The following is a 144,179-nucleotide window of genomic DNA, read 5'->3' as shown; positions in this document are numbered from 1 at the left end:
AAGGACAGCTCGGGCATGTAGCTCTGAAAGCTCAAATGACGAGATCGCTTTGGCAAAAACAAAGGGAGCACACCATACTTAGAAGAAAAAAGAAAGGAATTTCATTACCATTTCAAAAAAAAAAAACAACCGAGCAAAACAACTCGAGAAACTTTAGTAGAAGGTAAAAAGGGCACAACCGTCCAATAGTCCCGGTCATATGATCTGAGGCTCCAGAGTTAATAATCCAATGAGAGGTTTTAGATGACATGCAAGCAATACCTGAGTGGACAAGTGTGGCAGTGGTATGCTGTGAAGTAGTTTGAAGGAACCGTTCATACTCATCACGCAGTACACTCACCATCTCCCTCCCAGAAGTAGATGTAGATGGGAGAGGAGTACGGTCTGCCTATTTACTGTCACTGATGTCAACCTCACTTCAAGACCGGGTTTATTGCACCCGGGAGCCACAAGAAATCAGAGCAGAAAACCAACACCGCCAGCCTTAGGGGACCACCTCCTCCACCTTGTCCTCGTCCTCCGGGGAGTTAGGCTCTTCCTCCTCCGCCTGGTCCGCCGTCTCGGGAGACAGGCCCTTCATGGTGATGCCGTCAAGGTTGAGCCCAGAAAATTTCTTTCGGACCAACCAGCGGCAGAGCTTGAATCCGGAGCGATACGAGCTCGAGCCATACTCCACCTAGAGGTCGTGATACTTTTGGGAGTCCTTGAAGTCCTAGACCGCTCTCTCCCGCTCGGCCTCCACCATGTTGTCGAAGTTTCGAGTTCGGTCCAGAAGAGTGGACTCCAAGTCCTGAACCTGTTGGCGAAGGAGCTCTCTCTTCGCTGCCACCCTCGATGACTCCTCCCTATAGCGTGCGCTCTCCTCAGAAAGCCTGGCAATCTGCGCCTCCTAGTCTTGGATGAGCCGCTCCTGGGACTCGCTCCCCTTGTGAGTGTGAAGGAGCTCGCCCCGAGTTCGGTCGAGCTCGCCCTGGAGCTTCTGAACAATGACCTTCTGGTTACGAGTGTCGCCGGAGTGGATGTGCGTTTGAAGGGCCATGGCGTGGATGGCGGTGTTCACCTGCCAACAAGAGACTAGAGTCAAAAGACAGCAAAAGGAAGCGAAAGACGAGAAGAAGAGAAGGACCACTTACCACCATACAGTGAGAGGCAGCGAGCGCGGCAAGATCCCCAGGCTCCATCGCCCCCCACTTAGCGACCTCCTCATTGCAGATCACCCTTCGTCTCCTCCGTCGAGCCACAACGAAATCATTCACACTCTCCCAGTTCCCCACTAGGAACTGCGGGTAGGGAAACGACTGAGAAGGACCAGGAGGGACCACCCCTTGCTGTGGGAGCTCGCCCTCCTCGAGGCTGGCCCTGCCAACACCTCCTTCAGATGGAGGCGGCAGAACTTCGGGCGGCGGAGAGGTGAAGTCTGGCTCAGCAGACCCGAACTCAGTACCCCCAGAGGTGGGGGTCCGGTCGGGGCGCGACCTCTTCAGTTTGCGCTTTTGGTTGCTCGAAAGGAGGCGGCACAAATCAATGGCCCAGATCGAGGCAGATCTGACGATTTGCAGTCAAGCTAACCGCATGCCTTCTGAAACCAAAATGTGACTGGCTACACGTATCCCATGATTGAGGTAATGACGGTTGCACGACATCTGGAGTTAAGAGCCACTTCAGCACATTTTCAGTATTCGAAAAGCCAAAAAATTCCTTGATTCCCGCGCAGGCATTTAAGATGAGCAGTCAATCAAGTTTGAATCTCGGTCAAATCAATCCGTCACACTTCATGAACTCCTCGCACTAAGGAATCACCCTTAGCTCGAGGAGTGGGGGGCAATTGATGGAGGATGATTTGACCCGACATGCTGATCTGATGACACGTGGACCTGGCTCAGCACGAGCAATGGCTCAATAGCATGGCTTGACCGCGACCAAGTAATAAGTCTGTAGAATAGCTCGCTACGTCATAGCTCTCTATGTAGGGAGTTCGCTGCAACGCGAGCTCTAGGTCCTCCGAGCTACTGAGAAGGGAATACTCCAAGATTATTTCAGCTCGCGAGCTAGGGAAACCAGCTCGCTCCGACACCTGGGCAGAAGAACTGCCCCGAAGAACAACCTTGATAAGGGTCACCCCGAAGTACTCCTAAGAGATTGCTACAAAGTAGCTCGCGGCTAAGCAATGCTACGCTCTCAGGAAGCTTCTATCTGACGACTGTACTCATCAGACTGCGCCACGTCTCTCGACTGACGGCGCAGTCCCTGTCCGTTTGACAATCTGCCCCATGTCTCTCGACAGATGGTGGCATGCCTGTCCCTTCGAATATGTGTCGCTCAACCAAGTGGGTAGTACATTGTAATGATCACCAGCGCAGCCCTGGCAGGTAACGGCTGCAACAGGAGCCCAGTGGCGGTTACACCTGATTTGACAAGAATGCCCCTATAAAAGCCCTTTAAGCAGAGAGAAGGACTCTCTCTGGAATTAGATCTAAACTTGCACTCTTATTTGCTCACGAGCTAATCTCGAGACATAGTGATCCAGTGCGACCTACACTCTTAGCCTTTTACACTCTTTTCTTCCTCCCAAACGTTCTAACTTAAGCTTCGGAGTATTCCCGCCAGGCAAATCCCCTGGGAATCCTTCATCTTCCTCTTCTCTGGTGTCGTTCGTTGCCAACAAGGAGCCAGTCAGCAACTAGGTAGGAGTGCCCGAATCGTGCCGCATCAATATCCATGGATGGAATTGAACTATGGTAAATCAGTCATAAATCTATAGCATAGTAAACATTTATGGTTAGATCACACAAATATTTACTATGTTATAAACATATGAATGATCTATTATATCCGTAAATCTATTCAATTTTTTGTTACATATTTATTTTTTTATTTTTAGTGTAATTAAAAAAAACATGCAAAATAATTGTTTGAATAAGAATAAATAATTATTTAAAAATTACAAAAATGTTTGATAAAAAAGTTGTTACATGACTAAATTAAAAACATTACATAATTATTTGATTCAATAATTGTTAATTATTTAATTGGATTAGATAACACTTGACAAATTGTTTAAAATAATCAAAAAAGAATTTTTAATAATACTTAAAAATGTTTAAAAAGTTATAGAATAAAAGGCATTGGTATATTTAAGATGGTATTCTATAATTTGAATATGGACATAATTGTGGCCTAGAAAAATATGAAAATAATTGTTATTTGTATAATTGGATAAGATAACAATTGAAAAATAATGTTTAATTTGTTTAATAACACATTAACACATGAAATTAGATAATTTATTTAATAATTGAATCTCAATGTAATTCATGTAAAATTATAAACGATATAGGCGGAACTTAAAATAGTTCGAATGGAGAAAGAAAGCTTCTTTCTCCGAAAAAAAACCTTCTCTCCCTCCCAAACCTCTCACATACTTGCCAAGACCGCTAGATCTACAAAAAAACAACAAAAACGCATCAAACTTGAAGATTTGGGAAAATTTTTGATGTTTTGGAAAATATTATGAAAATAAGTGAGTTTTTCACTTTTTCTTTCATTTAATCTCTTTGATTTGTTGTTTGATTGCTTGAAAGTGCTCTAAACTTAGGTGATCTACGTTTCCTATGTCAAAAATCACAATTTTTTTGATTATATGTGTAGATCTATGGATTTTTATGAATAAATATGGAAAAATAAAGATAAAGAAAAAAACTTAAAAAAATATATTTGTTTTTTTATTTGAATGTAAGTACTTAATATGTTAGAAACCTATGGATGATCTACCATATCCATGTAAGATTTGAAGCTTTCTTTGTAATATTTGTTTTTTTTTATTTTCTTTGTAATTTTTGGAAATAAAAATAATTATTAATTATTTATTCTTTATTATGATTTGTCCACAACGATTGAATTTATTGTAGATCTATGGATGATCTATAATATCGATAGATCATTTGGTATTTTGGCATTTATTCTTTAAATATATGATTTTTTTTATTTTTTTTGTAATTTTTAGAATTAAAAATAAATATTATCTAACTATTTTTCATTATGAATTGTCCATAAACACTGAATATATTCTTCATATATGGCTGATCTATCATATCTATAAATCATTTGACATTTATCATTCAAATATGATTTTTTTGAATTTTTTTGTAATTTTCAGAATTAATAAAAAATAATATTTAATTACAGTTTGTTATGATATAGCCCTAAGGACTGAATATATTCTTAATATATGGCTTATCTATCATATCCATTGATCATTTGACATTTATCATTCAAATATGATTTTTTTAATTTTTTTTATAATTTTCAAAATTAATAATAAATGATATTTAATTACATTTTTTTATGGTGTAGCCCTAAGGACTGAATATATTCTTAATATATGGCTAATCTATCATTTCCATAGAATTTATTCAAATTTGAATAATGATTTTGAAATGTGGATCATGAATAAGTATGGCATTTATATTGAATAAATATGAATATGATTACGAAGTACTTTCTAATTTATTTTTATGGTTTGCATGAATTATGATAGTCAAATTAATTGGATCACTTGGAAGCATTGGTTTCTTGGCTCATCATCTTTTGGATATTTAAAATTGAAATTTAATCTATCGAGTCTTTGATATAGCACCTAAAAGGGAAGAAGACCCAAATATTGGATAGAGATATGATATAGAGTAATTAATAATAGACTTCATACCAAATCAATTTTTATGGGTAGATTATGAAAGGCAGTGGTGTAACCCGTCTTAAACATCAATTGGCTAGATGGTATGCAAATGTTTTTTATTGTCCAAAGTGCACAATGGTAATTTCCAAGGCAATAAAAGAACACCTCAAAGAATAGGAGATGTTGAAGAAACAAAAACAATGGGAGAAAAAAATGTTAAGAACATTGAGGCTCAGAAGAGATGATGAAGATGAGGAAGAAGAAGAAGATGATGATGAAATGTCTCAATATGTTAACATTGATGATGATGTAGAGCAAAGGGCATTCAATATGGGTAGACATGCATCACGAGTTTCTTAATGGGAACAAGAACAATTGCAAAGATTCTATAGCACTAGACCCCAATTTAGAGAATCACAACATCAAGAGGGGGTTATTCACAAGTACAATTATCTAAAAGCAAGAGTGGTATATTTTGAGAAAAAAATCGTAAAGAAGCATTTAACATATTTAAGCCCTCTAAGACCAAAAAAATACTCAAAAAGTGGCACTCCTAATATAGAAGAGATTGGCGGATTTTTGTATAGAGATAGAGATGTTGGACAAAAAAAAATTAAGGAGTGTTATGACCATGGATCTAGAAATGATGCTAGAAGAGCTATTTTAAAGTTTTTTCTATACAATCATATCCCTGCAAATGCAGGAACCTCTCCATATTATAAAGGGTAAATTTCTTAAACTACCCCTATGGTTTAGCTAATTAACTAAGTGTACCCTTACTATTTGAAAATTGATTGAGGTTACCCCTATTGTTTCTAACAATTGACTAACTCTACCCTTACAGTTAACACCCATTAGTATTCTGTCAAAACCCGCATATACGTGAGACCATGTGACCTTTGAAATTCTTTTAAAACCCCATATTATCCCTCCCTCGCCCCCTTCCTTTGACCAGCAATCCCTTCCTCCTTAGACCTCCGGTCTCTTCTCTCATCTCTCTCTCTATTTTTCTCTATCTTTCCTAGGGTTGTGTAGGTGTAATTGCTCAGAGGAGCAAATCTAGATTTTGATGGCTGATGAAGAGGCCAGAGGCTACTGATCGAGATATATTGATGGCTGATGCAGAGACCGAATTAGGAATCATTCGTCTGAGATAAGATGAAGAGGCCTGTAGAGATTTTTCAACGAACAAAAGAAAAATACTTCTGAGAGAAATTGAAAATGGAGAAGGTATGAGAGATTAGCCTGTGGATGCATCTACAGCTCCCCTGTTTTTCCTCCCCAACAATTGTCGTTGCATCTACAACAGAAGGTTTGGCTATTGGGATGAAGGGGATCCTAACTAACTGAGTTGTAGATGGCAAGCCCAAATCTGACCTAAATTTGGGCAATTGTGTTAAGTGGAATCGAAACTAGAAAACTGAGTGGAGGTAAAAAAAAAGGAGGGTTTCTTCACTGGATAGCGTTCTTGATGTCATGATTTCTATCCCAACAATCATCTTCAACCCATCGGAGAGATCGACAGTGGTGGAGATCCTCTAGTTGATTGAGGATCCTTTCTCCTTTTCTCTGTCTATTTCCCTTTTTCATAGAAATTATTTGTTTTAAACATTGTCTTAAATGCAATCAAACAAGAGAAAGCATGAAAAATATTGATGGGATATGATTTTTAGAAAAATACTAGCTTATGGGTTTTCCATAGCTAAACAACTGGCGATTGGCTAGCTTCAGGAATTTACTATCATAGGCTTTGGTTCTGGTCTCCTTAGTCACCACTCTTGGTATTCTCTATCTGGAGTGGGTGTTTCAAGTGGCAGATCATGGATGCCACAGCCCTTGTAACCCTATTGATGCCAAACCAAGTGGCCTAACTTCCTATATATTAACAAGAATGGAAATTATGCAAATCAAGTTGTTGTTAGTGCTTTGGCCTATCACCTCAATTCATGTTCCAAGAAATCATAAGAGGTCCAGGGCTGAGATTGGGTTCCTTAATGGGAGGGGCAATTTCCAAAGGCTATCAGTATTTTTATAGAGTTGAACCGATATTTTGGCCAATTATAGAGCCAAAAAGAACAGAAAAAAAAGACTAGTAGTTAGTAGATTTCTCTTTGTTTCATTTGCTTCATCGGTCAATGGAAAGATATTGGAACTTCTATGTAAATATCTTTGAAGCTACAAAGGTTTATTGGATCTATAGGTAGTGTTTCAGAAATTGAAGCTCCAAGAAGAAGAAGAAGAAGAAGAAGAAGAAGAAGAAGAAGAAGGGGAGAAGGAGAGGGACAAAGGATAATATTGGGTTTATCCTTTGTCAATCTCTCCAGTGGTCTCATCGGGGTTATTTCAGATCTGGGTTTAGATCAGAAACAATACAATACTATTGTTTTTTTCTTTCATATCTCTACTGCCGTCGATCTCTCTGATGGCTCCATCCAATTGAGTTTAAGGGTCAAATAGTCATTTTACATTTTTCTATTCATGTTTCATAGTCCAAGTAATGTTTAGACAATTGTTAGAAATAGTAGGGGTAGCTTCAGTCAATTTTCAAATAGTAATGGTACACTTAGTCAATTAGCTATACCATAAGGGTAGTTTAAGAAATTTACCCTATTATAAAATCATGATAAATGAAATTGCAAAAGTTGGAAAAGGTGTACATTGGCCTACACCTTATGAAATTATGGGAAAGTTCTTAGATGAGAAAGTTGAAGAGTTAAGAAGTCATTTCAAAACATTCTTTCAAAAAGTTGAAATATATGGGCTCACTATTATGTGTGATGATTGGACAGGACCAACTAGATTGTCGGCAATCAATTTTATAGTATATTGTAATGAGCAAACATTGTTTCATAAAACCATTAATGCATCTAGTGATTGACATAATGCACAATATTTGTTTAAGTTGATGAATTTGGTGTAGAAAATGTTGTTCAAATTGTGACTAATAATGGAAGTGCTTATAAAACAACTAACAAAATATTAAAACAAAAAAAAGAAAGCACTTGTATTGGACACCGTGTGTAGTTCATTGCCTTGATTTAATGTTAGAAGACATCGCTAAAGTTTTTATGGTGTTTAGAGTCATTAAAAGGGGAAAACGACTACCAATTTTATTTATAATCACTCAATTGTTCTGAATTTGATGAGGAGTTTCACAAATAATAGAGAGTTAATAAGTCTAGGGTAAACTCAATTTGCTATTCACTATATTGCTCTTGAAAGTCTGATTTTTCAAAAGACAATATTGAGATGCATGGTTGATTCACATGAATGGAAATCACTACCACAAGTAAGAACAAAAAAAGAAGAAGAAGTTGAGAAAATTATCAATGACAACAACTTTTGAAAATTGGTTCAATAATTATGCTTTGATGACTTAGCCCATTGTAAAAATGCTTCAGATTGTTGATAGTGAAAAAAGAGCAACAATAAGAATTGTATACGAGACAATGCGTATAGTGAAGAAGATGATTGAAGAAAAATTTTCAAATTCAAATAAGCATATCTTGAACATTATAAATAAAAGATGGAAAGCACAACTCGTTCACTATTTGCATAAAGTAGGTATTTTTTTACTTTATGTAATTATATCATTAATTTTTAATATTTTTATATTTTTTATGCTAATTTCTAAATGAGTATTTAAGATGTCAATTAACAATATTATTTTTTTCTTAATTTTTAGCATATTATTTAAATCCAGTTTTCTTATATGATCATGTTTTTGCTTTCCAATGTTTTTGCCTTTATTGTCTCATCTTTGAAAAAAGTCATTACAAAGTTGGAGCTAGATAAAACCAAATCTTCCCTTGCCTTACAAAAGGTAAAAGTATAATTGTGTAAGTTGATAAATTATATAATAATATATTTTGATAATATAATATTATTATCTATTATTTTTAATTAAGGCAAAAATATTTTGTGAAGCACTAAGTGGCTCTGTAGATCCCATGGTCATTAAAGCAAGATAAGAACTGACCCAAGTAAATTAAAATTTTAATATATTCTTGATTTTTCTATTATTTAATGTTAAATTATCAAGTTGTTAACTAATTAATTTTGTTTTTAATATTATATACTTTATATTTATATTAAAATATATGAATGGGCCTATAACTTATTAGATTATAGAAAAATTTTTAGATGAAAAAGCAATTATATTGAAAGATAATTTTAAGATATTTTATTAAAAGGTTGATACCTATAAATTTTCTATCATGTGTGATGGAAGGATAAGGCCAATCAAATTGTCCGTCATCAATTTTATGATATATTGAAATAAATAAATAATATTCCATAAATCTATTGATGCATTACATGAGTGGTGTAATGTACGATATTTATATAATTGGTGAAGGAAAAAAAAACACATATATTATATATCATGTGCAACCCATTGTATTGACTTAATGTTAAATGATATTTCAAAATTATGTAAGGTGTCTAATATTGGACTTCCCATTAATGGGGAAGCAGTCATTTCAAATGCTATAGGGATTGAAATTGTATGCCAGAATTTACTAGGCATTGCTCCAACCAATAACATTGCAGATTTTTTTTGAACCAATTGAAATATTTTCAGCGAGTACTGGATGATTGCCCTGACATTGACAGATATGTCAGGGCTTGTTTGTTGTATATATTAGGCTGTGTGACTGTTCTTGGGTTACCAAAATTAAATGTACCAGCTATGTATATTAGACTCCTTGAAGATATATCAAGAGTCGATAAATTTGCATGGGGATCAACCATGTTGGCTCTAATATTATTACAAAATGGAAGAAAATTATAATTTTTATCTATAATCATGCCATATTTTTTAATTTGATGAGGAGATTTACAAAAAACAAAGAATTAATATATTTTGAGCTTATTAGATTTGTAAGTTATAACATTGCTCTACAAAATATTGTTTATAAAAAACTAGCATTGAGAGCCATGGTTGATTCATATTATTAGAAATCATTACAATATAGTAAAAGATTAGTGTGGAAAGAAATTGTAAAAATAATTAGTAATATCAAATTTTAAAGAGTATATTTTCTATATTATAATGTGATTGAACCCACTGTTCTTGGATAGTTGATCATGAAAAACAAACAATAATGAAAGTTATATATAAAACAATGCAAAAAAAAATTAACAATAAAAAAAGCTAATCCAAATTCCCACAAGTACATCATAAACACTATAAAGAAGAGATAGAATTTATAACTCGTTCACCATATTCATAAAGTATGTACATTTTTTTGTTCTATTTATGTTGTTTACATTCAATCATTTATGTTATTTAAATATTTAAAATAATAATTAATATTGTTATACTATTTGAATTTTAGCATATTATTTAAATTTAACATCTAAATATTTCATAAATCTTGATGTTAATGAAAATTTATTAAGATATTTAAAAAAGGTGATTACAAAGTTGGAGCATAATGAATATAATGTTGTCATTACCTTACAAGTGGTAAGTGCAAGTTTTCATATAATTATTGGTTATTATTTTTTATTTTTTAATTTTTATATATTTATAAATTATACAATAACAAAGAGCAAGAAACAAAGTTGACCTAAATATAATGCAATTTTAATATATTTTAAAAATATTAGTCATTTAGTAATTAATTTTTATTACAATGGCATCTATAAATATATATAGTCAAAGCATTAGGAAGGTGTACGTTGGTCTTTGGAGGTTGTCCCGTGATATACCTTTTTGTTTGACACGCATATCCTAATAAAAATTTATTTATTTATTTTATTCAATATTATAAATTATTTTATAAACATTAATTTATTTAAGAAAAATTAAGGTTGAACCAATGGGTTGGGTCTATCCTAATGGAGTTAAAATGATTGAACATAATTATAATGGTTTTGGTTCCATGATTTTGTCTTGATTAATTATTGGATTGGTTCTTGTTCTTAGTTGTCTAGAATTGATTTAGGTCTAGAACTAAATATTTTACGAAATTTATAATTTTTTTCTTGTCATTTTTATCATGTTTTATATTTGAGATAGTAAATTTGATAAATAATAAATAAGACAATATTAATTAAAAATATTTAACATAAAAATAAATTAATATTATTTTAGATATTATTTTCAATATAATTAGGTCTATGATTTGACTCTAATTAAATAATTGGTTCAAGACTAGTTCTACCTAATCCTGACTTGTTGACAATCCTAAATCGGATTGGGGTCCACTATAGTTATTTATTATTCGTAATAACATAATTATAGTTATTTGTTTAAAAAAAATAACCTAATTTATTATTGTATCTCCAAATGACATTTTGGCATTTTTTTTTTATTTTGCCCCTATAAAGCAGGTGCTTCCCCGCTAATATGGTATTAAAACAATTTTTTTATTTTTTAAATAAATGGTGGTTGAGATATGGTAAGATACCTGACATTTACAAGATTGCAATCAAGGTATTATCATAAATTGTTTACTCTAGTGGCTGTGAATACAATTTGAAAATTTTCGACATCATCCATAAAACAAAGGAATTATCTATCCTAAAAGTTCTTTAAAGAGTTGGTATATATCCATTATAATATGAGTTTAACGAATAAATATATTGTTAGAAATATGAGGCATCTAAAAAGTTACTTTAGCCTAATTAATCTTGATGACATATATGATGATGATCCAATATTGTTATGGTTGGAAGAGAAAGAAAATGTAACAAGAGTATTAGATAAGTTAGGTGATTCACCCAAATCTATTGCCTTTGTTACTAATCAAGTGGGAGTAAATGTTAATCAATAGATTAGAAGACAAGAAATAGAGAAAAAACACAACTAATGATAGTAAAAATGGTGGTGGTAACAGTAATGGAGATGGTAATATTAACGATAATTAAGGGATCTACATGTGGTGATAGAGAAAGTGACTATAATCAAGGTGATTGAGGTGGTGAATTCTCAAATATAGACCATCTATGAATGATTCAATGCTATTTAATAAAAAACAATATTGTTCTAGATGTAGGGATTTACAATTAACAGGAAACTGTGGTCATGAAACACAAAATGAGTGGAGCTAAACTTATAATAGATATGAAGATGAAATGATGCATGACATGAATAGCATGAATTTGAGATCATCTCTAAATTATGATTATAACTCTTCTCAATATGGATATGGTATGGGCTATGTGGCTATCACTCCTAAATCTAGTTTATGTACAATGGGTTCTTGGCATTTTGGTGATGAGGGATATGATAATAGGCATAATAATGATTCATCTTCATATAATACACAAAGTACACAATAATACAATTCAAATAATTATGGATTAAGTTATCAACCTCAAATTCGTCATCAGTAATGCACTTAAGAGTAATAAGAGTACTTTAGGGAAACACACGTGAGTTCCTATTCCACTAGGATGACTTAGAACCAATATTATTGTTACGTCAGAGATTAATATAATGTTGATATAAGTAATTTTGATCCTATGCATAACTCTCAATGATATTAATGGCTATAGCTTCTGATTCTATGTATATAATTTACCAAGTAATGATCATTTTTATAATTTTTATGATTTTGTGTATTTATTAATTATCTAATTTTAATAATGCCTTATATGGGTTATTAATAAACATTGTCACTTTGTTAGCATTCACCAGTTTAATGAAGCTATGAAGATAATCAAGGTATGTTTTAACTTCTAGCTTGTAGATTCATCATTTTAACATTCATATATAAAATTTGTAAACTATAATAAATTTAATATTTAGAGTTGAAAAATTTAATAAACAAGTTCAATAGACAATATTTTAACTTATAGGTTTATTTTAGTTATAACCATATTAGAGATTATGTTTCTATTTCTATATGTTGATTATGATATGCTTTTTCATAAAAACCATTATAATATATGATTTTTATTTATGATTTATTGGAGTATTTATAGTGTTTCCATGTGTTTCTATTTGCATCTTAATTTTTTGTTCGTATCCATGCATATCCAAGGTGTATTCTAATATGGCTCTTAAATTTATTTTTTTTTATAAGCTTAGCGTTTCCAAAACTTTGAACTTTGACTGAGGTTGCTAGGAAAGTAGGTCCTTAAGTGTGCCAAAAGCACACAAGGATTAACCCCAAAGAGTTAGCTAAATTAATAGTCTAATATCTAATTATTGGAAACAAATTTTTAACAAAATTAAAATAACTAATAAAAATACATTATTTATGAAATCACAATAAATACTGAAAATATATTAAATTAATCAATACATAGTGTAATATCCAATAATAGTTTAATCCAATGTTTTAAAAATTGACCCGGAGGTTGAACTATTTTTGCCTCTGGGTCATAGGTCATCAGTTTGACCAGTCGGGTTGAACGGTTCACACTATGTCACATCATTATATAGATGTATAAGTACATATATATACATATGTATATATGTGTATAAATATATATTTTATCAATAAATAATGTATAAATATGTTTGAGATATGCTATATATATTTTTATATTTAATTTATATTTTTTAACTTAGTTTTTAATTTTTTATTTATAAAAAGGATATTAAAAATTACAATTTGATGCCAAAAAAGGTTTTTTTTTTACAAAAATAGCAAGGCAAGGTGCTTATGACGCCTTGGAATGCATAAATCTTGAAAAGTTGCCCAAAATAAAAAAAATCACCCCAATCAGACATCAGAGTGCAAAGTTATGGCTTTCGAAAGTTTGCATGCATCGAATGTGCAACCCACGGCCTAATGACCGGCTCGAAGGGGTCAACAGTTGAACTGGCCAGGTCCAACAATTCTTGACCAAGTCAACAGTTTTTGACCATATGACGGATTTTGATTGAACGAGACCCAAAATCTTGGCTGTGTGACAGTTCAAACAATTCGACCGATCAGGTCAACAGCGGGTTGAAAACACTGGTTTAATCTCTAATAAATATTAATCAACAAATTATAATGAAAATATGTAATTATGGAAAATAAATTTATAACAAAAAACAATAAATATTAATTTTAGTAAATATAAATATATAATAGATATAGAAAAAGATTTTAAAAATATTATTAAAATATTTTCTTCTTCTTCTTCTCTTTGTGCTAGATCCCAGATCTGAGTTCGTGTCTCAAACTAGATCTCATATCTGAGTTCTCCTCTCTACAACTTTATATTGCGAACTGCTGGCCGGGTCAAACGAGTCGATGGTTCGACCACCCGGGCCAATGGTTTTTTGACAAAGTCAATGGTTTTTGACCCAAGAATGGGTTAAGGGTGAAACAGAACCGGTTGCTTGGATGGTTTCCAAGCCGAATAGTCCAACCGTCCGAATCAACGATGGTTCAAAAACATTAATATGAGGCATCATGTTATCAACCCCTACACTGGTTGTTCCCTATGGTGTGGTGACCCTAGAAGAAGTATAATCCTCATAAATGATAAAGATACCACTCCCTTAACACCTATGATCCTAAAGGAAGATAGGAACACTAATTTAATTGCCTAGAAATCATTAGACTGCTAAGATTCAACAACCATAGCTACACAACACTAGGGTTCTAGGTCTCATAGAACTTTCGGTCCACATATATCATGCTAAGTGAAAAAATAGTTTGCATACACCTATGGTAGGGGTTACACAACTCCTTGTGCACAAGGTACGAAGAAAAGACACCAAAATAGGTCACCCCTACTGCATTGGGTTATCACCACTGTTCTCTTTGTGTTATGACCAAGAGAGAACACAAAAGAAAGAAAAAATAACTTATTTAATTAGCTTATTAGAGAATCCTCTATTCCACGTACAATTCAAAAAACAGGGAATTGTGAGAGGAAACAATGATTTGAATGCTTTTAGTAGCCAACGATCAACTCTAATACCATGCTTTCATCCAAGAATAGACCATACAATGAAAAAGAAAAAGAGGAGACGGGAAATGAAGAGATAAAAGAATTTGGAAAGTTAAAAATATGGGCTAGTAGCGCCCCATGTATTATTACAACACAAATAAAAGAATATAAAAAACTAAATGAAATGAACATGCTAACAGCATTGTAACTCTAACAACTGCTTGACAATAGCTCGAAAGAGAAGAATAAAAAAAAATAAGAAGAAGAAGAAAGAGGAAGAAAAATGAGAATCAACAATAGTGAGACTATAATAAATTACCTTCCCTAGATATAGAACTTTGCCACCTCCTTGTAGGTACTAGGCCATCAATGGCCCAAGAGCATTGTAGTAACTAATAGGGAAAATTCCCGTACTTCGTGCCTAGTGTCACTTTGGTCCTTGAACTTTAAAATATAATAATTCAGTACCCAAACTTTCAAAACATGACAATCCAGTACCTACCATTAATCAATAGTTAACATGCTGTTAAGTGACATTTGAAAGGATACAAATGCCCTTCGAGTGCCATTTAATTTTCTTTATCAACCATCTAAATATTGACAAAAAAAATTAAAAGTTCCAGATCCTTGCTTCTTCCATTCAAGAAAGTTGGGGTTACATTTGAGTGGGCATTTTGGTGACCCCAACTTTTTTGAATAGAAAAACAAGGATTTGGGACTACTAATTTTTTTGGTCAATATTTGCATAGTTGAAAAAGAAAATTAGATGACACTCGAAGGGCATCTGTGTTCTTTTAAAATGTCACTTAACGATTGATTAGCAGTTAGTTAACAGCAGGTACTGGATTTTCACATTTTGAAAGTTCGGGTACTGAATAGTCGCATTTTAAAGTTTGGAGACCAAAGTGACACTAGACTCAAAGTACAGGGTATTAATCTGAAATTTTCCCTAACTAATACTTTGTTTTTGCTCAAGTTCTTATAGGTGTGGCAGTAGGTTCCTTTTAATGGTTAATCAAAGTGTTCTCCCTAGTAAAAACAATAAATGAAAAAAAAAAAGTTAATCACGAGAGAATAAGCAATTTCTCCCCCTTTGCTTAGGTGTTTTACACTCGCTCTTTATTTATTTAATTGAGGATTATGTACTTTGTGTTTTTTTGCTTATTTTGGGAATTTGTCATGTGGTACGCATCAATTGGAATGGGAGAGAAATGCTTAATCCCCTTCCCTCTCTCATCCAAGTCTTACTTAGACCCGTTAAACTCGTACCTTTTTCTATATGGAGTCTTTTATTTGACTGAAATGATTTCAAATGAAAATAACCCAAGAGACCCATCACTCCCAATTCATTCTCAAGGTGGGTACGTGGTGATGACTCCAAATAAACCCAAGCAAGACATTTCCTTACACTCACACATAATAAATAGGATGGAGGAAGTGAACAAAATTCATAGAAGAAAGTGGTGAAACCAATAGACATGGAGAATGAATGGTCGAATGAGTAGGTATGTTGAGCTATTACTTTGATCAAGCTAGATGTGAAGCCATCCATTGAATCTAGATCCCATCTTTTGAAGATAGCTTAGAGGGCAAGTTTGTTTGGACAGCTTTTCCTAGTGGAAATTTAATGACAGTTGGGGTGTGCAAGGCTTTGGGACTTGTTGAAGCTGAATCATCATTAGTAATAGCTCTTGTAGTAAATTTTGGCAAATTCAACATTTGCCATCAAAGGTCCACATGTTTCTTGGGCGTACGTTGCATATCCACAACATGATACTTACCAGGGATGTTCTATTGTAGTTTTATAACTAATATTAGCCTTTCAAAGTTCTAGTTTTCTAATAAAAAGCTTACCTATAAAACTGGTGTTTCACATGAATGGTAAGTGTTTGGGGTCATTTTTTTCCACGATTGAAATGGTGGGGGAGAGAACTCGGAGACTTCTTTTAAGTTTTAAACTAGATTGTCATGTATAAAATTCATTGGTCGTCTAGGAAGCTCACTTAAACAACTTGACTAAAGAGTCAATCCCTTTTAATATCATTTGAAAAAATGAAGAAAACGGAAAATTTTCATCCATTCTAGACCAAATGAACAGAAGGTAACAAGGAGGAAGTCAAATAAAATTACTTCAGAGATGATTTCAGCAAATCAAACCAACAGTTTTCCTGCCCAAAATTTCTCCTTCTGAGCAACACAATTTCCTCTTTACCATTACAAAGATCATTCAAATTTTTGATACCTTCATGTAAATCATCCTCTTAGTCCAAGGAACCACCAGTCCATTTGACGAGTTGGTCAACCAATAAACCAATAAATGAATTTCTGTACAGATCCCGCCTAACTACTATGGGGTATTCTGCAAGAGCCAAAGTTTTGGACGAAGTAATCATCAAGCCAATGCCTGTCCAATAACTGGTTATGCATGCATTTCCCAATCCGTGATGTTTATGTATCTTTTCAAAATTGCTCTCTACGATGTCCATTGTGATTGTAACAATCCCTGCCCTTGTGGCCCACTACCACCTCTGGCCACTGAAGTTGAGTTCCTTTTTCCAGGAACCTTATCAGGGTTGAAACATGAAAGGCCATATTTGCCTATTTATGTGCCTCCTCCAGCATTCTGGATTCTGATCCGTTTATATGCTTCCAGGGTGTCTGAGGAAAATCTTTCCAGGGCCTCAAAGATTGGGAGCAGACCTGACTGTAAACTATTGGAAGCAGCCTTTTGGACTTGCTTAATGGTTTCATTATGTCTGGCTCTCTCTTCTTCCAATCTTTTTCTTATGGAATCCAAATCTACCTTGAGATCATCCAGTGGGGAGACTCCACTTTCAGTATTAACCACTGAGACAGCTGTCTTGTCTGACAATGCATCTTGACCCCTTTGCATTCTGTTTTCTTCCTTACGTAGAGATCTCAGGCGTTTCTCAAAATCCTTTGAGAGGTAGGCAGCTTTTAGTCTCTGCTGTTGCTCTTCATCTTGCTTCTGCAATAGCTGCTGCAAGCTTGAGGCAAAGACACGCATCTTGTCTGCCACCTTAGTCTCTGAAATTTCCACAATATCATGCCAATCATTGCAGATAACAAATGCAGGGGGAGCCCCTGCTCTTCCTGGGGAGAAGGGAATTGGTCCATCGGCAGTTTCTTCTGGAATGTCAACCAGATAATGTTTAAGCCACCCATTCAGCAACTCAATATAGGCTTTCTGTGCATTGATCCAAGAGTAAAAGCAAGAAGACCAATTAAGGAGCTGCAACTCCAGTTCTAATGTAGCCCTCAAGCTTGCATCTTTTTGGACACCAGTGTTTGCCATTAGAGTATGGCTTTTACTTTCTTTGATAGCTTTTAATTGCTTCTGATGGGACTCTAGCAGGGAATTCCACATTCTCATCAACCTGCAAATATAGTCATGATCTTCTGAGAAGGTGGCATTAACAATGAACATATATTCTGATTATTTAATCACAAAGGATGCAAACAAGCAGAACATATTCAGAAAATATTTAATTAGATGCAAAAGCCTGTCTATTATCTGAGAAGGTGGCATTGACAATAGAATACATACCCTGATTATTTAATCATAAAGGATGAAAACAAGCTAAGCACATTCAGCAAATATTTAATTATATGTCAAGCCTGCCTATCTGTCTATCTATGAATGGAGAAATATGGGGAAGAAAACTGCCATGAATGGTAACAAGGAACATAAAAGAAAGGAAGAAAAAAATTGAATATTAAGTATGAGAAATGATTTGGGGTCTATATTAACAATGGGTATGGCACTGATCAGATTGGAATGGAAGAACAGGATTTGTGTAGCTGACCTAATATAATTAGGACAAGGCTTAGTTGAGTTGAGCACTGTTGAGTTGAGGATGAGCAAGAACTTGTGCCTTAAAGTTGGAATTTTCTGACAAGATCCATATCAGAAACTCTGGAAGGATGCACAGTATGGACGTTCATTGTGAAGGGGTGCAGGACATCAACAATCAGTCAGAGACCATTTGTTCAGGTAACAAAAAGGCATTGCATGTAGATGGTGCTCAAGTCAATAAATAGGAGTATGACTAGTCTTAGATTTTTCCTTGGCAGTTCCTTATCTTTAATAAAAAAAATATTTATTAGGCTTTCAGAGTGAGATTGAGAGAAAAACATTGCATAGAAGCTTGTCATTTCTCCACAAATTTAGAAAATATGCTGTGATTAAGAAGTTAAGCAGGATATTGTGTTTTCTTTTTTTTTCTCAGTAATTAAGAAAAACTGTTGCATTCATTTGATTTGCCAATTTCAGAAAAATTTCACTCACCTTTAAAATCTCTAACATGTGCAACACTTGGTAAGTTAATTCCACATATTAGTGACAAGGGCAGACCAAGAAGGACAAGGGTTGCAAGTAACAAGAAAGATTTAAGGGCCCATGGTTTAACAATGGGTATGGCACTGAATAGAGTACAATGGTGGAAGAGGATTCAGATTAATGTAGCCAACCCCATATAGTTGGGACAATGTTTAGATGATGATGGTAACAATGATGACATGTAACACCATTACATGCATAGAGATGCATGGCATACAAAACCATGGTAAAACTTGATTAAGGACAGTTTTTTCTTACATCATAAGAATATCCCTAATATAGCTGTGGAAGTTCCAGAATTTCTCATAAGAGATGTAAACAATAATGTGCGATGTTCAGGGGAGGGGGGTACTTAATTTTCACAAGGTATGCCAATATGCAGCAATATCTTTATGTCTATACTTGACCAGTTGCTTGTTAAGTAGTAGCAATTGCTTTGTTTAATAACTGAAACAAATAATGACATTTCCAAATAAAAGGAATTCAAATACAGAAAACATGATGCTTCTAGAAACTAGCATTCAACAACAAATCTTGATATAACTAAATAGTTGATATCTTAAACAATTCTAATCACAGAAGTCCTATATGTGAAAAGCCAAGCATGGTTTGCTCCCTTCATATATTTGATTAATTTCTGATGGTAAAACATGTGAAACCAAATCTAAGTCATTCCATAAAAAAAAAAGAATCTAAGACATAGAAGAGAAAAACTTCTATACCCTTGAATCAATTCTGTGAGTTGAGGTTGCAATTCCTCATCTCGTAACTTGTGTATTCTGCTTGAAATAACATCTATAGCTCTGATAGAAACATCAATTTTTGTGAGCAACTTCCCAATCAAAGCTTGAGCTGCATCAATCTTATTGGACTCCACACCATTTTCATCCAAAAATTTCAGCCTCTTGCACTTCTCTTGATAGATAACTCGAAGTCTTTCTTCATCCTAAAATTAGTTCAACCAGCTAAACAAATTAAATGAAAATTGGCCAAGAACCTGAGCATTAAAAAAGAACATGAGGACAAGCAAAATGCAAATCAAAGTACCACATCAACTTGAGCATTAAGAAAGAACTTGAGGATGATGAAAATGCAAAACAAGGTACCACACGAACTTGAGCATTAAGACATTCATATTGATATTATACATGCTAAAAGCATGAGTTCCGAACAAGACTGTGAAAGCACCAAAGTTTGAGAGGACAAGATCATGATAATACAAGTTTGGAAGACCAAGATACAAAAGTTTTCCTAGTTCAACTAACAAAACATTAATTGTCAAATCACAACAGTAATTCTTATTAAAACAGAGGATACAGGTCATAGAGACTAGTGAATTGTTTGTCTGTGGGCGGTACTCTGAAACTGATAATTTGTCTTATGAGAGAGAAATGCATAAATGGGATCTGGCTATTGATGCAACGAAATGGTGAGACTGAACTCATATAGTTCGAGTGTTGGGCAAGGCTTGAGCAAAAGTGATAATTATGACAAAATGATAACAGGTTTACCCAAACTTTGTGCAAAAAATAAAAAATGCCCAAGATTAGGTCCATATCCAGTAGACCCCTCACAAGACCCAAACAGTCATGATTTGCTGGTATAATGGAACTTATCTTTAGTGTCTCTTCCTTGATGGCTAGATAGGTTATTGTATGACCTTATTTCAAAAACTAGAAGATGATCTTATCTTTCAAAAACATGTTAATTTGGAAAGTGGACCCTAAAATTAAGTTCTCAACCATTCCTTTGTTTCTCTCACCAGGGAAGCTTCAGAGGTGGTCCATGGTCCTAAAGCTTCATTTCATGATGTTTGGTTCTTTCTACAATGGGGGCTCTCTTTGACCTCTTTTTTGTTCTATCAATCAAAAAGACGTGATCTTTCTTTTATTTTCTTTTGTTAGGATGGTGCTAATGGCCAACTGCCTTAGTCATAGAGGACATCAGATCCCTAACAAATGCATGATATCAAGGAAGAGAATCTGGTGGATCACTTGTTTCTATGATGTCCTAAGACAATTTATCCATTTCCATGAAGCTTAGTTTACTCTCACATACATAAAGATATGTCTGAATAAATATAGGCAGATAAACCATAATTAAAATCGCCACTCCAAAGATTTGGATCAAACCAGTTGAAATATATTGCATACCTTAACTTCCTTATAAAGTTTCTTCTCCCATGCATAAAGCTTCTCTAAAGTTGAAGAAAGACTTCCAGATTGAACATCAATGGTGTCAGAACCCCCACTGCTGGCCTTGTCTGTTCTTACTGTGCTAGGAACAGCTCGATGCAGCTGTTTGGATGGAGATTGAGAGGATGCCAATATGGGAAGAGGAATGAAATCTAGAATCCTGGAAGAGATCACTGTAGAAAGACAACTAAGTTCCACAGTTGAAGCAATTGGATGGCCTAATCATGCAGATCGATTAAACACACACACACACACACACACACTACTGAGCTTCATATTTAGATGCTTTTCTCCATAATTTCTTTTCGTAATATGTGCTCCCAAAACATTATCCAGCTACCAAAGCAAAATGTTATGCTCATATCATAAATACCTATCCCAAGAACTACCAAGAATAAAATTGGATCAAAGAATCATGTAGCCAAATCATATCAAAATATTGTTTCAATGTTCTGATCCATGCAAATAAAACCAAACTCCATAGTTAGTAACTCTGTGCCAACTTTTGCAGAACAATGTCTTTTAGTAGTAACTTAGGTTCATCTGAATGTAAACCAAGCCTAAGTCCAGACTTAATAACTTCGGGCCAAATTTGCAGATCTTTTAGTACCACTGAATTTATTTCAGACATATCAACTTATATAAAGCCAGAAATTCTGACATTTTCTGGGTGTCTATCAATCATGTTTAACTGATTTTCATGAGGAAACCAATAAGGTTTTTGCATAAGGGTCAAGCAGGAAGGTTCAACTATCACTCATTCACCAATCACCACTCAGTGGAAGCCTATTTGCACGCAGTCAGAACATAGGCTACAAAAAATAAAACAAAATCTTTTCAGTTTGTGGCCAGCATTTTGACTTGAAGAACACCTAGAGGTCATCTAGACAAAATAACAAATAGAAGAGGTCTTTGTCCCTAAAGCAGAACTATGCTAAGCAAAATAATAACTGCTTGGCGGCGATATAGAACCACAAATAAATGAAAATTTCAAAAATAACACTCCAGTCCTACCTTTAAGTATGGCACCCTTTGGCTTATAACGCAGTTTGTCGACCTCAAGCATCACGGAAACCTCTTTCCCATAATCAGAAGCAGCTGCAAATTCATCCTTGATTTCCTTCACGACTTCCTCAAGGTCCCTCGTTCCTTGGGGAGATACTACTGTGCTCAAGTTGCTCGGCTTTGAGGATTGGGCATCCTGGGTCGTTCCTAGCTCAAAATTCACCCCTTTCTTTCTCGCAGACTCCTTTGTAGTTTTTGATGCCAGCGTCTCAGAGATGCTCCTAATCTCTTTGTCCTGAACTGAACTGACGCTGTCATCATATTGTGATTGTGATTGTGCTACCTTTGAAGTCCCCTCGCCTGAATTTTTCTTGTTATCTTCCCCCAATTGTTTCCCTTCCGGTGCTCCTTTCACCGATTCTTGCTCGGTTTCATCTTCCAAATCAGGAATTCCCTCTCTCTTCCTGACTTCCATTGAATCAGAACTACTAATAGTGGACCCATACGCATATTTCCCGCGGTAATAATACCCCGGATAACCACCGCCGAACGAACCAAAGGGATTGAGGAAGTCCCAAGTGGAGACATCCGGCGGCGCTGGAGGCTCAGGAGGAACAGCCGGAGGAGTCTGTGGTCTACTGTAGTAAGGATCATTCGAAGGCGGATTCATCGGAAAGCCAGAGAATCCACCCCCCATCTGATACTGAGGATACCCAGAGTAAGAGGAGTAGGACGGATCAGACCACTGAGTTGTTGCGGGCGACATTTGTGGCTCCTGGTAATATACAGAGGGAAATGCAGTGGGTAACCGCTTCATGTAGTTCATCTGGTACGAATATGAAGAATTCACTTCGGTGGAGGCCGTATCAGTTGCAGGCGAGAAAGAAGAGGACACGGGCTTTTCCGGGCTACCCTCAACTCTATGCTCCAAGGAATCCGAATCAGAAGCAGCACTGCTTGACGGCAAATGCAGGTGGGAATCCTCCTCCAGCAAATGAAGGTGGGAGAAAGAAGTTTGCGAAATGGAATTAATAGAATTATTGGTAACTTTCTTCTTTCTCTTCCCCTTGCCTTCGTCGGAGGGCAGCGTGAGGACCGGAGAAGGCGGAGGAGAAGAAGCACTGATGACGAGTTCTTCGTCGACGAATCGACAGAGAGCCTCACCGACGTCCTGCAGAGATCGAAAGTAGGAGACGTGCGCAGAAGCGAAGGCGTAGCGTTGATCCACGGCAGCTCTGATGAGATCCCTCCTCTTTCTACACAGAATCACCAACTCGGAGTCGTCTAATTTGGACCCTCTACAGCCCATATCAACTGCAACAGCATGGACCAGAAGAAGAACACAAAACCCCAAACCGACCTTCTTTTTCTTCTCCCTCAGTCTTCACTACTCACAAAACATCAATTGAACTGATCATCTCCGTGTCCGTGCCTGTCCGAATGAATGAGAAGCCAGAAGGTGCAGACACCAGATCCAAAGAAGATCTCGAGAGAAGCCATTACAGAAGAGCAAAACGACTGTGGCAGTGTGGCACGAATAAAAAAACCGATATTTACGGGAATAGAAACCGTAGAAGCAGGATTTGCTCAGAGAGACAAGAGCAGGAGGAGAAACTTAAGAAGAAAATTAATTCTAAATTTAGAAAGAGATGAGATTAATAATGACTAATTAAATTAGAAAACCCAGCAAAACAAATCGAAAATCTGACCGTTGATATCTCTGAGCTTCCCTGGTTCCGTCTATCCTCCATTTCAGAGATGAGACAAGGAGAAGAGAGAGAAACAGAGTCAGAGAAACACAGAGAGAATCAGCGATAAAGACAGGCAGATTTATTCAAAGTTATTTATATATGCAGATTCTTTTGAACCAGAGAAGTCTGGTCTGAAATTAGATGAGATGGGTTGATGGGTTGAGAAGAGATCAGACTGTGCGTGTTCTGGTTTTGTAATTTTTTTAGTCTTTGTTCATTTTTCTTGGATGGGTCGTTGGGTCTCGTGTTAGGAGAAGGGAGAGAGAGAGAGAGAGAGAGAGAGGGTGCTTTGGAGAGAGAAAGAGAGTTGTTGGGGGAATTATAACAAGGGGGAGACGTGTTTGTTTGCTTTCTGGAGCGAAAGCTCGTTGAATCCGCCATTTGAAACCGAAAGCTGGTATTGTACGATCGTTACATTTACGTTGGTTCTGTTTCTCTCTCTCTCTAGACTTGCTTTCTCTCTCCGTTTCAGCTTTCAGGCTTTGCGCGGCATTATATTTTTCAAACGGTAAATTGACGGAAGTGCCCTTTGTGGGTACTACGTGAAAAGATGATTTTGGACTCGGGAGGTATAGAGAGTGGAGAAAAGGGAAGGGAATTGAATAGGGGGGATGTCGGAAGCTTATTTTATTGGTTGTTTGATGAATGATGATTAAGAAAGGGTTTATTTTGATTGACGATGAAAAGGCATGAAGACATGGCGTTGAGGAAGATGGCCAATTTGAGGTTGTGGACCTGGGCCATAGAAATTTGAAAGACTGAAAGTCGAATCTGAGGTTGGAATTTTTGGATCAACCACCTGATGAGGGGCCCCAAAGCAAGCCCACACATCAGCCACCCGTGGTGGTGGAGCCCACTCACTTTTTCTTCTTCATTCTCCCATGTCCCTACCCTACATCTCACAATTCCTCCATCAAATCTCAATAATCTATTCAGCTGATGGCATCAGAGCCATGAATGAGAAAAAGTTTTGTTTAAGTCCAATTTTGATTGCTCTGCTACCAAGAATCCGCTAAAAGATGTACGTACATCAATGTCAAAGTACATCGATGAAGATTATACCGGTGGGTTTAAAATGACTGAACCGTTGCAACTTTTTGGAGTATGATATACGGCGGTTGATAATCGATGTAAAACTTACATTGAAAATAAACGCGTGAAAATTCGGACTAGGAGTGTAGTTTTACACTGACTTATATTTGCACTGAAAATAAGCGCAGTCTTAAGCAAAATGTCATACTTTTGACCAAAAGATAATTGTTTTGGGCTTTCAGTGTTTTCACTTCTCACAAAACATTCTTTTGAACTGTCGTTGACTTGAATGGTCGGACCATTTGGCACAAAAATCATCCAGACAATTAGTTCCATTTCACCTATAATCGGTATCTTAGCTAAAAACCATTGACTTAGTCAACGACTTATTGATCCAAGCGATCCCACCAAATTGGACAACGGTTTTGACCATTTTTTATTTTAATTATTTTAATTTTTTGTTTTTAAATTGGAACAGGTCATTCATTCGAATTGGATGGTCAAACCAGTGCATTTGACTTGCCAATAGGTTTATAAAGTGGCAAGTGACTAAGTCAATGATTATTAATTATTATATAAAACACTTGTGTACTCTTACATGTTTCTATTGTTTATCTTTAACTTAATAAATTCCGTGCATCGTGCGAGTCCCGCTTGTATTAACTTATAATTTTAGATAGGGTTGTTCTGTTTATCAAACTTAGGAATGGAATTTTTCCCATTTCCCCAATCCTCGTGGAGATTTGCCTCGAATGGGGCAAAGATAGGAATGATTTTCCCCTAACGGGGACGGAGATGGGGAAGCTTTCATCTCTATTGGTGGGGATAGTGTGGGGATGGGGAGAGCACTCCTTACCCTGCATGGACCGCAATCCCCGCTAATATATATGTATATACACATATGTTTATATATGTATATATGTACAAATACATATATATGTTAATATTTTTTAAAAATATGATTGAATATGTTTGAATCTTTTCTAATAGGATTATAAATTTTAATTATTTTATTTTTATTTTTTAAATAAAATAAAAAACAAAAACATAATGGTTAACATTATAAAGAATCACGAGGAGTGGGGATCCCCAAGGAGATGAGGATGGGGATAACTTTGTCCTCTTTAGCGAGGATGGGGACGGGGATAGGGAGAGGCTCTTCATCCCCACCCCACCCTGTTTCCATTTTGAATCAAACTAATGAAACTGACCAACTCAATTTCTAGTATTTCTAGTCCTCTTTGGTTCAACAATTTCCCAACTTGACTAGGTTGGATTAGTTTTGCTTTTTCCATTTGTAAACTGAGTAAAATCGAATGACCTGACCATATATATATTTTATATTTTAAATATCTTTTTTTAATACGGGAAAGTGGGAAATTTTCAATATTTCTTAGGCTAAAATAGTTTACATCAGAAATTTATTTTTTAATAATGCCATTGAATTTTTTTTTCAAATTTAAACTTAATTTTTTAAGTTTAAATCTTTTGAACCGGCTGACCAAAATGATAATTGACCCAAACCGATATAACCTGAGTGACCAACCCCCCAACCTGACCAGGTCAATTTGGTTTGCTAAACAACCTACAACTAAACCAAACCAACCCGTGAAAAATAGTTTAATCTCCAATAATTATTAAAATTTTATGGCAAAAATACACAATAAATTAAATTTAAAAAGCCAAATAGCAGTAGTTCAAACTCCAATAATTATTGAAAATTTTCTATTAAATAAAAAAAATATATTTATACATAATTATTGAAAATATATTTATCACAAAAAACAATAAATAATTACAAAAATACAATAAATATTAATTTTATTATAGATAAATATACAATAAATAAAAATTAATTTTTTAAATTTATTATTAATAAGCAATAAATTTTTTGAAATTTATTTTCTATAATTATTAATTGGTATAAATGAAATTAATTATTTACAATATTATCTATTTATTGAAATAATATCATTATTTAAAATTTAAAATATTAATTACTTATTGAATTTAATAATCCATAAAATTATAGTACTATTAATACATAATTTTGTTATTTTAACTATTTAAAATCTAGTTATGTTAAATATTTCGTTATTTAAAATATTTAGTTCTTTAACTAAATATTTAAAATCTTAATCTATTTAATTTAATTGAAAGTTATTCATTTGATATTTAAAATATATTAAAATATTTATTTTAATATTTTGTTATTTAAGATATTTAGTTATTGAAGTATTTAAATAATATTTTATTTTTAATGTTAGATTTTTATTATTTGAATAACATTTAGATTGAATAATCTAGAAAATCATAATTCATATTATTTGTACATAATTTCATGACAAATTTTGTAAAAATATATAATTATTAATAATATGAATATTATTAAATTGATTATAATTATTTTTTGTCTTTTTAATAAATATTTTAAAGTTACTATATAATTTTGTTAGAATATTTAAATAATTATTAAGTTTTTTAATTCAAACTTTCTTTAGATAGATGTAGATAAAATGTGGGAGAGAAGATAAATAAGAATTAGAGATAATTTATGAGAGAAACTCTTTACTAAATTAGAGATAACTTATAAGAAAGTTGGGGATAGTGGGGGAGGTTGTTTAGGAGAAACTTTAGGATATTAGATTATTTAAGTTATTGGTACGTATGGGAGAGAGAGAGAGAGAGATTTTAGGATGATTTTTTTGGGAAAAGTAGAATTTCTAATTGGTAGTTTTGAAAATGACATGGATTAAAAATATAAAAAAAAGAAAAAAAAGAAAAAATTTATATATATATATATATATATATATATATATGTGTGTGTGTGTGTGTGTGTGTGTGTGTGTTTGGTAGAGCTTCCGTTTATTATCTATATGTAAGTACTTGATTTGTCTTCAAAATCGAGAAAAGTAATAATGTGAACCATTTATGATAAGTAGGGGAAGCGTTATAATGAAGCTTCCCCAACGGTAGGCGCGCACATAAATCAAGGCCAGCTTTTGTAAGTATCTATATGTACGGATTATTATGATGGGCTAAACGCTGAATTGGTGATGACATGACGGCATTTTGATAAATGCCTATCATGAAACACCCACGAAACAAAACACACTTTTACTCGGTTCATGAAATCGCTGCATGAAAGCAAGGTTCAAAGTATCGATATGTATTGGCCCATATCGGCCGGTACGTATCGTGCCAATGGCTTACGATACGCCCCTCCAGGGGTTGTATCAAGTCAGCCACCGGTTCAGAGGGTACCCGGGCCTTAAACCGACCCCTCTGAATCGGTTTCAAAAAAAAATAAATAAAACTTTAAAAAAATGTACCATCAGAGACCGATACGTCAACCCATATTGATATTTAGAACTAGGGGTGAGCATTCGGTTAAAAACCGAACCGAATAAACCGAAATTTTAAAAACCAAATTAAAGAAATAAAAATCAAACTGAAATCGAAATTTGGAAAAACAGAAATAATCGAAACTGAAATTTTTGGTTTGAATTTCAGTTAAAACCGAATTTTAATAATATATACTCTATTATATATATTATAATATATAATATATATTATATATTATAAAATATATATTATGAAATCAAATTTCAATATATTATATATTAATATATAAATATATAATATATTATATATTATATATTACATATAATAATAAAAAGTTCAATTAATTCAATTAACTGAAATTCTAATTTCAAAAACCAAAAAAAAAACAAACCGATTTAACCAAAAACCCAAAAAAACAAACAAACCGATTTAACCAAAAACCAAATAAAAAAAAAATCAAAACCAAAATTTTCGATTCGATTATTCGATTTTAACCGAATAATGCTCACCCCTATTATATTATAACCGAAAATCTTTTCCAAACGGTTACGCAGTCAACACAGCTCAATCAAAGCTGAAGACCTTTCAAACGGGCTTATTTTTTCATACAAGTGTATAAGATCCCTTTGGGCTTTCCAATGGCATACTTGGTGCTTTGAGCCGTCAATTAATGGTCCAGGTCAACCCGACAAACCTGAACCCATAAGCCAATCCTATTACACATGATCTAGATCTGCATTTTGAGTCTTGATTATTAATTTTGAGTTTCATTTATAATAAGATTAGGATTGGTTTTACCTGTTCTGACCCAGATTAAAACACAAACCTACTATGTAAATATATATTAATTTCTCGTGGCTTATCAGTAATTACATTATATTAGTTGTTTTAAATTATTATTTTTAATAAAGTTGTCAATGGGTCGGATCTGGTTCGTTATAGGGTGGACCAGTCCCAAATCGATTATTCATTGGTGTGTAAATTAGATACAGAACCGAACTAATTATTAAATGGGACAATTGGGTCTAACACAATTATACTTGATATCTATCTATTTCTGATGATGACACCTAAATAAGAATGACATATTAAATAGTAAACTGTCTAGCTATGTTGATAAAATAAGTGATTTTAAGTTTTTAATCAAATTATCTTATATTATACTGTCTATATATGAAACTTGTCCTTTTACGCACCAGGTTCAAAATATTGGAACCTATGCACACTGTGTTAATTTTTATTATATTACCAAAAAAAATTATTATGACCAATATACTAAATAACAGTATATGCATGATTTCAACTATTTGAAATAGTAATCAATGATATATGGTAGGGTCCCTGTGAAATTACCAAAGGAAAAGAATTAAAAACACAAGGGTTTCACTCAATATAAAAATTTGTGTATTAAGAGTATCAATATTTGATATTTGAAACTTATCTAAACCAATATATATATATATATATATATATATATATATATATATATATATATATATATATATATATATATATATACAAAATTTACAAGAAAATCAAGAGAAATTTATAGGTCTTAATTGGTTTACTATCTTTTTTGATGAATGGAACTTGTCTTTGGGCCTGGAGCAATAAAAAAAGACCTTTCCACTCGAAACAAGGTATACAATCAAGCCACTTTGAATCTCTCTTCACATTAAAACATAATAAAGCTTAAGAGAAAGCAAGTAATCTTAAACTTTTAAGGTAATAAAAATTAATATATATTTTTTAATAACTAATTAATTAATGCTGAAGAAGCAATACAATTACCAAGAAGTATTTATATAAAAACTGAATTTATTGCCACTCTGACTTCGTGCTTTGGTCATGTAGGATTTATGATCAACATATGTGGTAACATTAAAGATACAAATTCCAAGCAAAACTCTAAGAATATTATAATATAATTAAGGGGTGGTTTTCTAGGTAAACCCTCTAACAAAAGGAGTTATTTTGACCCGTTAAGTCTTCCCTAGGAAAACTTGTGTGGGTCCCTCAAAATTGGATTGGGATCTGCACGGTAGGATGTGTGTGAGGTCGGTATGAGGTGCCATGTGTGAGAAGCAGATTCAGTCTTAAACTGGATTGGGATTAAGGATAGCAATTTTCCTCATCCTTGACGGGGACTCGACTTCTCCGACCCTATCGGGTCAGGGATGGGGATTGTTTTGGCAGGGATGCGACGGGGACGAGGATTAATAGGAATCCCCGATCGTGGTCGGGGTCGGGGTCGGGGATGGGGATTGAGGTCCCTGCCCCGCCTCGACCCCGATTATATATATATATATATCAAAACATATTTAAAACATTATTTATAATTTAAAAATTTTATTTATTTTAAGTAAATTTATTTTTTAAAATATTATTATCTAAAAAAAATTCGGGGATTCAGGTCCCCATGGGAAATCCATCCCCGTCGGGGATTGAGGATGGAGGACAAATTTTAACCCTAGTGGGAATCGGGGACAAGGGTGGGGTTTAATTTCAAAATCGGGGGTGGGGACGAGGAATATGATCCCCGCCTCGTTGCCATTCCTAATTGAGATATGCTCCTCACACAGGGCGCCATACAATGACCTCACAAGCACATCCCACCGTGAATTAGGAACATCTCCCATAAATAATAACACATAAGTACGGGAGATATTCCCAATACACAGCAGGATATGTCTGTAAGGTTGGTGTGAGGTGCTATGTGTGAGGAGCAGATCCGGTCTACTTAAAACTTGCCACCATTTATTGTTTTGACTGTGTTTGGAAACGATACAAATAAGTGTAATTGCAAATATATATAGTATAAAAACGGTCCATATAAATTGCAAAGTTGGGTTAGTTTTGCACCAACAAATTTACCTTCTTACCAAACAGATTTTTAGTTGTAATGGATGCAAAACACGAATTCCAATAAAGCAAATGCCTTTTTTATCAAAAATCCCCTTGAATGCAAATTTACTTCATATTAATTGATGTACTTTTACATCTTGTTATCAATGTAAATATGCCAAAATGTGTTTTCTGGCATTTATCAATGCATAAATGTAATATTACCATAGGCAAAAGTGAACTAGAGTGAAATTTACCCTGAATTGGAATTTAAACTCCATTTGCATCGTTTCCAAACGCAGCCTTTGCTAGTGAAAAATTAGGCCCATAATTGAATGGGTCCCACATAAGAGATGGTTTACATGTTAGAATCAGACATTATTTTCCAATCTTCTGTGTTTTTTAGGTACAATTTTTCAGAAGTGTTCTATTGTGAAATTGGAGGGTCCAGAATATAACCAAAAAAGGTCACGGGTTGAAATAGTGATAAATGATTTGAAGGCCCAAAATTTAGCAAAAGATTGATGGCATTGATGAATAGAAAATGACAACATGGTTTCATGTACAGAACTCATGTACATGGAAATCTACTTGAATTGATACAATAGACAATTATTTATTATATTTGAGCATGATTTTGGCCAAGGCAATCTACATAATGGGATCCATGTATTTAATATATTTCATCTTTTTAGTGATAAAGAAAAATTAATGTATAATTGAATCAATTGCCATTAAGACTGTCAATGGATTGGTTTTATTTGACAGACTAGATCCGATGAATCGATTATATTGATTTTGGTTTTATGATTTTGTTCCGATTGATAATTGGGCTAATTCATCTGGTTTTTGCTTGTTTTGAATTGATTATTTTGTTAATAATATATAAAGTTTTTTTTTTTACTTTTTTTGTAAATTTTATTATATTTTATGTGTAAAAGAGTAAATTTGATGGATAATACATAAGGTAATTGTAATTAAAATACTTGATTTATTAAGATATAAAAATTTAATATTTTACTGTCATTTTAGTAAAATTATATTAACAAAAATCAAGTTTTAAGTTGTCATTTATATAAATAATTATAGTTGTCAATAATTGGGTTTAATCAGGCCAGACCTGATTATTCTGATTATTAATTAATTAGTATAGTTATGAGTCTATAATTTTATCTTGAGTTCTCTACTAATAATCCAAGGGGCAAATTTCTTAAATTATCCCTACTGTTTACCTAATTGATAAATTATATCTTTATTGTCTTAAACCACCCCTACTGTTTTTAACAATTGACTAGCTTTATCCCTGATGTTAGTGTCTATTAATGTTCTATCAAAATCCAAACACATGTAACACCATGTGATGTATACAATTTTTTAAAATCTAATATTACCCTTCATCCTTGTTCTGTAAGCTGGGTAAGAATCATTGCCTAGAATCATGGCCTATAAGCGGGATTGTTATGTCGATTTTCAAATTTGGTGTTTCCATGAGCTTAGCAAGGTTAGGGTTCGGAAGTAGCCTTCTCCTCCTCACGACACATGTCTTCATTGTCATTGTCATCGTTATGGTTTCAAGGACTGTAATACCGATTCTTGGTTCTACACATTTCCCCTTTATCCCTTCTTTTTGCCAACCATGTCAGTTTACAACACAGGGTTGCTAGTTCATTTGAACGAAACAAGGATGTTTATGTATGGCTACCCAAAAAACCCAACTAGTTACCATAAGGGAAAACCCGTGCCCATACCGTTTTAACAGCCTTTTGGAACCTTACATTGGGAATGCCTCCCCATAAAATAAAACACACAAGTATGGAGATATTCTCAATGCAAGGCAATAAAGGCTACTCGAACAGGCTTTGCCCTGATTGAAGCCAAACTCCCTGATGAATGGGATGAACTTTGTAGTGTAGATTAGAAAACCAAACTCACAGTGTAAATCAAAAGGGCCAAGGAGATGAACATTGCATGACCAAGCGGTCTTTTGAGTAAAAACCTAGGACTCTTTTCCTTAGACCAAACTAATTCCTTTCTCTGTTTTCTTAGTCCATACATATATACAGGAAGATCCTTAGATCCTTGATGTAAAAAGTAAAACCAAAACAAGAAGAAAAAACATGGTTTTTAAAACTGACTTGGAGACCAAACCGGTCAGGGGTCTAGTTATCAGGTCGAATAGTCGGCCTGTTCTGATAAAAAAATAAAAAGAATAAAAAATGGTCAAAACCGTTTGAATGGTTAACTGCCAGGGTCAGCGGTTTGCTAACCAAAATCAATAGTTTTTGGAGAAAATCCGGTTTTGGGGAAAAAGGGAATTGGTCCCGGTTTTTACAGTCCAACAGTCCGGTCCGGTCCAGTCCGGTTTTGAAAACCATGGAAAAGGCTCAACTACAGAAATCACTAAAAGAAAAGAAAGATGACAAAGTTAAGACAGTAGAGGCAGGCTCAACCTCAACCTCGGCCAACCCTACCCTATCTCCAGGTAGTAGCCTCCACCTCTCCCACGACTAGACCATCAACATCAAGCTCCTCACCCTTCAAGATGCGCTCCTCTACCTCCTCATCAACATAGTTTGGATCCCCCTCACCGATCGCTAATGGTAAAGGCGAGAGCTCGGTGTCCGCAATATCATTCATCGGGACCTCCCAGGTAAACTTGCCACCGTGGCCGGACTTGGGAGGGGTATGATGAAGTTTCTGTCCACAGGGCATCGATCTATGCATTGCACACCCTTCTCGAAGCTTCTTCTCTATGTAATTGAGGGTTTTGGGGTTTCTTTTGTTCACCTCTACCTTTTACACCCTCTTCTTCCCCTCTTTGTCTCTACTCACCAGCTTGAATGACACCTTGTGGTAGTTCCCTATCATTGAAGAAGAGTGTTTGTTACTTGCCATTGCTGGATTTGAAGCTGTGTCTGCAAATAAGGACAGAACATCTGAAGTCAACCAGTAGCTCACATCGCATAGACATCGAGGAACTCTCTTTTCGGGAGTATGAGATAAGTGAGCTGTTCATAAGGTCCGAGCTTGATTGGACTTGATGAGTAAAAGTAAGGTAGAAGCGAGCCCAAATTGAAAGGGCATTTTTTACTATTAAGGAAAGCCCTCCATAAGGTAACTCCACAAGATTGGCAGTTACCAATGGAGGCTCTCAATCCAGAATAGCAACTAAAAATAAAGGATATTTAGCAACTGCCAATGACAAATCTCAATCCAAAATAGCAACTGAGAATAAAGGATATTTAGCAACTACCAATGACAGATCTCCACCAATTACCAATAAAGGCTCTCACACAGATTTGGCAACCACTAAATTAGAAAGAATTAATTAGTAGAAATTAATTAGAAAATCTTTGTACATAGTCTCCTATTCTTAGTTTCTTTATTTATTCTTTCATCTTTGTGTATATATATTGTATCTATCTCAGCTTGGTCGACGGGTCAAATAATACAACCATTCTTTTATCTTTTACTCTCTCTCTCCTACATCTTTATCTTGGTATCAGAGCCTATGGCATCTCACAGTGCTTATTCGTTTGAAGCTATGAGATCCAATTCTTTTGGTCTTTAGAACATGACTACTACAGTAGCCATGAATTCTATTCCTAACATTTCTTTGTATCTCACCATCAAGCTAAATGGAGAAAATTTTCTTCTATGGGGAGCTCAACTTCCACCAGTTCTCAAGGCCTACAAACTAATGGGCTTAAGTGATGGTTCGGCCAAGGCACCACTAGAGGAAATTCTAGATCCCAATGATGGTAGTAAGAAAATTCTTAACCCAAACTATTCTTCATGGGTACAGTTGGACCAACTTGTTTTAAGTTGGCTTGTTGCATCTTTGGCAGAGGGCGTATTAGCCCAAGTTGTTGGACTGTCTATTGCAACCGAAGTCTGGAGTGCCCTAGAAAGATCGTTTTCTTCTCACTCACGATCTAGGGTCCTAAAACTAAGGCGGCAGTTACAAAATCTTAAGAAATGCAATATGTCCATAAGCGAGTATGTTCAGAAAGCAAAAACTATTGCAGACAATTTGTCTGCTATTTTTGAACTGGTAGCTAAGGAAGACCTTGTTCTCTACGTCCTATTTGGACTAGGTAGCAAATATGAATCTCTCGTCACTGCTATTACTAATAGGACTGATGTTGATAAATTAGGCATCAATGATGTTCCTGATTTACTGCTTATCCATGAATCTTTGCTTATTCAGCATAATGTTTCCAGTGAAGCTCCCAATGCCAATATAGCCGCAAATAATAATAATAACAATGGAAATAATAGCAATAATAATTCTCAGTTTCAGAATAACAAAGGGAATTATGGCTGCGGCAGAGGCAGGGGGTGTGGCGATCAGTCTGGACATGGACAAGGTCGATGTAACAAATCTGGCCACGGTGCATTCAAGTGCTACAAACGCTACGACCTCTCGTACCAAGGAGAATAGAACCATACTTCTCTAGATCCTGCGACTGCGTTTCATAGTGGTATTTCTTCCTATAATGGCTCAACAGCTAATTTCGACCTTGCTTGGTACCCTAATAGTGGAGCAACTCATCACATGACTCCAGATGCTGATAATTTACAAAATAAGACTGAATTTTTTGGTACGGACCAAGTGAAAGTTGGTAATGGTGAAGGTTTGACAATTAAGAGTATTGGTTATTCTTCATTAAATTATGCTCATTATCAATTTAATTTGAAAAGTATTTATCATGTTCCTACTTTGACAAAGAATTTGATATCTATTAGCAAATTCACAAGAGATAATAATTTAATATTTGAGTTTCACCTGGATTTCTTTTTATTGAAGGATCGTATGGGGAGAGTTCTACTTAGAGGACCCAGTAAAGATGGACTCTATCAGTTCCCAGGATCCATTAATGAAGGAGAAAAATCAGCTGAAGCACTTGTTGGAGGAAGAGCTTCTTTCTAGGATTGGCACCCTCGCCTAAGACATGCATCATTAAAAACAGTTAAATTAGTAATTTCTAAATTTGGTTTACCTTATTCAGGACATGTAAATGAGCAGTTTTTTTGTGAGGCTTGCCAATTAGGCAAAGCACATCGTTTAAATTTGCCAATTTCTTCTAGTAATGTCTCTCAACCTCTAGACTTAACTTAATTCAGATGTATGGGGACCTGCCCCAATTTTGTCTACAAAAGGCTATAAATATTATGTTCTATTTATGGATGCCTATTCTAAGTTTTCTTGGATTTATCCTCTTGAAAGGAAACCGGATGTGTTTAATGCTTTTGTTAAATTTAAGAGACATGCTGAAAATTTATTTTCCACTTAAACTAAGATGTTTCAAAGTGATTGAGGAGGAGAGTTTCAAAAATTATCCCCTTTCTTGGATAGTGAAGGAATTTCACACAGGGTTAGTTGTCATCATACTCATGAGAAGAACGGAAATGTTGAAAGGAAACACCGGCATATTATTGAGTCCACTCTCTCTCTACTGGCGTCCTCCTCTCTCCCCAAATCCTTCTGGGTCGAAGCAACAGAAACTGCAGTGTTTCTCATTAACCGGTTGCCTACTCCAACACTTGGTAATATCTCTCCTTATGAAAAGTTGTTTGGTCGAAAACTTGATTATTCTATATTGCGGAGTTTTGGTTGTATCTGCTATCCTTTTACTCAGCCAAATAACAAGCACAAGATGGACTATAGATCTGTTAAATGCATTTTTGTTGGATATAGTTCCTCTCATAAAGGGTACAAGTGCTATAACCCGGTTACTTCACAAGAAATTATTTCCAAACATGTGGTTTTTGATGAGAAATAGTTTCCAGGACTCTCTCAAGAGAGAAATTTTTCTGAACCTCTGAATTCGGCACCAGTCTCCCTACTACCTGTTCCTTCAATCACTGATACGCAGGATGATATCTCTTATCCTGACTCTCCGTCTCTTGAACAAGGTATAACTGCAAGTTCATATTCCAGTGATACTAATAAGTCTTTGTCTCATGATGATAATCAGACAGCTCAACCATGACAAAGAACGAGGCTGATTCAGGATAGTCTCGACACCACACCTGTTGTTCCCGCACTGGCTGTACGGACACATTCTATGACTACCTGTTCTATGAGTTCCCACCATGCATAGCTTGTCGCACGGTATCCCTTACCTGATGGGCTACTTGCAGATGGTAGTCTGATTGATACAAAACCAACTTCCTACTCTTAGGCATCCAAATTTGCACATTGGCGCACTACTATGGCATCTGAATTTCATGCGCTTATACAGAATGGTACGTGGCAACTTGTTCCTTATAACCCTTCCATGAATGTTGTTGGCTCTAAGTGGGTGTATAAAATTAAGAGGAAACCTGATGGTTCTGTTGAACGCTACAAAGCTAGACTAGTAGCTCAGGGTTTCTCTCAAGTTCTTGGTGTCGACTTCACTGATACCTTCAGCCTTGTTGTTAAGCCAGCCATTGTTTGTACAGTTTTATCTTTGGCCACCTCACAAGGGTGGGACATTAAGCAGCTAGATGTTCACAATGCCTTCCTGAATGGCTTTATTCAAGAAAATATTTATATGAAACAACCCCGGGGTTTTGAGGATCAGATACGTCTAGATTATGTCTGCAAGCTTAAAAAGGCTCTATATGGTCTTTGTCAAGCCCCTCAGGCTTGGTTTTCTCGCCTCAGTCAAAGACTTCATGGTCTTGGCTTCAAAAGCTCTCAATGTGATCCCTCTCTCTTCATTTACACCAAAAATAATATTTCTCTATATATTTTGGTTTATGTTGATGATATTATTGTTACTGGGTCTTCTGCTGCTCATGTTTCTCAACTAATTGTGGATTTGTTTTGAAGCTTCTCTCTTAAGGATCTTGGATCTCTACACTATTTTCTTGGAGTAGAAGCTCATTGGGACAAGATTGGATTATTTCTTTCTCAGAGGCGTTACATTTTGATTCTCCTACAAAAAACTAATTAGGTAGGATCTAAACCCTTGACCATGCCTATGGCTCCTACGTCTCGATTGTCTAAATTTCAAGGAGACCCACTTCCTAATCCTACTCAGTATCGTAGCATTGTCGGGGCCCTGTAGTATGTTACACTTACATGTCCAGATGTGGCTTTTGCGGTGAACGAAGCCTGTCAATTCCTTCAAAACCCGACCAGTGATCATTGGACGGTAGTAAAACGCATTCTGCATTATCTCAAAGGCACAATTGAACATGAACTAGTTTTTGCATCCAATTATCCTGGATATTTAGTTGCTTTTTCAAATGCTGATTGGGTTGGTTGCCCTGATGACCGCCGGTCTACTGGTGGTTATGGTATTTCCTGGGATCTCATTTAATCTCTTGGAGTGCGAAGAAATAACCCACCATTGCCCATTCTAGCACTAAAGCCGAATTTCGCTCCTTAGCTAACTCCACCACAGAAGTGTTGTAGCTTCAGTCCCTACTACAGGATTTGGGTGTTCATTAGCTTGTTCCGCCTATAATTTACTGTGATAATATTGGTGCCACGTATCTAGCAGCGCATCCGGTGTTTCACGCTCACACCAAGCACATCGAAGTGGACTTTCATTTCTTACGTGATCATATTCTTCATAAAAATCTGGATGTCCGATATATCTCTACTGATGATTAGCTGGCCGATGTTTTTACCAAAACTTTTGCTCCAGCTCGGTTTGATTTTCTCCGGTCCAAGCTTCACGTGCTTCCCGCCCCGTTTCGCTTGAGGGGGCATATTAAGGAAATTCCTCCAGAAGGTAGCTCCACAAGACTGGCATACCAATGGAGGCTCTCAATCCAGAATAGCAACTGAGAATAAAGGATATTTAGCAGCTACCAATGACAGATCTCAATCCAGAATAGCAACCAAGAATAAATGATATTTAGCAGCTGCCAATGATAGATTTCCTCCAATTACCAATAAAGGATCTCACACAAATTTGGCAGCTACTAAATTAGAAAGAATTAATTAGAAAATATTTGTACATAGGCTCCTATTCTTAGTTTCTTTATTTATTCTTTTATTTTTGTGTATATATATTGTACCTATCTTAGCCTAGTCGACAAGTCAAATAATACAACCATTCTTTTATTTTTTACTCTCTCTCTCCTACATCCTTATCTTTTATCATAAAACTCCGATGAAATTGTAGGGTGCATTTCCTAGTGTCTAGGAATCGGAAAGCATGTGTATCAAAAAAACGAAGACAAAGGGTAAATAAGGAATTTTATCCATTTCTTAAAACCAGTAGGGACAATTTAAGAAAATAGTTAAACAATAAGGATACAATTTGTCATTTAACTAAATAATAGGGATATTTTAAGAAATCTACCCTAATCCAAATGGAATTTACATCTGCGCCCCACAAGGGGGTGCCCCACAACGTCCCACAACACATCTCGCCCTGTATTGGGAACATCTCCCAATGATGACATCATCGAGACTAGTATTATCATCGGGAGATGTTCACAATACAGGGTGGGGATGTATTGTGGAACGTTGTGGGGCGCAGATTTGAAGTCATCCAAATGGAACCGGTACCAGACCCAACCCATTGACAGCCTTACTTGACAAGTTGACATCCCTCTGAACATAAGCGGCAAAGGATCATAGGATTTCTGTGCTTCCCCTGTACTAGGTTGTAAGAAATACCAAAACTATATATGGCCTATGGAATGTTGCATCCTAATCCATTGACCAGGGTCCCTGATCCAATTGTTCTTCGCAATGTATCTAGGTTTGGACTGCACAGAAAACCGAAAAGCTCAATGGGTCATGGTTTTACTTGTTAATTGGCTGGTTATATCATTCTCTTCATAAGAACCATGGTTTTCAAAACTGGATCAGACCGGACGGTCGACCGGAATGACCAGTTTTGTTTTTTCTCAAAATCAGATTTTTGTTAAAAATCATTGATTTTAGTCAACAAATCACTGATTCGGGCAATTAACCGTTCAAACCATTTTGACATTTTTTTTTTATGTTTTTTATTAGAATGAATTAACCGTTCAATTCCAACGGTCCAACCATTCGACCTGGGAACCATACCCTTGACTGTTTCGTTCTCCAAATCGGTTTTAAAAACCTTGATAAAAACCATCAAACATCAAATAACCAGAACCCTAACGAAGCTGCCAACGGGCTCAATTGGTAAAGTCTCTGACTGATTATAGTAAAGATTTGGGATTAATTTTCGCATTCACCAGGGTTGTGGGGCGGAGGTGGTCTGTGACTCCGAATCTGCTACGACTACAAACATGTATGACAAATTATATAATCGATAGCACATAAATATGTCAGTGTTCCATACACAAGACCAACATGTGTCATGTGTGAATAGGTACGTGTGTCACGAGTGAACATGTCAGTGTAACATTCACTAAGGATCCATATGGATGTGGGCCCATTGGATTCCATATGTATGAAACATAAGCGTATTCAGTACTTGTGATTGGTTACATAACCTGATATACACGGCTGTATTCATAGAAGATCTCGGCGGGCTGTGGGTACGTGAGATAAAAAAAGTACCCCGGCCCGTTGTATAGCCCCATGAAAACAAAGAAAAAACTGAAAAGTTCTTCGGGGTACAATTTCACGGGTTCAATTATCTGGTATGGTCCAATTCTGACAACACTGATTCTTTCACGTATTTGTGGCCGTAGACCCAAGTTTATGCCTTTATACATTGATCAATAGTGTGACTATGGACAAATCTAAATGTTCGAATCATCAAATAAAGGACTCAGATATGCCAAGTCAGCTATCCACGTGGCAACCCCGAAGTCGGTGCAAGTTTCAGAGTCGAGTTCAGCTTGCTGTTACAGCCTTATGTTGGAAATATCTCTGATTTATCTGATGGGAAATATTCTCAATGTAAAGTTGCAAGGGGATGTTCGAACGGTGCGAGCATACACTTACCCTGTGCCAAACTCGACAAAGCGCACCTCACAGCATGTCCTGCCTGCACATTGGAAACATCTCGCTTACTTCTCATGAGAAGATGTTCTCAATACTGGGTGGGATGTGACTGTGAGGTCGGTGTGAGGCACACCCAGTGAGGAGCAGATCCCAATTCCAACAAAGGTGCTTAATTTGATCATTAAAAAAAAACTTTTTACCACCTACATAATGAAGACCGTATCTTCTCCTTACATAGGGCACCTCACACCGACCTCACAGGCACATCCCACCGTGCATTTGGAATATTTTCCGTACTTGTACATTATTATACACGGGAAGATGATTTCAATGCATGGTAAGATAAGCCTGTGTGATCAGTGTGAGGCGCCTTCTGTGAGGAGCAGAATGACTTCTCAGGTATCATTCTGCTCCTTTTATTTATTAAAAGAATAATGTTATTTCTGTAGAGTTACAATATAGTGGGTCCGATGTTTATACCTATTGTATTTTGCCGCGTGTGCTAGATACTATACAATTGGGTGAGGTCATATTCCTCTCGAGTGAATTTGATCAAAATGTTTGAAACTTTCTTGAATCCTAAACACCTTGGAATGGGACTAGACCAAATGAAGCTAAATCATGAAACTTTACTCGTTGGAACACTCACCCACCAAAGAGACAAACCAACAGTTAACCCTTCAAAGCAACGACCAATGGTATGCCACAGCTGTTGGCATTTGGATCCCATGCGTTTACAGTAGGATTGGAATCTTTTGGTCTCTATGTGAAGGTCTGAGACAAGATATTCCAATTACATGGTACGTTCTGCATACTCTATCCAACTTTGCCGATAAGACCAAGAGCTAGAGGCTCTTTGAAGTTTGAACTTGGGTGTCGATTCAAACTTCATGGATTATTGAAGACTTAGAAAAAACAAAGTTTCTAGGTTTCAAACAATTTGAATGAAGACCAACTTGGTGGATGCTTCCAAATTTCCAGTTTGTTCCAGTGAATACATTCTCTGGAATGAGCTAAAAAAACCCAGTCTGTAGGAGTTGAATTTCAATATTTTAAAAAAAAGGAAATTAGCTATATAGGAGATGCAAAGTAATATTCAAAACATTGGACCACAAGATTTAATTAGGTTGCATTTAGAATCGGTGTAAATCAAGAACGGTGTAAAAGTTTATTATCTGCATTTGGAAGAAGAGTGTAATTATGATTGACATAAAACTTCATTTCGGTTCAGTTTTGCATAAATTTGGATAGAGTGGAGTTTTACGTCGATAATCGATGTAAAACCTATTGAACATAAAGTTTTACATTGATTATCGATATAAATACTACATTGATTTTATTGATGTAAAACTTTACACTCTTCACCCATTGCATTTTTCAAAAATCAACAGTCACTTTCACAATTCAGTGTAAAACGTCATCGGTGTACTTTTACACTGATTCCAAATGCAGCCTTGGGATGCTATGTTATTTTATGGGGTTTGTTAATGTTTATTAATTAACAAAAAAACCTAATTAGCCATGGAAAATGAATTTCAATCTTTTTCAAAGGAAAATTAGCCATAGGAGATGCAAGTAGTACTCAAAACACATAGGGCCACAAGATTTAATTAGCGATGTTTAAGTTATTTTATGGGGTTTGTTAATGTTTATTAATTAATAAAAACCGGATGAGCCATAGAAAATTAATTTCAATATTTTTCAAAGGAAAATTAGCTAGCCATAGGAGATGCAAGTAGTATTCCAAATACATTAGGACCACACGATTTAATTTAGGGAATTTTTTATGTTATTTTATGGGGTTTGTGAATGTTTATTAATTAACAAAAAAGTGTTGATTAGTCATGGAAATTGAAGTTCAATCATTTCCAAAGGAAAATTATTAGCCACAGGAGGTGTAGTTAGTATTCAAAATACATATGACCAAAATATTTAATTACGGGTTTGTATGTTATTTTATGGAGTTTGTTAATGTTTATTAATTAACAAAAAAGTGCTGATTAGGCATGGAAATTGAATTTAAGGCTGTGTTTGGTTGCAATGCAAACAAATTTGTACTGATGTAAAACCATGGCAATGCAAATGATTTGAGTGTAAATTTTGACCTATTTTTGTTTCAAATTTTAGTTTATTTTGTTTGATTTTAGTATAAATGAAGTAAATTAAGACATAAAGCAGAATAAAGTAAAACCCAAAACAAAATTAAATGAGAATTTGCATTTTTTTCATTTGCACTCCCATGCATTTGCTTTAGTGCAAATAAAATTGCATCTCAACCAAACACAGCCTAAGGAAAATTATTAGCCATAGGAGGTGTAGGTAGTATTCAAAACACATAAGACCACAAAATTTAGTTAGGGATTTCTATGTTATTTTATGGGGTTTGTTAATGTTTATCAAACCCCCTCTCAAAAAAAAAAAAAAGAACTGATTACCCTTTGCCATGTTGTTTATTAAAGGCTTTCGAATAATGCATCAGTTATTCGGTCGTAGTTTAGATCTTTAGAAACAAGTTGAATGATAGGATAAAATTATAAACAAAAACCAAGATATTTAAATATTAAATATAGTCTCATAAAAAATTTTCAAATTCTGATATTTGTCTTACATCCAATGGCTTTGCGCAAAGTCTTTGGTTCTATAGGTCTTCTCAATAAAAGAATTCAATTCCTTGGTTCCATCACAAGTCTTATTTCTATGGTTGTTTGATCTATTCCCCCACCAAACTTCTCTAAAATATTAGCAGTGTCATATGAGGTTCTGATGCTTCGGAATAATTTAATTCTTGACAGAAGTTTTGTTTATGTTTTATGTAGTAGTGACGGATAACTACCTAAATCAATTGAAAAACTAATAAGCTTAATTAACCCATTTTCTCCTTGATTAATTATTGTATAAGAAAGATTTAAGAATTTTTTTTTCTTTTTTCCTTTTCTTTTTAATTTTTTTTGGTGGTTGGGGATGCATGGTTAATTTCCTATGGAATAGAAGGATAGGTTTCCTAGGTTCTTAGGGATTGATACCCCATATTTTAGTGAATTTTATATTCATCCCTCAGTATTTTGGTACCCTTGGTAGAAGGATTTCTATTTTTTTCATTAGTTTCAGAACTGTGACAGGACCCCAAATGGCCTGCATTGGTCCTTATATAATTAGAATAAAAGGCTTGATTAAGGTTTTGTTTAATTTGCAGTTTAGATGTGTATATCAAGAATTCAAGATTCCATGCTTTTTAAATAATCTAATAATGTAGGAATATTATAAAAAAACACAAGAGGAATGCCAATTAATCAAAATTTACAGAAGAGCATCTATGAAAAAAATCATTTAAAACCCAATAACTAGGGGTAAAAAGTACTTTCTGATCAGATAACAACTAGCACATTGTGAATTTAATGATAATGAATGCTAAGCACACCTAGAACACCACACAAGCATTAATTAGGTGAACCAATTGCCACTTGTTTAATCTCTCTCTCTCTCTCTCATGTTAATTTAAGGCATTAAATGCACTTTGAACGGTAATAACCCTTTTAATTTCATTTATCTTATGAACTGGAGAAAATTTAAAAACTTTCAAGTTTTGGAAATGGACTTTGTGCAAAACTCAAAAGACTTTAAATTGAGAAATCTTGTTTTTTGAAGTTTAACATATAATAGTAGCATTCATAATTTCCTCTAACATATAATAGTAGCATTCATAACATATAAAATTTTGGGGTTCGAAAAAATCATAAATAATAAGAAAATATTAAAAACTTTTGAGATGAAACTTTCCAATCTAACAAATTGCAATACAATTTGATCCATGAAAAAAATATCCAAATGGATTAAAATAATGGTTGAAGATGTTAGATCTATTTATTTAGTAACTACATTGTACAGAATGCATAAAAAATAGTCTATAGATGAATGGTTGTAGACACGGTACGTTGAATATCTTTTATTTAAATTTCTTCTTTTGTCCTTTTCTTATATAGAAAGTTAGTCATAGAAGATAGTAGCTTTCAAAGCTTACCAACAGATAATGTACTTTATTTCTTTATGCTGTGTTTGGTTGTAATGCGAATTTATTTGCACTGATGCAAAATCATCATGGTAGTGTACGTAAATGATTTTCTATGCCTCATTTTTATTTTAAAATTTATCTTATTTTGTTTGATTGAAATACAAATGAAGTAAAATAAGGTCTCAAGCAGAATAAAGTGAAACCCAAAACAAAATTAAATCAGAATTTGCATTTTTTTTATTTGCACTCCCATGCATTTATACTAATACAAATAAAATTGTACTGCAACCAAACACAGTCTTAAGTTTAAAATAATATTATAATAATCATAAAATATTTAATAAAAAAATATTTAGATGCCAATATACATTTCCTATTATTATCAAAAAAAGATAAATTTCCTGTATAATGGTTCTACTTGTAACCTATAATTAGTATTCTTTATTGTTCTCTCTCTTGTTTATCTAATCAAACATTTTTGTTTCCATACTTGCTACAACTTAAGATTTCAAACGGATTTATATGGTACCTAAAAAGCTTTTTTTTTCAGGTACCATAAAAATTGCCTTCAACTAACAATTAGTGCAATATGTATTTAATGATCATTAATGGTAACCATGCTTAAAAGGTTACACTTGGAATATGCTGCATCTGCCTATTTCAATTTATAGCTGTTGCTACAACCTTTTCAGTGTTTTCATTAATTTCAGATTCTGAGGGAGACTACAGTATACTTATTCCTAAACTTTAATTCAAAGTACAAATATCGAAGGTTCAAAGCATCGATACGTATCGGTCTGTATCGATTCGTATTATCCGATATGTATTATTCTAGGACCCCTTTGATATGTTTTAATAGTGGGTGTATTGGGGTTTAACCGGTTTAGGGGGTGGAGGAGCCTTAAACTGGCCCCTTGAACCGGTTTCAGAAAAACATAAAAAAAGTAAAAAAAACAGTATTGATTTGTCGAAAACGCCCCTACCCACGTATCGGATATATCAATATTTTAAACCTTGCAAATATGATGAAAATTAAATATAAAGAAGGAAGTAGCAACTAAAAAGTCTAAAAAGTGCAATTTCTGAAAGGTCTAGCCATATTAGATCTCCCATCTATTCATCAATTTTCTTCAAGGTATCATTTGTTTTTCAGCAATTTCATTTAAATTGATGCAAAAGACTGGGAGTGTTTTGAAGGTGTTAAAGGAAGCCAACTGCAACTCTGCAAACCAGAGAGGTAACGATCAATTAATTACCAAATACCGATAGAAAGAAGAAAGAAGGGATACTGGGTTAAGTGAACTACCAACCAGATTGCTAGAGATATAGACTACAGAGGACTCAGGAGTCGGGACTTGAGGAGAAAGAATAAGGGAACACAAAAGAGACGAAGATGGAGGAATTTATAATTTCTTTTAAATATAATTTACAATAATTTTTATTTGAGAGTAATAAAAGTTTGGATCAGGTCGGTCTTAATTTTGTTCAAGTTGGGGTGAATAACTTGTGCCGAACCTGACCATTGCCATTTACATTTGGTCAATTGAATATATATGCACTATATATGAGGGTGGGTTCAATACCCCATCTCCATTCAGTTGGGTTGGGTTGGGTATAAGTTTTGGTTCAATCTGTGCCAAGACTGATGCATTGACATTTCAAAGCAAGGTTTTTAAAACTGAACCGGATAGGGAACCATTTTAGGGATCGGTTATCGGGTCAAACAATTCAACTGTTTGGTTTGAACGGACAGCCCATTCTAACTGAAAAAAAAAATAGTCAAAAACTGTTGTCCAAGTTGACGGTTCGACTGTTTGACTGACCGGGTCAACGAATCGCTGACCTAATCAACAGTTTTTGGCCAAAAAACAGTTTTAAAGTGAAACAGAACCAATTAACTGAATGATTCTCGGGTTTTTTTTGTCCGACCATCCAGTCTGATGAAAGTTCAAAGCATTATTGTATGATATATATCAGTTTTTGAATTCATCGATACTAGGGCATTTGGCCACTTTTTGAAGATTAATACCCTTCTTAGAGATGTGCCTGACTCAACTCTTGAAACTTGCAAAAAAAAAAAAAAAAAAAAATTAAATGTATCATCCCTTTGAATTGTATGATACACAACTTATGTGTATCTCTGCAATCAATACTTTAGATCTATAGTTTTTTTTTTTTTGTCTCCATTTGTTGAATAATCAAATCATGTACAGATTAGTGTATACATGATTGTTATCTTCCTATATAAATAATGCCTGATCAAAAAAGAAATCACGTTTAGGAGACAAAAAGAACATTTGATGGATTAAAATAGACTTTGGACTTTGAACTAACTGCCCTTTTCTTTGCTTGTTTAACGAATAAGGATACAACATGAATGCCTAGTCTTTGGAAAGCCAAAAGGAGGGATAGATGATTCCAGTAAAATTATTAGTAAATTTCACCAACAAGGACAAAGTTATCAAACAAAATCCCATGTGTTCCTCGAATATTTGTGCAGGCCATGATTCCCACTTGAGTGTGGTATGAGTAGAGACGTGGTTGCTCCATGTCTCCTCATGCTTTGACCTAGGAGACATGGTCCAAACACTTTTGCATTATTGAGAGAGAGAGAGAGAGTTGCTTTCTAAACTTTCAAAGGAAAAATGAGAACCAGATTCAGTTCTCATCTCCCCCCAAACACCCGCTTCCAGTTAACTTGCAGTGACTCTCCAGTCTCCACGAGTTGGTTGAAGTTTAGTTTCAGGGTTTCGACCCAAGAGTCCAAACATGTTAAGATGAATGGATTTAATGAGAGAATACAGAGGTTGACTTCTGAGACTTATATGTCTACTACTAATGGGCCTAGGTATGGAATTTATTTGGTGGGCCCCATTTGGGGACCATTGCAAAAGGTAGTCAGGTCATGATCAAGGAAGCAGGGGACGGAACCAGTCGGCTAAACTTGGGGGGGGGGATCCTATGTGGAAGAGATGCCACTGAGACCAATGTAGCAAGAGGTCATAGGTCTTTATGGCTTAGGAGTTAGGGCCAACTCCTAGGCTCAAGCCCATAGCTTCCTAAAGGGAGCTTCCCACATGGTTGTGCTGGACCCTAGGATGAGCCATCCTCTACTTCTTTATGACTTTTTATTAGGAACCATCCTCTACTTTTCTATGAACCATACTCCTTTAGAAAAATGCCCTTATTTTTTTTTAAACATGTAACTTTTAAAAACAAAACCATAGTTTTATGATTTTGTGTAAACCTGTTAATGATAACTGAAACTCTGTGGTCTAATCTAACATCGATCTGATTATTTTGGATTCAGATGATGTATTTATGTAATTAGATTGGATTTGAACTTTACAAATCTGCATTCAATTAATAATTAGATTAGATTTGATTTTTACAATCTGCATTTGATTAATAATCAGATCAGATCCAGATTTGACTCCATCCAATATAATTAAAATCCAATTCCAATTATATCATAATGTTTATTGATTTTAATATATAAAAATTATATAGTTATATTTAAACTATAAAAATATTTTTTCATATATTATATTATATATAATAAATTCAATATATTATATTTACATTAATTTATTATATATAAAAGATGATAAGTAATGAACTTCTAGCCTTTTTATATTTAAAAAAATTTAAACAGAGTTGAATTAAATCCGATCTTAGGATTCAAATTCAAATATAAGGTCTTCAAATGCGATCAAATTTCAAATTGGATTTGGATGCAAATTTTCAATAATGGGATCAGATTCTGATTTTGCAATCCATTTACAGCTTTAATTTATGTTACAAGATGCCAATATAGCATTCTACTGAATTGAAATCTCAAACACTACCAAAGTTCTTAATGGGTCATTTCCTTTTTTTTAAGCCCCGTTTTCTGGAAAACTACGACCCTTAAAATCATAAAATGAATCCCTTAACCTAATACCCCACTACCTAAAAAAAACAAAGAAAAAAGCCAATACAAAAGACAAAAAGGTAATAAATAAATAAAAACCCTTGCCATAATACGTACAATGCACCTTTTTGCAGCTCAAACACGCTACTTTAACTTTTCCAAGCAAATCCTTTTTTATGAACTGCGTTGGTGTAAGTTTGAAGAATCCCAAAAATAAGTGGATTCGCACGGATGACAGAACTGATCAAAAAGCAAACCAGGAAGGTATGTGACCAGACATCCCCCTTCAATTGGTATGCATTCCACCTTGACCTTATGACTTCAGCTTTTAACTTTCCGAATTCACATCTCTGCTTCCCACAGAGCGCGCCCCATGAGTGTTTCCCATAGGTTAGGACTTAGGACTCTTAAAATAAAGGTTCTATGAGATATTATGGTCTTTGAGTCCTTCGCCTGCTTACCATTGACCAGGAGAAGGCAATTACATACATTGAGGCATTGACTGACAGGTAGTGATTGATTGTCAAATTTCAGAATCCTCTGGAAACACTCATTACCTGTCAACTGCAAAGAAAAATAGGAACCAAGGCTCAAGGATTTCATGCTGCAGCCAAAAACCTTGATAGCTTTGGATGGAATCATAGACAGATCAGTGTTTTCAAACTGTCATTCACCCAAATGGTCAAACCTGTAAACCAGACAGCTCACTCGGTCCCAGATTTGGGATGGTTTTGATTGTTTCACCGGGTGATCTAATTTGTTTGGTTATGTGCATAGGAGGCCATCCACAGCACCTGTTAGAAAAAAAATGGTTTATTACAAATATAAGGGGCTAGAAGAGATGGGAGCAAACCAAAATGGCCTTGGGAGGAAGTAATATGAAATGATTTAAGCTCCCAAAATTCAATGATGGAGATGACACTGAACAGAGTGGAATGGTGAAATAGGATTCATGTGGCTGATAGCTCACTGGGTGTTGTAAAACAATGATCTATTACGAGTTGAAGGGGCTAAAATAGACAGGCAAACCAAAAAGGCCTTGGGTGGAAGCAACAAGAAATGATTTAAGCACCCACAATTTAATGGTGGATATGACACTGAACAAAATGGAATGGTGAAATAGGATTAGTAGAAGTTCAAGACTGCTATCAGCCTTGAACCCTAATAGATTTCAGGTTCGAAAATAGAAGGAAAATGTAGAGAAGAGAAGAGAAAGAGAAGAGAGAACTGTAGAACACAAAGGGTTGAAAGGAGGGACAAACTCTGAATGTTCTGCCGCTGCCACTTCTATTTAGTATTTATAGGTTATGCTCATTACATGGAAATGACAGATCTGCCCTTAATATTTACATAACAAATATAACAAAATAAAACTGAAATAACCAATTGACCACCAACTAACCCTAGGATGACTAGAACACATTCTACCCTACGAACACAGTGGGACCATAGTTGTGGGGCCCACATCAGTGTTCTCTACACTCCCCCTCAAGTTGGGAATAAATGTTTATCATTTCCAACTTGGATAGATCCGCCTCTAGCTTCTTCCTTGGTACAGCTTTGGTGAGACTATCTGCTAGCTGCATGTTGGATGTGATGTATGGGAGACACACTTCTTGTGATGAGACCCTCTCTCGTACAAAATGTCGATCAACTTCAATATGTTTAGTTCTGTCATGCTGCATCGGATTGTGTGATATATTAATAGCCGCTTGATTATCACAATACAGCATCAGGGGCTTCTCATACTCAATACCCAACTCCTCAAGTAGTGATCTCAGCCATAGAATTTCAGCCACTCTGTTAGCCATTGACCTATATTCAACTTCAGCACTAGATCGGGAGACAACACTCTGTTTTTTACTCCTCTAAGAGACAATATTACCTCCCACAAGGGCACAATATCCACAGGTAGACCTTCTGTCATCAACACTCCCAGCCCAATCGGCATCCGTATAGACCTCCACCTTCATGTGGTCATTGTTCTTGAACAGTATACCTCTACCCGGGCATCTCTTCAAGTATGCTAATATTCTTTCTACTGCAAGAAGATGCGTGGTTCTAGGAGAATGCATGTACTGGCTGACAACACTAACTGCATAACTGATATCTAGCCGAGTGAGGTAGAGATATAGGAGCTTTCCCACTCTCTACATAACTTTGTCTTCAAGAGGCTCCCCACTCTCTGCACTAATCCTGTGGTTATGTTCAATGGGTGTATCCGCAGGCTTGACACCTAACTTTCCAGTTTCCGCCAACAGATTTAGAACATATTTCCTCTGAGAGACAAAGATCCCCTGTTTAGATCTAGCAACCTCAATACCCAAAAAATACCGTAGTGCACCAAGATCTTTCACCTCAAACTCTTGATGAAGGAGCTATTTGAGGGACTCAATCCCATGGCTATCATTTCCTGTCACCACAATATCATCAACATATACTGCAAGTAGTGCCAGAGAGGGCTCCACCCTTTTGATGAACAGTGTATGATCTGACTGGGCCTATAGATAACCGAACTTCCCAAGGGCTAGTCCGAATCTATCAAACCAAGCTCTAAGTGACTGCTTCAAACCATACAATGCCTTATTGAGCCGGCAGACCTTCTTACCTGTCTTTGTAATCCAGGAGGCAACCGCATGTAAACCTCTTCCTGTAGGTCTCCATTCAGGAAAGCATTTTTAACGCCCATTTGGTACAAAGGCCAAGTGTGGCTTGCTGCAAGAGATAATAGAACTCGAATGGTGGTCATCTTGGTTACTGGGGCAAAAGTCTCCAAGTAATTTATACCATAAGTCTGGGTGAACCCTTTTGCAACTAGCCGAGCTTTGTACCTCTCAATGGAGTCATCCGCATTGTGCTTCACAGTAAATATCCATTTGCATCCAACTGGTTTCTTTCCTTTGGGCAGATCAACTATCTCCCAGGTATTATTTTTCAACAAGGCATCTATTTCAACTTGCATTGCACCTTTCCACTCCGGGACTGATATATGATCGCCTATCTCCCTCCTACAGGTCCTATCTTACTTCCGTTGCCAATGTCCCTATTTCAACTTGCATTGCACCTTTCCACTCCGGGACTGATAAGGCTTCTTGCACTGTTCTTAGAATAGGGACATTGGCAACGGAAGTAAGATAGGACCTATAGGAGGGAGATAGGCGATCATAGGATAAAAACTGGGAAATGCAGTGAGCTGTAGATGTGGTGCAATGTCGTTTCCCTTTACGGACGGCAATGGGAAGGTCAAGGTCGTCTGCAGGAGGTGAAGTGGCAATAGTGAAAGGAGTCTTTGTGGGCCCTGGGACTGTAATACTTGGACTTGGAGCCGCAGAAGAGGTTGGAGTTGGCCTAGACTGCTGATGACCGGGATCAACCTGCCTGCATCGCCTGTGATAAACTCTCAACTCCTGATCCCTCTGACCACCCTCACTATTGCAGCCCTCATCACCCAATGGAATAGGTAAGGGAACAACCCCAAAAGTATTAACCCTACCCTCACTACGCCCCTCCTGAAGAAAATGACCTAAATCCCCACTCTCACTACTCTCCCCCTGAAGAGAAACTTGAGAATAATAGGGTGTCTCCTCAAAGAAAGTGACATCCATGGAGACAAACTTCTTCCTTGAGATAGGATCATAACAGCAATAACCCTTTTGAGTTTGTGAATAACCAAGAAAGATGCATTTGGAGGCTCTTGGTTCGAATTTGGAGTGATGGGGTCTGAGAAGATGAACAAAACAGGTACAACCAAATGTTTTAAGGGGAATAGTAAACAACTCCTCATTTGGGTATAGAAGGAAAAAAGGAGATTTCATATCAAGAACCCGGGAATGAACCTTATTAATAAGATATACTGTCGTGAGGATAGCATCATCCAAGAAGTGAATAAGGACATTGGAGGTAAACATAATACTTCTAGCCACCTCCAAGATGTGCCTATTCTTCCTTTCTACAACCCCATTCTGCTGAGGTGTATGAGGGCAAGTGCTCTGATGGATAACCCCATAATTAAGAAGGTAAGATGCCAATGGCTTAGCAAAGTATTCATTTGCATTATCAGATATAAGAACTTTGATCTTGGCATCAAATTGGGTTATGATCATTTGGTGGAAGTTTTGGGTTAAGGCGGGAACTTCATCTCATGAACGCATAAGATAAACCCAAGAAAACCGAGTATGGTCATCAACAAATAACAAAAAAATATCTGTACCCACCCATAGAAGGGATGTGATATGGCCCCCAAACATCAGTATGCACAATATCAAAAGAACTATTACTCCTTTTATTACTCAATGAATAAGATTTTCTACAATGCTTAGTAAACTCACAATTTTCACATTTCAATTGAGACAACTCAACAAACTCAAACAAAGTAGGGAACAAACTCTTTAAGGACCGGAAAGACAAATGACCCAATCGGTTATGCCAAAGCATAACTGGACTCACAATCTGAGAAACAAGTGACTTCTTATCCACTGACTCTTCCCGACGAGAACTCTCCTCGAGCAGATAGATCCCATTCGTCTTATGGCCAGTCCCAATCATCTTCTTCGTCTTCAAGTCCTGAAAAACACATCGGTCAGGGAAGAAAGTTACTGAGCAATTCATATGTTTGGTAATACTACTAACTGAAAGAAGGTTAGTATCAAGCTTAGGAACATGCAAGACAAAGGACAAGGAGATAGTATCCGATAGCTTGATGTCACCCTTGCTAGAAATGGGGACAAGAGAACCATCAACAATAGATATTTTATCCCTACTAGAAGACAAATGATAAGTGGTAAACAATGAAGGCAAGCTAGTCATATGGTCGGATGCACCTGAATCTATTACCCAATATGGTTCAATAGTACCTGAAGCTGAGGCATGGTAGGCTGAGGCTCGAGTACCTAAATGTGTGAAAGCATATGTGGCAGGGGCTGATGGTGACTGCGGTGGCTGAGCTGAGTTCCCAACTTCCTTTTCTAACTATATTAAAGCAGCCCGAATTGCAACTAAGGTCTCTAAAGGTGTGCTTCTTGTGCCAGATGAGGATGCTGAATCAGTGTTCACGACCACATGAGCATTACCCTTCTTGCTTCTCAACTTTGTCGGGACCAAATAAGAATGCAGTTTCCAGCATGTTTCTTTTGTGTGTTTGGGTTTCTTACAATGCTCACATACCACATCTCTTTTATCTTCATTCTTCATGTCCCTTTCTGAATCACCTCCTGATTTGGGTTTAACAGCTACAAGGGCTGGTGTAAGAGGCTGATGTTGCATCATGACTTTTCTCTTGGTCTCTTCACTATGCACTAAGAAGTATGCCTGGGTGAGAGTCACACTATCTCTGGTCAATATCTGTTGCCGCACAATATCATACTCTGAATTTAGACCTGCCAGAAACTCAAACACCTTGTTTGTCTCGACTTGCTTTCTATGGGTCTGTGCATCTTTGGGACTCTCCCACTCAAGAGTCTCTAAGTGATCAATCTCATACCACAGGGACTTCAAGGTAGAGAAGTAGACCAAAACCGATTTCTCTCATTGTTTAAGAGTGTTCACTTTACATTTCAATTCATAAGCTCTGGCAACATTAAGGGGTTGGGAATAAGTTTCTTTCATAACATCCCATATCTCCTTGGCTGTCTTTGCCCACAGGTAATTTCGGCTGATATGAGACTGCATAGAATTATACAGCCATGTCATAACCAAGTAGTTTTCTTGGACCCACTTGGTATACATGGGGTCTCCCTTGGAAGGTTCTTTCACATCTCCCAAGAGATACCCTAATTTACCCCTTCCCCCAATAACCATCATGGCTGATTAGGCCCATTCCAAATAGTTTGATCCATCAAATCTTATGGTTGTAATCTGAAAACCTGTCTTAGAAACACTACCAGAACTGCTGTTCCCAAAACTGCCTTCTGCCTGATTTTTAAACTCCATTTTGTTCAAGAACCAATAGTCTCAAAAATTAGGGTTACTACAGTCGAAGAACAACACTTGGACTATCAATCACAATAAAAAATCAGTATAGAACTAATCTGCATTCACGGTATATGTGCATGAAACCAGTATAAGTCTGATCTGAAACCAATTAGCAAACACAACAGCAACAGTCCGTACAGTTTTCTCCCCTTAAAAGCTTTGATATGCTGAACTAGAATTAGGGTTTTAATCAGTCCTTAAAAAAAAAAAATTCTCAGCCGCACATTCCAAGCAGTACCGTATAGATAAGACTTGTAGTAGGGTTAATATGAAATCTTAAAACTGATCAATGCTGAGAAAAAAACTTAAGAAGAGCTTCACAGGTAGATCACAAGGCTTGGCCCAACAGTAGGGTTTGCAGCAAGATTAGTAGGGTTTGCCGCAAGATCAATATCAAGCCCTAGAGAATAGAAAGAAGAAAACCCTAGAATGGTTTAGCCGCCCTTTCTAGATAGGTCCAACCTATCTTCTCTGATAGCATTTCTCTTAGAAAATAAAATAACTTACAAGAGAATGTTGTTCGCTGCCTTCCAAGGTTACCCAAACTCTAGCCTTCTCTGATTCTTCCTGATCACCAACACTTTGCAACCGTGGCAAGTCTTCAACAACTGCTAAACCCTCTGGCGATCTCCAAGAATCGGTCAACGAACTCTACTTTCTCAGCTTCCAGCCCTAGATGGTTCTCATGTGGTCGGTTGGACTAGACTCACATGAGAAACCCTAACATTGCTCTGATACCAAGTAGAAGTTCAAGACTGCTATCAGCCTTGAACCCTAATAGATTTCAGGTTCGAAAACAGAAGGAAAATGTAGAGAAGAGAAGAGAAAGAGAAGAGAGAACTGTAGAACATAAAGGGTTGAAAGGAAGGACAAAATTTAGTATTTATAGGTTATCCTCATTACATAGAAAGGACACATCTGCCCTTAGTATTTATATAACAAATAGAACAAAATAAAACTGAAATAAATAACAACTGAAATAACCGACTAACCACCAGCTAACCCTAGGATGACTAGAACACATTCTACCCTACGAACAAAGTGGGACCATAGCTGTGGGGCCCACATCAATGCTCTCTACAGGATTCATGTGGCCAACCTCATATATTTGGTACTAGACTTAGATGATGATAACTGGGTGAACTCAGGGAACCATTTGATCCACAAGCCAGACAGCTGTTGGCTTTTGATACATTGATAGGCATACAGAAAATTTACCAACAAACAAAAAGATAGAGATGCAGAAAACCTTAAAGAAATAATAGCAAGGAAATAAGAAATGCAAGAGAACAAGAGAGGTGCCTTAATAGATATACAAAGAAAATTGAACTAGGTCCAATTCAATGCCACAATCTCAATGTTAACCTGACCGATCCAATTAGCAGCAAATGCCATAACTAGAGTAGGTAGGGATGGTTATCGAATTAACCTGCCTTATTGCCATTCCTGGAAGAAAACCAACAAATTGAGAAAAAACTTTTGATTAAATATTTAATACTCCACCAGGGCCACCGCTCCATATTTGGTCTTGTTTAAGATCCCTTAAACCATTTCAGAGAAGTAATTATTACCAAGTGAATTGAATTGCGATGCAATTGACTTGCCAATTTAAATGCCTCAGTTTAGTGGGTCAGGCAAACTGAATCCGAGTCTCGGCTTTCCAACAGTGGAATAAATCACCTTGAAACTTTCACCCCCAGCAGAGCATGGGATTGCAGAGATTAACTATAAAAGCATGGCATGGATTATAAAACCAAACGAGAAGGCAAAAAAAATCTAGTTTACAACTAGAGATGCCAAAAAAGCCAAGACAGCAATCACTATCATGATATTTAAGAAATAGTTTGACTGAAGAGGTTTATCTGGGCTGCCTCCAATTGCTTCATACTCTGCACGAATCTTCTGCTTCATAGAATCCGAGAGCTCTCTCTGCAATTCAAATATGTAACATTTATTGGTGCTAATTGTTTTCTCCTTCAAACTTCCAAGCTTTTAGGTGTGGTTCACATGGTTTGGAAATAGCTTCATCTTGTGTTGTTATAAAAACGCAGCACAATAAAACAGGATTCTTGTTTATTAAGCATGCAGCAAACCAGAAGGGTGAATAACCAAAAAGCATTATGCATGTATAAATATATATTCAGAGGGTTTCAAGGATATCCAAAATATCTTTTTTTGGAAATGCAAAAAAAATCATTAAGAAATGCAAAATCTTTTTTTTGGTAAAAAGAAAAAAAAAAGTGGATACTTGCCTTGGGTTATGTAGAGCCCATAAAAGTTAAATCCAAATACCATATGTATATCATATATGGGTAATAATTTTTTGCACGTGCATAGCACATGATCTTACACTAGTATCTTTAATGACTAACAAAAATAAGGATGGTAGGTATAAATTTATTCTTTCTTTTTTCCTTTTATCAGTGGCCAAAAGGTAAATAAAGTTTGGATTGATTATAACCTTTCCATACGAGTACTTGGCTGCAACGAATTTTTCTGGTGCGGCCTTTGCAGGGCCACCATCAATTGAAAAACCCTGTATGAAGAAATTTATTTGGATTAAGTTAGGTGTTATTAGAACTAAAGCACAAACAAAACAACAAAGAAGAAACAACTATTTTACACCAAGAGAAAGTTGGAGGACCATAAGAACTTTTTTTTCTTTTTATTTAAGGCACATTGCAAGGATATTAGACGTCCTAGGTAGATAAATACTACTAGGCTGAATGGGGACATTCTAGTCAAGAGTAAATACAAACATGTAAACGATGTCAAAAAAATGTCAATACCCAAAGGTGGTCCCAATCATCCAGGCCTCGGTAGGGATAGACTGGATACAGACTACCTCAGGTGTTTTTGCACAAAGTGGCAATCTCAGTCTTAACCCGTATTCTCATTCTTGTCAACCCAAAGTTCACTATTTATGTTACCAATGGTCCCCATCTAAAGGATGTAAGGTAACACCAAAATAACAACACCCATAATTGACAGAAAGAGACATAAAGAGATAGAAACACAAACACATATGCACAGAGATTATAAAACATGTCAATAGATCTTAGACTTAATTTAACAGCAGAGAAGAAAAGAATGAGAAAAGAAGAAGAAAAGTAACCTCTCCCTCACAATCAATTAGCTTATAAGATGATAAGTGTGAATGGTTCGATTAACACTAGGTCAATCCTAGGTCTGAAGTAAGTAAGAAAGAAAGAATAAGAAGAGAAAGAAGAGAGGAGAGAAAGAAAGGGTCCGGCGAGAGAGAAAAGAAAATCAGTTACTCTCACCTGACCCATCTTATATTTATAGTTTTTGCATTAGAATGCAAAAGACAACTCTGTCCCTCATTGAGTATGGGACACAACTTAAACACAGACAAAATAGAGAACTCATCTTTAATTAAAAAGACAAATGACCAAACTAACGTTATATTGCCAACTCTAACACTCCCCCTCAAGCTGGAGAGTATAGGCTTGTCGACTGAGAACCCCATCTCCTACAAAAGGCTTTCAGCCACACTAGTTCACATGTAGTATGAGCCATGGCCCTATATTCAGCTTCTTGTTACTACAGTGCTTCTTGCTCTTCCAAGCCACTAGATTGCCACCAAGGAAGGTACAATACCCTGTAGTGGATCTCCTGTCAGACATAGATCTGGCCAAATCAGCATCTGTGTACCCCTCTATCTTAAGAGTTCCTCCACTCTTGTATAACAGTCACGGCTTGGAGCTCCCTTCAAGTATCTAACAATCCTTATAATTGCATCCCAATATGGAACCCGAGGGTGTTGCATAAACTGATTCACCAAACTTATTGCAAATGATATATTTGACCGAGTAATAGTCAAGTAGTTCAACTTACCCACCAACCTCCTATACTTCCCAGAATCTTCAAACTCTTCACCCGCATCAGTACTCAACTTGACATTTGATTCCATAGGTGTTTAAGCCGGTTTGACACCCAACAGCCCTATCTCTTGAAGCAAACCAAGGACATACTTTTTTTGGCACAAGTTAATACCATGTCTTGATCTTGCAACTTCTATTCCCAAAAAATATTTCAGCTTATCTAAACCTTTTGTTTGGAAATGATCATGCAGAAAGGTCTTCAACCTATTAATCTCATTGCTACCAGTTATGACAATGTCATCCACATACACCACTAACAAAATCTTTCCAGCCTCTAATTCATACTAGAACACAGAATGGTCTACCTAGCACTGTTCCGTGCCAAAGTCCCTCACTACTTCACTGAATCTACCAAGCATGCACTGGAGATTGTTTCAGCCCATAGATTGCCTTCCTAAGTCTACAAACTTTACCATCCTCCCCCCTGAGCAACAAACCCTGGTGTTTTCTCCATAATACCTCCTCAAGAAGATCACCATGTAAGAAGGCATTTTTAATGTCAAGTTGAAAGAGGGGCCAATCGTACATTGCTGCTAAAGAAATCAACACCCGAACTGAACCAATCTTAGCCACAGGAAAGAATGTCTCCGTATTGTCAACACCATACAACTAAAAGTAGCCTTTTGCCACTAACCGAGCTTTTAATTATTTCATACTACCATCTGGAAGATATTTCATTGTGTATACCCACTTACATCCATCAATATGCTTACTAGGAGGGAGAGTGGTAAGCTCTCACATGTGATTGTATTTGTATGCTAGTGCAGACAATTCCTCTTCCATTGCTTGCCGCCACCTTGGAGAGGCAATGGCTTCCTTGACAGTCTTAGGAATGGAAACAGAGGATAACAGAGATATAAGCTATCAATGGGAAGCGGAAAGGTGAGAAACAAAAACAAAATGGGAAATAGGATGAGATGTACAACTACGTATACCTTTCCACAATGCAATGTGAAGATGAAGATCAGAAGGAGGCACAACTACTGGATTTGTTGACAAGGAATGAATTGGAGGAGCCGGTGCTCTTCTATGAGTATACACTTGCGTGATTGGCGGCCTTTCAATATTAACTTGCATTGGAGAAGATGATGACGAGACACAATAGGAACTGTAGGAATGGAGTCCGCAACTAGAATAGGAATCGGAAACATAGGAAGAAGAAGACCATTAGAACTAGAAAAGAATGTAATAGACTCAAAGAAAGTAACATCAAAACACACAAAGGACCAATGGGAGCTAGGGTTGTAACACTTGTGCCCTTTTTGGGTTCTAGAATAGCCAAGAAAGATGCATTTTGTAGCACGTGCATAAACTTATTCAGTCCAGGCCCTAAACTATGAACAAAACAAATACAATAAAAAACTTTGGGAATAAGAAGGAAAGAAGAAATAGTAGGGAACAAGACTGAGAAAGGGGACTGACTTCCAAGGATAGACATAGGCATATGATTGATGAGAAAACATAATGTAAGGACAACATCACTCCAAAAACGCTTTGGAACATTCATATCATGCATGATGGACCGAGTAGTTTCAAGTAAGTATCGGTTCTTTCACTTAGCCACGCCATTCTGTTGTGGGGTGTAAGAACAAGAAGTTTGATGAATTACATCGTGTTGCTCTAAGTATTGCTAAAATGGCGTTGAACTATATTCTTTTGCATTGTCTAAACGAAGGATCTTAATATGGACACCAAATTGAGTAGGAATTTCAACATGGAATTTTTGGAAAATAGAAAAGAATCCACTTCTGTCTTTCATAAGATAAAGCCATGTCATCCTTGAGTAATCATCAACAAAAATTACAAAGTACTTGTAGCCATTGTACTTTGGACCCCAAACATCTAAATGAACTAATGAAAAAGGACTAAAAGAGACTTTCTTATGTTTTCCAAATTGACACGACTCACAATCCAAAGATTTAAGATGACTTAAAGATGGAACAAGTAACTTCAGGGCTGTAGTGCCATTGGAGAGGATTAAGAAAAGACTGAAGTGCTACTTTTAGACCACCACCATCAAGGTAATACAACCCACCTGCTTCATGCCCTCCACCAATCTTCATCCCCATCTTGAGATCCTGAAACACACAAAAAGAATAAAAAGTTAAAGAACAATTAAGTGATTTGGTTAATCTACTAATAGACATAAGGTTAAAAGGAAATTTGGGTACATATAAGACAGAGGATAAAAATAAAGAAGTGAGGTCAACATCACCAACACCACAAATGGGAGAAGTAGAACCATTAGCAAGGGTAACTGTTTGGGACATGGAAAACTGGGAAAGAAAAGAAAACACACCTAGAGTCCTAGTCATATGATCAGAGGCTCCAAAGTCAATAATCCAATGTGAGGGTTTAGATGCCAAACAGGCCATACCTGAATGAGCAAGAGTAGCTATGTTCTACTGAGAGGATGTTTGAAGAAATTTCTCATACTCACCATTTCCTTCCCGGAAACACTTGTAGATGTGGAGGGTGTCCAATCAACTTGTTGGTTCTCACTAATTGCGCCACCACCACTAGTCACAACATGATTGGGCAAACACCTCCTCAAAAGAGGGAAGGGCAGATCCGCCTAATATTTGTGCCCGAACAGGTTCATATTCCGATTTCAATCTCACTAAAAACCTTGTCACATCAAGTTGTTCCCTTTGTTGCTTCTGAATTTTAACATCCAAAATCAAAGGGCAATACACATTAAGCTCATTACGAAGATTTTTCATACTTGCATAATACTCCTCTAGATTCTGATTTCCCTGCTTCAAGTTGAAGTACTCCTGATAAAGTTGGTATACTCTAGTGGTGTTATCTTGGCCAGAATAAAGTTTCTTAGCATGGTCCCAGATCTCCTTTAGCTGTATCCAAGAGAATAAAATTTACACTAATTTTAGGCTCCATGCTATTCCACAAGTCATAATTTGTGCATTCTTCTGTTCCCACTCACTATACCCGGAGAGTCAGAAGAGGGTTTTTCTTCCCTCACATGTTTCACCTTCTTCTTGGCTCTTAGAAACACTTCCACCGATTTAGCCCATGCCACATAGTTCTCACCATTTAATTTGATGGAGGTCATTTGTACATTTAGATAATCGGAGGAAATCATAACACCAGTTTTATTATCACTACCCTCTCCAGTTGTTGCCATTGTAAAGAAAAAAGGTCACCACACACCACAAAAGGAATTCAACTACAAGAAAATCACCCTTCACTACACAGCACTACACCACACACCACACACCACACCACAATTAAACAACTATTGTTAAGACACTACTGCTGTCATAGGGTTCAGCATGAAAAAACCCTACAGATGTCACACACATTCAGACATAAATAGGGAGAAAAACAGTCCATACGCGCACCTATCAATCAGCACTGCCACAGTCGAAATCCAGTCCAAAAGAGATAGAACACACCATGCTATCTGCTGACTATAGGGTTCTGTTCACACCTGTCCACAACCAGCCCTCTTTGAGTCATCACTTGGAGGATTTCTAGCAAACCACCAAAATAAACACCACCACAACAACTAGAGGCATAGTTACCTCCTAGATGGAAAAACAACCACTCCTTTTTTCCCTCTTATCGAACCTCCAATTGGTTTGTGAGTTATTTCAAAAATCAGGTCTGATATGGCAATCCAAGGAGAAAACTGAATTCTAGACTGATTTTCTAGTGCTCTGATACCAAGTGAATGGTTCGATTAACACTAGGTCAGTCCTAGGTCTGAAGTAAGAAAGAAAGAAAGAATAAGAAGAGAGAGAAGAGAGGAGAGAAAGAAAGGGTTCGGCCAAAGAGAAAAGAAAATTACTCTCAGCCGACCCATCTTATATTTATAGTCTTTGCATTATAATACAAAAGATAACTCTATCCTTCATTGAGTATGGGACACAACTTAAACATAGACAAAATAGACAACTCATTTTTAATTAAAAAGATAAATGACCAAACTACCCTTATATTGTCGACTCTAACGATAAGAATGATGGTAGAAAGACCTAACTACTCATACGAGCCCGGATCTCCTGCAATCAAAAACTATGCACACATGGCATCCAACCACACATCGAGAATATCTTCCATACATTATTAAATTCATGGGAGATGTTCACAATGTGCCGGTGGATGTCATGCTTTCAGAGTGTGTGCAGAGTTTTTGCTTATAGGAGATCCCATACAGAATAAAGTCAACAAAAAGACAAAAACACCCCTTATTAGACGACAATAACTTCTAACACTCCTCCCTTGATTTGGAGTATATTTCATCATCATCCAAGCCTTATCCCAATTATATGGGATTGGCTACATGAATCCTGTTTTACCATTCTATTTTGTTTAGTGCCATATCCATTGCTAAATGATGAGCACTTAAATCATTTCTTACTAACAACCCATGTACCTTTTTGGTCTGCCTATAGCCCTTCTACATCACTTCTTTTTATAGGTGCTGTAAATGGCCTTCTATGCATGTGACCATAGCATCTTAGTCTACTTTCTCTCATTTTCTCATCTTTTGAAGCTACTCTTAGGTTCCTTCAAATGACTTCATTTCTAACCCTATCCTCCCTAGTTTTCCCACTCTTCCATCTAAATGTACATATTTCTGATACATTTATTTTCTTGACATGTTGTTTCTTGACTGCCCAACACTCTGCTCTATACAGCATTGCGGGTCTTACAACCATTTACAAATACAGTCCATTCTATTTTGACTCGAATGATGAACAGGTCGTCAAATTAATCTTCTAATTTTACACAGGGCATAGAAAGATCTCACTAAGTTTTTTCTCCCTTATAATGTAACAATCGACTTCAATGTTCTTTGTCCTTTCAATGGAAACTGGGTTTGATGCAATATGAAAAACACCTTGATTATCACAAAACAACTTTACAGGAAATGCAATGGAAGACCCAACCTCTTAAAGCATTATAACATTAATTCACACATAGTATGAGCCATTGCCCCACATTAGCTTCAAAACTGCTCTCAGAAGCCATACTTTGTCTCATTCTTCCAAGCAACAACACTGCCTCCCAAAAAGATATTGCACCATCAACATTACATTTACAGCAAATAATGTAATAGTCAAATAGTTCAGCTTCCCAACTTATATTCTATACCTCTCTAATTAACCAAACAATTAACCTCAGCTAAATTTAGTATTAATATTCATAGGGAATCCACAGGTTTCACCCCTGACAACCACATTTCCTCAAGCAAATCAAGGGCATCTTTCTGAAACAAATTGACTGGGGAGCTGGAACTAAAGATTATAGAGAAACAAATTGATGATGGGAAGAAGATCAATGCTCAAGGGATACAAACTAGGGCAGTACAATTATGCTTACCTTTTCAGATTGTGGTTTGTGCTCAACCACCATTTAGATAATGTGATCATTTGATCGTATGCCCTTCAATCATCTTCCCTGTCTTGATATCCCAAGGATGGAAAGATGGTAATGGAGCAGTCAAGAAACTTAGCCAACTTTCTATTAGACATTAAATCAAAAGAAAATAGAACATAAAGTATGGAGGACAAAGACAAGGAGGAACCAAGTAAGTCATCATCTAAAGTAACACTTCGAGAGGTACGAGATTGAGAAAGTGAAATAAACACAATTGGGGACCCAGTTATATGATATAAGGCTCTAAAACCTATTACCCAAGTAGACAACTGAAATGATTGGATCAACTTGGATGTAAGACAAGTATACCTAACTTGGCTACGATGGCTGTATTGCTAGATGATGGAGTTGAATAAAAAAACCTTTCATGATTTTCACATGAAACAGATATCTTATTCCTTGCAGCATTAGTTGATGTCAATAAATCAACTAGAGTTAGATTACCAATAGTGTCTTTTTGTGACAAATGTATGATTGCTCCAATTAAATGGAGGCCCATAAAGATCACACAGAAATTAACTGTATGTCTATCTAAACCATAGTAGATATACTTTTGAAGACCTTGTCCTCCTACATCCTCCCTTGGAACCCTATCACCACCACAATCTACAACACCCCAAGAACCACTACCATGACCTACAACTACACCATGATGTATTCTACTTCCCTTTCTATGCCCTACACCTGTCAAACCACATCCTGCACTTTGGAAAGCTACAAGGCTTAGTTGTCAACAATAGTAACTGTTTGTCTCGTTCTACGTGAGGGAGAGAAGAAATCGAGAAAACAACTCAGTTAATAATGAAAGTTCATTACTCTATAGAATTTGAGCATGAATTGACGCTGTTGGCAGATGTTGTTGTACACAATTTTAGTACCGCAGGGGTACTTTTGTAATTTCTTCATACTTTATGTTGTACGACCAGACTAGTATAAATAATATCTACTGCACACGCCTGCAGTATTCTTTTGGGGCTCAGTCCTCTTGCCTCTCCTCTCTTCTCTTCCTCTCTTCCTCTCTTACTCTCTTCTCTTGCTCAACATGGTATCAGAGCAAGTCGTCCAGGCCTGAAAGGTGGTGTCAAGCAAAACTGTTGTGTTCATCCTCCAATGTCGAGCAGTTAGTCTCTTCATCTCCCAGAAGCTGTATCCATCTGCTGTTCGACCTTAAGCAAGAAGATGCCTGCCTGACTTTTCACCTTCCAGCGCAGAAAAGAGTTCTAGTTATAGAGACTTTTCATCTTCCAGCCCAGATGCTGTATCCATTGTCTGTTCGGCTGTAGAGAGGCTATCATCTGATGTTCGTAGAGAAAGTTCTGGTTTACAGAGAGGCTATCATCTGATGTTCAAGAAGGTACTGTTCATCTACTGTTCGGGTGCCCTGGTATTCAACTGAAGTTTTTTTGTATTTTCTTTGCACCCTTTGATGGACTGTTGATTCCCTAAGATCCGACTGTGGTGTTTCCTTCTTCTTTTGTATTACTGCTGTTCGGCTACCCTGTTGATGGACTGAAGTAGCCTTTTTTTTCTCTTTGATCTCATTGACTGTTCGGCTGCCCTGAAGTTGGTATTGGACCAGGTCTGCCGATTAGGTGTGTGGTGAACTTCACCTTGTATCTTCCATTCTGTGGAGGGGTCATATGATCTCTGTAAAACCGTAGATCATACAGACCTGGTTATGTACTGCAACTGCAGTGTTTGTCTTTTGGATTCCTACAAAATCGTAGGTCATACAGACTTGTTCAAGTGCTGCAGCAGCAGTGTTTGTTCTTGGCTCCCTGTGAAACCGTAGGCCAGAAGGACCTGTTTGTATGCTGCAATAGCAAGTGCTTTTTCTTTTGTGGACTGAAGGTCATAAGGACCTGTTTCTGTAACAGCTCTGTGAGGCAGTGCTCCTTCTTTGGGTGCTGTGTTTTCTTAAACCTGAAATCATGAGTAGTGAAGATTCAGCCACATCTGGAGTTTCCTCAATGCTGAATGGAATGAGTGGGGGTGGTGACCTATCCTTTCCTATGGCTGCTGTCTCTCTTGATGGTTTAAATTACCTAGAGTGGTCAAGAGGGATCAAGTTATACATCACTGCAAGGGGGAAGATAGGCTATATTAATGAGAGAATCAAAGAACCACCCTCTGGGAATGCTGAATATGATAGGTGGAATCAAGAGAACAATATGGTTATGTCTTGGCTCTTGGTCTCCATGCAATCTCAAATAAGGAAGAATTTCATGTGGGCTGAAACTGCAAATGAGATCTGGGAACAAGCAAAATCTACATATTCAGAACTGCGACACTATGCCAAGATCTATCAACTGCAGGCAGCATCATCTACTTGTAGACAGGGGGAGAGATGTTTATCAGTATATTACTCTAACTTGACTTCTGTCTGGAAGGAGTTGGACCATTACCAGAATGTGGATTGGAAGTGTGATGAGGATGCCAAAATGTACAAGAAACTTGTCTCCCAAGCAAAGAGTGTTTGCCTTCTTACATGGTCTGAATCCTATGTATGAATCTATCAGAGTACAGATTCTCAGTTCTAAGGATCTTCCATTAGTTCAGGAAGCCTATGCTCTTGTACAATCTGAAGAGAGCATAAGGAATTTGATGAACAGCCCTAGTGGGGATGCAGTTGTGTTGGCAACAAAAGGGGGTGTCTCTACTAGTGTGGGATCTTCTTCCAGGAAAGGAGATCTCCAGAAAAAAACAGAAGAAAAGGACAAATTGTGGTGCACTCATTGCCAGAAACCCCAACACACCAAAGATACTTGTTGGGATCTTCATGGGAAACCAAAATGGGCTCAAGATCTGACTAAGAAGCAAGGTTCAGATGTGAATAAAAGGTCCGGACAGCAAAGTACAAAGAAATACCACATGGCCAACATGGTTACTCGGGAGAATCAGCCCCCCATTCCTATTGTGACTCAGACACATCTCTCTGGATTTGACCCGAAGGAGGATATTATGAATTCCTTCCGTGACCATTTAGAGCTCTATGGTAGAGCAATTCGTCAGATGGATGCTCCCCCCTCAACCTCATTTGCATCTACGTCAGGTAACCCTACCATAGCTTTCCATGTTGCTTCTCACAACCTTGACTCTCCATAGATCATTGATTCTGGAGCGTCAAAACACATGACTGGTACGTCCTCTTACTTTCAAACCTATCACCTTCTTTCTGAAAGAGACAAGGTGAGACTAGCTGATGGATCATACACTTCCATAGCTGGTCAAGGAACCCTCTCTCTTCCTCTTGGTCTTACCCTTTCTGATGTTCTTCATGTTCCAAAATTTCCCATTAATTTGTTCTCTGTTAGTAGTGTTACTAATTCGTTAAATTGCTCCATGACTTTTTTCCCTTCTCATTGTGTGATTCAGGATCTAGCCTCGGGGAGGACGATTGGTAGGGGACGTATGGTTGATGGACTTTACATGTTGGAGAATAAGGCTGGTCTTCATGTTACAGAGTCTATGTGTCAGTCCTGTAAGAGTAAAGTTTATTTATGGCATTGTCGTCTTGGTCATTTGTCTCTTGAGTCTTTGAAAGTTGTATTCCAGAACTGTGTAAATCAATGTCTGTTTCCGATTTCTCTTGTCAAACGTGTCAGTTAAGTAAACATTGTAGAACTCATTTTCTTCAGAAAAATAGTAAATCTGAATTTCCTTTTCACATTGTTCATTCTAATGTATGGGGCCCTGTTACTTTACCATCTAAGAGTGGCTACAAGTATTTCATTACCCTCATTGATGATTATTTGATATATACTTGGGTATATCCGATGCGAACCAGGGAGGAAGTACCAAAAATTATCCAAGATTTTCAGTGGATGGTCTTCACTCAATTTCAGACTGAAATCCAAATTTTTCAGTCAGACAATGCAAAAGAGTTTTGTCATAGTGATGTCATAGAGTTCTTTGCTTCGCGTGGTTCACTTCACCGTAGCTCTTGTGCCCGCACACCACAACAAAATGGTGTGGCTGAATGGAAGAACCGACATCTCCTTGAAGTGGCTTGGGGTTTACTACTTCATATGAATGTCCCCAAACATTTTTGGCTTGAGGTTGTTCTTTGTTCTACCTACCTCATTAACCGTATGCCCTCTCATTGGTTAGAGTACAAAGCCCCACATCAGCTTTTCTTTCCTAAGGCCCCCCTTCTTTCTATTCCTCCTCGTGTATTTGGTTGTCGGTGCTTTGTCCAAAATCTGTCTCCCACCCGTGGGGAATTGGATTCTCGTGCTATCCCTTGCATATTTCTTGGTTATTCCTTCACTCAAAAGGGGTATCGTTGTTTTGATTCTGTTTCTCGGAGATTCTATGTCTCCATGGATGTTTCTTTCTTTGAAGATGAGCCTTTTTTTTCCTATTTCTCCTCAGGGGGAGTGTAGGCATGAGGAGAAACTGGTTCAGCTCCCTTCTTTTCCTGATCCTCCACCTTTTCGTGTCTTTTCTCGTCGTCGCAAAGGCCAACCAAATTCAAGAGCTGTGGAGAATCCAGAAGCTGTACCTCCAGTGCCACCAAACTCCTCAGGGGAGGATCATACCCACTCAGGTAACTTGGCTCCCAATGATGTTCCTGATTCTATTGAAATTGATTCCTCTACTGCTAATGACCTTGACCTTCCTATTGCTCACAGGAAAAGTGTTAGATTGTGCACCACTAAACATCCCATTTCCAACTTTGTTTCCTATGAGAACATTTCACCCTCATTTCGTGCTTTCCTTACCTCTATTGACAGTGTCCCTATCCCCAAGAATGTGGCAGAAGCTCTTTCAGTACCTGAATGGAAAAATGCCATGAAGGAAGAAATTAATGCCCTTCATAAAAATGGCACGTGGGAACTTGTTGATCTTCCTAAGGGAAAGGATCCAGTTGGATGTAAATGGGTGTTCACTGTCAAGCATGGGGCTGATGGAACGGTGGAGAGGTATAAAGCTCGCTTAGTGGCAAAGGGGTTTACTCAAGTGTATGGAGTTGATTATGCAGAAACTTTTGCCCCTGTTGCCAAGATGAACTCCATTAGCGTTCTTTTCTCTCATGCTGCTAATCTGGATTGGGATCTACATCAGCTTGACATCAAGAATGCATTCTTGAATGGTGACCTTGAAGAGGAAGTTTATATGATTCAACCCCCTGGTTTTCTGGCTCAAGGCAATGAACAGAAAGTGTGCAAGTTGAAGAAGTCTTTATACGGGCTGAAACAATCACCAAGAGCTTGGTTCAGCAGATTCCATGTTGCGGTTCAGCAGAAAGGATACAAGCAATGTCAATCAGATCACACACTGTTTGTGAAAAGAGGAGAAGGTAAAATGGCTGCCTTAATAGTATATGTGGATGACATAATTGTTACTGGTGACTGGAAGGATGAAATTCAGAGGTTGAAGGGTTTCCTTGCCACTCAGTTTGAAGTGAAGGATCTAGGACCTGCCAGATATTTCCTTGGAATTGAAGTTGCCCAACCAAAAAGGGGTATCTTCATTTCTCAAAGGAAATATGTCCTAGATTTACTTCAGGACACTGAAAAGATGGGGGTGAAGCCAGTTGACTCTCCCATTGACCCCAACCATAAATTAGGTGACAGCCAAGGTAAACCTCTCAAGGATGTGAAACAGTTTCAGAGGCTTGTAGGGAGATTGTTATATCTTTCTATGACTCGTCCAGACATTGCATATGCTGTTGGTGTCCTCAGTCAGTTCATGCATGCACCTAGGTCCACTCATCTTGAAGCAACAGAGAGAATTCTCCGATATCTAAAGAAGTTTCCTGGTGCTGGCTTGTTATTTCAAAGGCATGGGCATTTGAAAGTTGAAATTTATACAGATGCAGATTGGGCTGGATCTCAAAGTGACAAAAAGACTACTAGTGGCTACTGCACCTTTATAGGAGGGAATCTTGTTACATGGAGGAGTAAAAAGCAAAATGTGGTGGCTAGATCCAGTGCTGAAGCTGAATATCGTGCAATGGCCCACGGAGTAGCTGAAGGTATGTGGATAAAGAATCTGTTGAGTGAGTTGGGTTTCCCAGTGGACAAACCTATGACTCTATTCTGTGATAACAAAGCAGCTATAAGCATTGCTACTAACCCAGTGCTACATGATAGAACAAAACACATCGAAGTTGACAAGCATTTTATCAGAGAGAAGGTCATCACAGGCGAAGTATGTACTCCCTATGTCAGCTCTGAGAACCAACTTGCAGACATCTTTACAAAAGGGCTAAACCATTCCAGACATCATGATCTTTGTGACAAGTTGGGCATGATTGATATCTATGCTCCAACTTGAGGGGGAGTGTTGGCAGATGTTGTACACAAGTTTAGTACCGCAGGGGTACTTTTGTAATTTCTTCATACTTTATGTTGTACGACCAAACTAGTATAAATAATATCTACTGCACACGCCTGCAGTATTCTTTTGGGGCTTTCAGTCCTCTCGCCTCTCCTCTCTTCTCTTCCTCTCTTCCTATCTTACTCCTCTCTTCTCTTGCTCAACAGACGCATATCTAAACCTCAACCTTAAAAGGAAATGAGCAACATCAAAGCTGTCCCATTGTTGTTGTTGTATACTGAAACTTTTATTGAGTGTTTGGTATACATTCAACTCGTTACAAAAACAAAAAGAAAAAGAAATCTGAAGAGTTTCATAGTAATCATCTATAGAGACAGTGAGAAGATCTAGCCACAGGGCTATTTTTGTACTTTTACTTCTTTTGTTGTACATCTATTTTCTGTACTCTTTCTTTTGTACACTAAGGGCAGATTTGTCCTTTTACTTTCTTTAATATAAATATCTCTTTTAGGGTGTCAACAGTCACAAGGTGACACACCCACCAAACTGTTTGTTCTTTTCTCTCTTCTATTTCTACCATTTCGACTTGACTCTGACATGGTATCAGAGCAGGTCACGATCTGATCTGCATATAGTATCTTTTCAATCATCTCTGTTGCTGCTGTCTCAAGAACTCTCTAACAGTATTTGAGAGGCTCTTGAGTGTCTTTGAATCTTCTTCCTAGAGAAGCTTCAGATCTGAACTTTACAGATCATTTCTCTGGAATGTTGTGCCATCAGATTTCTCCTTCTTCTTGGATCTCCTTGTAGAGACATCGAATCAGCCTAAAATCTTAGATCTGGTGTCGCCCAGAGCAGATCTACTGAATCCTTTTGGTTTGGTTTGCATCAGTTTTGATTTTGAAGGGTTTTGATCCACTTTTCAGTTCGGCAGAATACTACAGTTACCTTTTTTTGGACCTCAGCTGAAAGGTACTCTCTTTTCTATCCTCTAGTTCGAATTTTATTGATTTCCTTGAAGTGTGCATTGCTGTCATTTGTCCTTCAATGGCATTAGAAAGGATGGAGGTTCTCCCTATTAAATTCAATGGCACAAACTATGCTTTGTGGAAGTTTAACTTTCAATTCCATGTCGAAGCCAAGGGTCTTTGGGGATATCTGGATGGTTCTATAGCTAAAGTTGATGATTCAGATATTAAGGGTCTTAATCAGTGGAAGATCGACAATGTAAAAATTGCATCATGGATCCTAGGATTAGTCAAAACTGGCATTGCAATCCCTATGAGAGGGTACAGGACTGCCTATGAGATGTACAAGTACCTTGAGAAAGTTTATCAACAATCGAACACCTCTAGACAGTACCAGATAGAGGTTGGCATCTTCTCATATGATCAGGGAGAAAGGAAAGTCCAGGAATACTATGCAGGGTTTATTAACCTCTGGATAGAGTATGAGTTAGTACACATGGGAAAGGATCCGTCGGACTGTTGTGTGAAGTATATGAAGGAACACTTTGATAGAAGGAAGATTATGCATTTTCTAATGCATCTCAGGCCTGAGTTTGAAATTGTCAAATCTAATATCCTGTGCTTAGGAACATTTCCTAACTTAGATACTCAACCAGATTTTCTACACAGACCACTCTTGATAGGAGAAAAGATTCCAACATTGATGCTGTCTTCCTGGAAACAAACCGAAAGGGAAGGACTTCTCTAAAGTATAGTGCTATGAATGTAAGGAGTTTGGGCATGTCGTCTCCCATTGCAAGAAAAAGAATACATGCACTTATTGTAAGCAGTTCGCCCATATCATTACTGAATGCCCTACTCGGCTTCAGAAAAGTGGTGGATCAAATCAGAAGAAAGGAAACAAGAAGGCCTATCAGACTGTTGTAGATGGATCAGATGCCTCCTCTATTACCTCTGTGGTTGCCCAAAATGACACCTCTGGTGGCATGTCTGAAGAACGGATTCAATAGCTCATGTCCTCGGTCATTTCCTCAGCCTTCTCTGCTATTGGCCTATCTGGTAAGTCACCAACCTATTGTCCTTCACCAAATCACCTTTGGTATATTGACTCAGGAGCCTCTAACCATATAACAGGGGCCACACTCAGTCAGTATCCCAAACCCCATCTTCCCAATAAACACATTGTCACTATAAATGGTGAAAAACTAGGTTTACTTGGCTGTGATAATTTGTATTTACCTACCTCTATGTCATCTCCGTTTCATTTATCCAAAACTTTATTTGTACCTAAGCTCACCACCAATTTAATTTTTGTTGGCCAACTTGTAGAGGAAGGTAACACTATCTCATTCACTTCTGATGGCTGTTTGATACAAGACTAGCAAACTGGGGAGGTGAAGGGGAGGGGGCATAGAATGGGACGACTATTTGCTCTGGAGTTTGAGAAGAATAAGGCTGCACCTGTTTTTACTTCTTGTTTGCTTTCTACCACTTCTAGTTTTGAGTCCTTTAATTGTAATAGTGATTGGCATTTGTGGCATAAACGCCTTGGCCATCCGTTTTCTAAGAAACTTGATTAGTTATTTGCTTCTAATAGTTTACATGTTTCTACTATTTCCTTTAAGAATGTTAATAAAGATTGCACTACTTGTGGTTTATGTAAGAATCATATTTTACCTTTTCCTTCTCACTCTGAGAATGCTACAGTTCCTTTTCATTTAATAGATAGTGATGTTTTGGTCGTCTCCTGTTGTTTCACAGTTGGGTTATAAGTACTTTGTAACTTTATTGATGACTACACCCGTTTCACTTGGATTTATTTTCTTTGAAAGAAATCTGAAGTTTATTCTGTATTTAAGCACTTTCATGCTTATGTTACTACCCAATTTGATGCCTGGATATGTGTGCTACGATCGGATTCAAGGGGAGAGTATTTTGATGGGGATTTCCAAACTTACAACATGGAATTCAATCCCAAAAATCCTGTCCAGGCACCTCACAACAAAACGGGGTAGCAAAAAGAAAGAATGGGCATATTTTGAGTGTAGTCAGAACACTTCTACAAGATTCCCATGTACCCTCTTGGTTTTGGGTGGAGGCGGCCAACACTACTATGTATCTCATAAATTGTCTTCCTTCATCTGTTTTAAATAATTCTTTTCCTTTCAAAACTCTCTTCCACAAACCTCTAGATCTATCTATGCTTAGGGTTTTTGGTTGTGCTTGTTTTGTTCACCTTCCACCTCATGAATGCACAAAGCTAACTACACAAGCGGCTTTGTGTGCCTTTATGGGGTACAATTCTGAACATAAAGGATTCCTTTGCTATGATCCTTCGGTTCATCGTATTCAAATCTCTCGTAATGTAGTTTTCCTTGAGAGTGTGTCTTTTTTTGAACATATTGTAAAATTTCCAGCTCCTTCCACTTATTGCACAGTTTTGACTCTACAAGTACCTCAAGCATACCAATATCACCTCCGCAGCAACTTCAGACTTACTTCAGGAAGCAACGGTCTTCTTCAGTCTCAATGCCCCCCTCCGCTCCACCACCAGCTACTGATCCAGTCACTCCAACTGCCCCAATAAGTGCACCTGATCCTCCACTTGAACCCACTGTACCCACTTTACGTTGTTCTTCTAGAATTTCTCGCCCACCTGATCGCTATGGTTTTTCACCGGACCATAGCTCCTTCTCTACTATTTTATCTACCACAGACATTCCCATATCTTACCAACAAGCTATAGTAGAACCACACTAGAAAGATGCCATGGATTCTAAGATCCGAGCCCTTCTTGAGAATGACACCCGGGACTTGGTCAAAGCTCCACCTGAGACATCTCTCATAGGGAGTTGATGGGTCTACTCCGTGAAATTGAAATCTGATGGGAGCCTAGATAGATACAAGGCTAGTTTGGTTGCACAAGGCTATAAACAGGAATTTGGGATAGATTATGAGGAGACCTTTGCTCCTATAGAAAAAATGACACTGTACAACTTTTGATAGCTATATCTGCAGCCAAACAGTGGACAATCCATCAGATGGACATAAAGAATGCTTTCCTCCATGGGGAGTTGAAGGAGACAGTCTATATGAAGCCCCCTCCAGGATATTGTACAGACCCACAACTTGTTTGTCATCTGAAGAAATCACTCTATGGCTTGAAGCAAACTCCTAGAGCCTGGTTTGAGAAGTCCAAATCTGTTATCACTGATGTAGGCTTTATCCAGAGTTCTTCAGATTATTCTTCATTCATTTTAAGGCGGAAACAGAGAGTGACGATCTTACTTCTTTATGTCGATGATATACTCATTACAAGGGATGATGTAGAAGGAATTGCTGAGCTGCAATAGTTACTCAGTAAATCCTTTAAGATGGACTTAGGGCCTCTGACATTTTTCTTGGGGATTTTAGAGAGCCGAAACTCTAGGGGCTATTTTGTTAACCAACAAAAGTATGTGGCTGATCTAGTTAAACTGGCCAATCTTAGTGATTCCAAGATTGTGGATACCCCACTAAAACTGAATTTGAAACTTAGCAAAGATGATGGTTCTCTTCTAGAAGATCCTACTCTTTATTGTCAACTAGTGGGGAGTTTAATCTATCTCACCATGACTCGGCCGGATATATCATATGCAGTCCAACTGGTGAGCCAATTTGTGTATTCTCCAAGACAACCTCATTTATCTGCAGTTCATCGGATCATTAGATATGTACGAGGCACCTTATCACATGGGATATTCTTCTCCTCTTCATCCCCCATTAACCTTTCGACTTATGCAGATGCTGACTGGGCTGAATGCCTTGACACCTAACAGTCCACTACTGGCTTGTGTGTATTCTTAGGCAACTCCCTTATCTTGTGGAAGTGCAAGAAACAACCTACTGTATCAAAATCTTCCACTGAAGCTAAGTACAGAGCTATGTCTTCCATGTGTAGTGAAACCATATGGCTCTGAGCTCTTGTACTTGAAATACTTAATGAACCATCACCATCTATTCCTCTTTATGCAAACAATGTCAGTGCAATCAAAATTGCCTCGAACCCTATCTTCCATGAGTGCACCAAACACATAGAAGTTGATTGCCACTTCATCCATGACCTCCTTCTTGAGGGTGTTATATCCCTTCCCCATGTCTCCTCTAGGCTCCAACTGGCAGACCTATTGACAAAAGCAATTACTTGGGCTCGACATCTATTTCTCATGGACAAACCGATGCTTATTCCTAGGCATCAGTTTGAGGGGGAGTGTAGAGACAATGAGAAGATCTAGTCGTAGGGCTATTTTTGTACTTTTACTTCTTTTGACGTACATCTATTTTTTGTATTCTTTCTTTTGTACACTAAGGGTGGATTTGTCCTTTTACTTTCTTTAATATAAATATCTCTTTTAGGGTGTCGACAGGCACAAGGTGACACACCCACCAAACTGTTTGTTCTTTTCTCTCTTTTATTTTTGCCTTTTCGACTTGACTCTGACTCAACATGACTAATTGACTATCACCTTGTTGAAGTAGAAAATACTCTTGAAATAATTGATAAACTCTAGCTCTCTAGCAACATTATTTTGACAAAGGTATAAGTGTTGAACATGTTCAGAGATTTCCTATATTTAAAAACATAAGATTGATACTTTTAAGTTTGGATTCCATAATACTCTACAACCACATCATGATTTTGGTGTTCTCGTATATTCTTTCATTGTAATCAATAGTACCAGATGTAAGCTTAGGATCTGTCAAACATTTGAGAATGCCCTTTGCAATACAAAAGACTTCCATTGATTATCGTTGGGCAGATAATTTTACCATTCAATTTAATCAAAATCTCTTAAACAGCACCTTGAACATTGAGATTTGGATTTGCAGGAGTGCAAACAAGGATACACATCAAACTAGGGTATGAAAGAACTAAACATACAATTGAAAGTTCTTGGCATCTCTGATAGAAAATGAGAGAGAGAGAGAGAGAGAGAGAGAGTAAAATACCTCAGGAGGGTCAAATTCCGCACCCAAGTTGCTGAGTTTTGAATGAGCTTCAGCATAATCCTTGAAAAATGTGTCCTGATCATCTGCATATTTCTCAGCATATACCTGAAAAGTATGTCAGATTTCGTCAATATGGGCTACATCATATATTCTCACAAGTTCCTAATAAATTCAGGTAAATGAGAAATTAATTTATTCCTTTACCTTAAATGATGGATCTTCAAATAGAACAGCATCAGTTGGCAAAACCAGTAGATCTTCATCCCTTGTCTCCTTGATGTCCTGTGAGATCAAGGATCAATCATCACTAGAAAAAATAAAATCCAAATTATTATATGATAAAGGATGTTACATGTTGATACTTTGAAGTAGGAATTGTCAAACTTCAACCATTGCACAGTCCACGATTGTCCTCCTGGTGCTCCTGGTCCATCTTTCTGTCATGCAACCAGTAACATAGTCTGAAATCAATGCCTAACAAGAAATACAAGCTTTTTGATTGTTCAATTAAATGTTCCATTTCTTTGTTTTATGTGCGTGAGAGAGAGAGAGAGCAGAGATATAATGATTGAAACCTAGAATCATAATACATAAGGACCTGAAGACAGTAAACATACTGATTTAACAAATATACCTGCCTTCAACTAATTTAAAAATTAGACTGGATTTCTGTATTAGATTATAAGGTGCCATATTTTCCTAAGAAAGATCTGGTTGTATTGTATTAATACAATGATAATAGTAATAAAGACATTGATGACAATGACGATGATAACAATATCAACTAAATGTTACTGTAACAAAGAATAAGGTGTCAGCTACCACAATTTTAGCCTAAATGAAATCCAAGAGCCAAGTTAAGAATCATAAATCAAATCATACCACCATTAAATATGTTAGCCCATTCAATTAATAAGCCTACTGATATTGACTGTAAGCACATTTAATTGATCTGAGTAATTGATACTGAGAGACTAAAGTTGACATTATTGATATTGCATTTTAAATGGTTAAAAGAAATGAGCATGGTGGCAGATGTGGGATAACTATTGAAAATGCATTTTAAATAGTTGAAAGAAAGGTAAGGTCGCAGATGCCCATAATGTGGGATGCTTGCATAACTGTATGTAAATTCATTCTTTACCAATATCTAATAAAAAATTAATAGTTAGAAATAAAAAAAAGACATTTCTCATGACAAGAATGGCTTTGTGCTTAAAACATGTATGATAAAAAAATCCATAAAAAGGGAGATTGAATGGAAAAGAAAATGTTTTCTTTTTCATTCAAATAACCACCATTTCAAATGGAAAATTTTGATCTACATACTGTATACTTCGTTTCTGGCTTGCCCCAACCACTACGCTCTGGCCTAGACCTCCCTAAAGTGTGTGCTCCAGATAATGCAACAATTTCCTGTAAAAAACAGCCCACTGTTGAAATAGACTAATGGAGACAAATGATAAATAAAATCCAAGAATCATGTATGGAGTACATCGAATGTAACCTTGTCATTTAATCCCATCCGGTAGAAGACATCACGTAAATGAGCAGCAGGTGATGGGGGACCAGCATCTAAACATAAAATGAAAACCTTAAAAGTTAGTTTCTGGAATAGCAGAAAAAGGAGTCATTACCCAATGATGCTCCTTGCTATCCAGGGTCATGAGATCGATAGACTGGATATGGACCTAACCTTCAGCATTTTTAATGCACAAAGTGGCCACTCTCAGACTCAAATCTATGTTCTTGCACTTGTCATTTGTCAGCCTAGGATTTTATGATTGCACCAAGAAATGGACCCTGGTTTATAGAATAGTTTAAGAGTTTCTGAAACAGATTAAAACTGAAAGTGGGAGTGTCAACGAGTTGGGCTGGGGCCAGGTTCATATGTACCAAACTGGGATCCTACTATGTTCATCAGTTCCAGGTCTTGTCATGTTAGGATCCTGTGTAGAGTGGGTCCTAGGTCCAACCCACCATATTCTCAGTGCTGATTATATATCAAGTTTAACTTCTCTTATACAAAAGAGAACAGTCTACTTTTCTAAATAGGTGATTCACTTAGTATGCTTTTTTGCTCACATACAACTAAAAACATAAGACAAAAAGTAGATTCACTTCCCTATATGGTGAACAGTCTACTTTTCTAAATAGGCTATCTTTTATGGACAACTTTCAAATAAAAATTGAAAAAATAGAGCACTATTAATAATGAAACAAAACTCCGATCCAAGGTTTGAATAGGACTGAACTCTGAAGTCTGAAGTGGACTAGAGGATTCAACACATGCTCGATCCAGAGGGCCCCCTCTAATGATAAACAGTCTCGATTTTCTGCCATGGGGCTAGAATAGAGTAGGTTGTGTAGCAAAGATCCCTCTTCCCAACTTAATAAGATTAGAAAATTACTTTCCTTTTTATCTATCAATGAAAATTTCAATTTATTATATGAATAAATTCCAAATTTCAGCAAGATATTAGGTAAAAATTTGACAGGATTCAGTTAAATAATCAATTTAAAAAATTAAAATTTATACAATAATAAAAAACAATAAAAAATAGTTATTTAGTTGAATATTTTGTTTCATAATATGTTGTAAAAAATATCTAATTTTTTTGAAAATAATATACTCTTAATTATAATTAATCACTCAGTCAAAAAGTAAGAATGAGTAAAATATAGCATTATAAGGTAAGAGAGCAATACTATTTCTGAAAGTTCACTTATTAACTTGGTACAAAAATGTATCATGTTTTGATAACTTAAACTAGTTAATTTATCAAAATTTACAAGAAAAGATAAACATTTAAAATAATTATGATAAACTAATAGAAATGCTATTTTTATATTTATTTTCAGTACATGTGCATGTGATTAAGTGTACCCAATTACCAAATTTTCATTATTTTTTACTTCTGATTTTTATCTCTTTGTACAATGCAACTGATTATGGATAGCTAGTAGTTTTGGCTTTCTTCTTGTAAGAAGTTTTATTTTGTCATCCTAAGGTGAAATCTCTTCATCTTATTCTTGTAATTCTTTTCTTTTAATGATACTTTATCTTACTATCAGAAAAAGTATTACTATGTTATTAAATAGTAATACTACTATTTGGAGTGGGAGATTTGGAATAACGAGATTCATCAATGTGGTGATGGTGTTAAGCACAATTCTGAAACTTTTGAACTAGATTCTCTGCTATTTAGAGATGGAGATTTGGTGATCACAGAACATGGAAGAGGAGCTTGGTCAAGGAGTTCACTAGAGGAGGAGGTGATTCAGATGGTGGACTTTTTGCAAAAGGTGCTAAATGATCGGGAGCACAATGTGGAACATCAAAGACATGTAGGCAGAGGAATGGTGACCTATATCCAAGTTAACGGAAACAGATGGGGGAAATTTGTCAGGTTAAGTCCCTGGAAAGGAACAAGAAGAAAGCGAAGTATCTATGCCCCAAAAGAGGCAAACAAAATGTTGGGTATGTTAGACAGTGTATGCCCTTAGCTCCAATCATAATGATGTACATTATGACATTTAATGTAAATGAATAAAGTACATATTTGATTCATGTTATCATGGTGTGTTTCTGTGTAATACCCTTAAACTGGACACATATGAGACTCGTGTTAGTTTAGAATCTTCACAACCGTTGGATAGATCTGGGGAGATTTATCCTGCCAAGGCTAACACTGATGTGCCACCAAGTTGGTTGGGGTGGCTTGTCTCAGCTGCCAAGGTGAGACTTGAGGTACATGCAGTGTGAGTTTTCTTGAAACCCTGAACCGGACCAGAATTCCAGTATTGCCCTAGACCTTGGAGATAGATGGGCAAAACTGGAATGTTACACCTAACCCCTAGACTCGATTATGATACTGCACTATGTGTTGGATTGGGCTGTCTTTTGTATGCCAATCAGTGAGATCCTTAGAGGGGGTCAAAACCTGGGTATGTTGGGACAGTCCGATAATTCATCTGAGTGGGTGATCATAGTGACAAGATCAGCCCCTTTGTCGGACAAAGTGAATGATCGGTGTGAAAATTTGAGAGAAAAAATGAATTGATTGTATTGTTTTGGAAGGAGCATATACACAACTTTATATAGAATTACAGAGCTAATTTACAGGGTGATAAAATAGGAAACTAACTTTTCCTAAAAAACTAATTTCCATATCAGTGGGATTCTCCAATTAATATCCCATGATTCTAGGAAATTAAGTTTCCTAAACTGATGGACCTAAAATTATGGAGAATCAATCAAAGAGTCAATCTTCTACTTTCCAACACTCCCCCTCAAGCTGGTGAATATGCATTTTTCATTCCCAGCTTGGAGATAAGTCCTTGGAATGCCACACTGCAAAGCCCTTTTGTCAGCACATCTGCCAGTTGACCATTCGTTGAGACGTATGGAGTGCAAATTAATCCGCTATCCAGCTTTTCCTTTATGAAATGCCTATCTATCTCAATGTGCTTTGTCCTGTCATGTTGGACGGGATTGTGAGCAATGTTAATAGCTGACTTGTTGTCACAGAATAATCTCATTGGACCTTCCCATCTGATCTTTAGGTCTTCCAAAATTATCTTGAGCCATAGTAATTCACATACTCCCTGAGCCATTGCCCTGAATTCTGCCTCCGCACTTGATCTAGCTACCACATTCTGCTTCTTACTCCTCCATGTCACAAGATTTCCTCCAAGGAACGTACAGTAACCTGTAGTGGACCGCCTATCCATGGGAGAGCCTGCATAATCTGCATCGGTGTATGCCTCTAGGGTTAATCCAGTATTTCTTTTAAACAAGATTCCTTTGCCAGGATTAGCCTTTAGGTAATGTAGTATCCTATAGACCACCTGTAGGTGAACCTCTTTCGGGTTGTGCATAAACTGGCTAGCCACGCTCACGGCATATGCTATGTCTGGCCTTGTATGGGCAAGATATATAAGTTTTCCTACTAATCTTTGGTACATTTCCCTATTCATGGCAGGATCTTCATTTGCTTCTCCCAATTTGTGATTTGGCTCAATCGGTGTGGAGGATGGTTTGCATGCTAACTTTCCTGTCTCTCTTAAAAGATCTGTTACATATTTCTGTTGTGAGATAAAGATGCCTTCTCTGGAATGAGGTACTTCAATCCGTAGAAAATACTTCAATCTCCCAAGTTCTTTTATTTCGAATTCTTTGACTAGGCATCTTCTCAAGGCTTCCTTCTCCTTTTCATCATTTCCTGTCACAATTATGTCATCGACATATACCAGAAGAGCCGTGACTCCCCCTGCATCCGAATACTTTATAAAGAGTGTATGATCTCCCTGACTTTGTTTGTATCCGATGGCAAGCATAACTTTAGTAAATCTTCCAAACCATGCCCTAGGTGATTGCTTGAGACCATATAGTGCTTTCTTCAACCTGCAAACTTCATTTCCTTTTAGATTTCCTTTGAAGCCCAGAGGAATATCCATGTATATCTCCTCCTCTAAATTACCGTGAAGAAAAGCATTCTTTACATCAAATTGCCCCAAGTACCAGTCGAAGTTAGCTGCTAGTGACAACAAAATTCTTACCGTATTCATCTTAGCCACTGGAGCGAATGTCTCCTGATAGTCAACACCATAGGTTTGTGTATATCCTTTTGCCACGAGTCTTGCCTTGTATCTTTCTAGAGAGCCGTCTGACTTGTACTTTACTGTGAAAACCCACTTGCAGCCCACGGGTTTCTTTCCTGGTGGTACGTCAACAATTTCCCATGTTTGATTCTTATCTAGAGCTTGCATCTCTTCTCTCATAGCATCTTTCCATTTCTCATCAGATAATGCCTCAGATAAAGTATTAGGAATATGAATGGTGTTTAGACTAACTAGGAAACTCCTATGTGATGGTGAGAATTTTTTAAAGGACACAAAATTTGCTAAGGGATATAAGGGATGTTTAGTGCATTCTCTTGTGCCTTTCCTAAGAGCAATAGGAAGATCTTGGTCAGATGCTAATTCAGAAGAAATTTCTGGAACTGTATTTACCTCATTCTCAGGATTAGGAGTTGAATCTTGAACCTGCACAAGATTAGGATCCTGGTTTCTTCTTCTTGAATATACCTGCAATCTCATAGAGTCACAAAATTCATCATTCTCTGTCATTGGTCTGGTATGAATGGGTGAAGAAGTTGGTTTGGTTTGAGGTGGTTCGATAGGTGCAGATACGGATTGAACTGGTATAGATACTGAGTTTGGGTGTTGAGAAACTGTAGGTAGACCAAGCGGGAACAATTCTCTGTCCTTATCTTCAATGAATGACAAAGACTCCCCCTGAAGATAAGGTTGAGTGAAATATGGTGTTTTTTCTTCAAAAGTGACATCAATAGAGACAAAGAATTTTTTAGTAGGTGGGTGGTAACACTTATAACCCTTTTGGGTGGACGAATAACCCACAAAAATACACTTGATGGCTCTTGGATCTAACTTTCCTCTATTATGGGTATGAACATGGACAAAAGCAGTGCATCCAAAGATTCTTGGGGTGAGATTATTTGTTGTACGTAGATCGGGATAAAATTGAGAAAGTGTTTCCATTGGTGTTTTAAATCCCAACACCCTCGAAGGTAATCGATTTATAATGTATGCGGCTTTAAGCACAGCTTCCCCCCAATAGGTTTTTGGAACATGCTGGTGGAAAAGTAAGGCTCGGGTTACAGCTAGTAGATGACCATTCTTCCTTTTTGCTACTCCGTTTTGTTGTGGAGTATTAATGCAGGAGGATTCATGGATAATCCCTTCTTTTTGAAAATAAGGGGATAAAGTTTGGTTGAAATAATCCCGTGCATTATCCGATCTAAATCGTTTGATTCTGACCCCAAACTGATTTTGGATCATGTTATGGAAATTTGGGAGTACACTACTTACATCTGATTCAGATTTAAGAAGAAAGATCCAAGAGACCCTAGTGCAATCATCAATAAAAGAGACGAACCATCGTGAGCCAGACACATTTGGAACTGTGGAGGGTTCCCATATATCACTATGGATCAAAAAGAATGGGACTGAACTTCTATTGTTACTGATTGGAAAGGGCACACACTTGTGTTTTGCAAATTCACACACATCACAATGAAAATATTCAACACTCAATCCTTTAAACAAGGAGGGAAACATAGTTTTCAGAATTCCAAAAGATGGATGTCCTAGTCTAAAGTGATGAAGCCAAATGGTGTCTTTGTTGGATGATGAAAGGAATGACAGAGATAACTTATCCTGGACAATTTTTGATTTGCATGATTCTTCAAGATAGTAGAGTCCATTCTTCTCCTTAGCAAGTCCAATCCTCTTCTCCGAATCCTGGTCCTGAAATATACAGTAAGAAGGATAGAAAAGCACATTACAGTTCATGTCATGGGTGAGTTTTTGGATGGATATCAGGTTAGTGGACAATTTTGGAACATGAAGGACACTTTTTAGTGTAAGTGATGGATTAATATGGATATCCCCAAAGCCAGCTACGGTAGTAAGGGAACCGTCTGCAATGGCTATTTTTCGATTGCTTGGGCAGGGAGTGTAAGTGCTAAAATGTAGCGAGGAGTGAGTCATGTGATCTGTGGCTCCTGAGTCAATAACCCATAAATCCCTAAGAGGTTCATCTGAGACATTTAGCCCGTGAGGAATAGAAAACTTACCTGAGATTGCAAGAGAGCCTGTACCACTAGGTTTCTCCAACGATCCCAGAAGCCCCCTTAACTTTTCGATCTCCTCCTTATTGAACTCGGTCTTGTCTGGAGGCTTTTCTTGGCTCGACTGATTTGTGGTGAAGTTAGCTTCACTTCGACTCTTCTGTTGTCCTCCTCGGTAGCCCCATTCCCTATTCGATGGTTTACCATTCAGCTTCCAACACTTTTCTTTGGTGTGCCTTGGTTTCTTGCAATAGGTACACCAAAGAGACTCCTTGTTGTCCCGTGCAGAGGACAAATCTGTCTTCATTCCTTCTAGTATTTTCGGTTGTTCCATCCTTGTAGTCATGGCTGAACCTTCTAGTACTTGGGGTTCAAGCATAACCCCTCTACGGCTTTCTTCAGCACGAATCAGAGAAATAGTCTCATTTAGAGATGGTACCTCTTCTTTGCCGAGAATCTGAACCCTAACTTGATCAAATTCTGCGTTGAGTCCTGCAAGAAAGTCATAAACGCGATCTTTTTCGATAAAACTCTTTAGGATTGCTGCATCTGCTGCACATTTAGTCTCAATGCACCGATAATGATCGAGTTCTTGCCACAGGTTCTGTAGTAAATTTGCATACTCGGTAACTGTCTTGCTGCCTTGTTTAGTTGTTCCAATCTTGACTTTGATTTCGTACACTTGTGCTGCATCACGTGCTTTTGAATATGTTTGTCGGACGGCATCCCATATCTCTTTAGCCGTGGATAAAAACATACACATGTCGCTGATTTCAGGGTTCATTGAATTCCATAACCATGACATGATCATGGTGTCAGCTTCGTCCCATGCATCAAATCTTGGATCTCCTTCCTTCGGTCCCGTCCCTAAGAGATGGCTAAGCTTTCCTTTTCCCTTTAAATATGTTCGAACAAACTGAGACCACTTCAAATAATTTTTCCGGTTCTACCTATATGCTGCCTAAATGTTTTGCAGGTCGCCAGATGCTTGATGTGAGGAAACTTCTTCCGATTGTGCAGTGGTATTTGATACGGTGGCTTTTGACATATTGGGTGGGCTTCAAGAAAGAGAGAAAAACAGACAATGAAGGTCTGAAAAACTTAGTAAGGGTTGGCGATGAAGGCCTAAAGAATCTTTCAGCCAATGTAAAAAAAAAAGTAACTGTAATGCTCCACCAAACTGAAGAGTGGATCGAAACCACTCAAAATCAAAACTGATCCAAATGAAACCAAAGGGATTCAATAAATCTGCTCTGGGCAACACCAGATCTAAGATTTCAGACTGATCTGATGTCTCTACAAAGAGATCCAAGAAAAAAGGATGAATCCGATGGCGCAACAGTCCAGAAGAAGCAAAAATGTAGAGTTCAGATCTGTAGCCGATCTCGAAGAAGAATCAAGGACACTCAAGAACCACCCAAATACTGTTTGAGAGTTCTTGAACCAGTAGCAGAGATGACCAAAGAGATGCTATGTATGGATTAGGTCGTAACCTGGCTCTGATACCATGTGAAAATTTGAGAGAAAAAATGAATTGATTTTATTGTTTTGGAAGGAGCATATACACAACTTTATATAGAATTACAGAGCTAATTTACAGGGTGATAAAATAGGAAACTAACTTTTCCTAAAAAACTAATTTCTATATCAGTGGGATTCTCCAATTAATATCCCATGATTCTAGGATATCCCATGATTCTAGGAAATTAAGTTTCCTAAACTGATGGACCTAAAATTATGGAGAATCAATCAAAGAGTCAATCTTCTACTTTCCAACAATCGGGGATGCACTCTCTCTGATGGAAACCTAAACTGCTGACAGTCGAATTCAACCGTTGAAATTTGTTTTGCAAAATATATTCATATAGAGATATACATATATTTATTATGGTTTCAAAATGTTTGCAAAAGGTTTTAATTCCTGGGATCCATGTGAATAGAGAGTGCAGCACTGTACCTTGCAGCCGAGGGAGAGGTCATCTCTTGTCGGGTAGTGTTTGATCACTATGGGTTGAGAGGTTAAATGTAAGACCATTGAGGGTAATACCTGATGGACTAATCTTGCATCTGCCCACAGTCCTTGGGTTTTTATAAGGTGGCTTGACCCAGGGACCATTTAGGGCCCATTAAGAGCCCATGGTGATGGACTCAGGGGTTCACTGTCTCCTACAGTGAATTTGGCCAGGCCTTGTAATAAAGGCTAGGCTGAACCCATGTGGCTGATGTGTAGATCAATGTTTGGGTCTCACGCCATACAAGGATATCCAAATGGGCAGCAGTTTGGAGGGTAAGTGAGCAGATGGATTTAATGGGCCTAAAGCCCAATTCGAACTGGCTTAATGAGATTAATTAAAAAGGGGCGATTCTGGGATTTAGATCAGCAGATAGGATAAGGGGTTATCCCTATCCACTCAGAGAGTCCAGATCCAAATAAAGATTTGGATCAGGAAACCTCTAATTAGATTAAGAGGGCTGATCTTTATCTGCAGATAAGATAAGGGATTATCCTTATCCCTTTAAAGAGAGCCCAGATCCAAATACAAGATTTGGATTAGGAAACTCATAATGGGATTAGGAGATGTTCTTTTTAAAGGCTATAAATAGAGGAGCAGGGAGAACCTCCAACACACAATTCTCAGTTCAGAGATAACAAAGAGAGAATAACTTGCAATTCGACTGCTCCTGTCTTCTACTCTTTCCTGCTCTTGCCGCCATACCCGTTCGATCTCCACCTGTGGGAGCGATCAAGAAGAGTTCTTGATATTACCTTTTGGCAGAAAAAGTAATCTGAAGTTGTGCTCACTAGCCCTCCATCAGATTCTTGCTGAAGAATCAGGTTCTTGCTGAAGAACCATCCTGCTGATTCTACTTCATCCTGCACCGTGTCATCTTCGGTGGAAGCAGTCTTTGGATCTTTCCTTGGGCGTGAACACCTTCATTGGAGGTTATTGTTACTTCGTATCAAGTATATCCCTCCACTCCCTTTTTGGTTTCAGATCTGGTTTGGTTTAGGTTCAAGATTGATCCTTGAAAATGCAGTTTTCTAAAATAGGGAATGTGATTCCTACATGGGAGAGAGAAATTTTTGAAATTTCGCCCAACCTTCCTGCAGGGTTCGGCCATCCATATGATGGATCTCTCATCCCTTCAGGGTAGTTGTCTAACTAAGATCCTCTTCGAGGGAGAATAACCTCCAGAATAGAGGAAAGTTAGATTGAAGAGAGAAAGAGATCAAATCTTCTTATTATTCCCTTATTGTAAGTACACCTTTGTATTTATATTCAATCTTGCCTTCATTGTAACTGATTGACAACAGAATTATAACAAATTGCCAACTTGTTTGACTCAGGTAACTCCAGCTGTCTTTGTACTGGCTTCCTTATGCTGAGGTGGCCTTCTTCTCTTTCTAGAATATACTTTGTAGTTCCTGCCCCCTTGTGCCTTTAACATCTCCCCCCTCCTCAAGCTGACACTCATCCTCAAGGCCAAGGTGTGGAAAGTGTTGTATCAGCTTAGTGTAGGGCTCTCATGTGGCTTCTTCATTTAGTAACCCTTCCCAGCAGACTAATGCCTCTTTAATAAAGGCTTGACCTTGTTTCAACCATCTATATTTCAAGATGTCCTTGGGTCGTAGTTGTAGCCACCCTTCTTTTGTGAATTCCGGTAATGTTGCGCATGTTGTGGTTTGTGGGTTGACAACTTTCTTGAGGACAGAGAGATGAAAAATTGGGTGTCCTTTGGAGTCTATTGGCAGTTCCAACTTGTAGGCTAATGGTCCTATGCGTTGTAGAATTTTGAATGGTCCATAGAACCTAGGGGTAAGCTTGTTGTAGGGGCGGGAGGCCACTGAGGTCTATCTATATGGTTTGAGTTTTAGGTAGACATACTCGCCTTCCTGGAACTCAATAGGCCTGTGTTTTGCATCATAGTAGCACTTCATCAGTTATTGAGCATGTGTCAAGTGAGCCTTCAGTTCACAAATGATTTCATCTCGGGATGAAAGACATTCATCAACCACTGCACTAGCTGAAAACCCCTTTTCATAGGGCAAAACTGATGGTGGGTCTCTGTCGTATAATGCTTTAAATGGTGTCACACCTGCTAAGACATGGAATGAGGAGTAGCACCAAAACTCTGCCAAAGGCAGCCATTGTATCCATTGTTTTGGTCTGTTGACAACTTCAGTCTGTCATCCGTCTGAGGATGATAGCTAGTAGAGGTGTTGTGTGAAGTGCCTTGTAACTTGAAATATTCTCTCCAAAAAACTGCTGAGGAAAGTTGGGTCTCTGTCGGAGATGGTTGCCTTTGGTGTCCCATGTAATCTGGTGATTTCTCTTACAAATGTTTCCGTCATCGTAGCCTCTGTGTAAGGGTGTGTTAGACAGTTTTGTATGCCCTTAACTTCAATCAGAATGATGTACTTTATGAGTTTATTGTAAATGAATAAAAGTGCATATTTGATTCATGTTCCCTTGGTATGTTTCTGTGTAATACCCTTAAATTGGACACTTACTGAGACTCGTGTTAGTTTAGAATGTTCACAGCCAGTGGGTCGGTCTGGGGAGACCTATCCTGATAAGGCTGACACTGTGGTGCCTCCAAGTTGGTTGGGGTGGCCTGTCTCAGCTGCTAGGGTGAGACCCTAGGCACATACAGTGTAGGATTAATTGAATCTATGAACTGGACCAGATTTCCAGTATTTCCCTGGACCTTGGAGATTGATGGGAAAAACTGGAAAGTTACACCTGACCCCTAGACTCGATTATGGTACTGCACTAGGTGTCGGATTGGGCTGTCTTTGATGTACCAATCAGTGAGATCCTTAGCGGGGGTCAAAATCTGGGTATGTTGGGACAGTCTAAGAATTCATCTGAGTGGGTGATCATAGTGACAAGATCAACCCCTTTGTTGGACAAAGGTAATGATCGGGGATGCACTCTCACTGATGGAAACCAAGACTGCCGGCAGCCGATTTCAACCATTGAGATTTGTTTTGCAAAGTATATTTTATATGAGATATAAAAGTATATATATTATGGTTTCTAAAATGTTTGCAAGAAGGTTCTAATTCCCGGGATCCATACAAGTAGAGAGTGCAACACTGTTCTTTGTAGCCGAGGGAGAGGTCCTCTCTTGTCGGGCAGTGTATGATCATTATGGGCTGAGAGGTTAAGTGTAAGACCATTGAAGATAATACCTGATGGGCTAATCTTGCATCTGCCCACAGTCCCTGGGTGTTACAAGGTGGCTTGGCCCAAGGACCACTTAGGGTAAGTGTTGGGCCCATAGAGCCCATTTGATGGGTTTCAGGGGGTGCACTGTCCATAACAGTGTATTCGGCCAGGCCTTATAACAAAGGCTGGGCCAAACCCATGTGGCTGATGTGTAGATCAATGCTTGGGTCCCACACTATACAAGGAAGCCCAACTGGGCAGCAGTTAGGAAGGTTAAGTGAGCACATAAGCTTAATAGGCCTAAAGCCCATTTCAAACTGGGCTATTTAATTAGTTAATTATGGGGGGAATTCTGAGATGGATTAGCAGATAAACCCTATCCACTCAGAGAGTCTAGATCTGAATGTGATTCAGATCTACAAACCTCCTAATGAGATTAGGAGAAGGCTAATCTAATCTGTAGATAAGATAAAGGTTTATCCTTATCACCTAAAGAGAAGTCTGATCCAAATCATATTTGGATCAGCAGCTCCTAATAGGATTAAGAGCTGATCTTTTAGGTTAACAAAAGAAGGAGGGGGCGGCAACCTTTAGAAGAATCACATAATCAGATCCTCTTCAGAGCTGAAATCATAGAAGAAAGATTTCTGCAATCCCTGCAAAGATCTTTCTTGCCGCCTACTTCCTGTAGCCGCCAGACATCCAGTTCGATCTCCAGTTGTGGGAGAAGTCAAGATTCGATCTTGACATCAGTTCTTTGAGAAAGAATTGACAGGAAGCTGTGCTCACGTGCCATCCTGCTGTTTCTTGCGAAGGACAGAGTTCTTGGAGAAGAACACTGCTGATTCTGCTCCATCCTGCACTACGCCATCTTCAGTGGGAGCAGTCTTTGGATCCTTCCTTGGGCGCGAACACCTTCGTTGGGAGATATTATTTCTCCGTATCAGGTATAATCCTCTCCTACTCCTTTTGGTTCAGATCTGGTTCAGTTTATGGTTCAAGATTGATCCTTGAAAATATGATTTTCTAAATAGGGAATGCGATTCCCAGTTGAAGGGAGAGAAAATTTTTTGAAATTCGCCCCTTTATTCCGCAAGATTTGGGCGTCCATATGATGGATCTCTCATCCCTTCATGTTTCCGTCATCATAGCCTCTGTGTAAGGGTGTGTTAGAGGTATAAAGTGGTTGTATTTTATAGTCGGTCGACCACCACAAGTAGAACCCAATTTTCCTTTTGAAACAGGTAGGCCCACAATAAAATCCATTAGGATTTCATCCCATACTTGACCTGGGATGCTCAAGGGCTGTAGGAGGCTGGCTGGTTGTTGAGCTTCATACTTTTGTCTTTGGCAAACATCACAAGAGGTGGAAATAACTCCTTATTTTTTTATCATGCAGCTCCAATAATAATGTGTTTCCAAATACTTGTAGGTTTTAAATATGCCTGAATGACCCCCTAAAGCTGAATCATGAAAGAGTCGTAGTAATTTTGCTATGTGTGCTGACTTGGTTGAGATAACCAATCGACCCTTGGAATAGAGTGTTGAGTCACAAACTGAATAACCTGGGGTCAAGGCTAGATTCTGGGCCCATTTGGCCTTTAATTGGGCCAGTTCTGCATCTTGAAAGGCTTCAGCTTTGAGCTGCTCGAGTAATGGATAATTGGGCCTGGAGATAGTGAGCTATGCCAACTCAGGTAGCCTGGATAGAGCATCAGCTGCTCGATTAGTTGTACCAGGCTTATATTCTATAATGTAATCATAGCCCATGAGTTTGTGGGTCCACTGCTATTGGTCAAATGTGTGGAATTTCTGATCAAGCAGGAATTTCATACTCTTGTGGTCTGTCTTGATGATGAATCGGCGGCCCAGTAGGTAAGCCCACCACTTTTGGACTGCAAGTACAATGGCCATGTTCTCCTTCTCATATGCAAGGTTCAAAGTATCGATACGATACGCCCCATATCGGGCGTATCGTATCGTATCTTTTGGGGTCCAAAACGCCTGTTTACAGGTATTTCGGGAAATGTTAAAATATCTTCCTAAAAACCAATTTTTGAAAAAAAAAAACATTTCCGCTTGTATCTAAGTACTGATAAGCCTCTGCCGATACACAGAAGCGTATCGATACTTTGAACCATACTCATATATTGATTTATCTTGATTTTGTGGTGAGAGTACTTTGCTGAAATAGGCCAATGGTTTCCCCTCTTGCACTAAAATGCTCCTAGACCTGTCCCCGAAGTGTCACACTCAAGTGTGAACTGCTTTGAGAAGTCGGGTAATGACAGAATTGGTGGTGTGGAAATTGCTTGCTTTAGGTTAGTGAAGGCTTGCTCACTCCATTGAAATGCATTTTTCCTTAATAATTGGGTGAGTGGTGCTATCATCCTTGCATAATGTGGTATAAAGTGCCTGTAGTTAGACCCGTTCACTGGTCGGGTTTCAGGCCTGACTTACACTATGTCGGGCTCAGGCTTCGAGTCGGGCCCCATTCAAATTTTGGCAAAAGTTATGCCCGAGCCCGGCCCATGAACAGGTCTACCTATAGTAGCCTATGAGGCCTACAAAAGCCTGCAAGGCCTTGATTTATGTAGGTGTTGTCTATTGTTGAATGCAAGCAACTTTCTCCGGATCAGCCATGACTTTCCCTTCTTTGATCACATGGCCTAAGTATTGGACTTGTTTTTGTCCAAAAACACATTTAGAAGCCTTTGCATATGTTTTCTTTCTAGAAGAGAGAGAGGAGAGAGAGGAGAGAAGAGAAGAGAGAAGAGAAGAGAAGAGGAAGAAAAGTGTGTGGGAGTCAAAAGATTGGGCCGGCGGCGCCCAGCTTCTAATTTATAATAACATGCTGTAAAAATAAAAGAAAAGGAATTACAAATATGACCCTAGCAGCACACCATAATAATAAAAGACAAACAAAGAAAAGAACATGCTGACAACACCCTAGGCTGACATCACTCTAACACAGAAATAAAAAACTAAATCCAACAATACTCCCCCTCAAGTTGAGCTGAATATATCTATCATGCCCAACTTGTCACACAACTCATTGTGTCGCAAGTATGGAAGCCATTTTGTGAGAACATCAGCTAGTTGCTCACTTGCTCCTTGGAGTTAACATAAGGAGTATAGATTTCTCCCTTTTCCAATTTTTCTCTTATGAAGTGCTTGTCCACTTCAATGTGTTTGGTCCTATCGTGTAAGACAGGGTTGCTAGCAATGTTTATAGCTGCCTTATTGTCATAGTAAAGGGGCATAGGATAGTGAACAATAATCCCAAATTCCCATAAAAGATTCTTCAGCCAACTTCAGCCACCCCATGTGCCATAGCCGTATACTCCGCTTCAGCACTTGATCTTGCAACTATACTTTGTTTTTTACTTATCCATGTCACTATATTTCTTCCTACAAATGTGCAGTACCCCCTTGTGGACTTTCTATCATCCACAGCACCTGCCCAATCAGCATCTGTATAGACTTCCACCTTCAGATGATTATGTTTGCTGAATAGCAAACCTGTTCCTGGATACTTCTTCAAATACCTAAGAATCCTCTTTGCTGCTTCTATTTGTGGTCTCTTAGGGAAATGCATGAATTGGCTTAGGACCCCAACTGAATAAGCAATGCCTGGACGTTTCACAACAACCTAGTTTATGATCAACATCCTTAGAAGTATCTGCTGCCTTTGCACCTAACTTGCTTATGTCTTGTAATAGATCAAGGATATGCTTCCTCTAAGAAATGAAGATGCCCCTTTTTTGAGCGGGCAACTTCAATTTCAAGAAAGTATTTTAGAGGACCTAGACCTTTCACTTCAAATTGAGAGGCTAGGAACTCCTTCAACTTTTGTATTTCTAAGCTCCAGTTTCCTGTAATGATGATATCATCCGCGTACACTATCGGCACAACAACCTATTCCTGACATCTCTTCACAAAGAGAGTGTGATCAAACTAACATTGTTTGAACCCTACTTTCTGGACCGCCATATGAAATTTACTGAACCATGCCCTAGGAGATTGTTTTAAACCATAGAGGGACTTTCTTAGCTTGCACACCTTATTTTCACTTCCTTTGGCACAAAAACCTGGGGGTTGAACCATGTACACCTCCTCTTACAGATCATCATTTAAGAAGGCATTCTTTATATCCAATTGATGCAATTCCCAGTTAAGGTTTGTAGCCAATGATAGAAGAAGTCAAATTAAGTTCATCTTAGCTACTGGAGAAAACGTCTCATCATAGTCAGCACTATAGACTTGAGTGTACCCTTTGCTACCAACCTTGCTTTGTACCTTTCAACTGTCCCATCTACCTTGTGTTTCACTATAAATACCCACTTACATGCCACTGGGTCTTTCCCTTTTGGAAGATCCACCAACTCCCATGCCTAATTCTTATGGAGGGCATTAATCTCCTCCTTCATAGCATTTGTCCATTCAGTGTATTTTAAATACTCTATAACATTTATGGGTATGGGGATGCTATCAACTACAGATAGCAAGGCACGGTAAGAGGGGGAAATGTGATATAGGAGACATACTGGGTAAAGGGGTGTTTGGTAGTACATGCCCTGATTCCCTTTCTATGAGCAATAGGAATGTCAAGGTCATCCACAACCAAAGTGGGAATCGGGGTATCAACTGGTGCAATAGTGCCTAGTTCATTTCAACTTACATCCTAGGAGTCTGAAGGTGTTGGTTGCTCAGTGTTTGGTGGCTCCACATCTTTCACATTGTTAATCTCTATGGTGTGTACATTGAAAGATACAAAAAGGAGCAGGATCCGGAATAGAAGGAAGAGAGACTTGACAGAAATGGACCTGCTTCTCCTCTTCCACATTACTCTCCCCCTGAGGAGAAACAGGGAAGAATGGTTTAGACTCAAAAAATAAGACATCCATAGAGACAAAGAACTTATGACCAATAGGATCAAAGAACCAGTAACCTTTTTGAGAGGAGGGATACCCCCAGAAAGATACATGGAATAGACCAAGGGTCTAACTTACCACAAAACGGAGATAAGTCATGGGAAAAAGCACGACAACCAAATACCCTCAAGGGAATGAGAAATAAAAGAGACTAAGGAAACAACAACTGATGAGGGGCCTTGTAGTTCAACACTCTAGAAGGCATGCGATTAATGACATAAGCAGCAACAAGTACAACATCCAAAAATGTTTTGGAACATTCATGTGTAACATCATCCCTCATGTTACCTCAAGGAGGTGTCTGTTCTTTCTTTCTGCAACACCATTTTGTTGTAGTGTTCTTGCACATGAGCTCCTATGAATGGATCCATGAGAAGCAAAGAACTCATTGAGCTCACCATGGAAATACTCCTTCACATTGTTTGATTAAAAAATTGGAATTTCAACATGAAACCCTATAAACACCATCCTTCGGAAATCTCTTGCAATCTTTGGAATTTCACCTCTGCTATGCATGGGAAATACCCATGTATAGTGGGAGAAATCATCAATCAATGTGATAAAGTACTTATACCCGCCCTTCAAAGTTATAGTAATAGGCCCCCACACATCAAAATACACAATATGGAAAGGGAAACTTGATCTTTTATTACTTGAATGAAATATTGTTCTACATTGCTTGCTCAACTGACATGTTTGACAGTAGAAATCTGACACTAAACATGACTTAAATAAATAAGGAAACAAAGACTTCACTATTTCAAAAGACACATGACCTAACCGGTTATTCCACAAAAAAATGACTCTTATTTGACTAACTATGTGACTCTAAGGATGATACCGAGAAACCAGCCTTGTTGTCGAGAGTGTAGAGACCATCCACTAAGCTTCCTCTACCAATCGTCCTCCCAGAAGTTATATCTTGAAAAACACATGAACCAGGAAAAATGTTACACTGCAGTTTAAAGAGTTTGTGATACTACTAATGGAAAGCAGATTGATGGGAAGTTGAAGGACATGCAAAACATTATTCAGGTTAAGTCCATAAGGAAGGGATATTAATCCTTGGCCTGCAATGGAGGAGAATGATCCATCTACAAGTCTCACCTTATCCTTTCCTGACAAAAGGATATAAGACTGAAAAAGGTTTGGCTTACCGGTCATGTGATTAGAGGCCCCTGAGTCAATGATCCAGGGTGAATCAGTGGCAGTGAGACATGGAAGGCAGAAGTTGCATTACCTGATGTAGACACAAATGAAGTAGAAGGGGTACCAGTAACTGAATTGTCCAATTGGCACAAGGCCTTACCATATGATTCCAAATGACTACGAAAGGAATTCATGATATCTTCCTTGGGGTTAGAACCAGTGAGTAGTCTATTCCTCTTCCGGTTCCAATCCTTGTGTCCACTCCTATGTCTGATCCTCCTATGTCACCTACTTTACCACCTCCCTTGCGTCCTGTTTCTCAGTGCTTCTCACGACAACGCCTATGACACTAACTCGGGTACCTCTTGCTCCCTCTAATGTTTTAGTTCCTATTGATTCCACTAACCCCATTACAGATGACCTTGACCTTCCTATTGCATTCAGAATAGGGAAGAGAAAGTGTACTACTCAATTGTATCTCATAGTATCTCTCCTACATTGGACTTTCTCCTTATTGAGCCTTCCTTTCTTCCCTCAACTCTAAGTCTATACCCAAGGGTGTCAATGAGGCTCTCTCCAAACCTGAGTGGAAGATAGTTATGCGAGAAGAAATGGAAGCTTTAATTAAAAATTAAATGTGGGAGATTGTGGGTCTACCAGAGGGCAAGGAGACTGTTTGATGCAGATGGGTTTATATAGTTAAATACAAGGTAGATGGAAGTATAGAAAGGTATAAGGCAAGATTGGTTGCAAAAGGGTACACTCAAACCTATGGCATTGATTACTTAGAGACTTTTGCACCAGTTGCAAAAATGAATTCTGTTCGGATCCTTCACTCTCTTGCTGCTACATACTCTTGGCCCCTTTTCCAACCTGATGTGAAAAATGCCTTTCTTAATGGGGACTTGCAAGAAGAAGTATATATGGATCTTCCTACTGGTTTCTACAGTGATGCTGAAAAAGAAAAGGTATGCAGATTGAATAAGTCTCTTTATGGTTTAAAACAGTCTCCCAGAGCATGGTTTGACAGGTTCAAAAAAGCCTTGATTGCTTTTGGCTATACTCAGACTCAATCAGACCATACTTTGTTTGTGAAACGGAGGGGGTCCCTGGTGTCAGTTTTGATAGTTTATGTGGATGACATTGTAGTTACAGAAAATGACCTGAGTGAGATTGATAGTTTGAAGAAGAATCTGCACAGAGAATTTGAAATTAAGGATCTTGGGGAGCTGAGGTATTTCTTGGGCATTGAGGTAGCAAGATCAAAGCATGGAATTTTTATTTCTCAGAGGAAGTATGTTTTGGACCTTTTACAAGAGACAGAGAAACTTAAAACCAAGGCGGCTAGTACTCCTATTGATCAGAATCACATAATTAATGCATCAGAAGGTGAGCTGGTGAAGGACATTGGGAGATATCAGAGACTAGTGAGGCGGTTGTTATATTTATGCATGACAAGACCCAACATCTCTTATGCAGTGAGTGTGGTGAGTCAATACATGCATGCCCCATGAGTCCAACATTGGGAGGCTGTTGACAGGATTCTTGCTTATCTGAAGGGACATCCAGGTAAAGGCATACTATTTGCTGACCATGGACAATTGAAGCTAGAGGCTTACATAGATGCTGATTGGGCAGGATGCCTAGATGACAGGAGATCTACATTAGGAGTTTGCACTCTTGTTGGAGGCAATCTAGTTTCGTGGAAAAGTAAGAAACAAACAGTTGTGGCGAGGTCAAGTGCAGAAGCTAAATACAAAGTCATGGCACAACCCAGTTCAGCATGATAGGACAAAGCACATTGAAGTGGACAAACATTTTGTTGAAATCTGCTAGTTCTCCTAGTAGTTTTTTATATTTTTTTGTTCTTTAGTGCCATAGGGGCAATCTTGTAATTTTGCAGATCTTTTGTTTTAAGTTGGGTCGCCCTAATATAAAAAGTAAAGAGAGCTGGAGCCGCCTGCTCTAAGTTTTGAATCTAAAATGTTCTTCTCTCTTCCTCTTCTTCCTCCTTCCTCTCCTCCTCTCCTTCTCTGATATCTCAAGCCTGAAAACATGGTATCAGAGCGGGCCTTCTGAGATCAGAAAAAGTGCGATAAGGTTCTTTTTTGGACTCTTCTTGTTGTGGATCGAATCTGATCAAGAAGCAGACCGAACTGATCTGAAGGGGTTTCCGTTTATCTTCTCTTCTTCTTCTTCCTTGGCCGTGTGCCAAGAAACCCTTAAAAGGAAGGAAGAATCTGATGCTGTGAAGATAAATCTATCTTCTAAGGATCGAGTGATCCTCTCTTGTACCCAGGTAAGTGTTTTTTGGAGGTCTAGATGACCTGAAACTGCTAAGTTCCCTTGAACTTTGGATCGTGTGATCCTATTTTTTTTTACCCAATCAACTGGGCGGTGTAGCCGTGTAGGTCAAAATGACCTATAACTATAAGACAGTGGTCGGCTACCTTGACTGAACTGTAACTGTGGCTGTGACTGAACTGTAGAATTGGGGACTGAACTGTAACTGTGGCTGAACCTTGACTGAACTGTGGCTGAACTGAATTAGGGTTTGAACTTTGACTGAACTGGGGACTGAGCTGAATTATAGTTTGAACTGGGGACTGAACTGTGACTGAACTAGGGACTGAACTGACTGAACTGAAATTGAACAGTGGCTGAACTGTAAACTGAATTGTGACTGAACTGGGGACTGAACTGACTGAACTGAAATTGAACAGTGGCTGAACTGTAACCTTTTTTGAACAGACCTGATCCGGAAACCTAAATCTTATAATATGTCTTCTGAAGATTCTATTCTGTCTAGTGGGTCCCCAAGTCAAGGTGGAGTGAGTGGGGGATTTGACATGAGTTTTCCCATGGCTGTGATACCATTTGATGGTCTTAACTACCTAGAATGGTCAAGGGGAATCAAACTATACATAACAGCCAGGGGAAAGGTAGGCTATATTAATGGTAAAACTAAAGAACCAAAGTCTCAGCAGGCAGAACATGATAGGTGGGATCAGGAAAACAGCATGGTGATGTCATGGCTGTTACTGTCTATGTTGCCTCTAGTCAGGAAGACTTTCATGTGGGCTGAAACAGCTGTTGAGATTTAGGAGAAGGAAAAATCTACCTATTCAGAGCAACGCCACTATGCCAAAATATACCAGTTGCAAGCTGCCTCATCTACTTGTAAGCAGGGGGGCAAGACCCTCTCAGCCTACTATTCAGATTTGACCTCAATTTGGAAGGAACTAGATCACTATCAAAACATTGATTGGAAGTGTGATGCTGATGCTAAATCCTACAAGGCTCTGGTTTCCCAACAATGGGTCTTTGCCTTCCTCTTGGGGCTGAACCCCATATATGAGTCCCTCAGACTTCAGATATTAGGAAGTAAAGATCTTGCTTTAGTGCAAGAAGTGTATGCTCTAGTACAGTCCGAAGAGAGTAGGCGCAGTGTGACGAATAGCTCTGAGGGGGAGCAGATTGCCTTAGTGGTTAAAGGGAGTATAGGTGCAGGAAGCAATAATTCCTTTAAGAAGGGTGACTCCCAAAAGAAAGTGGATGATAAGGATAAGTTGTGGTGTACTCATTGCCAAAAGGCCAGAAATACCCAAGATACTTGCTGGGGCCTCCATGGAAAGCCAAAGTGGGCCCAAGAGTTGAGTAAGAAATCAGATCAGAATAAGAAGTCGGGACAACAAAGTCAAAAACGGTTTAATACAGCAAACTTGGCCTCTCAAGAGCCTCTGTCATCTACTGCTATTCACCAGGACCACCCATCCGTTGCCAATCCCGAGAAGATATCATTAATTCTTTCCATGACCACTTGGATCTGTATGGGAGAGCAATCCGTTAAATGGATTCTGCTCCTCCTGCCTTGACTTCTTTTGCATCTACTTTAGGTAATGGTAATCTTGCCACAGCCTTCCATGTGTCTTCCCATTCACCTGACTCCCCTTGGATAATTGACTCTGGAGCCTCAAACCATATGACGGGTAAGTAAAATTGTTTTCAGTCCTATCAACTTTTATTTGGTAGGGACAAAGTGAGATTAGCTGATGGTTCTTTCTCCACCATAGCTGGTCGTTGAACCATAACCCTTCCTTTTGGACTTACCCTTTCTAATGCATTACATGTCCCGGAATTACCTATAAACTTGTTTTCTATTAGTAGCATTACAAATTCTTTAAATTGTTCAGTGACCTTTTTCCCTTCTTCTTGTGTTGTACAGGATTTGGACTCGGAGAAGATGATTGGTAGAGGTCGTATGGTGGATGGCTTCTACATGCTAGAGAACAAAGCTAGTCTTGCGGCCATTGAGTCTATGAATCAGTCTAGTATGAGTCAAGTTTATTTATGGCATAGTCGTTTGGGTCATTTATCTTTTGAGTCACTAAAAGTCTTACTTCCAGATTTATTTATATCAGTGTCAGTGTCTGAGTTAAAATGTCAAACTTGTCAGTTGAGCAAACATTGCAGAAATCATTTTCCTTCAAGAAATAATAAATCTGATTTTCCTTTCCATATTGTTTATTCTGATGTTTGGGGCCTTGTTACTTTACCATATGAGCTTGGCTATAAATATTTCATTACTTTTATTGATGACTATCCTCGATATACATGGGTGTACCCCATGCGGCCCAGGGATGAAGTACCAAAAATTGTAAAAAACTTCCAACACATGATATTCACCCAATTTCAAACAGAGATCCAAATTATCCATTCTAACAATGCCAAAGAATACTTCCACAGTGATCTCATGGAGTTCTTTGCTTCGTGTGGGTCTATCCACCGTAGCTCTTGTGCCAAAACTCCTCAACAAAATGGTGTTGCAGAAAGAAAAAACCGCCATCTACTTGAAGTGGCTTGTGGGTTACTCATCCATATGAGTGTTCCAAAATGTTTTTGGTTGGATGTTGTATTATGTGCTACCTATCTCATCAACTGCATGCCATTTCAGGCATTGGATGTTGTCGTTGCTTTGTTCAAAACTTGTGTCCTACCCGTGGTAAGCTTGACCCTCGTGCTCTCCCTTGTGTCTTCATGGGCTATTCATCTTCTCAAAAGGGTTACCATCGTTTCGATCCTGTTTCTCGAAAATACTATGTCTCTATGGATGTGTCTTTCTTTGAGAGTGATCCTTTCTATCTGGTTTCTCCTTAGGGGGAGAATAGAGTGGAGGAGAAACAATTTCAAGTGCTACCTCCTCTACCCGACCCTCCACCGTTCCGTGTCTTCCTCCGTCACCACAAGGGCCAGTCGGGTTCAAAAGCCGTGGATCAACTTGAAACTATACCACCAACATCATCAGATTCACTAGGGACAGATCCCATCCCACCAGGTACCATTATTCTTGTTGACATTTCTGATTCTATTGCTATTGATTCTTCTTCTGCCAATGACCTTGACATCCCTATTGCACAAAGGAAGGGAGTTAGGTCCTGTACCACCAAACATCCTATCTCCCACTTTATCTCATATGAGAACATCTCATCCTCTTTTCGTGCTTTTCTCTCTTCCATTGACAGAGTCCCTATCCCCAAAAATGTGGCAGAAGCTCTTTTAGTACCTGAATGGACAGATGCAATGAAAGAAGAAATGGATGCAATACATAAAAACAGTAAATGGGAATTAGTGGATCTTCCTGTGGGAAAGGAACCGGTAGGGTGCAAGTGGGTTTTTGTAGTAAAGCATAGGGCTGATGGTACAATAGAAAGGTATAAAGTGAAAGCTAAACTACTGTAGCCGAAGTAGCAGAAAAGAGAAGAAGAAGAAGAGATGCTGGAATGTCGAACTAGCTTACCCAGTTGACAATACTATTATTTATATTAAAGTACAGTACAATGTTACATGAAATGACTGGGATGCCCCTGATTAGTGATGGGACACTCAGACAACTTAAAACACTAAACAGACTTAGGCCCATTAACACAGGCCCAGTACATAACAACTTAAACTCAAATACAGGCTAATAAGAACTCTTATCAGTCGAACCATCCATACATACAAAACCTTCAACCTAACACTCCCCCTCAAGCTAAGCATGGATGTCAATCATGTTTAGCTTGCCAAGAAGGTCCATGAACTTTGCTGCAGCCAACCCTTTAGTCAATACATCTGCAATTTGCATCTCAGATGGAGTATAAGGCACACAGAGTTCACCCGAGACAATTCTTTCTCTAACAAAGTGTCGATCAATCTCAATATGTTTTGTCCTGTCATGCTGCACTGGATTGTTGGCAATGTTGATGGCAGCTTTATTGTCACAATATAGCCTGAGAGGACCTTCAGCCTTAATGCCAAGTTCATTAAGAAGAGTTCTGAGCCATAAGAGTTCAGCAAACCCCGTGGGCCATAGCCCGATATTCTTCTTCTGCACTTGATCTAGCCACTACATTATGCTTCTTACTGCGCCATGTGACCAGGTTTCCTCCCACAAATGTACAGTAACCCGAGGTTGACTTCCTGTCTCCAACAGACCCAGCCCAATCTGCATCAGTGTAGGCTTCAATTTCAATTCTATTGTTTTTCCTGAAGAGAATTCCCTTCCCTGGGCAAGTCTTCAAGTACCTGAGAATCCTTTCAACTGCTTTCATACGAGGGATCTTTGGAGAGTGCATAAATTGACTGGCAACATGCACAGCATAAGCAATATCTGGCCGAGTGAGGGATAAGTATATCAGCTTCCCTACCAATTTTTGGTATCTCTCTCTATCATAGTAGTCCTCCCCTACTGATTTCTGCAGGCCATGATTCTGTTCTATTGGAGTATCTGCTGGCCTACACCCCATCATGCCTTTTTCCTCTAGGAGGTCAAGAACATACTTCCGCTAACATATGTAGATTCCCTCTCTTGACCTGGAAACTTCAATCCCATGAAAATATCTCAAATGACCCAAGTCTTTGATCTCAAATTCCGAAACTAGAAACTCCTTTAGTCTTCTTATCTCTTCCAAGTCATTCCCGGTAATTACCATATCATCCACATAAACAATGAATGCAGTAAGTTTGCTATCATGTCTCCTTATGAACAAGGTATGGTCTGCACCACTCTGAGTGTACCCCACTTTCTTCATGGCCCCACAAAGCCTCTCAAACCATGCACAGGGAGATTGCTTCAACCCATATAATGCTTTCCTCAGTTTGCACACCTTCCTACCAAAATCATAGCCTGGTGGAGGTTCCATAAATACCTCTTCATGAAGGTCACCATTTAAGAAGGCATTCTTCACATCCAACTGATGAAATTCCCATGAAAAATTTACTGCTAGTGACAAAAGAACCCGAATTGTGTTGAGCTTTGCTACTGGGGCAAAGGTTTCGTTGTAGTCAATCCCTTCTTTGTAGTCAATCTCTTCTTTGTAGTCAATCCCTTCCCGTCCTCCCTGTGTTTTATAGTAAACACCCACTTGCACCCAACAATGCTCTTCCCCTCTGGCAGATCCACTAATTCCCAAGTTCTTGCTTTCATTAGGGCTTCCATCTCTTCATTCATAGCTTCTTTCCACCTTGGATTATACACAGCCTCTGAGTACCTAGAAGGAACACGCACAGAGGAAAAAGCAAACACAAAGGAGTGATAGGCAGGAGATAAATGTGAGAAAGAAACAAAATCAGCAATGGGGTGCCGGGTGGTGCAAGAGCGAATAGGCTTACGGAGAGCAATAGGAAGATCCAAATCAGAAGTATGTGAGTTGGAATTACCTTGGATTGTAGAGACAGATTGATCCAAGTCCAACTGGTTGCTGTCATGAGATTGAGGGCCCATTTTTCTTCTGTTGTATGTAAGTATCTCTTTCTGTTGCCTACTGGAGCCTTTAGGAACATCTGCAGCATCAAGAGAGGTAACCGGCACAGTGGGAGCCTCACTGGGTTGACCTGGAATGCCATAACAAGGAGTAGGAGGAGAGGATGGAAGATCCGAGGTAGATAGGGGAACAAAAAAGGAGGGAGAATGAGAATCCTCTTCCATCCCACTAGTCTCCCCCTGAAGAGGATTCTGAGAAGACTGAAAATAGGGTTGAGACTCAAAGAAGACCACATCTCTAGTGACATACTTTCTCTTGGAGACAAGGTCATAACACTTGTAACCCTTTTGTGTAGGAGAGTACCCCAGGAATATTCCCTTTGTAGCCCTAGGATCCAGCTTGGTCTTCTTTGGATCCTTCACATGTATGAAACATATACAGCCAAAGACCCGAGGAGGAAGGGAAAAATCTAGAAGAGTGGGACACAAAACAGAGAAAGGGGTTTTCATACCCAACACCTTAGATGGCATCCGATTTATCAGATATGATGCAGTAAGAACCGCTTGAGACCAGTATTGCTTGGGGACTTTGTGCTGGAATAGTAAGGCTCGAGTTGTCTCCAACAGGATGACTGATGTAGTATGCCAGCATCTTCCATGAATAAGTTCAAGGATTTTTCAAAGTATTCAGCAGCATTGTCTAACCTGAATTGCTTAATCTTCTTATTAAACTGAGTTTCAACCATCTTGCAAAATGCCATAGTTATCCGTGGTACTTCATCCCGTCCTTTTAACAGGTAAATCCATGTGCATCGAGAGTAGTGGTCAATAAAACTGATAAAGTACCGGAAGCCATCAAAAGAAACAATGGGTGAAGGACCCTAGACATCAGAATGAACCAAATCAAAAGGAGCACAAATATCATTACTGGAAATTGGATACACAGTTCTACATTGTTTTGACACTTGACATACTTCACAGGTTAAACTCTGACTTGAAATGCCCTTAAACAGTTCGGGAAACAACATTTCTAATGAGGAGAAAGACACATGACCTAGTCTAGCATGCCAAAGATGCAACTTAGCTTTTGACTCCACACTCTCCGGACTACTACCAGCAGATGCTTGTAAGGCTGAACCGATGTCTGCATCAAGATAGTAGAGTCCTCCATACTCATGACCGCACCCAATCGTTCTCCTTGTCAATCTGTCCTGGAAGACACAATGAGTAGGAAAAAAAGTTATACTACATTTCAAATTTTTGGTAAGTTTTGAAACAGACAAAAGATTTGAGGTGAGACTAGGAACATGCAAAACTGATTTAAGAGAGAGGTCCTTGCTTAGGTCAACCATTCCCTTTCCAGAGATAGTGGAGAAAGACCCGTCAGCAACTCTCATCTTATCCTGTCCAGACAACAAATGATATGAAGAGAATATGGAAGACATATGTGTCATGTGGTCAGTTGCACTGGAATCAATAACCCGAGAAGTAGAGTCAATAGATCCAGTGGCACTAAAGGCAGAGGCTGTACCTGATCTAGCAAGAGATGTAGAAGCAAAAGAATTATTCCTTAGACGGGCCAATGCCCTGCTAAGGCCCTCTACCTCGCTAGCAGTGAAGCCCAAAGTACCAGTTCCAGAGGAATCAGCAACCTGTCCCATAGGAGAAGGAGACATTGTTGGTGTATTTTGTGAGTTGTCATCATTGTTGCTGGTGACAAGATTCCCACTTGCCGCAGGCCTGTTATCTCTAGAAGAAACTTCTCAGGGTATTGAAGACATCTTGACTGCAGCCACTGTGCAGGTGACACTGATTAAGACTAGCCGAAGCAGTTCTGAAGGTTCTGAACCAGTTCTAGAGCAGATTCTGATTAGCCGAAATGATCACAGCAGGTTCTGACAGCACTCAACACAGTTTCAGACTTGCCGAGACTGTCACAGTTCTGAAACAGTTCAGTTACAGCAGCAAGCAAGGAGTTCTGGGCTGGTAACCGACCTGAAGCTAAGGATTCTCAACTATTGTGCTATGCAGACTCCACTTGAACTTCGAGTACTGCAACTGTAAAGAGAGTGCCCCTCCTTGCGGCCAATACTAGGACATCAGTCCTCAACTAGGGTTCACAGTGCTGAACAATCTGGAGCTAGCAGCTCCCTAGGTAATCTCACAACAGTGGTGAGGGATTTCGGACTGATAACCAACCTGAACTTGGAGCTGTTTACCACTTTGCTATGCTGGTAGAAGTGTTCACAATGCTGGTAGAATACTAGATAGACTTCACTTGGGCTGAACCGAAACTGCAACAGTTCGGGTACAGTAGCACGTGAACAGTTCGAGGCTGCAATAGTAGCAAGTGAACTGTAGAGGAAGCTCTCCCCCTTTTGGCTAGTGCTAGGACTGCTGAAATCAGTCCTCAACTAGGTCTGTCCTATACAGACCTCTCTTAGTAGCCAAATAGCTACTATTTGCTGGAAATAACCTAGGACATCTACTTCTGGGTCTTACTTCCCTTGAGTCCTACAACCAAGAGAAACCCTAGGTTCGAACTTGCTTTACTCTCTTACACCCCTAGGTCTTTACTGCAGCAACCCAGAAAAGGAAGAGAGAAGATGAAAAGACAGCAAGAGAAGAGAGTGTGCGCCGGATGAAACCAGGAAGAAGCTAATGCTCTGATACCATGAAAGCTAAACTACTATAGCCGAAGTAGCAGAAAAGAGAAGAAGAAGAGATGTTGGAATGTCGAACAAGCTTACCCAGTTGACAGTACTATTATTTATATTAAAGTACAGTACAATGTTACATGAAATGACTGGGATGCCCCTGATTAGTGATGGGACACTCAGACAACTTAAAACACTAAACAGACTTAGGCCCAGTACATAACGACTTAAACTCAAATACAGCCTAATAAGAACTCTTATCAGCCGAACCATCCATACATACAAAACCTTCAACCTAACATAAAGCTCGGTTGGTGGCGAAAGGGTTTACTCAGGTGTATGGAGTAGATTATACAGAGACATTTGCTCCGGTTGCTAAGATGAATTCCATTAGAGTTCTTTTTTCTCTTGCTGCTAACCTTAATTGGGATCTCCACCAGTTAGATATTAAAAATGCCTTCCTGAATGGTGATCTTGAAGAGGAGGTGTACATGGTACAACCTCCTAGTTTCTATGCTCAAGACCAAGAAAAAAAGGTGTGTAGGTTAAAGAAGTCCTTGTACGGACTAAAACGATCACCGAGAGCTTGGTTCAGCAAGTTTCATCTAGTCGTTCGGTAGATTGGTTATAAACAGTGTCAGATTGATCATACATTATTTGTGAAAAAAGGAGAGGGAAAAATTGCAGCCTTGATAGTGTATGTTGACGACATAGTGATCACAGGCGATTGGAAGGTGGAAATTCAGAGACTAAAGGAGTTCCTAGCCACTCAGTTTGAGGTGAAAGATCTAGGTACCTTGAAGTATTTTCTTGGAATTGAAGTGGCCCGTTCAAAAAGGGGGATCTTCATTTCTCAAAGAAAATACACCCTAGATTTATTACAGGATACAGGAAAACTTGGAGTCAAGCCTGCTGACTCCCCCATTGATCCAAACCATAGATTGGGTGATTGTTAGGGTGAGACTATCAAGGATGTGAAACAATTCTAGAGACTTATGGGCAGACTATTATATTTGTCTATGACATGGCCGGACATTGCTTATGTTGTGGGTGTTCTTAGCCAATTCATGCATGCTCCTAAGATTACACACTTAGAGGCAGTCGATAGAATCCTCAGGTACCTAAAGAAGTTTCCAGGGGCTGGTTTACTTTTCTAGAAGAATGGTCACTTGAAGGTTGAGGTGTATATCGATGCTGACTGGACCGGATCAGTTGATGACAGAAAGTCTACTAGTGGGTATTGTACCTTTGTGGGAGGAAACCTAGTTACGTGGAGAAGCAAGAAATAGAATGTTGTGGCAAGGTCTAGTGCTAAAGCTGAATATAGAGCAATGCCCCATGGAGTGGTTGAAGTTATGTGGATAAAGAACTTGTTGAATGACTTGGGACTTCCTGTTGATGGCCCCATATCCTTGTATTGTGATAACAAAGTTGCTATCAACATTGTTGTCAACCCAGTAGTTCATGATAGAACTAAACATATTGAGGTTGACAAAAACTTTATAAGGGAAAAAATTGTAAACGGGGAAGTGTGCACTCCATATGTTAGCTCCACAAATCAACTTGCAGGCATATTTACCAAGGGGTTACATCATCCGCGGCACAATGATTTATGTGACAAGTTGGGCATGATTGACATCTATGTTCCAACTTGAGGGGGAGTGTTGAAATCAGCTAGTTCTCGTAGCAGTTTTTATCTCTTTCTGTTCTTTAGTGCCGCAGGGGCAATCTTGTAATTTCACACATCTTTTGTTTTAAGATGGGTTGCCCTAATATAAAAAGTAAAGAGAGCTGGAGGCGCCTACTCTAAGTTTTGAATCTAAAACATTCTTCTTAAAGGGATGGGAGATCCATCATATGGATAGCCGAACCATGCATAGGGGTTGGGCGAAATTTCAAAAATTTTCTTTCTCCCATCCAGGAATCGTATTCCCAATAATTTAGAAAACTGCATCTTCAATGTTCGTTCTTAAATCAAAACTGGACCAGATCTGAAACCAAAAGGGAAGGAAGGGATATACCTGATACGAAGTAACAGTAACTCTCAACATAGGTGTTCACGCCTAAAGAGAAGACCAAAACCTGCCTCCACTGAACATGACACAGTGTATGGTGAGGCAGGACCAACAAGATGGTTCTTCAGCAAGAACCTGAATTCTTCAGTAAGAATCGAACAAGGGCTATTGAGCACGACTTCAAATTGTTTCTTCTAGCAAGAAACAATATCAAGAACCTTTCTTGATCAACTCCATAGGTGGAAATCAAACTGGGTAGGGGCGGCAAGAACTGAGGAGAATTCTGCAAATTGCTGAGTGTGTATAAATTGAGGAATTTGCCCTCTATTTATAGCTTTCTTTGGATCAGCCTCCTAATCCAATTAGGAGAGAGTTTCTTGATCCAAATCTGATATTTGGATCTGGACTCTTAAATGGACAAGACTTATCTTATCCTTCAGCTAATCCTAATCAGGTTATAAATCAGATTTCGCCCCCTTTTAATTAACTGACTTAAGCCCAGTTCGAAATGGGCTTTAGGCCCATTAAGTCACATAGCTCACTTACCCTTTAATATGTTGGCTAACTTGGCTTTCTTTGTATGGCGTGGGACCCTAGCAATGATCTACATATCAACCACATGGGTTCAGCCCAGCCTTTGTTATAAGGCCTGGCCAAATTCACTGTAGGACACAGTGAACCCCTGAGTCCATCGCCATGGGCTCTTAATAAGCCCAACATTTACACTAAATGGTCATTGGGTCCAACCATCTTATGAAGGCCCAAGGACTGTGGGCAGATGCAAGATTAGCCCATCAGGTATAACCCTCAATGGTCTTACACTTAACCTCTCAGCCCATAATGATCAAACACTGCCCGACAAGAGAAGACCTCTCCCTCAGTTGCAAGGTACAGTGTTGCACTCTCTACTCACATGGATCCCAGGAATTAAAACCTTTTGCAAACATTTTGTGAAACCATATCATATAATTATATCTCTATATAAATATATTTTGCAAAACAAATTTCAAACATATTTGAAATCCACTACTGGCAGTTTAGGTTTCCATCAGAGAAAGTGCATTCCCCGATCATTCACTGTCTGACAAAGGGGCTGATCTTGTCACTATGATCACCCACTAAGGTGAATTCTTAGGTTGTCCCAACATATCCAAGTTTTGACCCCCTCTAAGGGTCTCACTGATTGGCATATCAAAGACAGCCCAATCCGACACCTAGTGCAGTACCATAATCGAGTCTAGGGGTCAGGTGTAACATTCCAGTTTTTCCCATCTATCTCCAAGGTCCAGGGCAATACTGGAATTTGGTCTTGTTCAGGGTTTTAAGCAAACCTACACTACATGTACCTCAGGTCTCACCCTAACAACTAAGACAAGCCGCCCCAACCAACTTGGCGGCACATCAGTGTTAGCCTTGGCAGGATAAATCTCCCCAGATCTATCTAATGGCTCTGAAGATTCTAAACTAACACGAGTCTCATAAGTGTCCAGTTTAAAGGTATTATATAGAAACACACCAAATCACATGAATCAATTACGCACTTTTATTCATTTACAATAAATGTCATCAAGTACATCAATCTGATTGGAGCTAAGGGCATACACTGTCTAACACTTCTGTCTTCTCTCTTCTTCTTCTTCCTCCTTCCTCTCTTCCTTTCCTTCTCCAATATCTCAGAACTGAAAACACATTTCATAAGAGAAAGGGTGACTTCAGGGGAAGTTTGCCTTCCATACATTGCTTCTGATTTGCAGCTTGCTGATGTTCTTACAAAAGGTGTTGCAAGAAACAAGCTAGAGCATGACCTATGCAAGTTGGGAATGTGTGACATTTACTCCCAACTTGAGGGGGAGTGTTGAGTTTGAGCCGATTTTAAGTTATTGGACCCCGCTTTGTTTTATTTTTATTTAAGTTATTCAGTTAGGAAGTTAGTGAGCCTTAGGCCCATTAGTTTATGTTAAGTTTAAGTTGTGACTGTTCAGATCCTTAAAGTAGCCGACCTACTAAGGGTATAATTGTACTTTTCATTCTTTTATAAAGTATATAAATCAAAGAGGGGTTGGCGGCCAGATCTATTCAATTCTGGTGACATCCCACTCTCTTCTCTTCTTCTTCTCTTCTTTCTCTTGCTAAAACTCTTCATCTTCTTCTTTTCTTCACAAAGATCACACTAAAACAACTTTCAGCAACTTCTACTTACATGACAAGCCCAATCAACACTATATACCAAGATATCATCAAAGAAGACTAGGATAAAGCAGTCAAGTGGGGATGGAATACCTCATTCATGATGGCTTGAAAGGTTGCCGGTGCATTTGCCAATCCAAAAGGCATGACAAGAAACTCATAGTGACCACCGTGTGTATGGAAAGTCGTTTTAGGTACATCTTCTGGATGCATCCAAATTTGATGGTATCCGGCTCGTAGATCAAGCTTACAGAATATGGTAGCAGCATGTAAATCATCCAATAGCTCATCAATGATTGGAATGGGTATTCGGTCCTTTACTATGATCTGATTTAGAGCCCGATAGTCTACACAAAACCTCCATGTTCCATCTTTTTTCTTGACTAAAAGGACGGGTGCTGAATATGGGCTTGAACTGGGATGTATGAATTTTTTCTCTAGTAATTCTTGAACAATTTTCTCCATCTCTTCCCTCTGAAATCTAGGGTAGCGATAAGGTCTAACATTTGATGGAGTTGCCCCCGGGATGATCTCAATTCTATGGTCCATGGGTCTGGTAGGTGGTGGCTCATTGGGTTCTTGAAAGACATCTGAAAAGGTGTTGACTAACCGCTGGAGTGCTTGTTGGTTTTCCAGTGGCATGGCTGCTTTCTCTGGACTTGTTAAAACCAGTCTGGTATTCAATCCCATATGCAATAGGAGGGGTTGCCCTTCACTACAACTAGTCTTGAGGATGGCTCTCAGTCCTTCTTGTTGTGGTGCACCCTTAGCCACCCGTTGAAATGATATGTGTGGTTATATATGTGCTTGGGTTCCCTCCCTCTAACAGCTAGCTTTTAGGGGTGAGTTCTCTCAATGCACGTATCAAATGGTATCAGAGCCTACACCATGCCTCCCAATTGTAAACGTGCGGCATAGGTGGTGACATCAGTATTGCAGTGTTGCCAAACCTATTGTTGTCGATAGGGAGGTGGGTTGGAGGGACTTCACCTCTATTCTTATTTCTTCCTTTAGGTTGTCGATGAAGCAGCCAAGCAATGCAGTTTCAAGCCACCCATAAACTCTTGTCAACAGTCTTTCAAACTCGACTTGGTACTCGCTCACAGATCCAGTTTGTCTGAGTTTCAAGAGATTCTCATCATAGCTTTCAAAGCCAGTGGGTCCAAAACGGATTCACAGAGTTTCTGTCAATTCAGACCAAGAAACTTGTGGATGGGTTCATCGGGACCATTGGGACCACAAGATCACTTCTCCTTCCAGGTTGAATGAAGCGATAAGAACTCATTGATGGCTAGGTGTATCATGGTATTCAGAATACCTTTCTGCACTAAAGATCCAGGGTATGAGATCCTCACCTGAATATTTTGGGAAATCTAGTTCTGCTGAATGAATTGAGGCCCAACCATGCTAACCTCCCCCTTGATCTCTGTTGTTTCCTTCTTGGTCGCCATAGTGGTTTCCTTCCATCGAATTTTTCTCCATTTGTGTCATCAACATGGCTAGTGTCTGCTTGATTTATTGCAAGTCTCATGTGATCTTGTGCAAATGGACCTCGACATGATCCATCCTGTGGTCTTGTGCATGGTGTTGCTTGTTGCAGGCGCTGATAGCAATTTTTGGGTAGTTGCCCAACTTAGATCTTCTTCGAGGGAGGATAACCTCCAGAATAGGGGAAAGTGAGTGAAGAGAAAAAGAAATCGAATCTTCTTATTATTCCATTATTGTAAGTACATTTTTGTATTTTTATTCAATCTTGCCTTCATTGTAACTGATTTACAAAGAACTATAACAACTTGTCAACTTGTTTGATTCAGTTACCTCCAGTTGTCTTTGTACTAGCTTCCTTGTGCTGAGGTGGCCTTCTTCTCCTTCTAGAATACTTGTAGTCCCTGCCCCCTTGTGCCTCTAGCACAAAAGAAAATGGAAGATGTTTTTACAGACACTGAAAAGTTTACTCACTAGCAAGGAGACCCCAAATCGTGTAGTCCTTTTGTCGGAAGGCTTTCTAGTATTGGAGAAAGGCAGGAGAAGAGTGGTGGTGGTAAGAGGCTTGGCGCATGTATCCATAATTCATCAAACTAGATCTTTTGGGAAGTAGAAGACTACCTTTGTCTGTACTAAGCCAGAAGAGCTAAGTTGGAGGGAGGTGGAGCTGGGTTTGTCTGCAAATCTTCATTCAGCTGATTTATTGAGGTGAAAGCTGATCTATAAAAGTAGGTGTAGTCCTTTTGTCGGAAGGCTTTCTAGTATTGGAGAAAGGCAGGAGAAGAGTGGTGGTGGTAAGAGGCTTGGCGCATGTATCCATAATTTATCAAACTAGATCTTTTGGGAAGTAGAAGACTACCTTTGTCTGTACTAAGCCAGAAGAGCTAAGTTGGAGGGAGGTGGAGCTGGGTTTGTCTGCAAATCTTCATTCAGCTGATTTATTGAGGTGAAAGCTGATCTATAAAAGTAGAGTAGTGGGTTTTGCCCCTTCGAAGGAGTCAGTCATTAGTTGGGCTAGACTGGAATTTGTGTCCATTTATGACAAACGGGTTTCGATTGCTTGATGGTGGCCGATGTTGAATCTTGTTCCTAATAGTTTGAGTTTTGATAGCTCGTTAGTGATTCATGGTCTCCCATTCCATCTATGGACTGAAGAGGTCACACTGATTGGAACTCTCTGTGGCGGTCTTGAGGAGATCGATATTAAAACAAGAGATCTGTATGAGTTACAAAGTGCTAGGATCAAGGTGAAAGGAAGAGGGATGCATTCAGTACCACACTCAATCCCAATCATTGACAGAGGAGTCTAGTTCTATTGCTCTATTGAGGTGGACAAGACGAATGAGTTACAGTTACTGGTGACTAGGTCAACTCACCTTAAAGAGTCATGCATACATGGCGGTTTGAGGATGTTGCAGTGCCAATTGTTTCTCAAAAGAAGTTGTGTGTTGCAAGATTTGAAAGAGTAGGCTTAGGGGTTTCCTTAAAGGGAAGGAAACCATCGAAGGGGAACCGTTGCAGTAAAAATTGCCAGAGACAGAAAGAAATTAGGAAAAAGGAAATAGTTTTCAAATGTTAAATGACACCTTAGTTGAAGTGAGGTCCCTACAAGAAGTAGGGGTTCGTGCTGAAGGAAATAACTGTAGTCAACCTGATCCACTAATCGCTTATTGGTTAGACCTGAGAATTTGGGCTGAGTAAAGTTGAAAGCAGCCCAACCGACTTCGTCAAGCACATGACTTGTTAATGCTATCCCTTCTGCTACTCCCTTACTTGAAAGCGGAGAGATGTCAAATACCCCTCTTTCCTTAGAAGACTTCACAAGAGACATTAATCTCCCTCCAACTCCGGTAGGTAGCACAATCTTGAGTTTGTCGTTGGATGAAGTGGAAGAGGATATACACTTACGTTCAAGCTCCTACAAATCAGAGGAAGATTTTGATGGTCATGAGGTGGCTTTGGAAAGATCTAAATCTTTATTTGGGATTAGAGAGAACTTGGAAAGCATTGAAAATTTGAAATCTTGAAGCCCACGCAGCTGGTTAACCCAGAGTATGGCCATTCCAACCTTGGGTTTTGTAGAAATACAGTAGATCAAACTTAATGGTGGTCCCCACAATATTGTTTTTATTTATGTTATTGCTTTGTTACTTTCTGTTATGAAGTTCTTTTGTTCCTATTATGGGTGGCAGGGTATTTTTGTCATTGTACCTCTTTTACTTTTGCTCATATAAATAGCAATGAGTGGGGCAACAGTACTATTCTTTTCTACACCCCTTTCTCTCCCTTTCTGTGTTCTCTCTTCTTTCTCTATTTTGCACTCTTTTCCTTTTTTTTCCATTTCTTTTCTGTGTTGATGACATAGAAAACAGGCCCAGTTTGATGACACTTTTTATCAGGAAAACAGGCACTTGCTTGACTCTCCTGGCTGTTGACAAGAAACAATATTGATGAAATTGACTCTCTTAAGAGGCTATTGAACAAGGAATTTGAGGCAAAAGACCAAGGACATTTGTGATATTTCTTGGGAATTGAGGTGGTTTGGTCTAAACATGGGATCTTCATCTTCCAAATTGGAAAATTAGGAATTAAGCCTACAAACACACCCATTGAGCAAAATCATAAGACAAGTGCAAAAGGGGGTGAACCACTTGAAGACATAGCTATGTATCAAAATTTGGTTGTGTTGGAAAACGTGGGGTTACGGGTTCAGATCTGAAAATAGAATTGTATATATTCCTAGGATTGTGGAAGGATTGGTTTAGAAAGTTTTTCTTTCTATTTCTTTCTTTCTATTTCTTTGTTTCTATTTTTGTACTTTCTATTTTCTCTTCTTTCTATTTTTTCTTCTTTCTATTTTCTTTTCTTTCTATTTATTGCAGCAGCTTACTGTATAAATATGCCAATTGGCAATAGAATGAAATATATCAGTATTCTACCATTCCAAAACATGGTATCAGAGCTCTAGGTTTGTCAACCTTGAGATTTTTTTTTCGGCCTTCATTGCCAATTTTTTGTGTTTTTCTCTTCTGGCCTTCAGTGTTGATCTATAACCAGAAGTGTTCCTTTTTTCCTCCATTAACAATGTCCGACATGACTACAACAAGTGCTCCCATCCAAACCGATGAAGGAGCAACAAATTCTCATCCTCACACTGGTGATTTGCAGAATATTCAGGCAACATATAGACTGAATGGCCAGAATTACTTGAAGTGGTCACAACTAGTGCGTACCTATTTGAAGGGAAAAGGAAAAATTAGTCACCTCCTTGGAACAGGACCAAGGTTGGGCGAGCCAAATTTTGATGCTTGGGACGAAGAGGACTCCATGATTATGTCATGGTTGTGGAGTTCAATGACACCCGAGATCAGTGATACTTGTATGTTTCTTCCCTCTGCAAAGGCTATTTGGGATGTTGTCCGACAAACCTATTCCAAAGCCCATGACGCTGCTCGTGTCTATGAGGTCAAAGTGAAGACTGTGGCGGCCAAACAAGGGAGCAGGAGTGTTACAGAGTATGCAAATCTGCTGCAAAATTTATGGCATGAGCTTGATCATTATCGGGTTCTTGAGACAAAGTGCGCAGATGATGTTGTGATCTTGAAGAATTTTATTGAAAGAGATGGGGTGTATGATTTTTTGGTCGGATTGAATGCTGAATTTGATCAGGTCCGAATACAAATTCTTGGCAAAGAAGAAGTGCCTCCATTGAATGAAGTCATAGCCCTTGTCAGAGTTGAGGAAAGCCGCCGTGGAATCATGCTTGAGCCTAAAGATCCCGAAGGCTCAGCCATGGTGGCAAGGGGAGGAAGTTACAATGGTTCAAAGGGTGAGAACAATCACAACTTGGCTCGTGACACAACCACCCGTGACTCTAATGATAACCTCTGGTAACTTCATGGGAAACCTCCCATGGGAAACCTCCCACATCCAGCAAGGAATGGGGAAATCGAGGAGTTTCAAAAGGAGTTCAACAGGCCCATAATGTCTCCACAACCCCGCAGCAAGAACACTCAAGTCAGGGACCATTTAATGATGAAGAAATTGAAACTTCCTGAAATCATTGAAACCAGGAAGTGGTTCTACCTCTCTTGCTCTCTCAGGTGAGTCTTTATCTCTAGGATTACATGCCTCGGCTAGTGTTTTTCCATGGATTCTTGATTTTGGAGCTACTGACCACATGACACCCTCTTCACTACATTTTCTCACCTATACACCCTGTCCTAGTAATAGAAAAATTTCTGTTGCTGATGATTCTTTCACCACAGTGGAAGGGATTGGGAATATTCAAATTACTCCATCCCTATTACTTAAAAATGTGCTTCATAATCCTAAGTTATCCACTAGCCTTATCTCTATACATAAACTCACCCAGGATGTGAACTGCAATGTTGTGTTCTTCCCTTCTTACTGTGTATTTCAGGACCAGGTTTCGGGGAAGAATATTGGACTTGCTAAGGAAAGAGATGGACTCTACTACCTTGAAACAACCAGCAAATCATCTCACACTGTTATGCATGTCACACACGAGTCATTCTTATCTACCTCCAATAAAGATTTAATTTGGCGTCATCATTTCCGTTTTGGTCATCCTTCATTTCCTATTTTAAAAACAATGCTTCCTTCCTTGTTTAAAGGAATTGATGTTGAAACCTTTCATTGTGATGTTTGTGAACTTGCTAAGCACAAAAGGGTTTCTTTCCCAATCAGCAATAAAAGATCTTCAACTCCTTTTTATTTGATTCATTCGGATATATGGGGCCCTTCTCAAATTCCCAACATTACTGGTTCCAGATGGTTCGTCACCTTTATTGATGATTGCACTAGGGTCACATGGATTTTCCTTCTTAAGTCTAAATCTGATGTGGGTACGATTCTTCCCAACTTTCATAACATGGTCCAAACTCAGTTTGGTGTGAGAATTAAAAGGTTTCAATCTGATAATGCTATAGATTATTTTAATCAGAATTTGTCCCCATTTTTTCAGAAAGAAGGCATTGTGCATGAATCCTCCTGTGTTAACACTCCCTAACAGAATGGGGTAGCTAAGAGAAAAAATGGCCATCTTTTGCAAACCACCCGAGCCTTTCTCTTTCAAAATCAAGTGCCAAAACAATATTGGGGGGAAGCTGTCCTTACTGCTACCTACACCACAAATAGACTACCATCTAAAGTTCTTGACAACCGAAGCCCAATACAAGTCCTTTCTCAATTTTACCCTGATATTCGAGCCTCAAATAATCTCACACCAAGAATTTTTGGCTGCACTACCTTTGTTCATGTCCATAATAAGGGAAAATTAGACCCACGAGCAATCAGGTGTGTCTTCTTGGGATATTCCCCAACTTAGAAAGGTTATAAATGTTATCATCCAGCCACCAGAAAATTCTACACCTCCATCGATGTCACATTTGAGGAAGGAAAATCTTTTTTCACTCAACCTTATCTTCAAGGGAGCCCTCATTAGTGGAAGATAAGGCCTCAGATCTACTCTCCCTAGATGTATTACCCTCCTCACAGACATTCAATCGTCAAGAATCACATTCCTCTAAGCCCCACATTCCCGAGTCTCAACAAGAGTCAAACATTGAACCAAACTCGGACACTGTTAACCCCACGAATGATGTGCATGATAATGTGAGATATATGCAGGTTTACTCTAGGAGGAAAAATCCAGATCCTCAACCTGTGCAAGTCCAAGATTCAACTCCTAATCCTAGAATTGAGGGATGCTCAAAACCTGAACCTACACCTTCACAGTCTGAGTATGAGTATGACCTACCTATTGCACTGAGAAAAGGAACCAGAGAATGTACCAAGCGTCCATTGTACCCTTTAGCCAAATATGTATCATTCCAAAGATTCTCTAAATCCCATAAAAGTTTTCTAGTCAGCCTTAACACCATTCCAATTCCTAATACTCTAGCCGAGGCACTTTCTAATAAGGAGTGGAGAAAAGCCATGAGAGTGGAAATGGAGGCATTAGAAAAAAACAACACATGGGAAGTTGTGGATTTACCAAGAAACAAGAAGACGGTAGGTTGTAAATGGGTGTTCACAATTAAGTACAAATCTGATGGGTCATTAGAAAGGTACAAAGCACGCCTGGTAGCCAAGGGATATACACAGACTTATGGGATAGATTATCAGGAGACTTTTGCCCCAGTAGCTAAAATGAATACAGTAATGGTGTTACTGTCGTTGGCTGCTAACTATAATTGGGATTTGCAACAGTTTGATGTAAAACATGCGTTTCTCCATGGTGATCTAGAAGAGGAGATATACATGGACATTCCACCGGGTTTTGGAGAAGGCATTAAAGGGAACAAAGTTTGTCGGTTGAAGAAAGCACTATACGGTCTCAAACAATCTCCGAGAGCATGGTTTGGAAGGTTTACGAAGGTAATGGTGAGTACAGGTTACAAGCAAAGTCAAGGTGACCACACACTATTAGTCTATGTGGATGATATAATCGTTACTGGGAATGATAAAAAGGAGAAGGAAGCATTGAAAAACTGCCTTGCCAGAGAATTTGAGATAAAAGACTTGGGGAGACTAAAGTATTTTCTCGGAATTGAAGTTGCACATTCTAAACAAGGCATCTTTATCTCTCAACAAAAGTATGTTGTTGATCTTTTGAGAGAAACAGGAAATATGGCATGTAAACCAGCTTCCATGCCTATAGATCCCAATCATAAACTTGGAGAAGCCAACAAGAATGCAAGTGTAGACAAGGAGATGTTTCAAAGACTACTTGGAAAACTCATTTATCTTGCACATACACGACCGGATATTGCATATGCTGTAAGTGTAATAAGTCAGTTTATGCATAATCCTAAAGAAGTTCATCTGCAGGTTGCTCATCGAATTCTGCACTATTTGAAAGTCAATCCAGGAAAAGGAATTTTATTCAGAAGAAATGGAGGACTGGCTCTTGAAGCATATACAGATGCCGATTATGCAGGATCTCCAGTAGATAGATGGTCCACTTCTGGTTACTGTACCTTCTTAGGAGGAAACTTAGTCACTTGGAGTAAGAAGCAAAATGTAGTGGCTCGGTCAAGTGCAGAGGCAGAATTCAGGGCTATGGCACAAGGAGTGTGTGAATTACTCTTGTTAAAGATAATTTTAGAAGACCTGAAGATTCCACGAGAAGAGCCTATGAAACTATATTGTGACAACAAGTCAGCCATCAATATTGCTCACAATCCTGTTTAACATGACAGGACGAAGCACATCGAAATTGACCGACACTTTATAAAAGAGAAACTGGACAGCAAGTTGATTTGCACTCCCTATGTGTCTACAAAAGGACAACTGGCCGATGTACTTACTAAAGGGCTCAATAGTACAGACTTTCGGAGAATTATAGCCAAGCTAGGAATGGAGGATCTCTATTCACCAGCTTGAGGGGGAGCGTTGGAAAACGTGGGGTTACTGGTTCAGATCTGAAAATAGAATTGTATATATTCCTAGGATTGTGGAAGGATTGATTTAGAAAGTTTTTCTTTCTATTTCTTTCTTTCTATTTTTATACTTTCTATTTTCTCTTCTTTCTATTTTCTCTTCTTTCTATTTTCTTTTCTTTCTATTTATTGCAGCAGCTTACTGTATAAATATGCCAATTGGCAATAGAATGAAATATATCAGTATTCTACCATTCCAAAACAGGTTGGGAAGCTCATTTATCTATGTCTAACATTTCCTAATATTTCTTATGTTGTCAGTGTTGTTAGTCAATATATGGACTCTTCCAAAACAACACATCTACTTGCTTCTGAGAGGATCCTTGCTTACTTGAAGAGATGCCCGGGTAGAGGCATATTCTTCAAGAATAATGGACATATGAAGATTGAAGTATACACAAATAATCACTAGGTTGGGTGAATTGATGATAGGTCTGCTTCAGGGTATTGTGCCTTTGTTGGAGGGAATCTTGTTTCATGGAAGAACAAGAAACAAATTTTGGTTGCTCACTCCAGTGCCAAAGCAAAGTATAGGTCCATGGCTAATGATGTAGCTGAAATATTATGGATGAAGTCTCTACTTGAGGAGTTAGGCATTGAGTAAGAAAGGCCTTTGATGCTTTATTGTGATAACCAAGTTGCAATTAATATTGCACATAGCCCAATACAGCATGATAAAACAAAACATATAGAAGTGGACCGACATTTTATCAGAGAGAGAGTTGCCTCTCAAGAAGTGTGCCTCCCCTATGTTGCCTCGAACATGTAGCCTACTGATATTCTCACCAAAGCAATTACTAATGTCAAGTTGGAGATGGACTTACGCAAGTTGGAAATGATTAATATCTACTCCCAACTTGAGGGGGAGTTTAAAAATACAGTAGATCAAACTTAATGGTGGCCCCCACAATATTTTTATTGTTTTGTTTATGGTATTGCTTTGTTACTTGTTGTTATGCAGTTCTTTTGTTCCTATTATAGGCAACATCATTGTACCTCTTTTGTTTTTGCTTATATAAATAGCAATGAGTGGGGTGGCAGTACTATTCTTTTCTGCACCCCTTTCTCTGCGTTCTCTCTTCTTTCTCTATTCTGCACTCTTTTTCCTTTTTTCTGTTTCTTTTCTGTGACCTAAACTATGTTCATCCATCAGTCTTACTGTCAACTGTTTTCTTGCAAAAGGAAGGAATTGTGAACTTCCAGCAGTCCTGAACCAGTGTCATCTAGGACAAAATCTGAACCCTTCACCTATTCTCCCCTTTTGTCTTTCATCTTCTTCGACTCATCCCCCTTTTTCTTACTATGCCTCGTGTGTTACCTGTGATCCAGGTGCAAGTGTTCTGCTATCCCATCCTACAGAAAGTCCCACCGAGTACGACAAATCTCATTTCTCAAAGGAAGATTCAAGAGTAAGTTGTGATACATAGAGGTTGGAGGAAAACAAGAGTGATACAGCTTTATGGGTGGATGCGATGAGATGGCTAAGCTTGGGATTAATACTCCAAAGAACACTGGAGAAACCAACAAGGCTAAGAGGGATTCAAAGGATTGTGAAGGTCTAAAGTTAGAGAAGAGACCAGAAGCAAGGGTAAAGAAAGGGGAAAGTAGGGAGTTGAAAAGGCTTCAATGGGGCTTCGTTAATCAGGAAGGTGCATTTGACAACAGTGTAGATAGAAGAGCAAGTAAGGGAAAGGCTGTTCTAGAGACTCAATAAAGATCCCAAGTTCGAATATCAGGGAATGGGAGGAAAGATGAAGAGATGTCTAGTCAAAGATACCCTAAGAAGGGATAACCCTGATGTAGTGATTCTTTAGGGATCAAAGAAGGAAGTGGTGGATAGAAAATTAATCAAAGCTATTTGGGGAATCCAAGATAGAAAGTCAGAAACTTTAACAACAACAGGAACAGTAGGCAGAATTGTCATTGTGTGGAAAGAAGAGGTTGTTTCGGCCTTGGAAGTGGATAAGGGATTGTTTTCTATTTCAGTTCTCTTCACAAATGTTTTTGATGATTTTAACAGGGTTTTGACAGGAGTTTATGGTTCTAACTCTCCCACAGATAGATTAAGATTTTAGGAAGAATTGGATTTGCTCCATGAGTTTGCATTGGTGGCAACTTTAATGAAGGATTTTTCTGGCTTCATTGCAAGACATAATCTCTGGGATCTCCCTCTTCATAATGGTATTTTTACCTAGTCAAACATGCAAGAAAATGTGGTTAGTTGCAAGCTTGATAGATTCTTGTTGATTACTGACTGGGAGGAGCATTTCCCCAATCTATTTCAGATGATTAGTCCCAAATGTACCTCTTATCATTGGCTTGTTGTTCTTCAAACAAAGTGTTGAGAAAAAGGAAGGGTCCGGTCCGTTCAGATTGGATAAGGTTTGGACAGTCCATAAGGAGTTTCAGCAAAAAGTGGCACTTTGGTGGGAGGAATGCAGGGTGGACGATTGGGCTAGTTCCTGCTTTCAACAGAAGCTGAAACTTTTTAAGAAAGATTTAAAAGCTTGGGGTAGGGAGGAGTTCAAAGTTTTTGTGGAGGAGAAGAATAAATTAATTGAGTTGGATGAACTAGATGTGCAGGAACAAAATGGGCAACCGGATGGGGATGGCAGAAGTAGAAGGGAAGTTATCAGGAAAGATTGAGAAAAGATAGTAAGGAGGAAAGAAGTTTTCTGGAGACAGAGATCTAGATGAGATGGTTGAAGGAAGGAGATAATAACTCAAAGTTCTTCATAGATATGCTTTAGGAAGGTGGAGGAAAAACTAAATTTCTAATCTGAAGGTGGGTCAGAGAGACATAGAAGATGAAGGGGAGATAGAAGATGCTTTTATTTAGTAGCTGGCATGGCCCTACTTTGTCAGAAGAGGAGTAGATTTGACTAGAGGAGTTTGACGAACAAGAAATTAAGGATGAAATTTTTAGTATGGATGGAGACAGGGCCCCTGGACCAGATGGATTTCCCATTCTTTTCTATCAACTAGGTTGGGACATGATTAAATTGGATCTTTTGGAGGTTTTTGCAGACTCTTACCACTCAGCCATAGTGAATATAAGGTAATTACTTGACTTTTATTACCTTAGTTCCAAAGAAGGAAGGTGTTCTGGAAGTAAAGTTCAGGCCTATTAGCTTGGTCAAGAGTTTATATAAAATCTTAGCTAAAGTCTTCGGGTAAGATTGAAGGAGATTTTGGGGGAGCTAATTTCAAGCAACCAGTTTGCTTTTGTGAAAGGGAGGCAGATTATTGAGAGAATTTTAGTTTCAAACGAGTGTGTAGAGTATAGAAGGTAAAAAGGTAAGCCAGGGGTGATAATTAAACTTGATTTGGAGAAGGCTTATGACAATGTAGACTGGGATTGTCTTCTAGAGACAATGAATTTGAAAGGCTTTGGTAAAAGATGGGTGATGTGGATCAAAGGTTGCATCATTCTCCTTTATTTTCGATATTGATACATGGTGAGCCCAATGGCTATTTTAAGACGAGTAGGGGACTTAGGCAGGGCTGCCCTCTCTCCCCCATACTCTTCACCTTGGTAGTCGATATCTTTAGTTTTTTGATTGAGAAGGCAAGGGACCAAAATTTGCCGAAAGGGGGAGAGAAGCAATTCAAGTTTCTCACTTACTTTTCGTAGATGACTAAGGCAGAAGGACTAAGGCAGGGCTTCTTTTCCTAGAAGCAGATTGGGAAAGCATCTGCAACTTGAAGTGGGTGATTAAGTGCATTGAGATGGTGACTAGGCTTCAAATAAATTTCTCAGAAAGTAGTATTGTGGACCTAAATGTAAGTAATGTTTTTCTGGACAGGTACAAGGAGGTGTTAGGGTGGAAAGTGGAAAATCTTCCCATTTCCTATTTGGGGATGCCTTTTGGCAGAAACCTGAGAAACCAAAGGTTTTGGGATCCAGTGATTGAGAATTGTGAAAAAAGATTGGCTACTTGGAGAAATGTTACCTCTCAAAAGGGGGTAGACTTACATTAATACAAGCTTCTCTTTCCAACTTACCAATTTATTTCCTCTCAGTTTACCGAATCCCAGTCAAAATCAAGAACAAGCTTGAGAAACTCCAGCTTAACTTTTTGTGGGATGGAGGAAGTGAGAAGAAATGTCATTCAGTAAGTTGGGATCAGGTTTGCAAACCTAGGAAGTTGGTGGACCTGGCATTGGGCACATTAAAGCATGGTTTAAAATGTTTCTAATTTCCCTAATATTTCCACGACATATTTCCATTTTCATGGGTAGCGGCACGAAATTTTACTGGAATCGACATTTCCCCAATGAACACTACCAACACTATGTGGAGTACAAGAGATAGTTTCCACAACATACTTCCATTTCCACTTCCATGGGTAGCAACATGAAATTTTAGTGGAATTGACATATTCCCCATTGAACACTACCAATACTATGTGGAGTACAAGAGATAGTATTATAACATAATTTGGTAACAATATTGTAGCTATGTGAAGTAGCAAGCTATTGTCCACCTAACTTATATGATTACCACTTTGAGCTAACTCAATATTCATTTCAAATACAAAGTTAAATATTAGGTTTTGTTTGTATAATAGATTATTTGGTTAACCTATTACAATCATTTACATTTTCTATGAGTTCAAATTTTGATTTAACTCATTCTATCATGAAGCTCCGAATCTTAAGGTTTATAGGCAACTTTAGAATATATTATTTTGTCTATAACCTTAGTTTCCTAGATTTGTTTAATGATTTAGAATAAGATAATAATTTAAAAAGGTGTGCCTATGCTTCTTTTATCATTTCATAAAATAACATTCTATATTCTGCACATTTTACAAAGTTTCCACCATGTCTATCATTTTTACAGTATTTCTGTACGATATTTCCAACATTTCCAACATGTTTCTTATATTTGAATGACTGACATTTCCACCAACATCGACATTTCAAACCTTGCATTAAAGAGAGGAACTTAGCTCTTCTCAAGAAAAGGTTGTGGAGATTTCCTATTGAGATGAGAGCTACTTGGATATCCATCGTTAGAAGCAACTATGGGAGGAATGCAAATGGATCTCCTGATACCTAGAAAGGTATCAAGGTCCACTTGAACTAGATGAAAGCAACTAATCCCTAGAAAGGTATCTCTTCAGCATACAACTTATTCATTGTTTATATTAGGTATTAGGTGGGAAATGGGAACAAGATAAAATTTTGGAATGACCTTTAATGGAGTGAGAGTTCTTTAGCTATTGCCTACCCTCAAATTTTCAACCTATCCCAAACACAAGAAGCCACGGTATCCTCTTGTCTTACTCCTTCAACCACAAAAAATACTTGGAATCTAAATCTCAAAAGGCCCTTCAGAGAAGTAGAGATTTCTGAAATTGCAAACTTGTTACACTCCCTTAGAGAGGTTTACTTATCTCCTGATACCCCCCGATCAACAGATTTGGACACTTAACCCTGCTGGAAAGTTTTCAATTAATTCCTTTTTCAAGGCCCTAGTATCGAATGATCTTGACACTAGCTTCCCGTATAAGAAACTATGGTGTTCCCGTATCCCTCCCAAAGTTTCTTTTTTTTTGTGTCTAAAGAAAATAAACACATGTGACCTGTTGCAAACGAAGAACAAAGGTAGATGGTGTATTTCTCCTCATGTTTGCACTTTGTGTCTAAGTGATGGTGAGTCAGCTGCCACGTTCTACTGCATTTAGGGGTGAGCAAGAAAATCGATAAACCAAACCAAACCGAAAAACCGACCAAAGCCAAACTGAAAATCCAGTTAACCTAACCGGCCGGTTTGGTATTTTTAAAAAACCGAAGGCACCAGTTTGGTTTCAGTTAACCAATATAGAAAACCGGCAATAAACCGAACCAACCAGTATACATATAATTCTATATATTTTAGGTGTATATATGTATATCATATATCTTTTATATATTATAAATTAATAAATATGCATTATATATAAATATATATTTATAATATATAATATATTATTTATTATTTATTATTTAAAATATAATATTATATAAATTTCTGATTTTGTATTATATATTTATATATTTTTATAATATATATTGTGAATATAAAGAAACCGAAAACTGATGAACCAAACCTATGGTTAACCAATCGGCTTCAGTTCAGTTTCGGTTGCTGGTTTTCTAGAAACCAGTGATACTGGTTCAGTTCCAAAAGCCGGTGATACCGGTTTTTCAGAAACTGTGAGCACCCCTAACTGCATTGTTCCGTAACCAGGAAGATTTGGTGTGAATTTCTCAGGTTAGTTGGATTCAGCTGGGTGTTCCCTAAGAAGGTGGTAGAGTTTATTTGGTAATGGCTAGGTAGAGGGTTAGGAATTAGAGGCAAGATGTATTGGAGTATGGTGGTTCAGGCAGTTATGTGGGGAGCGTTGGAAGAAAGAAATAATACGGTCTTCGAGAACAAAGCCAGAACAGTCGAAGATCTGACCTCCTCTATCACTTTTCTTTGTAGACTTTGGGCAGCTAATTCAGGAGAGTTTATTGGTGTCTCTTTGAATGATCTCCAATGAAATTTAGTGGAAGTCCTCTACTCTTCCCCTGGTCATGCGGCGCATATCCATTTCACTTCAAGGGAGGAAGGGGTGACGAGATGAAGTTTTGATGGGAGTGCCCAAGGGAACACTGGTATAGTGGGAATTGGAGGTGTAATCCGTGGTAGAGAGGCTAGAGACATCGTGAGCTTTGGAGGTTGGCTCATTTTCTGGTAGAGGCTAGAGACATCATGAGCTCAATGAATGTGAAACTGGTTTGGATCCCCAGGGAGCAAAACACTCTAGCAGATGACCAGCTAAAACTGGTGCATATAGAGAAATTATGTTTAGTGATAGATTTCTACCTCTGTAATTTCATTTTTCTTTCTTTAGTTTTACATATTGATGTACATTTTCTCATGTACCTCTTTCTTGAATAAATTCTCAGATACTTTTTTGCTCAAGAAAAAATTGAAAAGCGTACAAAGTTTCCTGGATCTCAGGAAATGAAGACTTTATTGAATGTAAAATGAATTGCAAGAAGTTAGATTTTTTAGCCATCCAAAATAAGGAAATTGTTTTCTATGAAAAGCATTTTCTAGATGTTTGCTTTGTGTACTTGTGAAATAAAAAAGGGCAGCCCAGTGCATGAGGCTCCCACCAATGCAGGGTCTGGCCTCTGGGGAGAGACAGATGTGTGCAGCCTTACCCCTGCACATACAGAGAGGCTGTTTCTAATATGTGTACTTGTGAAATAACTAGCAAATAAATTCTTTCCCTGAAAAAATGCTTTATATTTCTTTAAGAGAAGCATTAGGTGCTCCAAACTTTATCTCTTTTACATGTAAATCAAAGTACACCAGCTGTTGTTTTATGGAACAGTTAGGGGGAGAGGTAGAGTAGTATATTCAAAAATACATCATGCACAGAAGACCACAAAGCTTCACAAGGAGTATCATATGAATAGGTCCTTTGATTATGAGAGTCTGTTTATAAATCAAAATTGCTAACAGAGTACAGTCCCATTGTGCAAAGCCTTTAGTGTACATTGGTGCTAATTTTGTAATAATGAAAGCCATATTTTTCCATTTCAAAAAACAAAAAAGAAATCAATGGCACTGAAGAGTTGTTGTCAACATCTCTACAGCCATATCTGCAGATCTTAGACTCCAAGGCTATGTTTGGTTTGAAGGAAAAGGTAGGGAAAGGAAGGGAAAGGTAGGGAAATTCATATAAGGTTTGTAAAGGTTTCCCTATCTTTCCTTTCCTTTCCCTACTTTTTCCTTCAAACCAAACACAGTGCAAGGTTTTATTGATTTAAGGTGGGCTCTGTTCTGAAATCTTTTGACATAGATGATCTAATATCACCATGGTTCTTCACAAGTTTATAAGATTATGTATGTTAGAATGTTAGAGTGATGTTCGGCTGATAAGAGTTCTTATTAGTCCATTCTTATGTTTAACTTATCTTGTAACTGGGCTTGTGTTAATGGGCCTAATCCTGTTTAATGATTTAAGTCATCTGGGTGTCCCATCACTAATCAGGGGCATCCCAGTAATTTCTTGTACCTTGTACTATATTCATCTATAAATAAAGAACTGGTCGACTGGCTAGTACAGTTCGACATTTTCAGCATCTCTTCTTCTTCTCCTCTTCTCTGCTACTTAGACTACAGTGGTTCAGCTTACATGGTATCAGAGCATTGAGCACTTTCCTGGTTACTGCCGGCGCCATCTCATCTTTCTTGCTGTAGTTCACCTTTTTTTTATCTGGGTTGCTGCTGTGAAACCCTAGGGGTGCAGGAGAACAACACAAGGTTCGACCTAGGGTTTCCCTTGGTTGTAGGGCGCAAGGGAGGTAAGACCCTGAAGCTGGAGTCCTACTAGTTTCTAGCAGTTAGCAGCTATTCGGCTGCTAAGAAGAGGTCTGTATAGGACAGACCTAGTTGAGGACTGATTTCAGCAGTCCTAGTGTTGTCTGTAAGGAGGGAAACTCCCTTTACAGTAGCAGTACTCGAAGTGCAAAGTGGAGTCTACATAGCACAGGTTGGTTACCAGCCCAGAACATTTTTTGCTGCTGTAACAGAGCTGCTTCAGAACTGTGACAGTCTCGGCAAGTCTGAAACTGTGTTGCGAGCTGTCAGGACCTGCTGAGGTTACTTCAGATAATCAGAACCTGCATCAGAACTGGTTCAGAAAAACCTTTACAAGACTGTGGCGACTTCAGTTACTGATCATTTCCAGGTCGGTTACCAGCCCTACTCCAGCTCTGTGAACTGGTTCAGTTACAGGATTTTTTTTTCTTGCTGCTGTACCCGAACTGGTTTAGTCCAAGTGAAGCCTATCCGGTGTGCTATCAGCACTGTGAACTCTGTGACTACTTCAGCCAGCCCTAACCAGAACCACCAATAGTACTGTAAACAACTCCTTGACTGAAGTTAGGATGTCATCACTATCCAGTGAAGTTTCTTCTAAAGATAACAGACCTCTTATAAGGTCTTCAAACCTGGAGAACCCTAATCTGCATAGCTTGCAGATTACAAGTGTGCTATTGGATGAGTATAACTTTAGAGAGTGGTCTGTCTCAGCAAGACTGTTTATTACCTCTCGTGACCTCACTAGCTATTTGGATGGAGACAAGAAACAACCAGAAATTGGCAGTCCTGAATACACTGTGTGGCGTAAGGAAAATGCCATAGTCATGTCTTGGTTGCTGGCCTCTATGACTCCTAGGGTGGCCAGAACTGTTCATCACTTCCCCACAGCTGCTAAAATTTGGGAGAAAGTATCTAAGACATATGGCCAGAAAAAGAACAATGCTAGAATCTACAGGCTGAACCAAGACATTGCAGCCCTAAGGCAAGGAGACATGTCCGTGGCAACCTACTTTGCAACACTGGAAGGCCTCTGGGAAGAGCTTGACCACCATTTGATTTTGGATTGGGAAAATGCTAATGATAAGGGGAGGCATGATAAGCAGATTGAGGAGGGCAGAGCCTTCAAGTTTCTGGCGGGTCTTGACCCTGTATATGAAGGTATAAGGTCACAGATTCTAGGGAGAGATGAATTACCTGAGCTTCACCATGTCTACTACCTGGTGAGGAATGAAGAAGTAAGGAGAAAGGAGATGCAAGTTGACTCCCAGACACAGTCAACAGAACAACCTGGAGAGCATTCAGCCTTAATCTCCACTAAGGGGAATAGATTTTCAGACAAGAAGTCCCTCAAGTGTACACATTGTGGTGGTGAGAAACACACAAAGGAGAAATGTTGGGTCCTGTACCCTCATCTGAAGCCAGCTGCTCTGAGAAAGGACAAAAGGCAACAGAAGGGCCACACAGCAAGTGGGAATCTTGCCACCAATAACAGTAGTGACAACTCACAGAGTATTCAGACAGTGTCATCTTCCACCGCAAGGCAGGCTGCCGACTCCTCTGGACCAAGTACTTTGGGCTTCACAGCTAGTGAGGTAGAGATTCTCAGTCGGGCATTGGCCCGTCTGAAGAACAATTCTTTAACTTCCACCTCTCTTGCCAAGTCAGGTACAGCCTCTGCATTTAGTGCATCTAGTTCCATTAATTCTACCTCTTGGGTGATTGATTCCGGAGCCACTGACCATATGACACATATGTCCTCCTTATTCTCCACATATCATTTGTTGTCTGGCCAGGATAAGATGAGAGTAGCTGATGGGTCCCTCTCCACCATCTCTGGAAAGGGGGTGGTTGACCTAAGCAAGGATCTCTCTCTTAAATCAGTCCTACATGTTCCTAGTCTTACCTCAAATCTGTTGTCTGTTTCAAAGCTTACAAAAAACTTGAACTGCAGTATAACTTTCTTTCCTTCTCATTGTGTCTTCCAGGACAGATTGACGAGGAGAACGATTGGGAGTGGTCATGAGTATGGGGGCCTCTACTACTTTGATGAAGATGTCAGCTCAGCCATGCAAGCTTCTACTACTAGTCCGGAGAGTGTGGAGTCAATAGCTAGGCTGCACTTGTGGCATGCTAGGCTAGGTCATTTGTCCTTTTCTTCCTTAGCAATGTTGTTTCCCGAATTATGTAAGGGCATTTCGAGTCAAAGTTTAATTTGTGATGTGTGTCAAATGTCAAAACAATGTAGATCAAAGTATCCAATTTCTAGTAATGAAATTCAAGCCCCTTTTGACTTGGTTCATTCTGATGTTTGGGGTCCTTCACCCATTGTTTCCATTGATGGCTTCCGTTACTTCATCAGTTTTATTGACCATTATTCTCGGTGCACTTGGATTTATCTATTGAAAGGACGTGAAGAAGTTCCCTGGATAACTATGATGTTTTGCAAGATGGTTGAAACACAATTTGATAAAAAGATCAAGCAATTCCGTTCAGACAATGCAGCTGAATACTTTGAGAGATCCCTGAACTCATTCATGGAAGATGCAGGCATGTTACATCAATCATCGTGTGCTTACACCCCTCAGCAAAATGGGGTCGCTGAGCGCAAGAACAGACATCTATTGGAGACAGCTCGAGCCCTTCTTTTCCAGCACAATGTGCCCAAGCAATATTGGTCTCAAGCTGTTCTCACTGCATCATACCTGATAAATCGGATGCCATCTAAGGTACTGGGTATGAAGACCCCTTTCTCTGTTTTGTGTCCCACTCTTCCAGAATTTCCTCTTCCCCGCGGGTTTTTGGTTGTACATGCTTCATACATGTGAAAGATCCAAAGAAGACCAAGCTGGATCCTAAGGCTACAAAGGGAATATTTTTGGGGTACTCTCCTACGCAGAAGGGGTATAAGTGTTATGATCCTGTCTCTAAGAAAAAATGTCACCAGGGATGTAGTCTTTTTTGAGTTTCAACCCTATTTCAAGTCTTCTCAGAATCCTCTTCAGGGGGAGAGTAGTGGGTTGGAAGAGGATTCTCATTCTCCCTTCCTTTTTGTTCCCATTTCAGCACCCTCCACTACTACTAGCTATAACATTCCGGGTCAACCTAGTGAGACTTCCACTGTGCCAGTTGCTTCTCCAGATTCGGCTGATACTTCTGAAGGTTCCAGTAAACAAGAGAAAGAGATACTTACATACAGTAGAAGGAAGAAGGCCCCTCAACCTCATGATTGCAACCAGTTGAACTCAGATCAATCTGTCTCTGCAATCCAAGGTAATTCTGATTCACTCAATTCAGATTTGGATCTTCCTATTGCTCTCCGTAAGCCTGTTCGTTCTTGTACCACTCGGCATCCCATAGCCGATTATGTTTTTTACTCACACTTATCCCCCGCCTATCATTCCTTTGTGTCTGCTCTTTCCTCTGTATGTGTCCCTTCCAGGTATTCAGAGGCGGCATCTGATCCAAGGTGGAAAGAAGCCATGAATGAGGAGATGAAAGCCCTAATGAAAGCAAGGACATGGGAATTGGTGGACCTGCCAGAAGGGAAAGGCACTGTTGGGTGCAAGTGGGTATTCACAGTAAAGCACAGGGAAGATGGGTCAGTTGAGAGGTACAAGGCCAGACTCGTGGCAAAGGGGTTTACACAAAAGGAAGGAATTGACTACAAGGAAACCTTTGCCCCAGTAGCAAAGCTCAACACAATCAGGGTTCTACTGTCACTAGCAGCAAAATTCTCTTGGGAACTTCATCAGCTGGATGTGAAGAATGCCTTCCTAAATGGTGATCTTCATGAAGAGGTATTCATGGAACCCCCACCTGGATATGATGCTGGAAAGAAGGTATGTAAACTAAGGAAAGCATTATATGGTTTGAAGCAATCTCCCCGAGCATGGTTTGAGAGACTTTGTTTGGCCATGAAGAAAGTAGGATACACTCAGAGCAGTGCAGATCATACATTGTTTACAAGGAGACAGGATGACAAACTTACAGCACTCATTGTGTATGTGGATGATATGGTGATTACTGGAAATGATGTGAGAGAGATGAAGAGGTTGAAGGAGTTCTTAGCTTCAGAGTTTGAGATCAAAGACCTGGGAAATCTGAGATACTTTCTTGGAATTGAAGTTGCTAGATCAAGAGAAGGAATCTACATATGTCAAAGAAAGTATGTGCTAGATCTCCTAGAGGAAACAGGCATGATGGGGTGTAGGCCAGCAGACATTCCAATAGAACCAAGCCATGGATTACAAGAATCAATGGGTGAGGAATACTATGATAAGGAAAGGTACCAAAAGTTGGTAGGAAAACTGATATACTTATCCCTTACTCGGCCAGACATTGCCTATGCAGTGCATGTTGTCAGTCAATTCATGCACTCACCAAAGACCCCTCATATGAGAGCAGTGGAAAGAATCCTCAGATACTTGAAGACTTGCCCAGGGAAAGGAATTTTATTCAGAAAAAACAGCAGACTTGAAATTGAAGCCTACACTGATGCTGATTGGGCTGGGTCTGTTGGAGACAGAAAATCAACCTCAGGTTATTGTACATTCTTGGGAGGAAACCTAGTCACATGGCATAGTAAAAAGCAGAATGTTGTGGCTAGATCAAGTGCAGAAGCAGAATACCGGGCTATGGCACACGGGGTTGCTGAACTCTTATGGCTCAGGACTCTCCTTAATGAGCTTGGTATCAAGACAGAGGGTCCTCTCAAGCTGTATTGTGATAATAAAGCTGCTATCAACATTGCCAACAATCCTGTGCAGCATGACAGGACAAAACATATTGAAATTGATCGACACTTTGTCAGAGAGAATTATTTCAGGAGAACTCTGTGTGCCTTATACTCCATCAGAGATGCAGATTGCAGACGTATTAACTAAAGGGCTGGCATCAACGAAGTTCAGGGACATACTTGGCAAGCTAAACATGATTGATATCTATGCTTAGCTTGAGGGGGAGTGTTAGAATGTTAGAGTGATGTTCGGCTGATAAGAGTTCTTATTAGTCCATTCTTATGTTTAACTTATCTTGTAACTGGGCTTGTGTTAATGGGCCTAATCCTGTTTAATGATTTAAGTCATCTGGGTGTCCCATCACTAATCAGGGGCATCCCAGTAATTTCTTGTACCTTGTACTATATTCATCTATAAATAAAGAACTGGTCGACTGGCTAGTACAGTTCGACATTTTCAGCATCTCTTCTTCTTCTCCTCTTCTCTGCTACTTAGACTACAGTGGTTCAGCTTACAATGTAGTTAACAAAACAAGAAGAAAAATAGAAAATAAACAAAGTGCCTTCAAAGATGAGTAGTTTAAAAACATCTGTACATGTACTGTCCACTAATCAAAATCATCTTACCGGGAAGCTTTCCTTCAGGGGGGCACTGTTCAGAACCAGAGACATCCACTCTTCCATACTTCATGAGGATTTTGGGGCCCCCAGCCTCCTGGAACTCAGCAAGTAAAACAATTATTTAATTCACGAACCCTATTCCTTCATAACTCCAAAAGAAGAAGAGTAAGACCTCAATAGCTGTAGCACTCGCCAACTGGAAAAGGTCTGCATATGTCACATTAGGATACTTTTCCTTGATAGGCTGGAGAAGTTTTAATGCATTTACAAGACCTGAAATACCAGATTATGAGATGATTTCTATCCACCAAAACAAAGTATGCAAAAAGGAGAACCATTACCAGCATTGGCTGCATGTTTGAGTTCTATTTCAAATCTCAGGCTTCCATTAGCTCCACCTCGTTTTGGCCACTCTTCAATGTTCTTGTCATACGTACCAGCATCATGCCATCCCAGGCGAACCTGTAGTTATATAAAATCATGATAATGCATAAGAAAATTTTCATTTAATTTAAGCTATCACCATTCACTCCTCTATGAGACATGCATATCAAAATATCATAGTGGAGAAGATTATTGATCCCCTACATTACCAAACTAACAGATTGACTTATTACACTTATTATGGCAGAGACGGAACACTGTTGACTACTTTAATTTCAGATATCTGGGACCAACATTGGGTAATGGCCTTCTGTTTCTTGGTTGAGACCTAACTCAACCAGCAAGAAATAGCAACTATATATATATATATATATATATCAATGAATTACAATGATATAGCCCCTTCCGTAGTTCCATCTCAAGAGATGGCCATGAAAGTGACATAGCAGAAAGGAAAAGCAATCGATTTCACTATAAACCCAAGATCTCCATGGGGTATTTGACTATTTTAATTTTTAATTATTTCACACCTGTAGAAGCTTCAATTACATGTCCAAAATCCAAACCATAATTCTTTGATGCAAAACTCTACTAAATTGGTTCATCCAACTGGCCAAGTTGTATCCCACAATGAAAGTCACACTACTCCCTTTCACTGCAGCTTTATAGCGCTTAGTTCTAGATCTATTGGGCACCAGAAAGTGTACAACAAACTCTCCTTTAGAGATGATCGTACACCCATCAGAGCTCTCTAATATCTTATATATTAAGAGAAGCAGAGTTCTAAGGGGCGTGAGAGATCCTATTAGAGTTTCCATCCTTAAGGATTAGGATTTCCAAGGAGATACTTTATTTCATTGCTCTTATATTGGAACTTCCAACCACTCTCTCTAATATATAGTCAGAATTAGAAAGGCTTCCTAAAATTGTAAAGAGGTCCAACAACACATTTGCAATCAAATCCTTGAGTATTAGAAATTATCACATTGACCCCTTCATGCAAAGTAAAGTTACAACTCAATCTTTTTACACTACAATCTCCAAATCTGATTGAGATACTACGCATAAGTCACTGTTTGGACCAATCACCATCACATGGGGATTTAACTAAGAGTCCTACGCTCCTACTCCAACTAGGAAACCCCCTCAAAACTTAGTTTCTTGCTTTAAAACTCTTTCAAGGTAGTTGCTAGCATATAATCACCCGGGTATATCAGGGATTCCTAGTTCAATTAGGACATTGCAAGACAAGCCTTGAGAAACTTTCCTATGAGTTCCAGTGCCACAAGGACTCTCCCATATTCATTTCAAATTCCTATAGAACCAAAATACTAGAGTCATGATGCAACTAGGATTCCTTCCAAAGACTCCCATTTTGACTAGGATTCTTCCATACTCATTATAGTGTTCCGGTGTTCCCCAGGGGCACACAAAAGCCCTAGCCTCACTGAGATTCCTTTATCAAAGTACTGATTCAACTTAACTTCTTGGCAATGACACTCTCCTCTTGTCTGAGGATACAAATTAAGAATGCAACTTGGGTGGGCCAAATCTAAGCTTTAGCAAGGTTTGAGCTTGAATTTTCAAGCTTCTTGTTGGGTCTAGGCCAGAAAGTTTGGGCCTGACCTAAACTCGGGTTGGGCTTGGGTTGAGGCCTTGGGTAGCCCAGGCCTGCCCAACATTTTATGATATACACACCTACATACGTGTATATTGTGTTATGTATTTATAACATATATATGTCTTAGACCTGTTCACGGGCCAGGTTTCAGGCCTGATTTTACACAGTGTCGGGCTTGGGCTTTGAGCTGGGCCCATTCAAATTTTGGCAAAAGCCAAGCCCGAGCCCGGCCCATGAACAGGTCTAATATGTCTATAGATTACATATTTATACTATCATATGCACTCTAAACTATATTTAGTTATTCACAAATTACAATATGTATATTATTAGTTTAAACTCATACTCATGCACAAACATATACATACACGTTATGTGTTTTATTTATATACAAATATTTTCTCTAATTATACATCTACATGTATACATGTACAAATTATGCATGTATACATTTGTTAATGACATTTTTGCATATTTTTAATTCATTCTACATGGAAATTAGGTTACAAAGCCCAACAGAAGATGAATTTTATTCAAAAAATACCTTCAAGCTTAACCAACCTACCTGACCTCAATCCCAACTTGAGATGTGTTAGTTTGAGTTTGGGTTGGGCTCGGGTTGGTAAACTCAGGCTTGATCTTGGGTTGGGCTAGGCCCAAGCCTAAGGTTTAAGACTTAGAGTTGGGCATGGGTTGACCCTCAACTTGACCTAACCCACCCAAGTTGCACCCCTCCCTTATTGGATTCCTAGAACCATAGAATCACTTGCAGATACCCAACATGTGGAGTTTCATAGCCATAGGTCTTTAGCAGCCATCTTTCTGGTATATCAAAGGGACTAATCATAACCCTACAACCCTGTAATTCCTCAAGTCCAATGACTAAAAAGGTTTTGCATTTAAGAGATTCATGCAACAATGACAAGATATCCTTTCATGAATCAATCTCAACTGGATCTTATCAGTGTGTATCCTAATACACACCCACATGGTAGACTAGAGTCTCACCCCAATAGTTGAGGTCATGCCACACCATCTTATGATAACCATCCATGTGCTAACATTATAAGTAAGTTGCACAAACTTACCCTTAGCTAGGATATTTTAGGTCTATAAGGAACTTGGTCATCTAGATCTCTCATGGTAAGCATCACTTACCATTTGAATGCCCTATAACATTATCTGAGGTCCTACTAGTCATAAATAACTACAATTGTAAATGGAATACCTCATAATGAAAAGGTTTCATTTTATTAGCAAAAAAAAATAAAATACAATATACATTTGGCTTTGAATGAACACATGGAAATCTCATTTCCACTAGGCCAAAAAACTGATCTAGAAGAATTCCTTGACATATCATTCAATTCAATGTGGACAAGTAACCAATCCATCATCATCAACCCAATGTCAGCAACCAATCTTCTAGTATCCCTACTCTTACCTTCAAAAATTATTCTATTCCTCTATTTCCGAATTCCCCAACAAATCGCAAAAGGAATTGACGACCAGAAATCTTTAACTTTTGTTTCCAGAACCAGATGGCCATTTTAAAACTTCTTTTGGAGATGAAGGCTCATGCAAAAAACCTCCATACAAAATCCAAAACTCAGCTATTCCAATTCCCACATCCTCATCTTCCTTGCAAGCAGTGGAAAAGGCACACTTCCTATTGAAGAGCATTAATCTTGAATATTTATCACAAAAAAAGTATGAATCTTAAAACAATGCTCTCCCTCTTAGCTGGTACTGAACGATTGAACTTTTAATATCCAACCCATACCCCTTAAGATCAGGTTGAGGATACAATCTTAAGTTTAATCAACCACTATAGATGTCACATTAATCCTCTCCTTACAATTCTGCCTATATACCTAGAGAAGAAACCTATAGTCATTTTCCCCAAACACAATGATCAATTTTTCACTAGAATTTCCTACCTCAATTGTAAATCATTAAGGCCCTTTTCTGAATCCTGATTATTGACTCCAATAGAAACAATAAAAACAGAAACATGGATGTCTTGTTTCTGTTTGTCTCTGCTAACTGATCTATCATTCCCTTATAATCTGCATTGTGAGAACAAAATATTGTTGTTTTGAAAGCATCATTAAGAAGCATTATCTTCAAGTTTTATTTTTCCTCCAACTATGTTTCTACAACAGCATTAACTAATTAACCTCTCTGTGCCATTTGGACCTGTAGTGCTACAAAATGGCAGCCTATTTAGTAGTATAGAAACCAACCTGCTTAATGGCTTATTAGGTCATTTCCAGCTCTCAAAGATTGATCCCAAGTCATAAGGATGGAAGGATGTGGGTTCTAGACCCAAATGATGTCATTTCAGTCAAGTCATTCTAATCTACTTTGATAAGTGAAGGAAAAGGATCCTTCCTTTGCCAATGGATTTGAGCACCAAGTATCCTTACCAAAATATACTTTTTCATGTAGACAGTTTTTTGGATAAAATCTTGATGGTTGCTTGACAATCTTATCTCCCACAGGGACAGCTGGATAGGCAGAACTGACGTTCACTATGATAAGCAATTCCTGTGAAGAAGTGGTTTCCCATATTTTTCTTCATTGTGAATTAATTAAATAAAGATCTGAGTGCACTTCATCGGTTCATTTGAGAGGTAAAGGGTGATTCTTTAATTAAATAAAGATCTGAGTGCACTATGTTGAGTGCACTTCATCGGTTCATTTGAAGGGAAAAAAGGCTAGAGGACTAGTTGACTTGGAAGGAGGAATACAATAAATTTGTGCAGTCATCTTCTTTCAAGGAATTCAATGCATAAGCATTTCTAGCCAAATTTATAACACGTAAAACAAGTTCCACCCACAAATCTCTAATTGATTTTGTAACATCTGTGGCACCTTGGGTGGTGAAACCACCGAAATACAGGAAATGTATCAGAGAACTTTGAATTGATATTTGTAGTTCAAACCGCAAAGTTCAAACAATAAATTGAAACTCAAAAAGATGTTATGCTGGCAAAATTCAGCTGCAAGAATTCAGTTTGTTCTACTTACTGTTCTCTCATAAATGACTGTCAATAGTTTGAGTAGCTTGTAAACGCCCATTAATTCCACAGTTACTAATATTGCAGAATCATTATAAAATACAATTAGGGAAACGGAGGTTTTTCCCATTTAATAGTCAAATAATGATACTTGAGAACTAAATTGAAACATAAAATAGTCTTACACCATTGTTCCATTAAAAACATAACCATTGAATAAATGTACCATCATTTGAACAACACGTTGTCCAGCAAAAATATTTAACTCCACATAGATAAGCATTCAATCCATCGCTGAAGGAAATCAATTATCGAAACCATTAATAAAGGAATTGACTAGAAAACAAACATGGAATGTCAGCTCAGTTTAGTTCAGTGTTACCAAAATTGGGTGGCAAAATGTAGTCTTAAGAAGCTCTTTGATATCCTCTCTAGCACCCTTTAACTGATCAGGGTCAGACGCGAAGCACGTCGGTGATCTAACTACACCACCGGCGTTGGGAGCGTGAACCAGCGTCCTCCTCTGAAACTTCTGAGAGACCAAAAAGCACACCCAACGATCAACCAATGAACCGAGAGACAGGAGAAAGGAGAGATAAAAGAGTACTTACGACAGACCTGATTGAGGAACAATGGCGAGACTGAAGGAGAAGATTTGAGGCATTTGAGGGAAGACCGAGGGGTTGAAGGAGGAGGGGAGAGGAGAGGGAGTGAATAGGCTTCAGCTCTTGTGGTCGCCGATGGGAAGAAACGACAAGCGCAACCCAAAGAAGCCATTGACGATGTTAGTGGAGTGACACAGTGTGCCATTTGTTGCTCTCCTTCGGTTTGTTACGTTCCAGCTTGGACCAAACCAATACTAGATTTTGTTCGTTTGGCTTCAATTGCAGCTTTATCTTCGTCCTGGGCCCGCATTGTCAACTGTCGAGCCCGGTCCAGAAATTCAATATTACATACATATATTATATTATAATGGGTACTCTCAACTTTCAATTGCAATATTTAATTACTCTAAATTCTCAAAAATAGACGCTTACATCATCCGGTAGTATTCCATCAGTTAAAAATTACATCATGTCAAAAATTTCTTTTTCATGTGTTTTTAGATCATTCTCAGGTAACCGAATATCTCTCCACAATGACGTTCTTACATGGACAGCAAATCATATATTCAAATTCTTCAAGGATGGCATTCTATGATGATTTTTTCTATAGAATGATCTCAAAAATACCAAGGATATTTTTGATATTTTGTAATATTTAATTGACGAAATACTACCGAATGGATCCAAGTGTCTATTTTTGAGAGTTCAGAGTATTCAAAGTGTTGTAATTGAAAGTTCAAGGTACCTATCTGTCACTACCCCAAAAGTACAAGATACCTATCTATAATTTACCTTAAAAAGAAAATCTCCTATATATTCATTTATATACTTATATATAAATATATTAGTCGCCCCGTGAGATACAGGGATTTTTGTTTATCAAAATTTAAGTAAACACAGCCTTGTAACATTTCCAGTTGAGCCAAGTTAGTTACGGTTAATTAATTGATTAGGTTTTTACACTTATATTGGGGTAATCAGGTTTTCAATTTAATTAGGTTGGTTAGATTTTTAGGATTCTTAGGGTCATTAGGGTTTTCAATTTAATTAGGTTTATTAGGTTTTTTAATTTAATTAGGTTATTATGGTTAACTACGTTATTGAGTTTAAGTAGGTAATAATTTACATATCAAATTATTATCATTTTAATTATTTTTAAATAAGAATTAAATGGATTTTAAATTAATAAGAAATAATTAGTTTAATTATGATTATTTAGTTTAATTAGGCTTACTAACTTTAATTAAATTGAACACACAAGTGAATAGAGTTGCAATTGAACTGAGCTCTAATTGAATACTTAAGACTTGAGTTTGGATCTAGTTCAAGTCTCAAGGTACGCTCCACTAGTTATTCAACTTCAAGCTCAACCTATAAAAAGTTTGGCTTGATTAACATATATGCATACATACATATATAGAGTATAAAAATATAATTTATAATACATTATAAATTATATTATTATACTATATATTTTAAAAAATATATCATATATATTTAAAATACAAAAATATATTCGTCTTTGAGCTTTTGAGCTGAACTTGAGTTCATTGAATATTTAATAATCAATCAAACTGAACTTCAACCCAGAAATAGAGTTCAAATCGAACTCAAGCTCAAGCCTAACAATATTATAGTTGAACCGAGCCAATATTCAATACATTCATAAAGATTAGCATTAAATAAGTGTAACGAAATTACTGTTTTTCTGAGGCCGAAATTACCATTAGTGTAGCTAATTATCAAAAATAATTACTTTAACTATTTCCATTGATTAGTGTTTGATGAAAGGAAATTTGGCCCGACCTCGTAACAGGGACACGTGGACGTGACTCAACACAAGTGACAGCTCAGCATGATCAATTCACTACAAAGCGACCTCAGGTACCCTAACACCCCGAACCGAAGCTATCCAGAACTAAGATCACCCCAGCATTAGATCGCGACCAGGATAATGATATCAAGTCCGCTACACATCGAACCCGGACAGATGGACCACCTCGGAAAGAATCCACCTCGAGGCAAGCTTACCTCGGTGCGAGATCGCCTCAATACTAAGGCACTTCGACATTCAGAGCATGTCGGGTAGCCCGCCACCAAGCAGCCCGGAACTTCACAGGCAGCTCACTACCTAGTCAAGTCGACCTCCACATGACAACCCCGAGGATCTCACCACCGTACCCCGCATCTTACGGGATCATACTTTGTAACGACTATATTAGCTCACCCACTCCCCGATTCAGGCGGAGGTGGGCAACCTTACCGGTTGGTGGCATTATCCCCACCTAACATGGAAACGGATCCCATCACAGCAAGGATCCAGGAACCACTCCACCAAACCCGCAAGGGCTCCAGTATATAAAGACCTCACCCCCTACAGGCGAGAGGTATGCGTAATCTTTGCTCTCTAGCTCTCTAACTCTCTGATATCATCTTCAAGCTCTCTACTACTAAGTACTAACATAGCCATCGGAGTGTCCCCGCCGGGTAAGCCACCCCAGGATCTCTGACTCCTTTCTTGTAGGAACCTCAGTTCTCGTCGTTGTTGGCAGCCAGATCGTCTCGTCTCCAGTAGGGAGCAGCTGGATTACGCTACATCATTTGGCATCGTCTGTGGGAACTTGCTACTAAAAGCCCTTTTTCCGAAACCTCAAGCTCAAAATCAAACCCATGGCTTCCTCCAGCAATGCCGGACAGCACAACGAAGCGAACGTCTTCAGGGGGCAACCTTAGTTCCCGTCTTTCTGCACAGGTCATTTCACCATACTGCTCCTCGCGGGTGGGATCCCAGCACTGACTGTACCTCAACCAACTATGTCTGTGAACGCCCCACTTCCCCCTATAGTGGGGGGATTTGATGAGAGTAGAATTTATCATATTTTTATCCCCAAATACTCTGTCTTTCATACTTAATTAGTACTTAATTGGACTCATATTTCTTATATTTCGGTTTAGGGCATGAAAGAAAGCATCAGGAGCAAAAAAAGGCAATTCGGATGATTTTTCATAGTTTCGGCACCGTTCAGTAATCTGGGCCTAACTCGCATATCCGAATCCGATTGGGCTGATTTAAGATCCACTTGATAGATAAGAGAAAAATCCACAACTTTCATGTTTTGGGCTATCACAGATTCGGCCTGCATCGTAGTAAAATCCGGGCCCGAAGTTGGGCCCGACCTCATAACAGGGAGACATGTGGACGTGACTCAACACAAGTGACAGCTCAGCTTGATCAGTTCACTACAAAGCGACCACGGGTACCCTGACACCCCGAACTGAAGCTATCCAGAACCAAGATCACCCCGGCATTAGATCTTAACCAGAATAACGATATCAAGTCCGCTACACATCGAACCCAGACCAATGGACCACCTCGGAAAGAATCCACCTCGAGGCAAGCTTACCTCGGTGTGAGATCACCTCAGTACTAAGGCACTTCAGCATTTAGAGCATGTCGGGCAGCTCGCCACCAAGCAGCCCGGCACTTCACATGTAGCTCGCTACCTAGTCAGGTCGACCTCCGCATGACAACCCCGAGGATCTCACCACCGTACCCTGCATCTTACGGGATCATACTTTGTAACGACTATATTAGCTCACCCACTCCCCGATTCAGGCGGAGGTGGGCAACCTTACCAGTTGGTGGCATTATCCCCACCTAACACAGAAACGGATCCCATCACAGCGAGGATCCAGGAACCACTCCACCAAACCCGCGAAGACTCCAGTATATAAAGACCTCACCCCCTATGGGTGAGAGGTATGCGTAATCTTTGCTCTCTAGCTCTCTAACTCTTTGATATCATCATCAAGCTCTCTACTACTAAGTGCTAACTTAGCCATTGGAGTGTCCCCGCCGGGTAAGCCACCCCGAGATCTCTGACTCCTTTCTTGCAGGAACCTCAGTTCTTGTCGTTGCTGGCAGCCAAATCTTCTCTAGTAGGGAGCAGCCAGATTACGCTACATCAGTGTTAATAACAAAATAATTTATATACTGTTATTTCTATTAAAATAATTAGTAAACTTATAGTAATTAGCAGTAAATTATTTGAAATTTGCAATCATTTCTGTTAATTAGTAACACTAAACTCTTTGAAATCTTGTCATTGGAAACAAACCAACTATAATTGGTTTGTGCAGCCAAACTGATGTGAACCAATTTGATTTGTTGTGAAACAAAACCATCAGACTGGTTCGTGTAGCTCAACCGGACTGAGCCAATGTAAGGAATTTAATGGGTCGAATTTTGGGTCATTTATGGAAAGGATCCGATCCATTTATGCCATCTTCTTAACTCATTAATATGTTATTGTGTTTCGCTCAACATAGCAAACACAGGAGAGAGATCAACTAAAAAAACATAGCAGAGGTATTGGGTCAATAAAACCCCACCCTTTGCCATCTAATGATTTGTGTAGACTTTGGAAAGCATCCTAACAGAGTCGAATTTCCAATTTGAAACAGACGAAATGAGGGAAAATTAATGAAATAAGATTGACTCAAATCAACGTTTTCTTGTCCTTAAGAAATGGGACCAAACTCCTACTTCATGTACTCTTTCCAAATCCCAAAAAGCCTCTAAATCAACCGCCAATTGTGAAGAAGATCATGATTTATGATTATATATGAAATTTGATATACCAGCTGGTTGAATATAGAAACAGAGATGAAGTTAGCATTTTTTCCACTTAGGCCTCATTCGCTTTTCGGTAAGTTATTTATTCGGGTAAATGTAATTATCTGGGTAATTTTTTCTTGAGAAACACTTACTCGGGTAAGTGCATACCGATGTTCTTTTATTTTCTCAGGTAAATAAGGCAATGACCATTTAGCAATAAAAATACATTATTAAAAGGGGCATTTTTGCCTCATTCAAGTATTGTAATGAATATAGACCTAGATTGACCATATAAATATAATTGGGATAAGGCTTGGATGATGATGATGAGGATGTCTACATGGGATGGGATGAACACATGAATAGAGCTCAGATTACATTGAGGTCAAGCCCAAGTTTCCGGGTTCAGGCTCAATGCAAAGCCCAATAAAATACACTCGAGATTTCCTACTCATTTTTCTTACCCACGCTCTATCCCGGTGAATTGGAGCCACACATCTCTCAATTCATAGAGATGTGTGGCTCCAATTCACCACGGGTAGAGAGTGAGTAGGATATTTGGGCTGGATAAAATAAGCCAAGCCCATTGCAAAAGTTTGGGTTGGGACTGTCCAGTTGCAGCCCTAAGCACGCAATATTACACTTGCATTGTATTTGAAGGATTGGAAGTTCTATAACCATTTCAAAAGAGCAACTTCTAATGGCTCTGCATCCTAAAACTAGATGAAAAACGAATACAACCTAAGAATTCGCTTTTTTTGTTATTCTGAATAAGACCCTTAAGTCACTTCCATTCATCAGAAAAATCTCGGTTACAGATGAGAAGCCTGAGTAGACTCATCCAAAGCCAGTAGATTAATACTACGATCATGGACTACAGCTTAGGTAAAAAAAGCTTGAGAAGAAAGAGTCATACAGGCTAATTTGTGTGGTACTTGATTTCCTGATCTTCGGACATGAAAACTGATGAAATGGATGAGAAAGAAAGATATTTCCTACAATCAGGAATGATGGTTTTAGAGAGTGTTCGACAACATGGTTGGTTTGGTTGTGGAACACTTTCTTAGAGGACATTCTACAGCATTAATGTTTTTATTTTTATTTGTTTTTGGAATTGCCACATTAGTGAAAAAACAAAAATGCGTTCTTGAACTAGACCAGAAAAACAAGTTGGTTTAGTTAGAAAAACAATATATGCTTTTGAAACTAACAAAATAATGGTTTTTTAAAATAAAAACAAAATTTCTAATATAAAAATTATATGGTTTATGGAATATGATATTGAATAATCAGATAAAAACATGTTTTAAAAAAAGATTAATTCAAGAACATGTTTTTGGTT

The 144,179-nt window shown here is 38.4% G+C and overlaps 2 protein-coding genes across 3 annotated transcripts; both read right to left on the bottom strand.

Moving 5' to 3' along the window:
- Window positions 1–16,613: 16,613 nt before the first annotated feature.
- LOC104605784 (protein ALTERED PHOSPHATE STARVATION RESPONSE 1) lies at window positions 16,614–24,217 on the bottom strand. The gene is made up of 4 exons (XM_010270673.3): window positions 22,091–24,217; window positions 21,035–21,249; window positions 19,604–19,827; window positions 16,614–17,919 (listed from the first exon to the last, which is right to left on the bottom strand). Exons 1-4 carry the CDS (start codon window positions 23,388–23,390, stop codon window positions 17,124–17,126), a joined length of 2,535 nt encoding a protein of 844 aa, XP_010268975.1. The 5' UTR covers window positions 23,391–24,217; the 3' UTR covers window positions 16,614–17,123.
- Window positions 24,218–53,136: 28,919 nt separating this feature from the next.
- On the bottom strand, window positions 53,137–138,488 carry LOC104605785 (putative L-ascorbate peroxidase 6, chloroplastic/mitochondrial). Of its 2 annotated transcripts, XR_016078758.1 has the most exons (15): window positions 138,233–138,488; window positions 137,997–138,146; window positions 132,928–133,048; window positions 132,759–132,859; window positions 132,593–132,680; window positions 77,904–77,971; window positions 77,726–77,812; window positions 76,759–76,833; window positions 76,601–76,678; window positions 76,397–76,501; window positions 60,784–60,826; window positions 57,305–57,379; window positions 56,415–56,772; window positions 56,209–56,289; window positions 53,137–53,436 (listed from the first exon to the last, which is right to left on the bottom strand). XR_016078758.1 is itself a non-coding variant. In XM_088892054.1 (12 exons), the coding sequence occupies exons 1-12, from the start codon at window positions 138,422–138,424 to the stop codon at window positions 56,620–56,622; spliced, it is 1,293 nt and encodes a 430-aa protein (XP_088748180.1). In that variant the 5' UTR covers window positions 138,425–138,488; the 3' UTR covers window positions 56,394–56,619. The 2 variants fall into 2 exon arrangements, 1 of the variants encoding a protein (XP_088748180.1); XM_088892054.1 differs by lacking the exons at window positions 53,137–53,436; window positions 56,209–56,289; window positions 60,784–60,826 and having other exon boundaries at window positions 56,394–56,772.
- Window positions 138,489–144,179: the final 5,691 nt, after the last annotated feature.

Source organism: Nelumbo nucifera, chromosome 1, assembly GCF_055504915.1.
Source record: "Nelumbo nucifera cultivar China Antique chromosome 1, China Antique-T2T, whole genome shotgun sequence".
Lineage (NCBI taxonomy): Eukaryota > Viridiplantae > Streptophyta > Magnoliopsida > Proteales > Nelumbonaceae > Nelumbo > Nelumbo nucifera.
The sequence above is the reverse complement of the archived record's forward strand: the minus strand, read 5'-3'. Positions and strand labels throughout refer to the sequence as shown.

Excerpts from the sequence above, each read along its gene's own strand:
- LOC104605785 (XM_088892054.1), bottom strand. The coding sequence starts at position 138,424 with ATGGCACACTGTGTCACTCCACTAACATCGTCAATGGCTTCTTTGGGT. Across the intron at positions 76,679-76,758 it reads TTGACAATTCCTACTTCAAA|GACATCAAGGAGACAAGGGA; the intron begins GTATCAACATGT and ends TTGATCTCACAG. Across the intron at positions 57,380-76,396 it reads CGGAATTTGACCCTCCTGAG|GGTTTTTCAATTGATGGTGG; the intron begins GTATTTTACTCT and ends TTCTTCATACAG.
- LOC104605784 (XM_010270673.3), bottom strand. The coding sequence starts at position 23,390 with ATGGGCTGTAGAGGGTCCAAATTAGACGACTCCGAGTTGGTGATTCTG. Across the intron at positions 21,250-22,090 it reads AAAGGGTGCCATACTTAAAG|TGATCTCTTCCAGGATTCTA; the intron begins GTAGGACTGGAG and ends GTCTTTCTACAG. Across the intron at positions 17,920-19,603 it reads CTCACAGAATTGATTCAAGG|GTTGATGAGAATGTGGAATT; the intron begins GTATAGAAGTTT and ends CTATATTTGCAG.